The sequence below is a fragment of the Lemur catta genome, chromosome 19 (assembly GCF_020740605.2).
Source record: "Lemur catta isolate mLemCat1 chromosome 19, mLemCat1.pri, whole genome shotgun sequence".
Classification (NCBI taxonomy): Eukaryota; Metazoa; Chordata; class Mammalia; order Primates; family Lemuridae; genus Lemur; species Lemur catta.
This window is the reverse complement of record NC_059146.1, coordinates 32,357,345-32,492,072: the sequence shown is the minus strand read 5'-3', so window position 1 is coordinate 32,492,072 and position 134,728 is coordinate 32,357,345. Positions and strand designations below refer to the sequence as shown.

The following is a 134,728-nucleotide window of genomic DNA, read 5'->3' as shown; positions in this document are numbered from 1 at the left end:
GGGGGAGAGAATGACATCTTTCCATGGCCTCATATCGCTCACAATTCCTTTCAGGGATTGGAAAGAGAAAGGGGGTCCCCCTTCCCTGAGCATAGTGGAGTGGCCAACACACTCTGGAGACCCACCAGTGTGCAGAGCTGAGATGGTTTCTGTCACAATTCTGGCAGTGACAAAACTCTGATAAAATCCATGGTCAGAAAAGGTAACTTAGCTCCAGAAAGCTTTCAACATATCTAGCATTCATAGGGAATCTCCCCAGTGTGGATACTTGGATGAACAAGGTTCAACTTCTGGCTGACAGCTCCCTCATAAAGTCTGCTCTCAGAGTTTATCTCTGGTGTGTGTCTTTGTGTTGAATAAGGAGGGAGCACATTTTCTACACTCCTTTCTCTAGTGTGAATTTTCTGATGCCGAATGAGGGTAGGCCTTTGGCTGAAGGCTTTCCCACATTCACTGCATTCATAAGGCCTATCCGGTTTGTGAACTTTCTGGTGCTGCCTCAGATTGGACCTCTGTCTGAAGGTTTTTCCACATTCACTGCACTCGTAAGGCCGTTCACCAGTATGAAGTCTCCGATGGTTATTGAGGCTGGAGCTTTGATTAAAGAACTTCCCACACTCGCTGCACTGGTAAGGCCGTTCACCAGTGTGAAGCCTCCGATGACTATTGAGGCTGGAGCTTTGGCTAAACAATTTCCCACATTCATTACACTCATAAGGCCGTTCACCGGTATGAACTCGCTGATGTTTCATGAGATCGGAGCTTCGGCTGAAGGCTTTCCCACATTCACTACACCCGTAAGGCCGTTCACCAGTGTGAACTATCTGGTGTTGAATGAGACTGGCAATGTGGCTAAAGAATTTCCCACATTCATTGCACTTATAAGGTCTTTCTCCTGTATGAACTCTCCAATGTTTAATTAGGCTAGAATTGCAGTTGAAGGATTTCCCACATTCACTGCATTCATGAGCACTTCTACCAGTGTGAACCCTCTTATGATGAATGAGATTAGAACGTTGGCTAAAGAATTTCCCACATTCACTGCACTCATAGGGCTTTTCACCAGTATGAACTCTCTTATGTTGAATGAGGTTGGAGCTTCGGCTAAAGAATTTTCCACAGTCACTGCACACATGAGGGCTTTCACCAGTGTGAACTCTCCGATGTTTCATGAGACTGGAGCGTTGGCTGAAGAATTTCCCACATTCAGAGCACTCATAAGGTTTTCCTCTATTGTGAACTCTCTGGTGTTGAGTGAGGCCAGCAGCATAGCTGAAGAATATCCCACATTTGCTGCACTCATAAGGCCTCTCTCTGGTAAGGATTCTCTGGTGCTGAACAAGTGTGGATTTGTCTCTGAAAGCACCCCCAAATTCACTGCACTTGTTTTGCTTTTGCACAGTGTGAAAATCCACCACACTCTCAGTGTTCTTGTGTTGCTCCTCCACACTGGGAGTGACCTGATGCTGGAGAAAGCCTGATGTGGCCATAAAGTCCTTCCTGCCATCCCTGCATGCAACAGGCTTCGTTGATGTGTGCTCTCGGCAGGTCTTCCCAGATAAGGCCCTGCCCTCCTCCCTTCTGATAGGTTTTCCTACATTGTATTGCACAGGCTGCTGGGGAAGGTTTGCATTGAACTCAGATCCATTCCTATAAGCCTCACACGTATATGGCTTCTGCCTGGGATGTGTTGCCTGATGTTCAGCCAGGTGCAAAATGTCTTTCAAGTGTAGACCACACATGCCACAGGGATAGGTCTTCTGGGGGGATAGGGTTGCCTCCAGATTCCTGTCTTGTGACACTCCTTCCATGGAAACACTATGCTGAGTAGGTAACTCCTTACCTTCTGTTCCACCACAAAAATCTGAAAGCAAAGACATACTGGTGAAGTTCATACAAACTTTGATGGAAGAAAACAGCCCCATCACCTATGCCTGTCTGACCCAGGAATGAGTCCACAGGATTGTTGTCAAGATGAGAAGCCTCAGGCCAGGGTAAGAAATGGTCTGCTCTACAGTACTGTGTCTGGCCAGGTTGCAAAATAGGGGAGGCCTTACCAGGACCAAGGACACAAGGATGGGGTACAGTATTGGGTGGAGAAGCAGGGTCTCCAACTCACTTCTCTATAAAGGCCTTTCGGCAGAGCCTTGAGTGCTGGTAACCTGTAGGGGCTACGCAGCGAGTGTGTCTAGGCCCAGGAAAATCTGACTGCAACTGAGTAGTGCGTTCAAGGACTTCAGGGAAATGTGCACATCTCATGACATTAAGTGTAAGCCAATGGAGAGTGCCACAGAAGAAGCTCTGGAAAGAGTGAAACATAGAGGCCATAAAAATGGGGCACAGCCAGCGGCCCAAAGTCAAGGTAGCAACAACAAGTGGGCAATGTGTCAAGAATGCAGAGGGAAAAGTAGAGACAATGTATGGCCATTGGTTTTGGCACCAAACAATAATGAACATGAAAAAAGATGCTGGTATGATTTGAACACAGTGGTGACATCACATGCTTCCTCTCCACTCCCACTTACCGGAGCCAGGCCCACCATAAGCCCCTCTTGCCATGGCTGAGGTCATATCCACACTGTCAGGCACCCAGGGCTCTTTTCCCATCTCCAGGTGGGCAAGTACGTGGGACCTAAAAGATGTAAGTCCTAAGGGAAAGACAGGCAGGTCAGCGGCCAGCATCTGCCCCAGTGAACTACCTCATAACAGAACCCAGGAAGAAAACTCGGTATCACAAAAAGAACTTAAAAGGCAGGTCAGCCAGGAACATCCCAGGAGTCACAGCAAGTAGCAACCACACAGTACCTGGAATTCCTGGCATATTCAGGCTTAGGACATGGTAGCAAAACGAAAGCAGCAGAACTGAACCACAGAACTGTCAGAGACCTGGACAACCCCCCAGGTGGGGACTGGCTAAGTCAGACGGGCTCTGCAGGGCTGACTGCAAGACTCCTTGTACCTGGACCTTCCCTGCAAGGCTTTGGCAGCTGGTGTGGGGGCTGCTCAGGGAGAGGAGGGGGCATTGCACAGAGCTCAGCCCTGGGACCCACAACACATATTCCAGGAAAGTGGGGAAGGAAGTAGTGCCCATGGTCTGTCAGCAGAAAGGAAAGAGCTGCCCTTTGGGCCATGGGGACAGGCAGGGATAAGCTCAGGACATCAGGGTGGGTGTGACGGCCTTACCCAGCGAGGCTATCAGGGCAAAGTTCTCCAGCATCACGTCGCAGTACAGGAGTCTCTGAGCCTCATCAAGGAGACCCCACTCCTCCTGGGTGAAGTAAATGGTCACGTCCTCAAAGGTCACACAGCCCTGCCATGATGGGGACAGGTAATTCCATGATCAACCTCTCTCCTCACAGCACTCACTATCCACGCCCTGCTCCCTCCTCTCCAGCTCCCCAGCTCCCCAACTCTGAGGAGATCCAGCCCCTGGTTCCAGCCGTGCTTGCTTTTTTCATGGCTCACGGGCCACCACATTGGCCCACAGCAGCAACTGGCCATGGGCAGATGGACAGCCTCCCGTCGGCCCCTTCCCCCAGTGTCACCAATAGCACGCTTCTGAGATACACACAAACATGGGCTCTGTCTTCTCCCTTAATCCCCTGTCCTGAGCCCCGGGTCAGCAGCTCACACTCACTCCCATGTGTACTTCGCTCGTTGGCGTGCACCGATCTCACCATTCTGGACCTCACCACTGCATCCCCATCGCCCTGCTGCCCTCTCCCCACCCAGTCCACGGCCATGTCTGTGGACTCCCACGTGTCACTCTGCATATGGATGGCATCCAGACAGTGCTTGGCAAATACAACCAGGACCCTACCCTGCTCCAGACCTTTCACAGCTCCCACTGCCGGGGGCAACACCCACCCCTGATTTGGAGGCCCCCTACCCAGCCCCATTCCTGGATTCAATCTAAGCCACCCAGAGCACACGCTGGTGTCAGACACACTCTGCCCTCTTCTGTGTTGCACATTCTGATCCTTTCATGGCTCACATTCATTCAAAAGCCAACCCCTCTGGTCATCCGACACCCACCCACCCAGGGCCAGCAACTCTTCCAACTGACCCCATTTGCCCTGGAGCTAATTCCCCAGCCTGACTGCAAACCTCCAGGCTCCATCAAAGGTCACCACGAAAGGCCGGTGAGAACACAGATGGGTGCAGAAGCTGGGTCACACTGTAATATTACCTCCATCACTGCTAATCCTCAGCATCCATCTCGTGTAGGTGCTCCCTGGGAGGTTCCCTCTGCCAGACCCACTGTTCCCCACACACAGCCCGATCATGACAACCACTGTTCTTCCTCATTGGTCTTTATGAAGCCAAACAAGCCAACCATGGTCCCTGAGCAAGAAACCCTGCACCTGGTTCTCTACCCCACCTTCCTCTTTTCTCTAACATCACTGTCGCCATGTCCTGAAGGTTCACCCTCCTAAATGTGGCACACAGCTCTTGTCCACACACCAGATGCCTCTTTGGGATGTTTCTAATTGTGGAAATAAACCAAGACCAACCAAATGGGAAAAGCCAAGGCTACTTATTCAGAACTTGCTATAGCAAGGGAGTCGGCCACCATCACTTGCATTTTGGGAAGCAGGGGAATGGGAAAGCTCTGTAGTGGAAGACAGGGAAGGCTTCAGTGTGCCCTGGCTGGGGGCTGTTGGCCCAGGGAAGCTGTTTTTCCGCTGGCCAACTAGAAGTGGGCATCCTATGTGATTGGTTAGGGCTCATAGTTGACTTTCTCCAGTTGGTCCTAAGTTGGAAGAAGGAGCAAAAATTAGGGAAGCTCTCAGATATTAATCAAGCCCTGGCCATTTGGGACCAACCATTACAGAAGTCACTGTTTTAACTTCCTGGATTGTCACTGCAGATAGCAATCTGGCTTCCCCCAAGTCTCACATAGGGCAGGCTGGTTTCCTGGCTTGTTTATTGTAGATAAAGGGGTTGGTTTCCTGGGCAGGCTGTAGGTCAGACTTCTATTTTTACATGTGGTCTGGCTGTTGTCCATTGGTATGTTCAGTCTCTCCTAACCTTAACAACTCCTCAGAACACCATAACTGTGCGTCCAGCTGCCCACTCTTCAGCTCCACCTGGGGGGTCTCTGAAACTTCACAGAGGCAACATGGCCAAAACCTAACTTCGACTATTTCCATGGAAAAGTCCTCCGACAACCAACTTCTCTTTCTCAGTTGACGGCTCATCCATCCTTCCAGCTGCTAAAGCCAAAAACCATAGCTTTGTCCCTCCCCTTTGTCACCCTCCACATTAGAAAATTTGGTCAGCCAAACTTAAATAAGGCACACTCAGAATCCAATTACTTCCTTTGCCTCTACTCCCCACTCTGGTCCAGCCACCAGCATAGCTCACCTGCACTGTCCCAGGGGGCTCTGCACCCTCACCCCGCGTTTGGTTCTCTACTCTGCATCCACCGGGAGCCTGTTAAGATCTGAGTCAGAGCATCTCCCTCCTCTGCTCTAAACCTTCCATGGCTCCCAACACCTTCAGGACAGAGGCCCAGCTCCCCAGCCTGCCATTCCAGGGCTGTCTTCCGCCTACCTGTCCCAGCAGACCCAAGAACAGGGACTTGGGCTTCCCCGAACACTCCCAACTCCATCTGCCCACCGAGCACTTGTACCTGCTGGCTCCTGTGCCTAGGAAACCCTTTCTCCCCTCATGCCATTAGATTTCAGAAACCGCTCTGTGTAATTCCTGCCCCGGATTCGGGACCCTGCGCTGGGAGTGACTCACTTCCAAGGTGCCTTGACACACAAGCAGGGAGACGGGAAGGGCGAAAGGTCCTGGAACAATGCCATCTTTTCATCTCAGGGCCAGGAACAAGGGGCTGGGGGCCAACGCCGAGGACCTGCAGCCCCGCCACTCACCTGCGCGCTGTCCGTCGCCATCGGAGCCTGTGGACCGAGCGGGCCGTAGGGTGTCCGAGGTGTGTCTCGCGGGCTCAGCCTACCACCCACCTGGCCGTGCCCCGGGCGAGGGGTGACCTGGCCTGAGCATGGCACCCCCACCCTCAGCCGTCCCCGCGTCACATGCGCACGAGGCCCAGGGCGCAGCCTCCGGGGGCGCGGAGAGCGCGCGGGCCCCGGACACCGCCCGTTCCAGGGGGTCACGCTGGCACAGAGGAGCGGAGTGGGGGTCCTAGCCTCCCCGTCTGTCCCCGCGCGGCCCCGCAAAGGCGCCTGGGCAGCGGCCCAGGGTCCCCCCGGCTACCGGCCACCCAGCTCCCTGCCGGGAAACGACTCGCCGGCCGCTGCGCAGGAAGTTCCGGCCCCCGCCTCGCCGGCCGGAGGAGTCGCACCCTCGCGGGCCGTCATTGGCCGGGCGCCAGCCGCTGACGCGCAGGCACGGCCCGGGTCGCCTGTCGGTGTCCCGCCCGGGGCCGGCGGCGGGGGGCGAGCGCGAGCTTCCCTTAAAGGCGCCGGGCCCCGCTTCCCGCCCGCCGGTGGGGCCCTGCGGGAGAGACCGGGCCTCACCCTTGCTGCCCGCGTGCGCACCGGCGACACTCAGGCACCCAGGTTCACACTGAATGAAGGTAACACCTCACTGGAAGAGTCTCGGTGTACTGACGTGAAGTGTTCGAATTCAGTGCTTCTCAGACCAGTAACATCAGCATCACCTGGGAATTGGGTGCAACGACCTAATCCTAAGGACTCAGAAATTCTTGGGGTGCCCAGCCTTCTGCATTTGAACAAGCCCCCTGGGGGACTCCAATGCACGCCCTAATTTGAGAACAGGGGATCTCATTAAAATCCAATAAATAAAATGGGAAAAATAACACTACTTATTTTTAGTAGGTAACAGGGTCCAGTACATAGTTCCGGCTCGCTGTGTAAAAAGCTACTGTCACCATCATCATCGTCACAGCACTCTCACAAACGCTGCTGTGGAAGGGCAAAAACAGACACCTCTGTGCAGTCATTGGGGATATTTGTCAAAATATAAGATACAATGACGCTCCAGCTCAGCAAGCAGTCTCACAGATAATGATCATAATTCTTACATGAAAGCACACTGTCATAACATTTGGCTCCTTTATTTTATTTTATTTATTTTTTATAAACAGCATTTTTAATTTAAAAAATTTTTTTAATCGACAAAATTTATATATTTGTTGTGTGCAATGTGAGGTTTTGAAATAGATATTAATACATTGTGTAATGACTAAATCAGGCTAATTGACATATATGCACATCGCTTCACATAGTTATTATTTTTTGTGTGTGGTAAGACATAAAATCTACTCTCTTAGCATTTTTCAAGGATACAGTATATTGTTAGTGACTATAGTCACCAGATTGTACAATAGATCTCTTGAACTTATTCTTCCTATCTAACTGAAATTTTGTATCCTTTGACCAACATCTCCCAACACGCCCCCCCAACTCCTGCCACTGCCCCAGCCTCTCATAACCACCAAGTGGTCTCTACTTCAATGAGATCACTTTTTAAGATTCCATATATGAGGGAGATCATGCAGTATTTGTCTTTCTGGGCCCAGTTTATTTCACTTCACGTAATGTCTTCCAGGTTCAACCTCGTTGTCACGAATGACAGGATTTCCTTCTTTTATGGCTGAATAGTATTCCATTGTGTATATATTACCACATTTTTGTTAATCCATTTATCTATTAGTGGGCACTTCATTTGTTTCCATATCTTGGCTATTGTGAAGAATGCTGCAATAAACATGGGAGTGCATATGTCTCTTTTTCAATTCCTTTGGATATATATCCAGTAGTGGGATTGCCGGGTCATATGGTAATTCTCTTTTTAGTTTATTGAGGAATCCCCATACTGCTTTCCATAATGGCTGTACTAGTGAATATTCCCATCAACAGTGTGCACGGGTTCCCTTTTCTCCACATCCTTGCCAACACTTGTTATCTCTTGTCTTTTTGACAGTAGCCATTCTAACAGGTATAAGGTGATATCTCATTGTGGTTTTAATTTGCATTTGCCCGATGACTAGTGATGTTGAGCATTTTTTCATATATCTGTTAGCCATTTGTATGTCTTCTTTAAAGAAATGTCTCTTCGGGTCCTTTGCCCATTTTTTAATCAGGTTATTTGTTTCCTTTCTACTGAGTTGTTTGAGTTCCTTATAGATTTTGGATATTAACCCCTTATCAGATGTGTGGTTTGCAAATATTTTCTGCCTTTCTGTAGGTTGTCTCTTCACTCTGTTGATTATTTCCTTTGCTGTGCAAAAGCTTTTTAGTTTGACGAAACCCCATTTGTTTATATTTGTTTTTGCCACCTGAGCTTTGGGGGCATATCTAAAAAATCATTGCTCAGACCAATGTCATGGAGCTTTTTCCCCTTTGTTTTCTTCTAGTAGTTTTACAATTTCAGGTTTTACATTTAAGTGTTTAATCCATTTTGAGTTGATTTTGTATATGGTGTGGTGCATTTTTATTCTTCTGCATGTAGATATCTTATTTTATTTTATTCTTTAAGAACACAACATGCAAGAGGGTTTCATAAACTATGGTAAGACCTATTGCCCAAGAAACAAATTCTTACAGACCATATGATTGAACACTCGAGAGCATCAGTGCTAAATGTCTTCAGGCATAAGTAGACAGTGAATTTGACATGGTTTCAAGTTTGTGACATAAGATGACAGATCATTACTCATCTCTAATTCACGGGAATCAGAAACTCCCCCCTCTCCTGACTCCCCTGTGGCATTCAGAGCAGCTAGATCCAGGTACAAATATGTGATCATGAGATGTCCTAGTTTGATGTCCATCAGCTGGAGGTTATGAGGCACTGTCCTCATCAAGACTTAAGTAGCCCACCACCTGAACCTGTAGTCCACAGGGGAGCACTAAATCCTGGGGAGTTGTGGATACTGGAACCACTGAGGTCCAAGGAGGCCATACTAGGAAGAGACACAAAATGAAAAAAACATAGAGAAGACAATGTCACAATTACTTTTGCCCATTTTTCATTGCTGCAGACTAATTTACATGTTCTAAATAAGTGTAGGGGGAACTGGGTGTACAGAAATGGGTCTGAACAACGATTTTTTTAGATATGACCCCAAAACCACAGGCAACAGAAAAAGAGATTGGTGAGCATATAGCCAGTTTCTAGAACATTCCATCAACTTGATAACCAGATACCTATTTTGCATTCCTCCTACACAGTCAACATTCTCAACCCCTCTTTTATATGACAACCCCAAACCGCATCTAGTCTTTGCCTCAATCTTAGTATTTATGCTCCTAACCTGACCTAACACCAAGAGCCTATAAACAAAATATGTCATTTGTCACCACTCACTCCCAATATACAGTTGTGCTTCATGGACACAATGAAAGGACCTATTCAAACCACTGAAGAAATTACTGCCAACCTAGATTTGTCTGTATAGCAAAAGTGCATTTCAAAAAAATATATATGAAATAACATAATTCCAGGCCAAAAATGAAAATTTTAATGGAAAATTAACCTGCATAAGGTCATATTTAAGGATGATAGAAAGGGATTCCAAGTGAAAGATCATGACAGAAGCAGTGAGAATCCAAGAGAGGCATGAATCTGTGGACTGATGCAACTGTCTGTATAAAACATGAATAATATTTCCTTATAGAGTCAGAGTGATGGAATTACCATGAAGAGCATCAAAAACATAGAAATTGAAATGGGACAAAGCGATTAATGTTGCAAGTTTCTTACATTGCCTAGGTGGAGGGTAAAAGTATTTATAGCTCTGTGTGTTAAAATAAGTATCTGTGATTTTTTAGCTTAAACAATAGTAAATAAAATCAGAGAATATATTTTCCAAACTGAAAAAAAAAATTGGATTGTAAATGAATAGGAAGTTTTCTTTAAAGTATCAGGTAAAGAACAAGTGAGGCAAAATAAGAGGGTACCTTTTAACCCAAATGCATCAATTATTACATTAAATTCGTATGTGATGAACATTCAAATTAGCAGTCAGAAATTTTTTTTTTTTTTTTTGAGACAGAGTCTCGCTCTGTTGCCCAGGCTAGAGTGAGTGCCATGGCGTCAGCCTAGCTCACAGCAACCTCAAACTCCTGGGCTTAAGCCATCCTACTGCCTCAGCCTCCCGAGTAGCTGGGACTACAAGCATGCGCCACCATACCCAGCTAATTTTTTCTGTATATATTTTTAGTTGTCCATATAATTTTCTTGCTATTTTTAGTAGAGACAGGGTCTCGCTCTTGCTCAGATTGGTCTCGAACTCCTGACCTCGAGCGATCCACTCGCCTTGGCTTCCCAGAGTGCTGGGATTACAGGCGTGAGCCACCGCGCCCGGCCAGCAGTCAGAAATTTTTAATAGCCTAAGACCCCCTTCAGGAAGGATTTGGTTTTTAAAAATTAATAGACATTATTTTTCAGAGCAGTTTTAGGTTCACAGCAAAATTGAGCAGAATCTTCAGTGTCCGCATCGGTGCAGTACATTTGTTACAGTCCATGATCTGATATTGACACATTATCATCAACTAAAGTCCATAGCGTGTTGTACTTTCTATGGGTTCTGACAAATGTGTAATGACCACTGTTGTAGTATCATACAAAATAATTTCTCTGCCCTAAAAATCCCTTATGTTCTACGTATTCATCCCACCCTTCCCCCAATCCCTGGCAACCACTGATCCTTTTATCATGTTCATGGTTTCGCCTTTTTCAGACTGTCGTATGGAATCGTATGGTGTATAGCCTTTGCAGATTTGCTTCTTTGACTTAGCAATATGCATTTAAGATTCCTCCATGTCATTGCACGGTTTGATAGCTCATTTCTTTTTAGGGCTGGACAATGTCCCATTGTATGGATGTACCACAGTTTGTTCACCCGTTCACCCATTGAAGAACATCTTTGTTGCTTCCAAGTTTTGGCAATTATGAATAAAGCTGCAATAAACATCTATGTGCAGGTTTTCATGTGGATGTAAGTTTTCAATTTATTTGGGAGTGTGATTGCCATATTGTATTGTAAGTGCATGTTTAGTTTTGTAAGAAATTGCCAGATTTACTTCCAAAGGAGCTGTACCATTTCTGCATTCCCACCAACAACAAATCAGAGATCCCATTGATCCTCAACAACATTTGATTGTATCGGTATTTTGGATTTTAGCTATTCTAATAGGTGTGTAGTAGTATCTCACTGTTGTCTTAACTTATAATTTCCTAACGATGTATGGTGTTGAACGTTTTTTCATATGTAATTTTGCCATCTTTATATCATCTTTGGTGAGGTATCTGTTGGATCCTTTGCCCATTTTTTAATTGGGCTGTTCATTTTCTTATTGTTGAGTTTTAAGAGTTCTTTGTATATTTTGGATAACAGCTATTTATCAGATATGTCATTGGCAGATAGTTTCTCCCAATCTGAGGCTTATTCTTGTTCTATTGACAGTGTGTTTTGTAGAGCAGAAGTTTTTTTATTTTAATTAAGTTCAACTTGTCGATTTTTTCTTTCTTGGATCTTGCCTTTGGTGTTTTATTTAAAAAGTCCTAGCCAAACCCGAGGTCATCTGGATTTTCTCCTAAGTTATCTTCTGGGAGTTTTATAGTTTTACATTTTACGTTTAGGTCTATGATGCACTTTGAGTAAATTTTTGTGAAGAGTATAAGGTCTGTATCTAGATTCTCTCTTTTTTTTTTTTAACATGTGGATGTCCAGTTTTCCCAGCACCATTTGTTGAAAAGATAATCCTTTTTCCATTGAATTGCCTGTGCTCATTTGCCAAAGATAAGTTGACTATATTTGTGTCGGTCTATTCCTTCCTCCCTCCCTCCCTCCCTCCTTCCTCCCTCCCTCCCTCCCTCCCTCCTTCCTCCCTCCCTCCCTCCCTCCTTCCTCCCTCCCTCCTTCCTCCCTCCTTCCTCCCTCCTTCCCTCCTCCCTCCCTCCCTCCTCCCTCCCTTCCTTCCTTCCTTCCTTCCCCTTCCTTCCTTCCTTCCTTCCCCTCCCTTCCTTCCTTCCTTCCTTCCCCTTCCTTCCTTCCTTCCTTCCCCTCCCTTCCTTCCTTCCTTCCTTCCCCTTCCTTCCTTCCTTCCTTCCCCTCCCTTCCTTCCTTCCTTCCCCTTCCTTCCTTCCTTCCCTCCTTCCTTCCTTCCTTCCTTCCTTCGTCTTACTCTGTTGGCCCAGCTAGAGTGCCCTGGCGTCAGCCTAGCTCACAGCAACCTCAAACTCCTGGGCTCCAGCGATCCTACTGCCTCAGCCTCCCGAGTAGCTGGGACTACAGGCATGTCCCACCATGCCCGGCTAATTTTTTATATATATTTTTTTAGTTGTCCAGCTAGTTTCTTTCTATTTTTTTAGTAGAGACGAGGTCTTGCTCTTGCTCAGGCTGGTCTCGAACTACTGAGCTTAAACAATCTGCCCGCCTTGGCCTCCCAGAGTGCTTGGATTACAGGCATGAGCCACTGCGCCTGGCCTGTGTGGGTCTATTTCTGAAGTCTTCTGCCATTTCGAGTACTGTCGTTTTATAGTACGCCTTGAAGTCAGTTAATGTCAGTCTTCTGAACTTGTTTTTCTCCTTTAATATTTTGTTGTCTATTCTGGGTCTTTTGCCTCACCATATAAACTTTAAACTGTTTGTTAATATCTACAAAATAACTTGCTAGGAGTTTTACTGGTATTGCATTGACTCTAGACATCAAGTTGGAAAGAGCTGACATCTTAACAAAATTGAGTTTTACTATTCATGAACATGGAATATCTCTCCATTTATTTAGTTCTTCTTTGATTATTTTCATCAGAGTTTTATAGTTTTCCTCATATAGATCTTGTACACATTTTCTTAGATTTACACCAAAGCATTTCATTTTTTTGGTACTAATATAAATGATATTGTGTTTTTAATTTCAAATTCTAATTGTTCACTTCTAGTATATAGGAAGGCAATTATTTTTGTACATTAAACTTGTACCTTGCAACCTTGCTATAATTGCTTATTAGTTTTAGGAGGTTTTTTGTTTGTTCTGGAGTTTTTTGTCAGTTCTTTAGGATTTCTACATAGATAATCATGTCATCTGGGACAAAGACAGCTTTATACTGTTTTTTTGTTGAATCTGTATATACCTTTTATATCCTTTTCTTTTCTTATCGCGTATGGTAAGACTTCTAGTACAATGTTGGAAAGGAGTAAGGAAATAGGACATCCTTGCCTTGTTCCTGATCTTGGGCTAGGTATGCCTAGCTCCAGACTATAGAAAACATCCTCTGTGGCCCTGAAAACCACTGAAAACGTGAAGCCAATATCCTGGAAAGATTTCCTCTAGTATTTAAGAACCAAAGCAAGTCTACTTTTCTTGGTGTGCAGTGCTTGGTTCGAGTTTACGGAATGTAAATTAAAAATGTAAAGTGTGAAGATAAAAGGAAAGGTAACTGGTTTGAAAGCAAGCTTTGTGGGGAAAACATACTGTCACGTAGTATAAGCTCTGTGGGAGCAGAGAGGGTGGCAGGGAGACCACGTAGAAATACCCAGGCGACCCTAACTTTGTTCTGCTGCAAAATGTTCTTCCAATAAAAACAGAGCCCAGAAATTCACCTCTGCTCCTCATGCCTCCGGCCTTCTCCGGGCAAGAATTCCTCACTCAGTTGTACTGGGCAAGACTTCTCGTATTCCCAAAATTGAGAAACATAAATGGTCTCTGGCCTGAGTTCTGGATCCTAGTTCAGAACTGCCCCCGAAATAAAGAGAGGTAGGAGCTCAAATGAAAGACAGTTCCTGCCAGGGAGGGGATGGCTCTTCCTGCCACAGGAAGTGCCAGTACATCCTGAGGAAGCCACAAGTTTTGCAGAGTCTCAGCTCAGCCTGGCCCAGAGGGTGAATAAGCGAATTTGCAACATTCAGGGGTGGAGAATGTGGTGGAAGCTTTACCTGGTTCAGGCAGAATCCCCCTTCAAGGGAGAAGATATACAGGGGTGAGGAATGAGGTCAAGCATTCCAAGACAAGTTTAGCAAAGGCGAGTACAGACACCCAGAAAGAGGCCGGGGGGCCAGGGTGTAGCTGAAATACATGCTTCGTGTACGTACAGGCTGGCACTCAGGCACCGGTGCTGGGGCAGTGTGGGCATGCTGGGATTCTGACACAGAAGCGACTCGCACGCGGCCAGAGGGGGGTGGAGTGCTAGATACCTATTGCTGCATCACAAATTATCCCAAAACTTAAGAGGCTTAAAACAGCACACATTTATTATCTCTCTGCTCCTGTGGGTCAGGAGTCCAGGTGTGGGTTTAGCTGGGTCCCCTGCTTCAGAGTCTCTCCTGAGGTCGCAGTCAAGGTGCCAGTGGGACTGATGTGTCATCGCATGGCTCAACTGGAAAGGTGTCATTTCCAAGTTCACCTTGTTTCTCACAAACAGTTAGACCCAGGGCCTCAGTTCTCCAGTAGCTATTGACTAGAGGCTGCCTTAGCTCCTTGCCACGTGGGCCTCCCCAGCATGGCAGCTCATTTCATCAGAGCACGCAAGCCAAGAAGGCAATCGAGAGACTCTGCCGGCAAAACAGAAGTCACCGTCTCTTGTAACCTAACCATGGAAGTGACATCCATCACCTGTGCCATATTCTTTGGGTTAGAAGCAAGTCACAAAGTCAGGCCGACACTCAAGAGAAGGAACTTACATAAGGGCACCTGTTACAGGTGGGGGGATCCTTGGAGGCCCCCTTAGAAGTCTGCCCACCACAGGTGGGGAAGTACCTGGAGAAAGATACCTCAGACTCCACTTCCGCGTGGGCCTAGACTGTCCTTGAGAACTATTTGAGACAACCCTTTAAGTGAATTAAATGGCAAAGAAGAAAACTTATAGAAATGTTAATCTTCCTTAAACTTTCTAGGGCTGATTTCTTCATAGTTTGTAAGCACTGGGCTTAATTTCTAATGAGACTGCCTTTTAAAAATCATAATAATTAAAAATAGGTAATTCACCTGTAATTTATGGACACCGGAGGTTCCTCACCTCCACCCCCATGCCTGGTCAAATGCACTGCATTTTTCTCAGGAGAGATCTGAGAGTATTTCTGTTATCTGTGCAACAAATCACCCAAAGCTTAGTGACTTGGAGCAATGTTTATTCTGCTCGCAAACCTGCCACTTAGATCTTGGTGGAAGCCCCTCGTGTCTGCTCCACTTGGCATCAGCTATGGCGGCTGGGAGACAAGGCTGGAATTTTCTCTCCCTCACACGCTTGGCTCTCAGATAGGGCTATGGCCAGGGTACATCCAGGTGGCCTTTTCTATGTGGCTGTTTGGGCTTCCTCACAGCATGGTGGCGCCTGGGTTCCAAGATGGGCATCCTCAGAGAGAGAGAGAGAGAGGGATTGAGCATGCCAGGAAGAGGTGTGTCTTCTTTTATGACTTAGCTCGAAAGTCACCTATTGTCACAGCCACCGCAGTCTCAGGCCTGCTAGATTGAAGGGGGAGGGAGCACAGATCCCATATCTCAGTGAAGGAGTGTCAAGGTCATATCGTAAGGAGGACATGTGGGATGTGACACACTGGTGTGTGTTCATCCTGGGAAAATACAATCTGCCACAGACAGCAAACGACCCCCACCACCATACCAGCCCTGGGCTTTCACTGGTGGCAGTGACAGCAGACATCTCAGGTGAAAAGGAAGCAGTCATGAAGAATAAGGCAGCAAGTATAATCTTGATGAAAGAAAAGAACAATCCGTTCTGCCTCCTCTCCCAGCGGAGCAGGAGGTTGGGAACGGACCTGGCTGCCTGAGCTAGTGTAGACACGTTGTGCAGAGTCGCTGGGTCAAGCCTGTGGGTTTGGGATTCTCACCTGTTATTGTAAGGCCTATTCTATTCTATTGCTTCACAACAAATTGCCATAAATTTAGCAGCTTAAAACAACACTCATGTATTATCTTTAAAGCTTTGTGGGTCAGGAGTATGAGCAGGCTTGGCTGGGCTCTGCTCAGGTTAGTACAAGGCTGAAACCCAGGTGTCCACCGGCTGGGCTCTGGGGGACACATCTGTAAATACTCCAGAAATGACACCTGTTCGCCGGGGCTTCCAACAGTTCTCTGCAGAGCGCTGCTAGGGAGGTTTTGGCCACCAGAGGGCGCAAGAACCACAATCCCTGTCCCCGGGGAGCTTTGCCTGTGTTCCCCCTCGTTTCAGCCGGTGTGGTCCACGTCCCCGCAGCAGCATCCTCTGCAGACGTGTTAGAAAAGCAGAGCCTCAGGACCTAAAACCAGACCCCCCCACCCCGAATCAAAATTTGCACTTTGTCAACCTCCCTGTGCCCCCAAGACTATTCAGGTACACGTTTGAGGGGAACTCTAACTCAGTGGTTCTCTACCTCAGCTGCATGTTAGATTCACCAGAATTCCTGATTTGAGGACAACGCCCCCAGAGATTCTGATTTCACTGGTCTGGGGGGCGTCCTGGGTCCCCGATTGTTAAAAGCTCCCCTCGGGATTCTAAGGCGCAGTCAAGGTTGAGGATGGCTGCATGTCCGGGTCATTGCGCACGGTAAGAACCTTGGGCATGCATGGGACCATGCTATGACACACGGGAGGAGGACATAAACCTCCCACCCTCAGGAGTGTCCTGGCATGCAAGACCCCAGATCTCAGGGGCCTCCTGGTAACAGCGCAGTCAGGGCAGATGTAAAATGCCGCAAAGTGTTACTCCAAGTACTTGGAGGACTCAAGTCAAACACCAGCTGGTCAGACTGATTCTAGTTCCCCCACCCCACGCTGGGTGGTGGTGCTCACCCTAGTTCCCTACACGTGTTTGCTGGTCTTGCCTCCCCAGCTCCACTGTGGGCTCCTGGAGAGCAGTGAAGCTGTTGGTTCTGCCCTGAACGAAGCACCGTGCACCACGGCTCTGCCACCTGGGCGGCCCCCAGCTGGTGGTGGAATGGGTGAGTTGAGCTTCAGGAAAGAAGGTGCCCGGAAGACAGAGGAGCTCAGCAGTGTTAAGTGGGACTTTAAAACATATTAATATTTATTCTTTTCCATTTATATAGCACTTTACAGTTCATGATGTGCATTGTTGCAGATTCATAATATCCACTTGGGTTAGATTAGAGTAGGGTAGCTGGACAGATGAGGTAAAATGAGTGGCAGAGGTAAATGGATATGCTGGAATTTGCAGGATGAGTCAGGCAGAATTAGAACAAGAAACCATTGTTCCTAAATTTCCTAATTTTCTACATGCTATTTCCTGGATGTGGCAATATCCAACTTCTGACCATTCTTTTCTCACTGTCAGGAGTATTTCTGAGACTTCAGTATTTGGTCTTTCTTCTCCAGTCTCCTCCCCAAAGCTGTGGGTTTGTTTTGTCATTCCAGAATCTTCTGTTAACCTCCCACCAACATGTCCACTGACGTATTTGGTTTCCCTTTTTTTTTTTTTTTTTGAGACAGAATCTCCCTCTGTTGCCCAGGCTAGAGTGCCGTGGCGTCAGCCTAGCTCACAGCAACCTCAAACTCCTGGGCTCCAGCGATCCTACTGCCCCAGCCTCCCGAGTAGCTGGGACTACAGGCATGTGCCATCATGCCTGGCTAATTTTTTCTATATATTTTTAGTTGTCCAGCTAATTTCTTTTTATTTTTTTAGTAGAGATGGGGTCTCGCTCTTGCTCAGGCTGGTCTCAATCTCCTGAGCTCAAATGATCCACCTGCCTTGGCCTCTCAGAGTGCTAGGATTACAGGTGTGAGCCACCGTGCCTGGCACGTTTCTCATTTTTGATAGAAGATTCACCAGGTATACAGTAAAATGTTCAATGTGTGCAGGGTACAAGAAACTTAGAAGGTTTTTGAATGCAAGGAACTTATTTGCCTTTAAGGGGAGGGGGACTTGATTGGGAAGACAACTGTGGGTCTTGGGGTGCTAGCCACATGCTTTTGGTCGACCTAGTGGTAGGTCCAAGAATGTTTCTTTTAGAATGCATATTAAGCTGTACATTTATATTTTGTGCCCTTTTCTGTGTGTATTATCTGTCACAAAAAGGTTTTTAAAAATGATGAAATTAGCTGGGCATGGAGAACTAGGTACTTGGAGGCTGAGGCAGGAGGATCACTTGAGCCCAGGCATTTGGAATTATGGTGAGCTACAATTGCGCCACTGCACTCCAGCCTGGGCAAAAGAGCAAGACCCTTTCTCAAAAACAAACAAACAAACAAAACAAACAATAAACCATGATGCACCAAAGGAAGAAAATCTAACAAAAGATAGGAAAGAACTTTATAAGAAAAACTATTTTTTTAAAATGCCTAAACATCTGGTGGCAATGGTTGCACAGTAATGTGAATATACTAAATGCGACTCAACTGCACATTTTAAAATGGTTGAGGTGAGACCAGCTTATTGATATAGGAAAAAAATTTTTTTGAATTAACAAAAAGTCAAAAAAAACTCCACACAAATTATGATTAAGGTGGTAAATTTTATGTTATGCATGTCTTTTACCACAATTTTAAAAAATACCTAAACACAGGGTGACAATTAAAATCACCTAAATATTATATACATGCAGGGTTCCCCATGTGGACACTGTGGAAAACTCGGTATTGAAAAGCTATCAGTCGTTGGCTATACGGCATAATAACCAAATTCTCATTGTGGATTTTTCCAGCCCTTTAGAACTTGACAAGATTATTCCGGTGTAAGAAGAACTTACTTTATCTGATATCAAGACTTACTATAGAGCTAAATGAGTGAGGCAATGTCTTATGGGCCCAGGGCTGGAGAGCAGACCACCAGAACCGACCTGGCACCCAGAGATAGGCCACACAGACGGGGCAGGGGTGGCCAGGCAGTCAGAGGGAGCTGGGCTTCCCCAGGACCATCCACAACAGCTCTGTTCATCAGAGCAGAAAACCAGAACCAACCCGGTGCCTGTGATCAGGAAAAATGGATAAATAAATTGTGATGTGTTTCCACCACAGAATAGTGTGTGGTGGCAAAAATAGGTAAAATATAATTAACCTGCAACCCTATGGATGAATCTTAGAGATAATGTTGAGTGAGGAAAGCAAGTCACAGAAGATGATATGTGGTATGATTTCATTTTATAAAGCTCTGAAGCAAGCAAAACTAAAAAAATACACATGTTGTTTAGAGATGCACAGCAATGTGATAAAAACCATTAAAGTGTAAGGGAGTGATAACTGTCTAATGAAGGTGATGGAGACTTCTGGAATAAAGGCAAAGGTGGGAAGGGGGTGCCTGAGGCAGTCACAGGGGTGACATCTCCGGTGATGTGCTGGTTCTCAAATTGGGCTGGGGGGAGACAGGGGGCTCGTCGTTATGCACTGTTAACCCACATCTATGATACAGACATCCTCTGGTATGTGACAATTATTATATCACAAAAATGGAAAAGTAAAAGTACGCGGACCCAAGCCTTGGGGAAAGTCAGCGTTTGCAAACCAGGCAGAGAAGCAGGAGGTGAGGGCAGGTGTGATGGGGCTGTCCCTGGCGGGGAAGCGGAGTTGCTGGGAGAGCTGCCCAGAAGGAAGCAGTGTCTCCCACGTTCGGGGCTTCTAAGTACAGCGCAGGGAGGTGATGAAAATGTGTTGGATCCGGCCAGCTGGGGTGGGAGTGATCCCTGAACTTGGGGAGCAGTTCGGGGCGAGTTGGGGGACAGAAGCTACATCGTGGCTGGCGGCAGACCAACACCAGAGACAGACCACTAGAGCACTAGGGTGAGGACAGCCCTGTCCTCACCTGGGCCATGAGAGGGAAGGGTGAGGTGGCCTTCGGCCTCTGCCTTGGTATGGGCACCCGTCCCAGCCCCACTCTGTCCTTTCCCCCAGGAACAGCTGGCCAGAGGGTAACATGACTCTGGCCGGACATGCTGGTCCAGCTGGCAAGGTCATGACTTTCCGGCCCCGCCAGGAGTCCAGGGGGGAAGGCAGGGCCTTGTCCACCGCCCTTACCCTGGAAGTTGGAGCCCCGTGAGGACAGAGGAGGAGGAACCCACAAGGTAGGTGTATTGGGGTTCTAGGGTGCCTGGGAAGGTCCAAGCCTGGCCCGTAAGGGTCAGGGTCTTTCGCAAACCCGGGAAAACCCTCTCGGGCTCCCCCAGGTCTTCCTTCCCTGTCCTCTAGACAGCTGGGTGCCAAGACGCCATTGCTGTGTGTGCCGAGAGGACAGACGACTCTGGTCTGGCTGTCCCGGACCCAGGCAGCCTCCAACTTCACAGCTGCAGCCGCAGTAGCTGGCCTGGCTTCCCGGGCCCAGGAGGCCGTGTGGCACCTCCTTGTGTTTGTCTTGGGAGGGGCAAGTGCTGAACAGCAGAGGGGAATCCGTACTCTGCTTCTCTCTCTGCCTGACCAGCCGTTCCCGGCCCGGGCCTCTGGTGCCCAGTGAGGCCTGGCTCCGTCCTGGCCGTGTGTGTGGAAGGGACATGGGGTGTGGGAGTGGCGTGGTGTGTATAGAGTACTCAGGGCCTTCCTGAATGCTCAGAAAAATAGCCCCCAGCTCCAGGGCGAGAAGAGGCGTTTACTGAGCACTCACTGTGTGGCCGGGCCCTCTGCATGTCAGAGCTCCCTGACGCTGCCCAGCCACCCTAGGGTGTCATATCAAGATCTCCAGTGTTCAGGAGAGGAAACCGGGGCTCAGGGTCATGCCGGGAGGATGTGAGCAGAGGTGGGAATCCCGCTCAGATCTCTCTGGCCACCAAACCGTGCTCTTAACCACAGCTTGTCTCTTTTAGTGGGGCTGCAGGGGAGGATGGTAAGGGGACCTTTTTTTCACTTCTCTTTTGTCTCTCCCAGAGACCACGCCACTGGCAGCTGTCCCAGACCCTACTCATGAACGAGTTCCTGCCCCTGCTGCCTTGGGCACCCCCGTTGTCCCAGGACAGTGCCCGGGGCTTGTCTGCCCCCCCAGCTGAGCAGCAGAGGCAGCAGCCACAGGGCGATGGGGCGCAGAGCCTGGTGCCTGAGACTTGGAGGCTCCTGGAGGTGCCTGAAATTCACATAACACCATCCAGTGATGGGGAGTCACCCCCCTGCAGCCCGACCCCACAGCGCTCCCAGCGGCTGAGAACCCCAGAGCTGGAGCATCTGTCCCAGGGCAGGTCAGACCTGGGCAATGGGACTGGAAAGGGGGTCTCTCGGTCTAGGGGCTGCTGCTCCAGGGTGGGTTCCTTGTGGCAGTCACAGTCCAGGTGGAGGGTTGCAGGTCAGGTAGAGTGTTGCCTTAGACCCACAGAGTCCTGTCTTGAAGTTATGAAAAAGCTGCACAAACAAAAACAGGCAACTGAGAGTGTGCTTTGGGACCACCCACTATGAGCTCAGCTGAGCACTGCCTAGGAAGAGCAGAGGCAGACAGCCCCCTTGATCCACCCAGCGCTTTTCAAACTGTGGGGCAGGACCTACTTAAGGGCCATGAAATCAGTGTAGTGACTTGCAATGAGCACTTTTTATACAAACTGAAATAAAACAGAATCGAACATAATCTGTACAAGCGATAGGGTAAGTGTGGTTTCCTGCAACTTCTGTGGCATTACATATATTTCTAAGTGTGCGCTGGGGGCCAATGTAAAAGGTATTTCCTGCTGCAGCTCACAGGCAAAAAGAAAAAAAGTTCAAAGAAAATTTCTGCAAAGAAAAGCTGCCTCTGGCACAAAGAAACAGGAACTGGGAGGTTCAAGGCCACAGAGGGAAAGAGGAAAGAAATATACTGGCCCCAAATAGAAATACCCACAATGGTTTCTTCCAACAGTGGACACTTGATAAGACCTAGTTTATGAAGTAGGGCTCTGTGCAGGGATGTTGACAAATCTCAGAAACAGTGATAATGGGGAAAGCAAGTTGCAAAATGATACAGTAGGAGCCCCATTGTGTATCTCTTTTAAAAGATACTGAATAATAGGCTATGTTGTTGGTGGGTGCATCCTGATACAGAAAAAAGGATAGAAAGTTGCACAGGAAGGACACACACCAACAAGGGCAGTGTGTCTTGAGGGGCATGGGCAGAGAAAGGAAGGATGGGGAGCTGGGCCTTTGGCTGTAACTTTAATAGTTTATTTCTTTTTTAAAAAGAAAATGGGGGCAGGATCTGAAGCAAAATGTCCACATCTACTACATATAAGTAGTGGGGACATAGATGACCATGATAGTTTTTCCTGTTTGAGATAAATATTCTCTAATCAACAATGTAAAAATTTTTCAAAAGAAGAGCCAAGCAAAGAGAAATACAAAGACAGCAGAGGGACAGAGAAGGATAGAGGAAGGAGGGTCCCTCTGACATCTGAGGGTAAGAGGCTGCCAGGGGAAGGACCCCAGGAAGAGCTTTCTGGGCAGGATGGGCCTCAGGCAGGAGGCAGGGACATGCCCGCAGAGTTAGAGAACAGCGGGGAGGCTGGGAGCCTGGAGGGTGTGAGTAAGCAGCTGATGAGGAGGGGAAGTCAGAGAGGTGACAGGGCCAGATCTCTTGGGCCCCAGGGTGAGGACTTTGCTGTTACCTGGAGCAAGGTGCAGCCCGCCCGGGGCTTCGAGCCAGGAGGGCCCTGACCTGACTCAGGTGTTCCCAGGCCCCCTCTGGCTGCAGGTGGGGACCAGACTATGGGAGCAGGGACAGAGCAGGGGACAAGGTAGGAGGCTGCTGGGATGTCCAGGTGGGAGGGGATGGAGGCAGGGTGGGGGTAGTGGAGGGGGGAGAAGAGTTTAGATTCTGGGGAGATTTTACAGGTGGAGCTGACAGGGTTTGTGACAGGTTGGATGTGGGTGTAAAGGAAAGAGAAGGTGTCAAGCAAGACTGACGTTTGGAGCCTGCCAGCCACCAAAATGGAGAAGTCAGTGGGGTTTTTTGGTGGGGGAGGGGAAAGGTGAAGGGCTGGGGGATGGGAAGGGAGTTTTTTCAGAAGAGTTAGGGACAGCCTATCTTGGAGAGCCCTGGCTCAGGCGCTGCGCGGTGGGACTCGTATTTCCGCGTTCTGGGGCCAGGAGTCCAGGACATCACCAGACTGTGACAGAAGCCTGCAGAGGTGGACGCAGGTTATGGCGTCAGAGCAGGACGGCGTCCAGCCCTGCAGCCTTCCCACCGGGTTCCTTCCGCAAGTCCCCTCCCGTCTCTGAGGCCGGGCTTTCCCGACGGTAAAAGGCCGAGGATGCCCGCCCCTGCGCCGTTGCCTGGGAAAGCCCTTGCCGCAGTTAGTGGGATCCCCAGGACGGCGTGGGGCACTTGACAGGGTCACAGCACAGATAAGTGGGAGGCTGATTCTGACTTATCTGGCTGATGGGAACAGTGACGTCCCCAGGGACCGAGGCACGGGACCCCCTGGGGCCAGGAACTCGGGGGCTCAGTACTGGGGGGGTGGAAGGAGGAGGCCTACCCGCGCCATCCCTTCCCGCCAACTTCGGTGCCCCCTACACACGCGTACGCGCACACACACACGGACACACGCATTCACACACGCGTGCGCACGCACGCGCGCGCACACACACGGACACACGCATTCACACACGCGTGCACACACACGCACGCGCGCACACACACGCACACACACACGCACGCGCGCGCGCACGCATCTCTGCTTCCCAGCATCTCCCGCCCTCCCCGCCGCGCAGCCCCCCCCCCGCTCCCCGGGAGGCCGGGGGCTCCTGCCCAGGGGACGTAACTGGAGCTGAGGACCCTTCACTCGGGGAGGGGCTCCCAGCCTGTGCCAGCAGCGGCCATCACGGCGCTCCGTTTCACTAAAGTCCCTCTCTGTCTCTCCCTTTGTTTCTCTGTCTCTCTCCCCTCCTTTTCTGCCGTCCCGCTCTCCGCGCGCGGCTGTCCCCAGCCTCCTTCTCTCCTTCTAGGCCTCGGGTCCCTCCTCGTCCTTCCCCCCGGGCGGGGGGCGGCGCCGTGACGCAGCGGGGCGGGGGCAGGAAAGGGGTGTCGCTGACGCCTCGGCGGCCTCCAGCGGCTCCGGCCTTTTGTGCGGGTGGCTGGGTCGGGCGGGGGCGGTGGCCGAGGGAGGCCAGACCGGTGCCCCGCGGGGACACCCAGCTCTGCCCAGCCCCGCTCAGCCGGGCCCTGCCCTGCCCTGTGGCCGGGCGCGCCGCATCCATGTTCGAGTAAGGACCGGGCCGCCGGGGGTCGGGGACCGAGGGGACCCGGGAGGCCGCGGAGGGAGAGATTCCGCGGGCTCGGGGAGGGGGTGCTGCTGCTGGACCCCAGGTCTGGGCCTTGTGCGCTTGGGGCCGGGCCGAGGCGACCGGAGATGGAACGGGGAGTGGTGGGGAAGGGGCTTGGGAATGGAGGTGGAGCGCACGGCCCGCAGGGCCTAGGTCTGGTCGTCACTGCCGGCCAGTGCGCGATGCGCCGGGTTGCGGGGCTTGGCTGGGGGCCCGCGACTCGCCTAGCTGGGAACGCGGCCTGCGGGAAGGGCCCCAGGCTTGGCTCGCCCCTGCCTGAAGGCCGGGGTGGGCGCGCAGCTGGCCTGGGTCTGGCCCGGGTCTGGCCCGGGCCCGCAGGCCCGGAGCCCTGGGCAGGCCCGGAACAGCCCCTGCGGGCTAGGCCCCCTCCCGCCGCCCTCGTCCGTCGCTGTCTCGCTGCCGGGGGCGGGGGCTTCCTGAGGGCCCCATGCCCGTGTGCCTGAGAACGTCCGGGGCGCGTGTGCGGAGCCGACCCACTCCCTGTCTGGGCCCCACGTGCGAGTGTGCTTCCCATAGTAAATTGTGTCTCGGAAGCGTGTGTACGTGGTCTGGGGCTCCTGGTGTGCACGGCTGTGCTTCTCTTCGGTGATGTTTGTGTGTGTCATTTACCTGAGGCTCTGAATGTGACCTGAATTACCTGTGTGTCCGATTGTGACCCTATAGTGTGTGTCTGGGACCCCACATGTGCGGCTGTGAGCCTCTGGTTATACGTGTGTGGCATGTATTTCATTGCATCTGTGGCTCTCTGTGCAAATGTAAATTACCCATGCATGTCTGGTTGTGACTTTGGAGTGTGTGTACGTGTGTCTGGGGCTCCTAGCGTGCAGCATCTGTGATCCTCTTTGGCTGTTTTTGTGTGCGATTAACCTTCCATGAATTCCATCTGTGGCTCCAAGGGTCACTGTAAGTTACCAGCGTGTGTCCAGTTGTGACTTTGCAGTGTGTGAACAAGCGTGTCTGAGGCTCTCTGTTCCGCCATGACCCTGCTCTGTGCCTGCACATGCCTGTAAGTTAGCTCTGTGTGCAGATGTCAGTTACCTGTGTGTGTCCATTTGTGACATTGTTGTGTGTATGGGGCTCTGTGTGTTGCTGTGACCTTATGTGGTTATGCCTGTAATTTATCTCTGATTCCATCTTTGTGTGGCTGTTCCTGGGGGTATCTGTCCGTGACATTTTTGTATGCACCCAGGTCTCTCTGTGTGCAGCTGAGACCTTCTGTGGCTTTGCATGTGTAAGAAGAGTGAGAGACAGAGACCCCTTGTGGCTCTCTGCGGGCCTGGGACTGCCCTCCTGAGACCTTGGGTGTATCCTTGACTCTCAAGAGGTAATAATAACTGCCATTGTTCCCCTGCTACAGTCTGTAAATCACATCCCATGCTTTATTTCAATACCTGGTCACTGGGTCCTCGAGGTCCACAACCCCTGCAGCCACATTACTCCTGAGTCCTGCGTGGCGGCACGAGTGTCAGGGTTCTCTGCCGTAGCAATGGCAGCTGACACCTCCATCCCTTGCCACTTTAGAACTGGCCTTTGCTCTGTCTTCCCTGCCAGACGGTGAACACCATGAGGGCAGAGGGACACTCAGTCAGGATGTGTTGGCTGACCGTCTGGCTAACGTTATCCAGGATTGTGTGTGTGTTAGCTGGGGTCCCTTGTGACTCTTCTTTCACTGTGTGGCTCTCTTTGTGACTGTGTGAATGTTATTTGCCTTCGACTCTTCCCTGAGACTGTCTTGTGGCTATACATGTGAATATAATTTATCTGGGACTTTCTGTGGTTCACTATGTATTTCTGTGACCCTCTGCAGCTCTGTGTACATATACATGTATGCATGTGTGTGTAACTTTTTGGGGACTTTGCCATATGACCACAGTATACTTGCCATGCTGCAGGGGTGTGTGTGTATATGTGATTATTCTGGTAGTCTCTGTGGCTTTCTGTCAGACTATAACACACCTGTGATGCTATTGCTGTGTGTGTGTGTGTGTGTGTGTGTGTGTGTGTGTGTGTGTATGAGAGGGAGAATGGGGGAGTCAGGGAGAGAGAGAGGAAAGAGGAAAGAGACAGACTTCTTACAGTCCTGGGGAAATGCAGTTTACCTGTGACACTGGCTGTGTGTCACCCTCATCAAGTTTCCCCCTTATGCACACCTGTGTATGCATCTGCCCCTGTCCAAACAGAGGCTGCTCTGGGCCTATTGGGGCCCAGGACGCTGCAGGTCAGGCGTCTGCAGTGGCAAAAGCTTCATCACTTCCTGGTCCCTACCCCATAACGGTCCTCCAGCCACGGCAGGCTCCTCCCTCACTCTGCCCTCAGCTGGCCTGGCTGTGCAGCCCCAGGCTGCCCTTGAGTACTTCCTCTTTGCTCAGCCCAGGAGCCTGGTCTGTGTGCCCTGAACCTTTCACCAGGCTTCCAGCCCCTAGACCCGTCGCTGGGGAGCATAGGGCAGGTCTGTGTTTCAGGTTACAGGTGTGAGAAGATAGTGGGGGGGCAGGGGGTGTGGTCCCCTAATTCAGAGCCCTTCCTTGCTCACCAGCGCCCCTGGGGTGAATCCCAAAGTCCTGACCACGGCCCCCAGGCACGGCCCCCCAGCCCCACTGGCCCCCCGCTCCTCCACGCGCCTGCAAAGCCCAGTCGTTTCCCAGCACTTGATGTTCCTGCATCTGGGACTGTCGTCTCCATTCTTGTCCTCAGGGCTCAGTCAGGGGCTCCTTGCACAGCGAGGCCTTTGCTGACTCTCACTGAAGAAACCCTCTCTGCTCCCAGCGGTCCCTTTATCTCTGTGGCCCCCAAACTGAGCATGCATCGGAATCTCCCGGGCCCCACCCCAGTTTCTGGTTCAAGAGGTCGGGAGTCGGTCCTGGCAGCTGCATTTCAGGTGACTTCCGAGTGCTGCGGTGCTGCAGGCGCGGGCACCGCACACTGAGCAGGGCTTCACAGCACCGGCAGCGGCCGAGGTCGCCAGCCTCGTTCACACGTCTTCTTTCTGTGTGTCCCCCAGCTAGAGTGGCAGGCCCCTGCAGGCAGGGCATTATGTCTAGTTTGCTCACTTCGCTGTCCCCAGTGCCAGGTGCAGGGTATTCAGAGACCAGAGTTTGAGGTCAGTCCGTGGAGGCTCAGGTGCTCATGAGGTACCCGTAGCCGCTTGGACAGTGGCGCGCGGTGGGGTGGCGGCTGGGCCGTGCACTCCGCTTGGGTCTGCCAGTCCCTGCGGGCGGGAAGAGGACGTGGGCCAGCCAGAGTGCCTTCTGCGTGCCTGGCTTTGTGTGTCCTGCCTCACTGTCTCCTGCCAGCGCCCCTGAGGGGTGGGCACGGTTATTATTCCCATTATACACGAGAGGGAAGGGAGGCGCAAGAAGGTCAGATCCTGGCTCAAGGTCACACAGGGAGGAAGTGGCAACACTTGACTAGAAGCCCCCTGGACTGTGGGACCCCACTCCAGGCTGCTGCCCTGGAGACCTGCGAGTCCCGCAAGTCACACACCCGGTGGAATCCCAGTTCTGTGGGGGCCAGGGAGGAGGACCGAGGGATCGTGCGCTCAGCCCACAGCAGCCAGTGCTCGTGGGGCACCTGCTGTGTGCCCAGCCCGTCCTAGGCGGTGGGACACTCACGTCCTGTGGGGGAGAAGGGTAAGAACTGAGGGGAGACACAGAAGAGAGGTCAGGAGAGCAATGGGAGTGACGTTTAATAAGGAGGTGGGGAGGGTGGCTTTGAAACCCGTCCATTGAGCAGAGACCTGGGGGAGGTGAGGGAGCCCCTTGGACTTCTGGGAGGAAGAGCATTTTGGGCAGAGGGAACAGCCAAGGCAAGAGCCAGAGGAGAGGGAAGGGGGGCTGAGGAGGGTCGAGGAGGACCAGCCCTGCACTTTTACTAGAGGGAGGTGTGGCCAGGAGGGCCCTGGCCGGACTCACGGGTTCCCAGGCTCCCTCTGGCTGTGGGTGGGGAACAGACTGCGGGGGCAGAAACAGCAGAGACCAGGGAGGAGGAGGCTGGGATGGCCCAGGGGACCAGTGGCAGTGTCCCCGGCCACCATCTATTTAATTTATTTATTCATTTGTTTTACTCCACAAATTCATTTTATAAGTATTGCATGAATGCCTACCCTGGGCTCTGTCCTGGGGCCAGAGAAGTGACCAAGACAACCCCAAGGCTTGCCATCACACAGCGACAGCTGGGGTGGGAGCTGCCTGGGAGCTTGTGGGGAGCCGCAGAAGGGAAGACGTGTCTGAGCAAGAGTCTTGAAGGATTTGCTGTGCAAAGAAGAGGAACGATGGTCTAGACAGAGGGGACTAAGGCTTGGAGGCCAGAGAGACAAGTGTGAGTTTCTCCCAGTGGTGGAAGGAATCCCACCTCCACCCTGGAGGAGTTGAAGGCTCCCAAGTTGGAGTCCTGCCCTGAAATAAACCAGACACGCGTCCTTCAGCAAATGGTTTATACCACCTGGAACCTGTTTCCTCCTCTGTAAAGCAGGGTCAGTAACAGACTCAAATGCACAGGCTGTTTGAGGAGTAGTAAAATCAATCATACGAGAGCTTGACATAGTTCCTGATAAGAAGTCAACAATGAATGTCCCTTTAAAGTTCCCGATACTTACCCTACAGCCCTTGTGACAGTTCATATTTGTACAGTCAAAACCCAGTTTGTTTGCTTAGCGTCTGCCTCCCCACTGGGAGGTTAATTAGCCAAGGGCAGGAGCCACCCTGACTGATGGTCACTGCTCCTGCCAGCTCCAGCCAGCGCACAGATTCTTCATGTCATCACCGATGTTTATTGAGCATTCGCTATGCGCCACGTACAGTTTGGGGTGTGGGGACACAGTGGCAACCAAGACCTCCCCAAGTTCTGTCTGGGCAGACAATAAACAAACTAAGTCAATGAGCAGGGTGAGCGAAGATAGCCTGGGGTGTGACGAGGGGAGGGGCCTATCCTAGGCTGCCTGGCCAGGATCAAGGACACTTGAGCTGGAGGGACGGAGCGGGCTGTGGAAGGACTGTCCAGGGGGAGGAACCAGAATGAAGTTGGAGCACTTAAGGGACAGAAGGAGGCTGGGGTGGCCAGAGTGGAAGGAGGCCACGTAGGTGACAGGACCAGATTGCTAGGGTCGTAGGCCCCAAGGTGAGGGCTTTGCTGTTACCTGGAGAGAGGTGCAGCCCGGGCAGGGCTCTGAGCCAGGACGGCCCTCACCTGACTCAGGTGTTCCCAGGTTCCTTCTGGCAGACCGTGGGAGGCAGGGGCACAGCAGGAGACCAGGGGGGAGGCTGCTGGGATGTCCAGGCGGGAGGGGACGGAGGCAGGTGCAGGGAGAAGTGGGTAGAATACAAATAATAGAAATAGGTTTTGGACGTGGAGCTGGTGCGACTTGCTGACAGATCAGAAATGAGAAGTGAGTAATAAAAAAAGAAATTAAAATGTTTAGGTTTTTAGCTCGAGCAATTGAATAGAAAGTCACTGTTCAATAAATATTTGTTGTATGAATGAAGTAATAAGTTAATAAAAAATAGCAGGTGTTATTGAGAGCTTGTTCTGTGCCAGGCTCTGTTAGAAATACTTCACATGTATTAATTTAAGTCTCAAAACAGCCAGATGAGAATGTGCATTAATCATTCCTGGATTGCGGCTAAAGTAACCGAGGCACAAAAACATGGAAACCTGCTCTGAGTCACTAATGGGAAGTGGGGCGGGATGGCGGGTGGGTAAGCACATGGGGGATGGATGCACAGATGGGTGGGTGGGTCTCCAAAAATAGGCTTGTCCACACACCTCAGCCTTTCCCCCCGTGATGCCCCCTTCCTCTTCCTGTCCCCAGCACCACGCCCCACTCTGGCCGGAGCACGCCCAGCAGCTCCCCATCTCTCCGTAAGCGGCTGCAGCTCTTGCCCCCAAGCCGGCCTCCACCTGAGCCGGAACCAGGCACCATGGTGGAGAAGGGGTCAGATAGCTCCTCGGAGAAGGGTGGGGTGCCCGGGACCCCCAGCACCCAGAGCCTGGGCAGCCGGAATTTCATCCGCAACAGCAAGGTTGGTGCCAGCCCTGGTGGGGTGTGGAGAGAGGTGGGAGGGCCGTGGGCCGGGGTGGTGTCCAGGGGCCCATCTCGACTCCTCTCTTTTCTCTTGCAGAAGATGCAGAGCTGGTACAGTGTAAGTGTCTGGGGCAAGGGGCTTGCTAGAGGGGTGAAAGGGAGGGAGGGGCCAGGTGCGGGCCGGGAGCCCCAGGCTGTGACGGTCCAGGAGTGGGTGCTGAGATTAGCAGACCTGGGGTCACAGCCTATGATGCTGTTTCTGTGCTGTGTTACCTTGGGTGAGTCACTTAATCTCTCTGGGCCTTTCTCGCTCTCTTGAAGAAACAACCCCACCTTACAAGGCTGAAGGGAACACTCAATAAGCCAGGGATGCTGGCGGGTACTTGGTGCAGGGTTTGGCTTATATAAGAAATCAGTAAATGGCAGCTGTCATTGTGGTTACTGCTGTGTTAGGGGCAGTGGAACCAGAAGCAGGCTAGATACTGAGGGAGCTCCAAGAGCTTTGCAGGGCAGGACTATCCTCGTCCAGGTCCCCACCTCCCACATCCCTCCAGATGCTGAGCCCCACTTACAAGCAGCGTAATGAGGACTTCCGGAAACTGTTCAGCAAACTCCCCGAAGCCGAACGCCTCATCGTGGGTGAGTCCTGGCCCCCTGGCCTGAGTTCCCAGCTCCGTCCCCTGACTCCCCCTGGCTGCGACTGCCGGCACAGCCCTGTGACTCAGGTGTCTGCCTGTCTCTCTCCTGGCCACTCTCAGATTACTCCTGTGCCCTGCAGCGGGAGATCCTCCTTCAGGGCCGCCTCTATCTCTCTGAGAACTGGATCTGCTTCTACAGCAACATCTTCCGCTGGGAGACGACGGTGAGCCGCTGGCGGGCGCGGCGGGTTGGGCGGGCAGGGCCTGGCCCCGTCTGACCCTCCTTTCGTTCCCAGATTTCCATCCAGCTGAAGGAAGTGACGTGTCTGAAGAAGGAAAAGACGGCCAAGCTGATCCCCAATGCCATCCAGATCTGTACAGAGAGCGAGAAGGTGAGCTGGGGACAGACAATGGGGCCACGTGGTCTCCAACCTCAGCAGGCCCCTCCCCCGCAAAGCCCCATTTACTCTGCACCCCACGAATCTCCTCTCCCAGCCCCTGTGCCTGCAGCCTGCCCCTCACACGGCTGCCCCGGGGCTGCAGGAGTACTGCAGTCCTTCCCTCCCAGGCACCTGGCACCTCAGCTGCCGGCCCCTTGGAAGTCCCCCCTGACTCTCCACCCAATTCTATCTGGGGCTGTCACACTAGTGGCAGTGGGGGACACTTTCCAGCAGACTTCCCTTTGTGTTTTGCTGGCCAAAAGTGGATCAGCTGAGCACCCCTCGCAGCAAAGGAGGCTGGGAACATGCCCTGGGCTCCCCGATCCCAGCAGACCGCTCTGGGCTGACCCAGTCTGGAGCTGTGTCTATCTCCCACCCTGGACTCTGAGGACAGGGCCAGCTCTTTGCAGGGTGGGGCACAGGACAAGCGTCTTGTGGAATGAATCCATTCATGAGGACAGAGACCTGAACACGGTGTGGATAAGGAACGGATGCCCCCGACTCAGGCCTTGTCCCTCCCCGACCCCTCACACTACCCCCCCCTTCCCTACAGCATTTCTTCACGTCCTTTGGGGCCCGTGACCGCTGCTTCCTCCTCATCTTCCGCCTCTGGCAGAACGCGCTGCTTGAAAAGGTGGGCCTAGGTGGAGGCTGGGGGTGTGCTGGGGGGCCCCAGAGCCAGGGTTCCAGAACTCAGAGAGCTGCAGGCCTTGCTCCGTGGCATCTCCGTAGGCCCCAGCGGGACATCCACGGGTCCCTGTGCCTGACCCTGAAGCTGCATCTCTGGCAGTGGACGAGTGAATCGGTGTAAACCGGTCATCACTTATCCCTGAGGCTAGGGAAGATCTTTACCCTGAACGAAATCAGGGCTCTGCTGGCAGGGAGGGAGGTGGGTAGATGGTGGTGATCATCGGTGGCAGTGTCTGCTGCTGCCACCCCTAGCACTGCAGAGCCCAGACCCACTCGTCCAGCCGAGCTGCAGTCACGTCCTGCCCTCCAGGAGGCTGTCGTCCCCCTGGGGCAGCTCCAGCCGTGGCAAGAGTGCTGGAGGGCCCCATTCAGAACCCAGAGGGAGGGACAGTGTGGGGTCAAAGGCTCCTAGGAGGGTGAGGGCGGACGAGGGCTCAACACTCAGGCCCTGGAGTTCCAGCCCCACCATGAGTGACCTGGGGCGAGTCATTGAGCCCAGTCTGTCAAATGGGGACCGTCCCTACTTGATAGCACCCAGAGCTGGGCCCAGAATAAGAACTCAGTCATGTCCGCTCTTAGGAGGCAGAAAAGCCCAGTGGTTGGCTCCGAGGTGCTAGACCAGCTCCCCTGGGATCACACCTCAGCCCTGCCACCTCCTAGCTGTATGGCCTCGGGCTTGGGACTGTGTCTCTCAGCAACATTGTCTTAAAATGATATTAGCACCAGTGTCCAGAACAGTTTTGGAGACTCAGTGAGCTCTCACACGTAAAGGGTTAGAAGGACGCCTGGGACCTAGTAACAACGCACTCGATGTCTGCTGCCGTTACTGTTTCATTGCCACCCTCATCCAGCCACTCTGGCCATGGGGGCTGCAAGCCCAGGGCTCCCTAGGACACCTGGGAATGTCGTGAGGTGGGGGAGGGCAGGACAGCATGGGGGGAACATCGGCATCAACCGGCCAGACTCTTGCGAGGACTGGGGAGGTGTGAGGTATAAAGCCCCGAGCTCACGGCCCTTGCCCGGGTTCCTAGCGCCTTGGGGCCGCGGTCTTGCGCGGGAGATCATGGCTGCCCCCGTGTGGCCGCCAGGGGAACTGCCGAGGCTGGGCTGGCGGGGAGCCAGGCGTGCGGGCTCCGGCTGCGGGGAGATGGAGGCCAACCCCGGGTCCTGCCTGCCCAGACGCTGAGTCCCCGTGAGCTCTGGCACCTGGTGCACCAGTGCTACGGCTCGGAGCTGGGCCTCACCAGCGAGGACGAGGACTATGTCTGCCCCTTGCAGCTGAATGGTCTGGGGTGAGTCGGAGGTTGGGGGTGGTTCCCGGGTCGGGGGAGAGACCAGGCGGGGCCGCGTGCAGAGTGTCTGGAGTTCCTGGAGTGCTGGGTGGGTGTACGACGTCTGAGCGATCCAGAAGGGTGTGTGGGGTCTCAAGGATACAGAGTCCCACTTCCTGTTTCCCCGCAGGACCCCCAAGGAGGTGGGCGATGTGATTGCCCTGAGCGACATCACCCCCTCGGGGGCAGCTGACCACAGCCAGGAGCCAAGCCCCGTGGGTTCTCGGCGTGGCCGCATCACCCCCAACCTTTCCCGAGGCAGCAGTGACGCCGACCATGGGGTGAGCAGGGGGCTGGGGGAGAGAGGAGGGTGCCTGTGAGAAGAGACAGAGGAAGGCTGGGGTGGAGTGGGGGAGAAGGACAGCCTGACAGATTGGGGGGATGGACAGAGGGACGGGGAGGGGATGATGGAGGGGCAGGACGGAGATGGGGAGATGCACAAGGAAAATGGGGACAGATGGGAAGGAGAGACAGGAAAAAGGGGACAAACAGGTAGAAGGATGAGAAATAGAAGGGGTGGGGGAGGGGTGGATGGGTGAGGCGGGAGACGCAGGTGGACTGGACAGGCCAGGAAGCTTGCGGCCCAGGCATCCGGGCCACGGCTCGTCTGGGTGGCTCCAGGCTGCGAGCCTGGGTACACGCTACCTCCCCAGCATTGGTTTCCTGCCCAAGGTCTGGACAGGCTCTGGAATCCTTGTGGCCAGTGTGGACACAGGCGCCCCCAGGCTGGGGTGGAGGTGGGGCGAGGCTGACTGAGCGCTGCTCTGCAGGCAGAGGAGGACAAGGAGGAGCAGATGGACAGCCAGCCAGATGCTTCCTCCAGCCAGACGGTGACGCCAGTGGCCGAACCCCCCAGCGCAGAGCCCATCCCGCCCGATGGGCCCGCCTCCCTGGGCCCCTTGGACCTCCTGCCCAGTGAGGAGCTGTTGACGGACACGAGTAACTCCTCTTCGTCTACCGGGGAGGAAGGTGAGGCAGGTGGGCCCGATTCCCTCGCCTCAGTTACACATGTGGCAGACCTCACCCCAGCTTAAGCAAGAGGGGGCTGAGGAGCTCACGGGACTAAAACTCCAGGGGCAGGTGGGTGTGGCATTCGAGCGGTGTCGTTAGAAATCTTCCTGTCGTCGGCTCTGCCTTGTTTTTCTCATCTGAAAAATGGGGTCAGCAAGAGCAATACCACTTCATAGGGTTGTTTTTAAGAGAATTAAATGAGTTAATACATGTAAAGCACTTGGGCCAATTTTGAGTCTTAGCTATTATTTTTCTTATTATTATTTCTCTTATTATTATTTTTATATTCATCTTCTCTCTGCCAACTGATTCCCAGGTAGCCTCTACTCCTGCCGGGCAGATAGCCTCAACCCCGTCCCACACAAGCCTAGCAGAGAGAGCTTGTTTTTCCCAGTGACTATGGCAAACTCCCTGGGGCTGCCTCTGATTGGACCAACTTGGAGAAGGCCACCACTGAACCAATCACTGGGGGATTGGCCTGGCTCCTGAACCAATCACTGTGACCGATTGACCTGGCCTGGTCACACCCACAGACCCCTGAACCAATCAGTGTGGCTAATCAGTCTGGCTTCTGAACCAATCACTGTGGCCAATTGACCCGGCCTGGTCACACCCACACACCCCTGAACCAATCAGTGTGCCTGTGAGAGAGGGGCTGAGGAGGGCTCCGTGTCTGTCAGCGTCCACTCTGCCCATCCACCCCACGTGGGGAGGAGCGCCCCCCAGAGGGAGCGAGGCGTGGGGGCTGCCGTCACCCGCGGCCCTTCTCTCTCCCAGCTGACCTGGCCGCCCTGCTTCCCGATCTCTCCGGCCGTCTCCTCATCAACTCTGTCTTCCACGTGGGCGCGGAGCGGCTCCAGCAGATGCTCTTCTCGGACTCGCCCTTCCTCCAGAGCTTCCTGCAGCAGTGCAAGTTCACAGGTCAGGGGGCGGAGGGACACCCAGGTGCGGGGGAGGGGTGAGGCGGGGTGAGCCCGGAGACAGGCAGGCCCTGCCGGCTGGGTGGCTGGATGGGGCGGATAAAAGCAGCATCTGTGATGCCAGAAGTGGTTCTGTCTCTTACTAGCTGGGCATGGTTCTGAGCTCTTTGTGCCTCAGTTTCTTCTTCTGTATAATGGGGGTGTGGTAACTACTTGCCTTGTTGGTTCTCATGAGAACTAAGTGAGTTAATACTAGAAAAATATCTAGAGCAATAGCACACAGTAAGGATTTAATAATTGTAAGTTAATGTTCATGCATTTAGCGTCTACTTTGTCAGGGCTGTGCAGGGCTTGGAGGCCCATGAGAGCCCAGGATAGATGAACTCCCGTCCCCAGTGTCCAGACTCTAGTGGGAATGACAGGAAATAAATACACGAATAAATACCACACATCACAGGTGTGGCGTGAGTTAAGGGTGGGGCTGCGAGTGTCAGAGGGTGTCTATAATCTGAGGAGTATCAGGGAAGGCTGCCAGGAAATCAAAACCAAGGCCTGAAGGACGAACTGAGGAAAGGGAGGAGGGGGTGGGGGGCAGAGGAACCTAGGAGGCTGGCATGTATTGCAAAGGCCCTGGGGCTGGAGGCAGACACTGGGGGAAATCCCACTGGGCTGGGCCACTGCACCCAGGTAGAGAGGGGAGGCCACTGCACTGGGTGAGGCTGAAGGGTTGATGTGCCCGAGGCTGTAGGAGGGACCAACTGGCTGAAGAGCTTGGGAGGCCACGGAAGAGATTCAAGTAGGGGAGGGGTTAGTCAGGAGGTATTATAGTTTTTCTTTATTTCTTTTTTCTGTGTTGATAAAAACGAACCATATAGAACCCCCTGCAGGATCAGTAAGAATAAGCCTTGTGTTGGGGGGATATAAGTCCCCCCGAACTATGCTTATATCCTAGAAGGACTGGCACAACAGGCTGAGGAATTCAGCCCAGGGGGGCACTGGGGAGCCATAGAGTGTTCTAGGCAGGTAAGGGATAGAGTCAGGCTTGGATTCAATAAGATATCCCTGGACCAGTTGTGGAGACTGAGGCCAGGTGCTCAGGGGTGGGCAAGGCTGGGCTGAGCAGGAGCCATGCTCAGGAGAGCTGGTGGACAGACAGTGGAGCTGGCAGATCAGCCATGGGCACGTCCAGGGCAAGGCCCAGGGCTCCGGTGGGAGCCTGGAGGACACAGGGGCCAGCCCTGAGTTGGGGACCTGTGAGGAGTAGCTGGTTTTGGGGAGATGCTGAGGCCAGTGTGAGGCCCAGTGGGTATGAGGGGTCCAGGCTACTGCCAGGGGAAGACGTGCAGAAGATTGCGAGTCTGAAGCTCAGGGGAGAAGCCAGGACTGATACAGAGGAGGGAACTGAGGCTGGAGGAGTAGACGAGATGGCCCTAGTGGGGTGAGAAATGTCCCCAGGAGAAGGGTTCCAGCTGTAAGTGTCATCAGCCTCTGAACTTAGAGGCTCCTGGAAGGAAGGTGGGGTTGACAACCAGGAGGAGATGTGGAGGAGGGGCAGGGTTTGGGACAAGTCCCCAGAGAATCGAAACCCCAGCCTGCAGGCACAGGACTGGAGCATGGTCTCCTCATTCTTCTCCTCCCTCACCCAGATGTGACCTTGAGCCCCTGGAGCGGAGACAGCAAGTGCCACCAGCGTCGAGTGCTGACGTACACCATTCCCATCAACAACCCACTGGGCCCCAAGAGCGCCTCTGTGGTGGAGACACAGGTGAGCCAGGTGGGCTGCTGGGCAGGTGGCACGGCTGGCAGGGGGCCCTGACCTCCTTCTCCCTGTCTCTGCAGACGCTGTTCCGGCGCGGCCCGCAGGCTGGTGGGTGTGTGGTGGACTCCGAGGTGCTGACGCAGGGCATCCCCTACCAGGACTATTTCTACACTGCCCACCGCTACTGCATCCTGGGCATTGCTCGGAACAAGGCCCGGCTCCGGTAAGCAGTGCCCAGGGCCCTCCACCTGGCACCCTTGTGGTCCCAGCGTCCCTGCCCCACCTCCAAATCACTGGCAGAACGTTAGTTCCCACACTGGCAGAGGGACAGAAGTGTTGGGTCCCTGAGCCCGTGTGCTCAGAATAGTAGAGGGCAGACGGAGGGTGGCCCTGAGGACAACTCCTCCCATCTGCAGAGGGTGCAAAGGTTGTTTGAGCCTCGAGACACTGGGATACAGCAAAACCAGACAAAATCCCCGACCTGACTCAGGGGTTCCCAGGCCCCCTCTGGCTGCGGGTGGGGAGCAGACCGTGGGGACAGGGACAGAGTGGGAGACCAGGGAGGAGGCTGCTGGAATGTCCAGGTGGAGGGGACGGAGGCCGGGCCAGGGTGGGGGCAGTGGAGGGGGGAAGGGTTTAGATTCCGGAGGGATTTTAGAGGCGGAGCCGACAGGGTTTGCTGACAGACTGGATGCAGGGGTGAGGGAAAGAGAGGAACCCCAAGGTGTTAGGCCTGAGTCACTGGAAGAACTGAGCTGTCCTGCCCGAGATGGGGAGCGTGCGGGGGGTAGGCTTGAGCAAGGACGGGGCTGCGCTGTCTCTGAGAGCCCCGCTGGAGTCGGGGTGCAGCAGCCCGGTGGCGCGTGCCAGGTAGGAGGTGTGGACGGAGAAGGGGCCGAGGGCTGCGCTGGCCAGCCTGTGGGGTCAGTGAGGGGTCCAGGGAAGCCATGGGGTGGGAATGCTCCTGTCTTGTCTGTGACGGGCCGTGTCTGAATGAGGGCAAGGAAGGAACCTGCCTGCGGGTGGGGCGGCCAAGGCTGGAGTCAGACCCTGCCCCCTCCCTGTTCTCCCGTCCCCAGAGTGTCCTCCGAGATCCGTTACCGAAAGCAGCCGTGGAGCCTCGTGAAGTCGCTCATTGAGAAGAACTCCTGGAGCGGCATCGAGGATTATTTCCACCACCTGGGTAGGGGACAGAAGGCCGGCCAGGGCGGGCTGGGTGGTGGCCCGGCTGGGTCCAGACATCCCGAGCCCCTCTTCCTTCCCCAGAGCGAGAGCTCGCCAAGGCCGAGAAGCTGTCCCTGGAGGAAGGCGGGAAGGACGCCCGAGGGCTGCTGTCAGGCCTGCGGCGGCGGAAGCGGCCCCTGAGCTGGAGGGGTCACGGTGACGGGCCCCAGCACCCAGACCCTGACCCCTGTGCCCGGGCTGGCGTGCACACCTCAGGTGCGTCCATCACGGCCTGGCCAGGGCGGGAGGGGGAGCTGGGGCCTGCGGTGGGGCGGCTGGGGCGGGCTGTCTGACCTCACTGCTCTCCTGCAGGCTCCCTCGGCTCCCGCTTCTCTGAATCGTCCTCGGACCAGGGCCCCGGGGCTGGCATCCCCAGCGCCCTGGTGCTCATTAGCATTGTGTGAGTAACAGAGAGGGGCCAGGCTTTGGGTCAGACAGGCCTCGATCTGCGTCCTGGCTGTGTGACTTTGGGCAAGCGCTTGGCCTCTCTGGGTCTCTGCTGAAGTGGGAGCGTGGGCTCATCTCCCAGCAAGCATGGGACGAGACGATGCTGGGTGTGGCCAGGAGAGCCCCTTACACGGTGGAAATGCTCAGTTTGTCACGGAGAGGCCTGCCCCACTGGAGGAGCAGAGCCCGGGGACTATGTGAGGGCAGGGAGGGCTTCCTGGAAGCGAGGTCCCGGCCTCCCAGCAGACCCCGGAGGCCTCAGCGGCCCAGCACTAGTCCTGGGAGAGGGTGTACAGCAAGCTCCACCAAGCTGCGCAGGGCGAGGAGGGGCGGGGCGGCCGGGGCAGGCTGGGCAGCTCATCTCTGTGTCTCCCCTCATTGCGGCCGCAGGATCTGCGTGAGGTAGGGTCCTGCGTCCTCCACCTGCTCTCCCGTCCCTGCGTCCCACCCTGGCTGCGGCCCCTCCTCCCTACCCCGTGCCCCCGGCTCTCCCGGAGAGCTGGTCTGGCCTGGTGGTCCAGGGCATGGGCATTGGGCCTGGATTTGAACCCTGACTTTCTGCTATGGGCTGTGCGACCCAAGGCATGTCTGTCACCCTCTCTGAGCCTCAGTTTCCTCCTCTGAGAAGGGGGGTAGTCTGGTACCCCTTCAGGGTGTAGTTGTGCGGGGGGTGGGGTCAGAGCTCAGTGCCTGACTTGTGGGAGCATCTGTAGTCCAGGACTCCTGACCCCTGACCCCTGTCCCCAGCCTCATCGTCCTCATCGCCCTCAACGTCCTCCTCTTCTACCGCCTCTGGTCCCTGGAGAGGACGGCCCACACCTTCGAGTCCTGGCACAGCCTGGCCCTGGCCAAGGGGTGAGTGGGGAGGCCGAGGGGCTGGGGGGTGGGCCGGCCAGGGGAGGCCGAGGCCCCACCGGAGCCCTGCACCCCACAGCAAGTTCCCCCAGACGGCCACGGAGTGGGCCGAGATCCTGGCCCTGCAGAAGCAGTTCCACAGCGTCGAGGTGCACAAGTGGAGGCAGATCCTGCGCGCTTCCGTGGAGCTCCTGGACGAGGTAGGCGGTGCCGGCCCAGCCGGGGCAGGGCAGGGGTGTGGGGCCGCAGGGGCCTGCCCTGCCCTGGGCCTGTTTCCTCCTCCGTGAAATGCGGGAGCCACCCAGAGTCCCCCTCACGGGGGTGCCGGGGAGATTAATAGGATGGAAGAGTTCATCGGCTCACAGGCTGGAAAAAAGTCCAGCGGGTCTCACTTCGGGCTCGGCTGGGTCTGGCCACTGAAGAGCGGCACGGATCAGTCTCTTGCGCCGTGTCGACCCTGCCCATTCCCAGCGTTGGCTTTCCTTTCGGCCGTCCTGTCTCCCAGGATGCCAAGGGTGGCGCCTGCAGCTCGCGGCTGACGGCCACAGGGCAGGGCTCGCTCCCATGGGCTGCTGCGGCGGCAGCCCCACCCCTGAGCCAGTCACAGCAGCCCGGGAAGGCCAGGGTCGGTCCCCACGCCCCTTGCCCCCCTTTGGGGTGACTAAGGGGTCACATGGTCTGAGAGCGAGACGTTCTTCAAAGGATATTGGGGTCTCATCTCCAAAAGGGGGTTGACCCGGATGTCTCATGTAGTTCAGGGACAGCATCTATTCAGACGACCAGGTTCAAATTCTGGCGTGTCACCTTGTGTGTGACTGCACCTCCTCTCTGTCCGTGCGGTGCTCCCTGACGGCACCTGAAGGACTGTCATGACGATTAAGTGCGTCAACACTGGGAACAGTCCCGGGCACGCAGTGAACTCTGCCTGCGTGTTTGTCCTGAGCATGTGCCTGGCACCGGGCACACAGTAGGTCACCGCGGGGGGCATGACCACAGCTAACGTGCACTGAGCACTCACTGTGCGCCAGGTTCCCGGCGTTCGTCAGACCCCTGACACGATCCTGGGACGCAGATGTGTTACTGACCCGTGTTTCGGATGAGGGGACTGGGGCCCGGGGCGGTTAAGTGATTTGCCCAAGGTTACCCAGTGAGCGGCAGAGCTGGGATTTGAACCCAGGCCCTCTGTGTCCCAGGTGTGCATGAAGTCCCTTCCTCTGCTGCCTCTGAGAAGTTAAACCAGGTGCAGTGTGACTCTGCTCTTCTCACTTGGAGGGGGTGGAGCATCACCCCCACCGGCACTCACCCCTCACCCTGCCCCGTCCCTCCCTCCCTCCAGATGAAGTTCTCCCTGGAGAAGCTGCACCAAGGCATCACAGTCTCAGACCCTCCCTTCGATGCCCAGCCCCGGCCGGAGGACAGCTTCTCCTGAGGACGCCTGGCCCTGCAGCCGACCTCTCAAATGGACAAACACACACAGCCTTGGCGGCCACTGCTGGCACGGTGTGAGCGCCGGGCACCTCCCGCCCGCCCCTCCCGGCGGCCCGACCAGGGACCGTGCAGATGTGGGGACCACAGAACTGAGATGCACTTTAGACCAGGGAGCTGGCCTGGCCTCTGGCAGGCCCCCCACTAACTTATTTTGCCTGGCTGGGGTTGTGGGGGGCGCCTCCTGGGGTGCACGATTCCCTCAGCTCTGGGTTTAATGTATTATATTTATTTGGGGTTGGCAGAGCCCCAATAAAGGGTTGGAAATGGCTGTGCCTGTGCCTGGGAGCGGGTGGGGCCTCCTGTTGTACTCAGATCCCGCCACGGTGGGGAGGGGGCCACAGTCACTGAAACCATCTGGCAGTCCCTCCGCATCTTACACAAGCTTTGCCTCATCAGAGTCCAGAGCTGGAGCTCTGAGGACAGACGCTGGTGGCCTGGGTTCTAATCCTGCCTCTGCACAGTCATGCCGTCTGGAGCAGGTCAATCTCTTTGAGCTTCAGTTTTCTTTTCTGTAGAATGGGCGTAATTACAGTGCCTGTCTCTCAGGGTTGTTAGGAATGAGTGGTTCTCAAACTTTAGCTGCATCAGAATCTCCTGGAAGGCTTCTTAAAACACAGACCCCTGGGCCCCACCCCCAAGAATTTCTGATCAGCAGGGGCAGGGCTGAGAGTCTGCCTTTCTAACAAGTTCCCAAGTGATGCTGATGCTGCCATCCGGGGACCCCACTTTGAGAACTGCTATTATGAGTTCAAGGAGTTAATAAATGTGGCTACTTACAACAGGACCTGGCACAGAGTAAGTATTCAATAAATGTTACACTTACTACATAAAAATTGAGAAGAAAACTAGTAACTTGTGTAGTGAGCACCAAATATGTACCAAGCTCTGTGCCAAGATCTGATGTGCATTTTATTCTCACAGTGACTTCATGAGGTGGAGACAAATAAAGATTTACGCGCCTGAGGCAAAGACTCCAGGCCTGGCCTCTGGGGTCTCCACATTTAGATGCAAGGTCCTGACCCCTCAGGACCCCACAACAGCCCATGCAGGTTGAGGTTGCTTGGACCCCTGTTTCACAGAAGAGGAAATGGGCTTAGAGGCAGAGTCTCTGGTCCAGGTGGAACCCAGATCTGTCTCTCTGAAATCCAGTGCTGGGCCCAGAATGAGTGAGGGGTGACGAGACCTTTGGCGTGCCACACGCCTGGCTGTGGGAATCATCTTAACTGGAGACTTGGGGGAGGGGACTGGAGGAGGGGTTGGATAGAGGCAGGCGGATCACGAGTGGCACAGGCAGAGCTAGCCTCTCCTACCCTCCAGCTGTGTGACCATGGCACATTACCCTCCGTGAGCCTCAGCTTCCCGTATCTGCAACATGGGCATAATGATAATATCCATCTTGTAGGAAGAATTAAATGAGTTAATGTTAGTAAAGTGCTTGGAACAGCACTGAGCCCGTAGAAGGTGCTCCGTGAACATCGGCTTATAAGGCTGTTGGGAGGTGCCTCCTGTCCAGGGCTGAGGCCTGTCCTCACCAAGCCTCCACCCACCATCCCCCACCGGAGGAAGGGCCCGGAACAGCGTGAAGGTTATTTTCTGCAGGAGAATTTCACAGCTCCAGAGGTGCTGGCATAGAGGCCCAGACCACAAATTGTTCAGTGTCCCTGGCTCCCTGCCCCTGTGCCCTGGGCTTGCCCCACACCCTGGTTCCTCCTGCCCAACAGGGCTGGGCTAGGGGGATTCTAGGACTTTACCCCACCCAGAACTGAAGGGTAGGATGGGGCCATGACTGCCAGGCAAGAGTCACTCCCACCCCTACTCTCTCCACGTGGCAGAACCTGCCGATAGGACAGGACAGGCTGCTGACCCGTTGCTGGGGCAGGATTTCAGAGCCACCTAGGGCCAGCGGCACGACCCTGAGCAAGGGAGTGGTCCTCTCCCCGCCTCAGTTTCCTCATCCATAAAACAGGGATAATAGAATTTGCTGTAAAGGTTTGGGAAGGTAGAAGTGGGTTCAGTGTATCACAAGGGCTTAATAAGCACCGACATTTATTTATTTATTTGACAAATATTTATTTATTACCTACAGTGTGCCAGGCACAAGTCAAGCTGCTAGAGACAGTGGTATGCAGTGGGTGTCCTCACCCTGGGGGGGTCTTACATTCCAGGGTTGGAGGGACAGGAAATGCACAAACTGTATAAAGGAAGAACGTAATGTCAGGTAGTGGCACTGCTGTCAAAAAAAGCTAAACAAGACTAAAGGAGGTCAACTGAGGCGTGGGGGAGGCAGTGTGCCCTGAATGAACACAGAGGACCCGAGGAAGGTGCCACTGGACTCGAGCTGCAGGAGGCAGAGGGGTGGTCCCGACAGACAGAAGAGCCGCGGCCAAGGCCCCGAGGCAGGAAGGAGCTCCTTGCGCCGGGAGCCGCAGGGGCCTGGGTAGCCAGAGTGGAGTGGGAGGAGAGGTAGAAGGTGACGTCAGAGTAATAAAGGGGCGTTGGGGAATCACGAAGGGGTGCTCGCCCTGAAACAGCGCCTCCAAACTCCCAGGGCAGCCTCTCTGGCTTGGACTCCAGGGTGCCCCACCTGCCTGGGGGGGGTCTGGGGTATATTGCTAGCCCTAGCCTGAACCCCCTCCCATGCCCGCTTGGGTCCCCGCACAGTGACCTCCGGGCCCGGACATCAGGGATTGGAGGGGGATATCACTTTGAGGAGGTCCCAGCCAAGCCCTCCTCAAACTCGCGAAGATGACCTCCATAATCTGAAGTCGGAAGCCCGGCCCCCAGACTGCCCTCTAAGTCCTCTTGTGACTCTGTGACTCTGGGGGTGACCTTTCCCAGACTCCGAAGACGGGGGTCCCCCGAGGCTGGCGGGGTCGAAGACAGTCCAGGTGCCCGTGCCCAGAAGCCGCGGTCCCTGCGCCACCCCAGAGGCCGGTGCCGCTGCGGCAAAGGCTGGGCGGCCGCGCCCTCCCCCCGCGGTGATTCATCCCGCCCCCTCCCTCTCCCTCTCTGCCTCCTCCCTCCCGGGCCGCCGCCGCCGCCGCCGCCGCCGCTGCAGTGCGCAGGAGACCGCGGTCCGCGCCCGAGCGCGCCGAGCCGGAGCCGGAGCCGGGCCGGGGTCGGCGCACCTGGCGGATGCGCCCGGCCGCGCGCGCCACCGCCCCAGCCCCAGCAGCGGCCGCCCGCGCGGCGGGGATGCCCGGACGCCGGGCCCCGGGGCTGGGCCCCCGGCGGTAACCGGAGCGGGGGGGCCGCGCCCCCCCTCCTCCCCCCTCGCCGGTCCCAGAGCCGCAGCTGCCGCGCCCGCGCGCTCCCGGGGACATTCGACCCGCCGCCGGGTCCCGCCGCCTCTCGCCCGGCTATTCCTACCGGCGGCCCGGGAGGGGGGCGCAGCGTGCGCGGCGCAGCCATGGGGACGCTGCTGGCCTTCGTGGTCGGCGCGGCACTGGGTGAGTGCGCCGCGGGCGCGCGCGGCGGGGGGCGCGGGCGGGGCGCGGGATTCGCGCTCGGGACTCCGGCGGCGGCGCCAGGGCAGCCCCCGGCCCAGCCCCCGGCCCCGCCAAGTCGGCCTCCGAAGTTGTGCGCGCAGGAGCCGGGCCACGGAGGGCGGCGGAGGTGCGGTGGGCGCGAGCGGGCGGGGCCCGGGGCCTCGAGGCTGCGGGCGCCCGGCCGGGGGCGAGGAAACGCGGAGTCAGCTGCTCCCGGAGTCCCGCAGGCTGCAATGTGACACCCACAGCCGCGGGCGGGGGAGGGGGGAAGGCAGCGCCCGGAGACGGGGACGAGAGAGACTGAGATACCCGGAGAGACAGGGACCGGAGGGAGGGGGCGAGGGACAGAGAAGGACTCGGTGCCCCTGAGTGCTCCGCTGGGCGACTGGGGACGTGGGGGAAAATGGGAAGCAGGACAGAGAGAGGGTATGAGAAAGGGACAGCGAGAGTGTCACAAGTCTGAGCCGTGGAGGGAGAGAAACTTGGGAGAGGCAGAGGAGATGGAGAGTTGACGGGGAGACGGAGCCGGGGAGAGAATCTGGATGGAATTTAAAGAGGGAGAGACACGGAGAGATGGGGACACTACAGAGGCAGCGCGAGCCTGGAGAGAGGACAGACCTTCAGAGAAACCCCAAAGAGCGACGCGGCTGGGGGAGACCAAGACAGAGGTGCCTGGAGAGGCCGAAAGAGACAGCAGCGGGGGTGGCAGACAGAAGTCCTGAGGATTAAGGCACAGAGAGATTGAGGACAAGGAAAAGACCCAAAGCCGGAGCTGAAGAGATGGGGCATTAGCGAGTGAGCACTGGGGGACAGGAAGGAGCTGGCAGGTACCGGTGGGATTGGATCCCGTGGGGACGCAGAGGTCCTGAGGCAGGAAAGAGCTCAGGAGAGAGTTTGGAGAAGCTGATGGCGGAGGGCATGGAGGTGACGGAGCCTGGGGAGTAGGGGACACAGGCAGGAGAAGTCTGGAGGCCTCGGATCACGCAGGGGCTGTGGGACTGGGGAGCAGGGCTGGGAGTGGGTCTGCCCTGACTCCAGTGCCCACGGAACTACCCACCCCCAGGCCTTCCTTTCCCCCAGCCCATTTGGGGCTGGCTGGTTTGGAAGACCCACTTAATGGTGGAAATCGCTCTGCCACCTTGAACTGCTAACACAGCTGGAATTCTAGTCACACCACCTAGATGCTTTGGGACCTTGGGCAGGTGACTTTCTGAGGAGTCAGAAGGGGGACTTCGGTAGAGAGACTCTCGCGTTACTGACAACACTGACGGCCTGTTTATGGGCACCTCCCGTGTGCCGGGCCTGCCTAACTTATGGAATCTGCCCTGCCACCGCTGGAACCAAAGATGATCATTCTTTCATCTGACACAGAGAGGGAAACCGAGGGTCGCAGAAGATGAGCGACTTGCCAAGGTCGTGCAGCGAGTGGCAGGGCCCAGTGTGGCGCCCAGCTCTGTCCACTCAAAATCATTATTGGGGGGAAACAGATGGTTTTTGAGGGGCCGAGAGCCGACAGCCAGCGAGCCTGGCATTGCCTAGGGTGATGAGTGCCTCTGCTCGACCTGAGCCTGCTGTCCCCGCAGTGACCTCAGCCTGGGGGGGCTGTGTGGAGGTGGACTCGGAAACCGAGGCCGTGTACGGGATGACCTTCAAAATTCTGTGCATCTCCTGCAAGCGCCGCAGCGAGACCACCGCTGAGACCTTCACCGAGTGGACCTTCCGCCAGAAGGGCACCGAGGAGTTTGTTAAGGTGTGTGGCTGCCTGGCACGTGTGGGAGTTGGTAGGCCTGGGTCTCAGGCTGGGGGGCATTTGTTTTAAATAACGTGCTATGATTGACGACCTGCATCCAAATTCTGGCTCCACCACTGACTAGCTGGTGACCTTAGGCAAGTCACTGAGCCTCTCGGGCTCCAGCCCGTAAGTGTGTGTGAAGACTGAGGTGATGCAACTGGCACGTGGCTGGCATGAAAGAAATGTCATTGGACTTATTTGGCACCTGCAAAAATGTCTTGGGTAGTCATCACGGAAGAAAAGCAGAACTTTTTTTAAATTTCTGTATTATGTGTGTGTTTTGAATTACGTATGAACTTCTATGACCTTTTGGAGAATTGGGGTCTCCGGCAGCTGGGATCAGGGTGTCCCATGCCTGCCTGAGCAGTGTGTCCGGTGGCTGGGGAAGAACTGCCGGGGAGGGCCCAGGGGGCCCGGTGGGGCTTGAGAGGAAGCCTCAACCCTAGCCCCCTGGCACAACCCTAGCCCCCTGGGCCCTTCCTGCTCAAGGTCAAAGTGACTGAGTTCGTGTGTGGCATCTGTGTCTGTGTGTGTCAGGGCAGGGGACAGCATTAGGGTCAGTTGGGGGAAGACAGGCCCAGGCAGTGACGCCCCCACCGCGGCCCCCAGATCCTGCGCTATGAGAACGAGGTGCTGCAGCTGGAGGAGGACGAGCGCTTTGAGGGCCGTGTGGTGTGGAATGGCAGCCGGGGCACCAAGGACCTGCAGGACCTGTCCATCTTCATCACCAACGTCACCTACAACCACTCGGGCGACTATGAGTGCCACGTCTACCGCCTGCTCTTCTTCGAGAACTACGAGCACAACACCAGCGTCGTCAAGAAAATCCACCTGGAGGTGGTGGACAAAGGTGAGATGGGGCCTGCCTGCCCCTTCGCGCCGCCGCCCACCGGCAAGCCAGATGGAGGGACAGATGACAGATGGCAGGTAGGGGACAGGCTGGCTCTGTGCCTCGGCCAGCCAACTGCCCACAGCAGCAGGGGGAGCAGCACCCCCCCCCCGGCTCCAGCTCTGGCTCCATTTCCCTTCAGTCCATGGAGGGCCACAGTATGCCTCTCCCCACGGATATTCTGGGTACAAACCCAGCTCTGTCACCTGTGCTGTGTGTCCTCTGGCAGGTGTCTCCCTGTCTCTGAGCTGAGGGTTGTTCTGTTGGAGACCGGGATGATAACAGTCTCTACCTCTCAGGGTGTCCTGTGAGCCCTTATTATGTCACAGGGGCTTAAAAGGATTGAGCATAAGGTTGAGCATCGGCTGCTGGCGTGTGCCCAGCTCACAGCAGGGCCTCCTGCACGGGGGGGAGGGCAGTGGTTCTGACTGTTCCCGCCCTCTGTCGCGAGATAGTAGTATGTCCCCCAGAGCGCAGCCCCTCAGGCTGCACTGTGTGCTGCCGTCACCAGGGAGTCTTGCTAAGGTGCAGGTCTGACCGCAGATCCAGGTGCCCCTGGGAGCCATTTCTAACAGCTCTCAGGTGAGGCCGGTGCTGCAGGTCTGGGGGCCACTGTGAGCAGCAGGGTCAAAGGGTTTTTGAACCATCTCATCATTTTGGCTTCAGCCACCTTGGCCCCTTCTCCGAACCATCTGCTGACCGACATAAATTGGAATTTTCCAGGGCCCTGTGGCCGGCTGGCTTGGAGAGCCTGGGAGATATCCCAGGCCTGGAGCCAGCAAAGAGCCCGGGCAAGTGCGTCCCTCGGGCCACAGCGCTCACATCCTGGCGGCAACACGCGCTGCCTTTCCTCCCGAGAGACAGTGCTGGCCGCAGCCTTCCGTGCAGTCCCGGCTGAATCCTCCCCACCCTCCGGGCTGGGGCTCTCACTATCCCCTTCTTACATATGGGGAAACCGAGGCTCAGGGAGGTAAGGTTCCGTGGCCAAGGTCACGCAGTTGGGACCTGGACTTGGGTGACTGCGTTTCTGTTCTTGGCATGATTCACTGTGCTCTGTTGTCAGCCAGAGCCTGTGGGTTTCTTTTTATAATTAGCATTTTTACGTTTATTGTCAAAGTGGCGCAGCGGAGTGCAATCAGAATCACGTCTGAGCCGCTCCTGGGTGTAGGTCACGGTGCTGGGGGGTGGTCGTCACGGACACGGAAGGGGGAGCCCTGCCCTCGTGGCGGGGGCAAGGCAGAGTCGCTGAGGACAAAGACATCCTCAAATCCTGGGGCTGAACAAAACCTGTGTTATTTCTGTCTCACAAACGTGTGCAGAGGTGAGGGTGGACGGTTCTTTCCATCTTGTCGCTCGGCCTTTGCCCAGGATGCCGCCCCATCTGGGTGGTGGGGCAGGGCTGTAACCCGGTAGAGCCTCTTGTTTAACATTATCTACATATGACACCACCCCCCGGAGCCTGTGTTTTTAACAGTATTCACCACAATATGGAGCGCTTCACGCTGTCCTCCCGGAGCCTGTGTTTTCCGCATCATCCACCAAGTTCTAGCGTTTTTAATGCACCTTATTATAGCACTGCCTTGTTAACATTACCCCCTACAGTATAGTAGTTTATGTTATACTATACAAGTGTTGCCAAACATATAATAGTATTTCATCATAATCCATCATACTAGAGTATTTGTAGTGTTCCCCACCATGTTTTCATATTTTATCATTACCCACCATGTATGCTATAGTACTTAAAAATATTATCAATCCTATTGTGATATTTTTCAGTATTCCTTGTTACACTATACTGTTCTTCATTACGCAGGTACTGGAGTATTTTTAACATGACTCATCACACTACAGTATTTTTTCGTTACCCGCGATGTTATTGCATTGGTAGCATCGCCTGCCAGGGCATGTTTTTGAGGCCTGCAGGGGGCGGCTGGGACTTCTAACCTGGGGGCTGCCTGTGTGGGCCCGGCAGGTGAAGCTCTTAGAAGGTTTGGGTTTTTGAAGAAATCAAAGGTCTCCCTAGAGAAGGTGCCTCTGACCTTCTGTGTGACCCCGTGAGAAGCTCCCCTCTGCCTCAGCGTCTCGTCTGTACAGTGGAGTAGCGGCAGTCCCCCGTCCCGAGATGTCTGCGTGGGTCTGTGGAGACTGTGCTGCATACATGGCAGCAGTTACCAAGTGTCTCTGCTGTGGAAGCTTCCAGAGCAGATGAGAGCTCGGATCCTGCAGTCAGTTACACTTGGACCTGTATCCTGGCTCCTGGAGTCCAGTCTGGGCTGTGCATCTTTGGCCTAGCACCTTCTCCTCTCTGGGCCTCAGTGTCCTTATCTGGAACACGGGCCACGTACTCATGGCTATCACTGTCCTAACCTGACGGGGAGAGCAAGTGAGAAGGCCAGGTGGGACAGCCAGAGATACCCTGCTCCTAAATCCAGTGGGGGCAAGAAATCCAACCACTGAGCTTTGGCCAACATGTATCCAGCTCAGCATAGGTTCCTGCAGCCCGTTGACGTGGGAAACCGGGATCAGCCCTGTCCTCGGGGCTGTTCCGAGGCATCAGGAAGAGGCTCAGATAGAGAACCTAACACCGAGCCTGACTGAGACCAGGCACCCACTGCATGAGATGCATTAATGATGTCTGTTGAATGCGCAAACCAAAGAAAGAATGGATGAAGGAATGGGGTGGAACCTGTCCCAGCTCCTCCTTCAGGGAAGTGCGGGTGGGATGGTGAAGCATCCAGCCCTGCACCCTCCCTCGCTCTGCCCCAGAAAGCATAGCTGCCATCTGCACAGGGTGGCACAGCAGAAAGTGCCCCTCATGGGGAGGAAGATGAGTGAGAAAAGCGGGAAATGGGATCTCGGCCCTCCTGGAGGGGCCAGGATGGGGGATGGTTGCCCGGGAAATCCACCCAAGGATGTCAGAGTGGCTTTCGACCCTGGTCCCCTGCTGACCGCGCTCCCTTTGCAGTTTAAATTTAGGCTGAATGAAAGGACGCTGGCAATGGCAGAGGCCAGCGCTGCGGAGAGGATGTGGGGTTTCCGGAAAGCAGCCAACATTTAGGCAGCGCTGGCTGCGTGTTCAGCCAAGCACGTCACGGATGTTAACTCATTTCCTCTTCCTAGCAGCCCTGGGAGAGGGTATGGGTGTTATCATACTAATGTTACACGGTGGGGAATGGAGGCTCAGAGAGGTGGAGTCATTTGCCTAAGGTCACACAGCTAGTGAGAGGCACAGCCAGGATTGGAACCCTGGCAGTCTGGCCTCAGAACCCCTGCTGTTCACCATTATGCTGTCCTGCCCCACTTATGATGTAATAGTAGTATTCATACTAGTGAATATTTAGCGGGTGCTATTTATAGGTCAAGCACAATTCTAAGGGTTTTGAAAGCTTATTTGATTCTCATAACACTCTCGGGAAGGAGGTATTGGGATTAGCAACGTTTTACATTTGGGAAAATGGAGGCCCAGAGAGGTCGAGCCACTTGCCCAAGCTCACGCAGCAAGCTTGCGGCACACTCCGGCTGTCGTGCCTCCTGAGCCGGGGTCTCAGCTCCCACCTGACCCCTGCCTGGCCCCCGCAGCCAACAGAGACATGGCGTCCATCGTGTCCGAGATCATGATGTACGTGCTCATCGTGGTGTTGACCATCTGGCTCGTGGCGGAGATGGTTTATTGCTACAAGAAGATCTCTGCCGCCACGGAGGCTGCCGCGCAAGAGAATGCGTGAGTGGGGTCGGGGAGGAGGGCGAGAGGGGCCCCGGGGGCCCTTGGGACTCGCCGCAGGGGCGCGTGAGCTGAGGGTGTGGGGACGAGGGAGTGGCCCAGGGTCCCAGCTGTCCCTCCCCTACGGTTGTCAATACGGATATGGGGTCGTCAGGCCCCAGCCCCTTCCTCCCTCAAGCCCAGGAGCCCAGGCCCCAGGCGGGGCATCTCGCAGACCCTCCTGTCCTAGCTCAGGAGCACAGACACGCAGCCTTCCTCAGTCCCCTGGGGGCCGGGCCAGACTGCTTATGGGCTCGCTGTACCCCTGGCCTTCCCCCCACAGCTCGGAATACTTGGCCATCACCTCGGAAAGCAAAGAGAACTGCACGGGCGTGCAGGTGGCCGAATAGCCCCGGTAAGCTGGGTGGGCGGGCAGGGGCTGGGGGGTCGCGGAGGGTTGCAGCCCACTAGGCACCTAACTCCCTCTCTCTCCCTCCCCTCAGGCCCTGTGCTCGCCTGGAGAAAGAGCTAGCCCTAACAGGAGCATCCAGGCGCAGCCTGCCCCCTGCGGCGGGGCTTGGCCACCCTGGGCCTCCACATGCCTCAGAGTCCTGCCAAGGGAGCTGCCAGGGTGGGAGGGGGCGGGGGGCTTGGCTCGCACCCCAACCCAGCCGTCCTCCCCCTGCCCATCGCTGCCCACCGCCATGCATGATGGAAAAGCAATACTGCCGCTGCCCCACCCCTGCTTCTGCTGCCTGTTTGGGAAGGGGGCGGCAAGGTGGGGGCAGCGGCTCCGCACCCCTCCTTCTTGCTGATTTGCACACATTGGCCGCTTCGGACACGCACTTCTGGGGCCAGCCCCTCCCCACCTCATCCCTGCCCGTGGCAGGGGGGTCGTGACGGGCTGGAAGAGTTTGGGGCAGGGGTCTGGGACCCACTCCGACCCCCAGCATTGTTCCCCCTCCTGCTTCCTCCGGCTGGACCTGGGGTCCCCTCCCTGTGATGCACTCTTGCCCCGGCCCAACCCCGCCCTCTCTCACCAGCCTTGGACTGGGGCCACTTAGAACGGGGCCGTTCAGCCTTGTCTCTCTTTACAGAAGTAGTTTTGTTCATGAAATAAAGATTCTTGGACTTGAGTCACAGTCTCGCTCATGAGCCCAGTCACCCTCTCCATCCCCACCCCCAAATCCTGGAGCCTCAGTTTCCCCCTGGGGACACTCTCTCCCGGGCAGGAACATGCCTCACACTTTGAGGGCTGAGGACGGAAAGAGCGCAGGTCAGGCTCAGCTGCTTGCTGTGCGATTCATGGGGAGTTTGGGGGTGCTGGAGTGGCAGATGGGTGGGAAGGAGCTGGAGGGTGCAGGGGGTGGGGCGTGGAGGGAAGAGATGAGGCTGATGCTGGGGCAGGGCAGGGTTTTGTGGGGTTCGATGTGTGCCCAGCAGTGTGGGCCTCTCTGGAGAAGGGGGAGCTGGGGAGGAGCCGGGAGGAGGGGTGTGGATGGATGCAGAGAGAGGAGGAGAGGTGGAGACTGGGGCCGGGGCAAACCCAGTGGGCACAGGGGGCACCTGCGGGTGAGCAGGTGGGTCTGTTGGGAGGGATGGCCGTTCTGGGGTGCGCAGCCGTGGCCTGAGGGTGGGTGGGTGTGTGGCTGACCACAGGCAGGTGTCTGGTGGTGACCCTGGTGTGTCCGGGTGTTTATCTGGCCCTGGGCTCTGACGTGGACACTCTTGGCTGCTGGTGGGACAGTATGTGTCTGCTTCCGGCCACTTGGCCTGGGCCTCAGCACTCGGCGCTGCCTTTTCCGGGCCAGCCCCCCCATCCCCCCTATCCAGGACTTTCCTGGCTCCAGAGGTCACCTCTGCAGGCGGCAGAGAGGCTGCCAAAGCAAACCAGCCCCCGTGACTTGTAGGAAAGCAGCTGGGGGAGGGGGCTGGGGGAGGATGGGCCAGGCCAGGCGTCTGGGCTGGAGGGGCTGGGCTGGGGCTGGAGTCAGGGCAGGGAAGGGGGCTGGGGTCAGGGCGAGACTTCGCTGTTAGGAGCTGGGTAGGGGGTGCAGGAAAGGGCAGGCAGCATGGCCCCGGGGCTGGGCAGGGGGAGCTGGGAGGCACAGGGGCTGAGCGAGGTGAGGCAGAGGCCGGGCAGGGGCTGCTGGGGCCTCCACCTGAGTCCTCCCGTGCAGATCCCCATCCTTCAGTGCTCCAGGCACCCCCGGCCCTCAGCCAAGCCTGTCCCTGTTCCCACCTCCCCGCAGACAGGCACACCTGGGGCCCCTGGAGGCTGGAGGCAAGACCGGTTGTGGGCCCAGTCCCACCAGCCAGGTGGCCTCCAGCGCTGCCAATCCCATTGTCCAGCCTCTCCCCGCCCCTTCCCCCGCCCCTTGCCCAGCCCCCTCCTCCTCAGGTGAGGCAGCCCGGCCTAGCAGGCCCCACGCCGCCGCCTCTGCCTCCTGGCCCGCTGCTGCGGGGCCACCATGCTCCTGCCCAGGCCCGGAGACTGACCCTAAACCAGCACCATCTCGCAGCTCCGCCCCCACCTGCCGGACCCCAGGGTAAGAACCAGGGCCCCAGATTCACGATTCCAGTCCTGAGGACACGGGCTCCCTCACCACCTACTCCGCCTGATGCCCACCTCCTGATAGAGGGGCCCCCAGGACCCCAAACAGTGGGCCCTCTGACTGCTCCGCAAGGGCCGAGGCATTTCAGCCCGCTCTTCCTTCAGCACAGAGGTCGGGCCTCAGTTCTCCCCTCCTCCCTCATGCTGAGGAGTCCTGGCCCCCAAATTCCTCCTTTCCCAGGACGCAGGAGTTCAGGCCCCTCAGCCCTCTCTTCCCTCAAGCCCAGGAGTTCCGATCCTCAGGCCCCTCCTTCCCAGGCTCAGGCATGGGGGTCCCCAGTCCTGCAAATCCAGTCATCCCCTGGCCGCTGGTTAGACACTGACCCCAGCCTTGAACCCAGCCCGGTCTGCGTCCGTGATCACAGCGTGCTCTGGCCAAGGCCCCGGCCCTCCAGCCTCCCTGGATGGGCGCCTGGGATGGGGCACCAGGACTGGGATGGGCTGGGCTCCCCCAGGCCCTGCCTCCCCGTTCCTCTCCCCACAGGTCCCACCCCGGCCCAGGAGGTCAGCCGGGGAATCATTAACAAGAGGCTGTGACATGGCGGAGAAGGAGGGTGAGTCCCCCTTCCCCGAGCCCAGACTTGACTTTGGCTCTGCCTGGCGCCTCTCCCTCCGAGCTCTATTCTCAGCCCTCCGCCCCCTGGAGCACTCTGCTCCCACCCCATCTCCACCCCTCTGAGGCCTCCTCCACCCGATTAACTATTAACCCAACTTTCTGTGTGCCTGTCCCACCGCCTGTCCCACCGCCTGCCTCCCTGCTACCCCCTGTGACCTTCCTGGCACCTGGCCTCAGTTTCCCCTCGCCCCCAGTGGTTTCTCAGCTAACCCCAGACCTGCTCTCTCCCTGGGGCTCGGGTGGGGAGACCACAGCTACCGTGGTTACGGACACAGATTCTGGAGTCAAACACACAGACCGGCATTTGCATTTGCTCCTGCCATCTTGACATCGTTTCTCTGGGCTTCGGTTTCCCTCTGGGTGGAGCGTGGACCCTAGTACTCCCTCTGTGAGGTGGCTGGGAACATGGAACACGTGAGACACCAGCACGGGGCTCAGCATGTAAGACACACCAGAACCCGCAAGCTGTCATGGCAGAGGTTGGCAGACGTGGGGTCCCAGGGACCCAGGACCCCTGCAGATTCCAGACTTTCCTCCCACCTCCTGGCTCTGTGGGCAAAAGAGCAGAGGGGGGACTTTGGACTGAAAGGATGGAGAGGGGAGAGACAGCAGCGGAGCCACCATGGGGATGACGGACAGAAACCGCTCCGTGGGGTAGCAGGCACAGGAAGGCCCTGGGCGGCTCCCGGCGTGGGCTCCCTCTCCACCTCTCCCAGGCTTGGGAGCCAGCTGGAGGGCCCTGGCTCGGGGCAGCCTTTCCCTCCTGCCCTCCCCCAGCTCCTGCTGACTCCCTCCTTTCTTCCTGGAGCCAGGCTAGCTGGGGTCAGTCCCAGGCAGTAGCATTTCTAGCTGTGTGGCCCTGGGCAAGCAGCTTGCCTTCTCTGGGCCTCCATCGCCTCACCTGTAAAATGAGATCATAGTGCACGCCTCGCAGCGTGGCGAGAGGACGGAAGTGCCGTGGCAGGCAGGAAGCACTGAGTATGTTGGCCGAGATGGTTAGCACGGATCTCTGGCCTCCTCGGGCGTCTCAGACCCCAGACTGTTCAGCTAACCCAGGCTCCCAGACGCTCCAGAGAAGGTGCCGCACCCTAGCTGAGCAGGTGGGCAACACAGCTGCTCCTTGGGGACGATGTCTTTCTTGGAGCTGATGGCAGGGGACACCAGCGCTGGAAACTATGTATGAATGAACGAGGGAAGAAAAGCAGAGATGCCCGGATGGCAGAGATGGTCCGGCTGCAGAGAGAGCACAGGGGCAGGGAGGGCTCTGCCGTCTTCCCAGGCAGCTCAGGCTGGTCCTGGAGGGCAGTCCTGCTGCTGGGGCCGGGGGAGTCACACCTGGACCCTGGTGCCGGAAGGTTCTGATGCTGCACTTACTTGCTGAGTGACCCGGGCTTGGTGGCCACACCTCTTGGGCCTCCCTTCCTCCTCTGCAAACTAGATGATGACGGTGGACAGTGGTAACTTCCTTATTAACAGCGGCAAGGATTTAAGGAAACTGGGCCGGACAGGACGGGGTTAGGGCAGGGCTCTGAGTGGGCAGTGGCTCCTGGTGTCTGTGCTAGTGTGCTACTGAAGCGTGCCCAAGGTGAGGTTCCGGGTGCCACCTGGGGACTTGGAACTGGAGGAGGTGGCATCTGAGTTGCAACTCAAAGGACGCCAGGCAGAGGAAGAGCAAAGCTGGAAGCTGGGGGGGAGGGCGTGCAGTGGCACACAGATGTTTTGGAGTTTCTGGAGGTGTTGCTGGGGGCAGAGCTGAGGGGGAGGTGAGGCGCACAGCTGGACCAGGCTGGTTTGGGACTCGTTTTTTGGTGAGGGACAGGCTGATTCCTTGGCAGTGCTGGGTCTCTCCACAAGGTGGCGCTGCTGGTTACTTTGTTTCTCTTGTCTGCTCTGTATTCTCCAGGTTTGGGTGGCTTTTTGGAAACTCTATTAGGTGTTTGATAATGACCTGCAGAACTATCTGGGAACTTGGGGAAACATGTTTAATCCCCAAATCCCTAAAAGCTCAGGTTATATCCTTGAGGGCCTGGAAATGCCAGGCTAAGGGTCTTAGCCTCTGTCCAGGGGGCACTAGGGAGCCACAGAGGGTTACAGGTAGGGAAGGGACAGGTTGGATTTGCTGTTTCAGTAGGCTCCCCAGGATTCTGGTCCAGGGTGCACAGAGAGGGAGGCTGAGCCCAGCAGTTGGGTGGGGCTGCACCCAGGCCGGGCCGTGGAAGGGCGGGAATGAGAGTCACTCAAGAGGCCGGAGGGGCTGTGGGCCCGGAAGCTGTGGGGTGCGGGAGAAGTGTCCTGCAGACAAGGGACAGTCTGGGAGACGAGGGCCTCTGAGACAGGGCTTGGGAGGAAGAACACGTCCGGGGAGACGTTGAGGCCATTCTGGGACCTGGTGGGTGTGGTTCCAGCAGAGGCATCTGAGAGGCTGCAGGACCCCTGATCTGGGACTTAGAAGAGAGTCCAGGGCTGGGGACACAGAGGAGAAAGAAGCCACAGCGGCGGGTGGGACAGACTTAGGAGGAGCGGGGGCGTGGCTGCTGCCCACCCGAGGAACTCCAGATTTCAGGGAGGAGGTCCAGGGTCGGTGGGTACGGCGCTGTCAGAGAAGTAGGAGCAAAATCAGGTGTGGGTGGTGTCCCAGAGGAGAGCATTTCGTTCAGGAAGTTGGAGTCACGTAAGACTCCAAAGGTGTCACCTGTGAGGGCTTTGCCACCAAACAGTGGGGCCAGCACTGTCCTGTGAGAAGACATGGGGCATCTGGGGGGTGCCCGGAGAAGCAGGGAGCAGAGTCTCAGGGAGGAGTGGGGCTTCCTGAGCAAAAAGGCTCTGTCACCTCCAAGGGATCGTGGGGTTGACGATGCCGCCTCTCACACAGAATGAGGACACTTCCTGTCCCAGCAAGGATACACAGAGTGGATGCGTCGTCCCACACTGGGGGACCAGAGTGGGGACACTTCCTGTCCCACCAGAGGCACCTGTTTTAGAGGTGCCTGAAGTTCTCTGAACCAGAAATTGTGGAAAGAGTTTCTTCCTCTTACCCTAGGAGACACAGGGTGGCACTGCTTCCTGTCCCACCAAACCTACCGGGACCTGTAGGCCGGATTCCGCGTAGCCGGGAGCCCTGGCAGGCACCTCTGAAAACAAAGAAATCAGGACCAGCCTGATGGCTGCAGAGAGCCAAGACCTCCCGCCGGAACCAGGAGGGTGGGTGGGCAGAGTTGGGCGGCTGGCGTGTCCCTCTCAGGACAGGCAGGGCTCAACCAGCAGGGGCTGGGCTGGCCTGGCCCCCGGGGCCTCTCTGGGGGAAGGGAGTGTGGCCCTCATGCCTTGATAGGAGCCACTGAGCCTCCAGATTCTTAAGACACTCAGACAGTGGCTGTCCCAGGAAGGTCCCGGCCTGCTCCCTGCTCTGATCCGGGTGCTGGCCGGGCGCTGTGCCTGCCAACCCTACCCCCACGGGTGTGGGTGGGAGAGTGGGGAGCCCCTGCAGCCCTGGACGTGTTCTGCAGATGCCAAGGGCGCTTGAGCCTGAGCCAGGCCGAGCTGAAGGCCTTAAGCAGCCTTGTCTCGTGGGTCCTCCCACAATCCCTGGCCGAGGGGCTGGCTTTTACTTTCCAGGTCCTCTGTTGCACTGGGGAGGAAGCCCCTCTTCTCCCTGGGCCACCAGGCCTCCTTAGCGGCCCCCAGCCTTGGTTCCCGCCACTTCCCTCAAGCCCAGGCCGTCTGGCCACCTCCATGGCCTCTCCAGCCCTCTGACAGATCATGCACGTTGTGCTTATTCCTGCCGCAAGGCCTTTGCCTGTGCTGTTCCCTCTGCCCACAATGCTCTTCCCTGAGGTCTTTGCATGGCTGGCACCTCACCTGCCAGATCTTAGCTCAAAAGTCTCTTCCTGGGGAGGCCTCCCTGCTGCCCCTTCAGCGGCCCGTCTGTGCCCACAACCTGCAATTGCTGTCTTCACTGCCTTTGCTGCAATCTGGAAACAATCCGGTTCATTCACTTGTTTACTCGTTGATTTCCCCAACTCCCCGTCTACACTCACGAGCCCCCTTTGAGCCATCACCTCATCTGTCTTGTTTGGGGTGTGTTCCCAGAGCCTGGAATGGTGCCAGGCACACAGTGGGTCCTCAGTAGGACAGTAAGCAAGTAAAGTCCCGTTTTACTGACGGAAAAAATGAGGCTCAGGGAGGTGTAGGCAGTTGCCCAGGACCACACAGCATTTTAAGAACCTGCCCTGTGCCAGGCACTCCCACTGGGTGAGTAAGTAGTGTGGCTTTGCGGCCATACGCTTGGGACCCGGCACCACACCTGCCCAGGGTTCAGGACCCTTTCTCCTCTGGGCTGCGTCACTGTGGGCAGGTGACTCCACTCCTCTGAGCTGTTGGAAGCACGAGGACCATAATGGGGTTGAGATAAGGACTGAACGAGTTAATGAGCCCGGTTTGGCTATTATTATTATTATTATTATTTGAAAGACCTTTAAAGCGTTATTGTCAGGCGTGGGTGCTAGGTGGATGCCCATTTAATAGATGAGATGCTGCGACTCAAAGACATGATGCCACCTGCCCAAGGTCCCAGCTAGGAAGGGGTAAGGACGATATTTTAAGCGAGGCTGGCAAATTTGGATTCTCAACCTCCAGGGGCGGATTTGATGGGAGCTGGGTCCTGTGAGAGGGTCTGGCTTGCGGGGTACCCAGGGCAAAGCATCTAGAACAGCAGAAAGAAAGGCAACAGCAGGGAAGGGAGCTGCCAAGAGGGCAAAGGTCAGGGGTCACGGTCCCCAAGAGGTTCCAAGAACATCTGGAAGAGTCGGCAGGAGTGAGAGGTCCAAGAAGAGACGGCACAAAGCAATGACGGAAATATAAAAGCGCAGCATCATTGGGGAGGAGAAATCCCATAAGTGCCAGGAAAGTGCTGGAAGGGAGGCCGGGAGGGTGGCAGCCGGCCCAGCCATGCCCCCTTCCCAGCTGGAACCCCTGGGGAGTGAGACACCTGTGGTTCACGCAGCAGAGGAGGGAGGGCCCTGCCAACCGCTCAGCCCCGGGGAACTGGGCCCAGGGTGCTGCCTGTTCGGGCGTAATCCGTTAGCCTTGGGGGGCAGGGCAGAGCGGGCCCAGTGCCCAGACCCTGCCGCGATGAGGACAGGCCTGGCTGCGGCCCCAGCATGGTGTCTGTTGCAGGTGGCCGGACCGTGCCATGCTGCTCCGGACCCAAGGTGGCAGCTCTGACTGCGGGGACCCTGCTGCTCCTGATGGGCATCGGGGCGGCGTCCTGGGCCATCGGTGAGAGTGGTCCCCGTGCCTCTGACCTGCCCTGGGCCCTGCAGCCTCCAGCCCGCCCTCACCTCTGCCTTCTCTGCAGCGACTGTTCTCCTCAGGAGTGACCAGGAGCCGCTGTATCCAGGTGAGCAGGCAGCCCGGACCCTCGGGGAGCCCCAGTGGAGACCTGTGTCTGGCGGGAACGCGATAGAAGTTATTTTTTGAATGCGTGTGCGAATGCGCGCGTTCGTGCTGATAATAATAGTGCATTTGTGCTGAGGGCCTGCTGTGTGCCAGGCACTAAACACCTCCCGAGTCTAACCCAGTGTTTTCCAGTACCCACTAGTGCAGCGGGAAATTAAATCAGTGAGTTGGGAAAACCACATTTTTTAAAAGTACGAAATAGAAAATATGAAAATATTGGGGTGCATCTCTTTCTCAGGAAAAAAAAAGTTTTGTTAATCTTCTGTTTTGGTTTTGTGTATTCATATCCATGCAAGCCCACTGCATCCTTGCAGCAGCCCTGTGAGGGTGGGACTGTTGCTCTCATTTTACAGATGGGGAACCTGAGGCTCAGAGCAATGTGGTGGCTTGCCCCAGACTACAGGCTCCTTCGGGCTACATCATAATGTGAAAATATATTTCGTGCTGTGGGGCATGGTCAAAACACGTTTGAAAGGCACGCTGTGAATCCGGTGGACATTTCTGGCTCTCCTAGGAGGTAGTTGCTATTATTGGCCCCATTTTACAGATGTGGAAAGTGAGGACCAGGGAGGACCAGGGGCCGGGAATGGCTCTTCCACACGCCCATTTTAGATGTCTCTGCAGGCATGCGGAATGAATGGGCACACGAAGGAATAGATGAAGACACTATTAATAATTGTGGGATGAATGAATGAATCCTCCCCAGTGCCAACTCCAAGCTGCCGTTCCATGATGCCGGGCAGCAGGAGGAAAGGGGAATTTGGGTGGTGGGATGGATTTTTCACTCCCACAATGAGCCTCATCTAATTCAGTAAAGAATTCGGCTCATGCTAAAAGGAATTGAAGATCCAGGCATAAAAAGCCAATATCAACGTTAAGCATCTCCGCCGGCGCTCAGAGCATTTCCATGTGCCAGGACTTGATGGTGTCTAGTCATTAAAGCTTCACAACAACCCATTTCCATATGGAGAAACTGAGGCACAAAAAGCCAAGCGACTTGCCCCAGGTCACAGAGCTAGTCGGTGAATTAATTGCCATATTGAAGGCCCTGGCTGCAGCATTTACCAGCAGGCCTGAGAGACTGGGGCTGTTACCATCCCAGCATTTTGCACATGGGGAAACTGAGGCCCAGTGAACTGAACTCACTTGCCCAAGACCACACGTGAGACAAGTGGCAGAGAAAAGGGATCACACCCCTGCCAAAAGCCCCCCTGTGGCTCCTGTGCCAGTGGGTAAAATCCCAGCACCTCGCAGGCTCCAAGCCTCCTAGGGTGGGGGCCCCTCTTCACCCCCAGCTCACGCTTGCTTCCGGCACTGCCTGGACTCCAGTCCCCGGGCTGCCTCTTCCTCAAACGACCCCTTTGCAGGAAGCCTTAGCTCACCTGCTTCTTTCCAGCTCACACCTAGGGGCAGGTTTCAGTTCTAGACTGTCACTTCTGAGTTGTGGGCCTCTCTGATCCTCAGTCTCCTCATCTGTGAGATGGGAATGAGAATTCATCCGAGGAGGTACTTATACTTATCCCTGCAGTGCTTGGCTCTTAGCCACACCATAAACGCTGGCTGTGGTTTCTCACCCTTCAGGCTTGAACTTTCCTGAGCAAGGCCTGCCGGGACCCCCGGACTCCACGTCCCTCCCGCCCCATGGCCGTCCCTGCTGCCCCTAGTAACGCTCCTCACATTTGCAGTTAATTACTCCTGGTGAATTCCAGGAGGGCAGGGACACTTTGTTTACTGTCAGACAGTGCCTGGCACAGAGTAGGTGCTCAGGAAAACTTTGCTTAATGAATGAGCGGAAAGACAAGTCCCCAAGCGTCCATCTGGAGTGTAAGTGGGTCACGAGGCAGACCCGGGTCTGGCCAGCACTCTTTCCTTGTACTCAGGGTTTTTGAAAAATGTTGGGAAATTATGAAACAAACAAACACACAAAAACAACTCCGAAATTGTATTGCCACCTCATTTTTCTGAGATTTTCACACCTCTAAATATATAAGACAATTTGGGGAGCACATGAGGTGGCCCAGAACATGCTTTTTGTGTTGCTTAAAATAATGGAAACAAGAATAAAGACTTTAAAAGTGAGAAACAGTGGCATAGAATGTGGCTTTAAAAATAGTTGGAAGGGGCATTTGATGCCCCCCCCTCCCCGTCTCCCCCAAGACACATCCGTAAAGTGCTATTTTTCCCCCCGAAAACCTCACACTTTCTGGAAATCACATTTCTGGAGCAGTTAGGAGTCATTTTAAAATAAAAATCCACCCCCCTGCCTCAGTTGGTATTTCAAACCTCAAGTCTTGGTCTTGGAACTCAGGGGGTGGTGGGCACCACCTAGCAGCGATGCCAGGCGTCCCCTGCTCCCACTGCGGACACGGACAGCCGGGTGGCTTCTCAGTCCTGGTCGAGGATGAGTGCATTTGGGGTGGGACAGGCAGGGTTGGTGTGAGACCCACGGAAGGAGCAGGAACATGCAGGTCTGGGTTCGATTCCTGGTTTTGCCAGTTGTTAGCTGTGTGCCCTTGAGCCTCAGTTTCCCCATCTGTAAGATGGGCATAGAAATGGTCACTATCTCCCAGATGGTTGTGGGATTCAAAGAACTACCCCAATGTGACACATAGCGTGGGGCTGGCCCAGTGACCTCCCCCAGGGAACGGAGCCAGCGTCGTTACTGTGCTGTTGTTTAAGCCTCAGGAGGGGGGTGGGGGTCACTTGAGGGGGTGTCCAGGGCAACGTTGAAAGCTGGGGGTCTGGAGTCACTCAGGCCGCCAAATCCCCTCTCTCTGCCTCTCATGCACTTGGTGATGTTGGGCACGTCACCCCACCTCTCCAAGGTTCGGTTTCCACATGTGGAAAATGGGGGTGATCTTCGTGAGCCCTGGGGGGTGTGGCGAGGCGTCGGTTGGCAGTGGGGCAGGGAGAGCAGGTAGCCTCGTCCTGGGCGCACAGTAGGACCCCAGCAGCCCAGGGCTCCCCTTGGAAGCCCGGCCTCTCCTGTCCAGACCTCGAAGCTGGGGCATGGCCTTGCCCGTTTCCTCCTGCGAGGACGGAAAAGCAAGTTTTCGGCAGACTCGTTTTCCCAGAATGTGCTCTCAGAACCACACAGGAGGCTCGTGAGAAAAGGGCAAAGGGTTTTACAGCTGATCTTTCTCCGAGCCTGCCCCTCCCGGCCGTCCCCATCTCTGCCAGTGTCAGCCCCGTGCTGGGGGTTCAGGCCAAACACCTCGGCTTGTCCGTGAACCCTCACTTTCCTCGACGTTCACGTATGAATCCAGTCTCCCAGCAAACCCTGTCGGCTCCACCTGCAAAGTCCCTCCGGACTCGAAACCCTTCTCCCCTCCACTGCCCCCGCCCTGGCCCTGCCTCCGTCCCCTCTGCCTGGACATTCCAGCAGCCTCCTCCCTGGTCCCCTGCTCTGTCCCTGCCCCCATGGTCTGCTCCCCACCCGCAGCCAGAGGGGGCCCGGGAACACCTGGGTCAGGTGCGGGGAGCCCTGCCTGGGCTGCACCTGGCTCCAGGCGACAGAGAAGCCCAACGTTGATCTGTTCCCCACCTCTCGCCCCCTCGCTTCCTCCGCTCTGGCCTCCAGCCCTGGGGCCCTTGGGCGGGCACTTCCTTTGGCCTACTTTGCTGTTCCTCAGTGTCTGCGCCACTCCTCACCTCCTCCGGATCCCTGTCCCCCTGCCACACTCCCGGGACACTTCCCTGCCCACACATTGAAAAGTGCAGCCTCACCCGCCATGCCAGCTCCCTTCCCTCCGTTGAGTTGTATTTGTCACCATGGCCCCTTCTTTCCTCGTGACACATGATCTACTTTATTCATCTGTCCCATTCGTTATTCCATCTCACCTGCTGGGCTTTGGGCGTCACAGGGGCAGGGGTTTTGTCCGACTTGTTCATTGCGGTGGCAATTTGTCCATTGCCTAAAATAGAGCTGGCACGTACAAAGTGTTGGGTAAATGTAAGTAAGCACCCCGAGGGCCGGGACCCTCCTGCGGCATTAACAGGGTCCTTCTGACTTCCTGTGGGCAGCAGACGGGGGACTTCAGGGACCTTCCGTTCTCAGCACAAACTGCCCCCAGCCAGCCCCAGACATGAGCCATCTCCCATGAGCTCTCTCTGGCTCTCCTGTAGACCTCGGCCCTGCTTCATGTCACCATTTGTAATGATGTGTTTGGGTGGGTTACGATTTTACTGCCACCTACCTCCCCACCCCCAGACTTTGCCTTGGCGAGAGCAGAGCCCAGAGCTGTCTTTGTGTCCCCAGCGTCACCCCACACTGGGCATGGAGCATGTGTCCAGTTAATGCTTGTTGAGTGAATGAATGAATACTACATTTTCTGCTTGTGTAATTATTCACTTTAGCATGTTCAAGGCTCTGATGAGTCCTGCAGAAAAAGATGGTTATTCTTTATCTCTCTCTTTCTTTCTTTCAGACTATAAGATATCTATTTAAACATTTTGGCAATCTGGTGTATTAGTCAAGGATTTTTAGGCTGGAAAAGACAAAAGGAAAAAGTAAAGAAACTGGTTTTAAAAGGGGGGAAATTATTAACTCACATAACCAACAATTCTGGAGGTTCTTCTAGCCTGGATGCATCAAGGGGCTTTAAAAATGTTATCAGAACTCTCTCGGCTTCCCTCCGTGTTGGCTTAGTTTTCCCTCATGGGGCGAGGATGGCCCGGCAGAGGCAGCCTCGTGGGCCGTTCCCCGGGGCTCGGCTCAAGCAGTTTTCCCAGTGTCTAAGTCCAGTTCCAGACTCGCGGCTCCTGAGCAGCCAGCCCGGGCAGCTGGCAGAAGGAGAATCCCTCCTGGATTCCGCGGGGCCACAGCCGAAGTCCCAGGGCTGCTGCTCCTCGGTCTGACTTGAGCCGTCGAGTCACGGCGCCAGAAGCAGTCACAGCCGTGGGGAAAGGAGGGCCCTGAGGGGCCGCGCTGGGGTTCGGGGCTAAAACCACGTGGCCGCGGGACAGGCTGGGAGAAGCCCAGGCTGGGGGGCGAGTGGGGAGCCCGGCTGTGGGACCCAGGCGCCCCGGCCCTGTCGCCCTGCAGTGCAGGTCAGCCCCGTGGACGCAAGGCTCACGGTGTTGGACAAGACGGAAGGGACGTGGCGGCTGCTGTGCTCCTCGCGCTCCAACGCCAGGGTCGCTGGACTCAGCTGTGAGGAGATGGGCTTCCTCAGGTACTGGGGCCCCCCGGAGGGGTGCGGGCCGGCAGGGCGGGGGGAGCAGGCCTGACCCCTGCCCTGCCCAGGGCACTGGCCCACTCCGAGCTGGACGTGAGGACGGTGGGCGCCAACGGCACGTCCGGCTTCTTCTGCGTGGACGAGGGGAGGCTGCCCCACGCCCAGAGGCTGCTGGAGGTCCTCTCCGTGTGGTGAGGAGGGCAGCGGGGGGGCGGGGGGAGCGACACCCCGGCCCCCGCTGCTCCCCGGGCACCCCACACCTGCTCTGCTCGTTTTCCTTTTATCCGTCTTGATTGGTTTCTGTATTTCCCTGTCTCCCTCAGTGACTGTCCCAGGGGCCGTTTCTTGGCTACCATCTGCCAAGGTAAGACCCTGAAACTCAGGACCTCCCCCCAGACTCTCCCCAGGGCAGGGCCAATCCTGGGCTCTGGGGGCCTGGGCTCCAGGCTCCTTCTGCCGGCCCGACCGTCCCCCCTCCCACAGACTGTGGCCGCAGGAAGCTGCCCGTGGATCGCATCGTGGGGGGCCAGGACACCAGCCTGGGCAGGTGGCCATGGCAAGTCAGCCTTCGCTACGATGGGGCGCACCTCTGCGGGGGATCCCTGCTGTCCGGAGACTGGGTGCTGACGGCTGCCCACTGTTTCCCTGAGTGAGTCCCTTCCTCCTTGTGCCAGTGTTGGGGGGCAGGGGAGCAGAGAGGCTGGGGGCCTATGCCTGGGCAGGGCGCCACCCTCCCTCCTGTTCCTGGTAGGCGGAACCGGGTCCTGTCCCGCTGGCGAGTGTTCGCTGGGGCTGTGGCCCAGGCCTCTCCCCACGGCCTGCAGCTGAGCGTGCAAGCTGTGGTCTACCACGGGGGCTACCTTCCCTTTCGAGACCCCAACAGCGAGGAAAACAGCAACGACATCGCGCTGGTCCACCTCTCCAGCCCTCTGCCCTTCACAGGTAAGTCTGGGAGCTGAGCCTTGGCTTGGGGACTTGAGGCCAGGAGGACCGAGGAGGGGGCCAGGGGCCTAGGAGAATAAACTTATGATTCGGGTGATGGGGGCGTGACCTTGAGGAGCACAAACTGGGCTTAGCTGTGAGTGATTGGTGCAGCCACTTTGGGAAACTGTCTGGCATTTCCTCGAAAAGTTAAACGTAAAGTTATGTTACATAACATAAAGTTATGCCTAACCCAACAATTCCACTCCTAGGGTATACACCCAAGAGAAATGAAACATATGTCCACAAAAAAACTTGTACACAAACATTCATAGCAGCATTATTCATAAAAGCCAAAAGACAGAAACAACCCAAATGTATACACAACCCGAATGTGCATCATCTGACAAATGGATGAAGAAAGTGTGGTATATCCATACACTAGACTAATATTGGCCTTAAAAAGGAACGAAGTACTGATTTACGCTGCAGCCGGGATGAACCTTGGAAACTTTATGCTAAGTGGAAGAACCCAGACCCCAAAGGCCACACATTGTATGATTCTGTTAATCTGAAATGTCCAGATTAGGCAAATCCATTGAAACAGACAGTAGATCGTGGTTGGTGGGGTGGGAGGGGGGCTGGGGGTTGCGTGGGGATGGGACGGCGAGATGGAGAGGTGATTGGAAAAGGGTATGAGGTTTCTTTCGGGGGTGGCAAAGTGTTCTGCATCGATCGCAGAGACGGCTGCACATGTCTGAATATACGACAAACCATTGACTCGTACACGTTAAGTGGGTGAATTGTACGGTATGTGAATTATAGTTCAATAGAGCTGTTATCAAAAAAATAATTCAATGAAATACAATGAAAAAAATCTAAAAATATATGAATGAATCAAATAGAAAGTAAGCTGGGAGTTATTCCCTCTGCGGTGCCCCGAGCATTTCTTTGGTCTCATCGAGAAAGACTCCCTTGTGTGCCAACGTGTCCTGAACAGCTCTCCGGCAGAGCAGGCCTCAGGCTCCAGCTTTTAGCAGGCCATAGTGGAATAATAATAATAATAATTATAATGATGGTTGTGATGATGACAGTAAATTAATAGCAGTGATGATGAACGGACGCAATGCAGTAGAACGATATCACAGCAGCAGTAACGATGACGAACGCCACCCCGCGCTGCCTCCTGCCTGCCGGCACTGCCCCAGGTGTCCCGGCTGTAAACCTGAGCAGGTCCCCCAGCCGCCCTGGCCCCCCCTGGTGCGGGGGGCTCTGCTGAGATCCCGTTTTCCCACATGGGGAAAGGTCCCAACACAAAGAAGGGAAATAACGCCCCAGACTCCCAGAGCTGGCAAGTGGCAAAGGTGTGAGCCCAGACCAACTGGCACCGGCAACTGTGCATGTGACACGCGGGCTGTGCCCCAGAGAGTTTGGGGCCATTTGGGGGTTGGCATTATGTTTATTTTTACGGTTATTTTCTTTTTCATGGTCAGTGGTACTAGCTTCCCATTGAAGGCAGCGATAGGTGTTTTTCTTTCAAATAAAACCTGTCTCCTTAGAGAAAAGAGTCGGGGAGTTAAAAATACTGAAGTTAGGATGTGTCCTTGGGGACACAGGGGGATGGGTGGGAGTGGCTGGGCTTTGAGACACATGGTTGAGGGGTAAGGGCATGGGGACATGGGCTTTGGAGTCAGATTTAAATACTTGCCAACTGAGTGGTTTTGGGCACATGGCTTCACCGCACTGTGCCTCAGTTTCCCTTATCTGCAAAATGACTTCCTAGGGTTGTTGAGATGATTAAAAGGGTTACTATAAGAGTTTAGAGAGGGGCCAGCACGTAGTGAGCGCTCGGTAATGCTAGCAGTTGTTCTACTGCCGTTATTATCACCAGGTATATGAACGCCTCTTACATGCTACTCAACAATCCACCAATTTCTCAGTACAACCTCTGGGGAGAAATGATTATTATTTCATTCTATAGTTGAGAGCTCTGAGACTCAGGCAGGTGAAGTCACCACCTGGCAGCAGTCAGGGCTGCCAGGACTGCTTGTATGGGTTGTGCACTGCACAAGGGCACCAGAGGCTGCTGGGAAGAGGTTTGTGCCAGGTGGGCTGGCCAGCAGGCGCTAGACCAGTGAGGTCCCTCTCACAGAATACATCCAGCCTGTGTGCCTCCCGGCTGCCGGCCAGGCCTTGGTGGATGGCAAGATCTGTACTGTGACAGGCTGGGGCAACACGCAGTATTACGGTGAGTCCGGTCCTCTGCCTGCGATGCCCCCACTAGGGAGACTCTGAGCTGTGCTGGGAAGGGCAGTGTGGCTGGCCGAGTGACTCTTGGCCCTGGGGTGTAGGGACACCAAGGGGCATGGGGTGGGCACCAGGAGGGCAGGGGGGTGTGCATGCTCCCCAGCTCTGCCAGCCTTGCCCGCACACCCCCAGGCCAACAGGCTGGGGTGCTCCAGGAGGCCCGAGTCCCCATAATCAGCAATGATGTCTGCAATGGCCCTGACTTCTACGGGAACCAGATCAAGCCCAAGATGTTCTGTGCCGGCTACCCTGAGGGTGGCATTGATGCCTGCCAGGTGAGGGACTGTGGGAGAGCCCTGGCCCCTGCCAGCCCAGGACAGAGACACAGGGCAATGGGAGGCTGGGCTCCCTCTCTTAGGGCCAGACGGCTCTGGGGCCCCATGGCCATCTGAGAGGGCTTCTTGGCTAGCCATCTTGGCCTCCAGCCAGGCCTCTCCTTCCCCTTCCAGGGTGACAGTGGTGGTCCCTTCGTGTGTGAGGACAGCATCTCTCGGACATCGCGTTGGCGGCTGTGCGGCATTGTGAGCTGGGGCACTGGCTGTGCCCTGGCCCAGAAGCCAGGCGTCTACACCAAAGTCAGTGACTTCCGGGAGTGGATCTTCCAGGCCATAAAGGTGAAAGTTGGGCCTGGATGGGAGCCAGGAGTGGGGACGTTTGGGACATTGATGGGGGCAGAGGGAGGCAGAGATTTTTCAGGAAACCCAAGCTCAGGCCTAGAAGAGGCCCCCCAGGGAACAGAGGGACTTCCGAGGGCTTCCAGGGAGGGGAGGGATGTTGTGGGACTTCGGGGGAGGCCTCTCAGACCTCGGAAGCCCCCAGTTGTCTTTCCCCAGACTCACTCCGAGGCCAGCGGCATGGTGACCCAGCTCTGATCCATGGCTTCTCCTCGCGTTCGCCTCCAGGGTCCGAGTTGATCCAGGTGGCACTAGCCCCATGTGGTAGGATCCACGCTGGGCCTAGGATGGAACATTTTTGTTCTTGGGCCCAGCCCACAGGCCCAAGGATGTCCTGCCTCCAGGGCCTTCTCTTCCACAGTGGCGGGCCCACTCAGCCCTGGGACCACCCGATCCTCACTGTCCCAACCCCCATGTAAATATTGTTCTGCCATCTGGGGACTCCCATCTAGGTGCCCCGGTGACGGGATGCTCTTTAAATAATAAAGATGGTTTTGATTAATGTGGCTTCTGAGCTTGCAAATGTAAGCAGCGATGAGGAGATTTTTGGGGGGAAGGGAGGGAAGGGAGGAATTAGGGCCTGGAACAAATCAGGTGGGGGGTACAATTCCCCAATTCCCACTGACCTTAGAGAGATTTTAACTGGTTCACTTAACTGCAAATGCCCTGGATCTTACTGGCTTCAGGTATGGCTGGATCCAGCTGCTTTCTCAAATCCATTTCGATCTGTGTCAGGTTCATTTCCAAGCAACTTCCCCTACAGCCAGAGACAGAGATGCCCCAATCACACAAACTCCAGACATATATGCCACGGACCAGCTTAGCAGCCCCAGCGGAAAGGGGCTGCTTCTTTCCCAGTAACTCTGGCAGAAAAAAAAAAAAAAAAAAAAAAAATGTCCCAGACCAGGCTCTCATTGGACAGATTTGGGTCATGTGTTCATCCCTTGTCCAATCGCTGTGCACCTGATGCATGAGGTGGGGGTGGGGAGGCCAGGTCTTCAAGAACTGCATGACCTGCATGTGGGAGATTCCCCAAAGGAAAATAGGGTGCTATTTTCAGAAAAACTGAAAATAGATGCCCAGGGAGCAAAAAAGACACCTACCCTGGGCCAGCACAGAAAACAGGGATGGAGACGGGGGCGCCGGACCCTGTGAGCACAGCCTGGGGGGGGGTTGGTCCCGGCTTCTAAGGAGGGAGACACCCCACCCTCCCCTTCCCTAGAGCATCTGCAGATCTTCGCCCAGCCCTGATGGCCACCAGGGGGCACCACTGCCCCTACACTATGAGAAATTAGGGCGTTTCCTGCCTCCTGTTGCTGAAAACCAGCTGCTCTATGGAAAAAAGTGCTCACCGGTGCCTGTTCACCTTGATTTTAAATGATAACAATTACAGCGTGTCAACCCTCAACCGCAAGCTCTCAAGCAATTTCCTAAAGTGTAAATAGACCCATGAATGCGCCTTTGAATAAGTAACAAACTATGCATTTGGAAAATGCCGGAGGGTCGGTCCCTGGTCCCCGAACCCTCAGCCAGGTTGAGCTCCACCATCACTTGGCTGGTCAGGAGCCCCCAGCCCCACGTCTCATCTGGGGAGCCTCAGCGCAATGTCCCGACACCTCTGCGTGTGGCCGCGATGCCCTGCCTGTGGTACTTGGGGTAGAATTTGAGATGTGACCCACACGTTGCTTTGTGAGAAATGTACTGAGTTACAGAGGGCGACTGTAAATTTTCCTTTGTGATTGTTAGCTGAGAAATGTAATGTACGTATGTTTTATGAAGTTTGGGGACTCTGAGAGGGCATGGTCCACCCTGGGGGTTCTGAACAGATATGACCATTTCCTGGAGGGTCTGAGGGGACACAGTTCGCCCTGGCAGGGAGGGGATGGGTCTGAGCAGGGGGTACTGAACAGGACGTGGCCCTGCCCTGGGGAATCTGAGGAGATGTGGCTCTATTCTAGGAGATTTGGCAGAAATTTGGGCATTAAAAGCCAATAGGCAGTTTACTGGGAAAATAAACCCAGGGGCCCGATCTGGGTCCAGCCTGCACTATTGCTGTCTCGGAGCAGCGGAGGGGGTGGGGAGATTATGATTCACTCAACAGCCATTCACCAGTTTCCTCTGCATGTCAGGGGTCAGCAAGCTTCAGTTCTCCTGCTCCCACCCACCTTGCACTCACCCCAAGGAGACATTACAAAAATAATAATGATTGCAAGGTTGCTTTGAGGCTCCAGCAGGGTCTTGGTCTGCAGAAAGGCTGAAGATTAAAATGCTTCCCTCCATGTCACGGCGGTGCTTCTCCGAGTCAGAAGTGTTTGATCTACCTTATGGAACTAGCAAACAATGGTTTGCATTCCTGTGTAGTGGTTATATCTGAATATTCCCTCTCAAATATAGAAAAGCCTTCTGGGTGTAACTTGGAATGGAAAGCTCTGCATGTGGTTTGTGAGTTGGCATTCTCCCAGCCGAGTTGCAGGGGAAATGCAGTTACTGTTCCACAATAGTTATTCCATACATACAATCACTGCCATGATTAACAGTGACTGTGAAGGCTGCTCGTTTCACATTCAGAAATCATAATTTCAGAGAGTGGGATAAGTAGGGAGATGGATTTTAGTTTCTGCATAAAAAGTAATACTATTTCAATACTGCAGTTAATAAGTGAGCAGCTGTTCGGGCTCTATTGCTGTGTAACAAACCACCCCAAACATCATGGGGTAAAGTGACAACCATGCTATTAAGCTCGTGGATTCTGTTGCTCAGAAAGTTGCACCTGGAACAGCAGGGACAGCTTGTCTCTGCTCCTTGATGTCCAGGTCCTGAGCTAGAAAATACTGTTGGCGAACAGGGACTGGAATGAGGACATTTCTTACCCACAAGTCTGGTGTCTGAGCTGAGATGGCTCAAAAGCTGGGCTCGGGTGGAACTCCTGACTCCTTGTCCAGCTGACTTGGGCTTCCTCCCAGCATGGCCGCCTCAGGACATCTGGACTTCTCATGTGGTGGCCCAGGGCTCCAGAGTGAGCATTCCAGTGGACATCGCCTTTTACATCCCAGCCTCATTTCTGCTCTGCTTGGTTGGCTGAAGCAGTCACAAACCTGCCCGGACTCTAGGGGAGGAGACAGACCCCACCCCTTGGTGGGAGGCAGGTCAAAAAAATTAAGGGCCATGTCTAAAAACTGACATGGAGCTTATCGACTGTAGGAGCAAGTTGGCAGCTGACAAAGCAGAGAAATGATCCCTCACTAAAGTGTTCAACCTGAAAGATCTGCCTGCTCAAATTGTGGCTAATAAAATCGTGACAGTAATGACTTTTTAATACACTTTCAGATTTGTTTTTACATTTCAAAGAGTTCCTTCTAAGGTGGTGATATTCAGCTTTGGGCAAATCCTGATTTAAAAACAGCCAGTCAGCATTCAGCCACAGTGCCTGTTTGTTGCACTTCTGAATAATATTTTTGGTATTAATAAATACATCCACGAGTATTTTTTGAACACTTCCTATGTGCCGGGCACTGTACTGAGAGCTTTGCGTATGTCACTTTGGTATTCCCCTAAATTCAGACATTTGAAGGTGGCTGTCTTAATTTTTGCTACTCATTCATTCATTCAACTAATATTTATTAAGCACCTATTATGTGTCAGGCACCATTCTAGGTCCTGGGACAGAGCAGGGAACAAAACAGACCAGAATCCCTGCCCTTATGGAGCTTAGGGGAAAACAGACCATGAACAAATACTGCTGGTACCATTTGTGTTTTATTTATTTATTTATTTTTTGAGACAGAGTCTCGCTCTGTTGCCCGGGCTAGAGTGCTGTGGCGTCAGCCTAGCTCACAGCAACCTCAAACTCCTGGGCTCAAGTGATCCTCCTGCCTCAGCCTCCCGAGTAGCTGGGACTATAGGCATGCACCACCATGCCTGGCTAATTTTTTCTATATATTTTTAGTTGTCCACATAATTTCTTTCTATTTTTAGTAGAGACGGGGTCTCGCTCTTGCTCAGGCTGGTCTCGAACTCCTGAGCTCAAACGTTCCACCCGCCTCGGCCTCCCAGAGTGCTAGGATTACAGGCGTGAGCCACCGCGCCCGGCCTGTGTTGTTTTATTTAAATCATCTCTTTTCCCTTCTCTTTCTTTTTGCCTTTCTCTTTTTATTTCAACTTAGCCTTGACTTTACCAATAATATTCATGAAACTGTGGGTTTCACGTGATAGTGGTAGATATATATGTTTTTCAATATAAATAAAAAATATTAAATAAACAAATACCAGTAGAATAATAATAAATGCTTTTTCATTGCCCTCCTGTACTCGCCTGAAATCTCCTCGCCGGTGGCCCACGTGCCACGCTTTGGGAGACACTCATTTAAGCCTCCAGCAAGCCGGGAGGAAGGGGCTGTGGGTCTGATATCCCACAGGGGGCTGTGGAATCTGTCAGGCGCCACATCTCAGGGGCAAAGCTGGGACTGGGACCTGTGACTAGCACGTGTGGGGGGAAGGTGCTGAGCCCCCACTCCCAGCCCCTCTCTGCTGGCCAGGCATGGGCACTGCCTCCCTGGGATGAAGAGGCCTTAACTCAAAGATCCTTGGGGTGGGAGGGGCCCTGCTCAGCCATGGGGGGGCAGGAAGGAGCCTGCAAATCAGGGTCTGGCCCAGGCACCCCTCTGTCCCACCTGGTTTGACCCTGTGAAGGGCTGGCTTGGGTTTGGGGCGTCAGAGCATGTGTTCGGGACACCCGCTTTGAAGATGGAGCCCCCACCGCCTAGCTCCGAACCTCCTCTGTCAGGACAGCGCCCGTGGATCTCTGCAGGTACACAGGGCTGCACCCCCTTGCCTGTTTGTTCCTCACCCACCTCCACCCATGCGCGTCCCCAGGCGATCTCCCCTCCTGCCACCGTGTCCCCCAGTAACACTCCCAAGCACCGACTCTGCGTTTGTCTGCAGTAGCCCCGCCACTCTCTGCGGATGCTGGGCCCTGGGCCCCTGGGCTGGGCTGTGTCCCGCAAATCCCCCCAGCTGCACACCTTGGCCCCCTTTGCACGGCTCACTCAGCCTCCCGGATGCTGTGAGTTGGTCTTTAACCTGTGGGGAGAGGGCGGCCGGTGGGAGGAGGGTCTCTTCCTCACCAGCTCTGCAGGAGCAGACCCCCCCCCCCAAGCAGAGCCTGAACTTCTCCACCTGTGGGTGGCTTGATTCATGGGGTGAGGAGCTCCTCTGGGGCCCAGGGTGCCTGTGGCAACCCCGCCCACTGGAAAAGCCCTGGAAGACCTCTGTCTCCTCTCTCCCTCCTTGCCCCACCTGCCTGCCCTGGCCTGGCCCAGCCCCAGACGGGATGGCTGGCGGATGCCTGAACAACGGGCGGGTGGAGCTGAGCTCAGGCCTGCCCAGTCCCCACCCTGGCCCCGTCCCGGGCTCCCACCTCAGCCCTGAGATAAGCCAGCCCGGTCGCCCAGTGCATGGGGCCACCAAGGGGATGCGCTGGCTACTGCTGGTAGGTGAGTGGGGATGGGGGCTCCGGAAGGGGGTGGGCCCAGCCTTCAGTTGACACCCCTCCCCTCTGTCCTGAAGAATCAAGTGACTTGGAATGAGGAGATCAGAGGTGAGGCTGACATGAGCCTGAACCCGGAGGGGACAGGGCTCTGACAGCAAGCAGGGAGGGCCCCACTCTACAGTCCTTTGGGGGACTTGACCTTACACTTGGGGGCTGAGGGGACACAGCCTCACCCTGGGGGTCTGAGACGGATGCAGGTGCGGCTGGGGGAAACTCACTGAGCTCATGTCCCCAGCCTGGGCTCCCCGCCAGCTGCTCCATCAGGGGCCCTGCCTCCCTGTGCCCACACGACAGGGGGTGCGGCACCAGTTGCCGGCCTTCCATGGCCTGCTGGGTGCCGGCGATGGGCCCCTCCAGGCCTGTGATGAGCCAGCGGAGGCCCCAGTCCACGTGGAGAACTGTGTCCATGACCTCTGTGCCACAGGAGGCTGGCGGCAGGTCTTGTGTGAGGTGCGGGGGAGCTATGCCCAGCATGGCCCCTCGTGCCACCCTGGAGAGCCCTGGCGGGCTGCGGTGAGTGGCACCTGTGCCGATTCTCACCCCACGCGCTGCCTTCCTCTCTGTGCCAGCCGGCACTCCCCTGCTTGCCGGGTACAGAAAACCGCATCAGCTCATTTTGTTGGCCTGCATAATTAATGATCTCAGAGCTGCTACTTCTGGCCTGGCCCAGTCAGGCACTCAAACCCTGGTTCACGCTCCCCACTAGACTGGCCCCAGTCTGGACGGGGTCACCCTGACCACGGTATGATTCTCCAATGGGCTTTGCCCGACCCCGGGCCCTGTCCTGGGGAGATGGCCCAGGCCGAGGCGGGGATGAGGCTAGCTATGGGCAATGGGTACTGGCTAGTGCCCAAGGGACAAATGTCCACTCTCTCTTGTCCTTGTCCTGCTGCCAAGCGATCTTTGTCAAGAGTATTAAGCAGTCTTTCAAACATTTTTGATGGAGACTCACAATATGAAACATAGTTTGGGGATCCAATCGTATAGTTTTCTATTGCTGCCGTAACAAATTGCTGCAAACTCAGCAGCTTAAAATAACACAAGTCCCAGTTCCGATGCGGTTCTTGTCAGAGTAAAATCAAAGTGTTGGCAGGGACGCATTACTTTCTGGAGGGTCTAGGGGAGAATCATTTCCTCGGTTATTCAGATTGTTGGCAGAACTTGGTTCCTGGCGATTATAGGACTGGGGTCCCTGTTTCTTTGCTGACTGTGAACTGAGGACAACCATTGTTGGCGTCTAGAGGCCGCCCACATTCCTTGGCTTGTGGCCCCTTCCTTCATCTTCAGAGGACCAGCAGTGGGTCAAGTCCCTCTCATGCTCTGAACTCTCCTGCCTCTCTCTGCCAGGAGATTTCTGCTTCCCTCCACTTTTAAGAGTCCACATGGTGACATCGGGCCCATCCAGGTAAGCTTAATCTCTTCTGCAAAGTCCTTTTGCCATGTGACATAACATAGTCATAGGGTCCAGCGATTAGGCCATGGATATCTTTGGGGGGCTGTGATTTCACCTACCGCACCAATATACGCATCCACGTAATACAAAGGGTCACCAAACAGGAACGTGCTCGCAAGCACTTCCCATTCCATTCTTTTCTATCCTAGTTCCTTTTCTAAAGCAGGGAATCCCTTCTTACTTGTATAGCATCGAGGTTGAGAATGCAGATCCCAAAGTCAAACTGCCTTGGTTGGAATCCCAGTACTATCACTTTTCAGCTGTGTGCTCTCAGAGAAATCACTTAACCTCTCTGTGCCGCAGTTTTCCCTTTAACAACAACAAAAGAATGATGGTAGTAGTACCTAGCTTGTGGGGTTGTTGTGCGAATCAAACAGATTAATGGTTTCTGGCAATAGAGTGACTGCATTTGGATCCTTTGCGTTAGGAAAAGATACCACAGTAGCATCATTCTGCCCCCAGATCAAAGCCACAGGGCTCTGCATCCTCGGGCCCTGTTGCTGGCAGACCTTGTCCCAGACCAGCCTGTCCTGGGGAGGGCCTGGGGTTCCGCCGAGCTCAAATCCTCCCCAATGCTCAGGCAGCTGGAGTGAGGCCTGAGCCATCTCTTCTCCCCTTCAGCGCGAACAGGACGATTTCACAGATGAGGAGCAGAAACGGAGGCACAGACGTGAAGGGTGAGGCTCCAGGCCCCAGAGCTAGGAGGTGGCGGGGAGGGGTCCCTCTGGGCCTGACCTTGCACTGGGTGATGCTGGGGACATGGCAGTGACTGAGAAAGGCCCTAACTCTACTCTGCTGGGGTGGGCTGAGCTGTCCTCAGACAGTGACAACACAGGGTGGTTGGGGCCGTGGAGGAAGCTCAGGGGTGTGTGGGAGCCCAGAGGGGGTGTTGGCCCAGCCTGGGAAGTCGAGGCAAGTTTCCCTGAGAAAGGGACATATGAGCTGAGGCCTGAATGGCAGGTTAGAGTCAGACAGACGCACACGCGCCCACACACACACGCCTCCTCCGCAGTCTCTCCTCCACTGTGTCTCTCCCCTGATCCGTGAAGCCCCCCAAGACGGTAGTGGGATCTGTCTTGGTCACCACTGTGTCACCAGCACCTGGCATAAGGATAAGTCAGATCTCCTCAGACTCCTGATTACAACCATCCCAGGGTCCCTATTGTCCCTGGGATGAACTTTGACCCTCAGGCCTCCTCCTAAGGGATCGTCGGGGGCTGCGTCTCCCTGCCCACCCCACTGCCCCTACACACCCTCTCCTGAGCTCACTCCACACGGAGGCTCCGCCACTCTCATTCCTTCCTCAGAGCCTTTGCATTTGCTGTTCCCCTGCCTGCAATGCTCTTCCCCAGACAGCACGTGACTGGCTCCTTCCAGCGTGCAGGACTCAGCTTCGATGTCACCTCTGTAGAGAGTCCTCCCCGTCCACGGTCCTCCAAGCAGCCCCCAGGGCCCGGCCACTGTTACATGACCCAGTTTCCCAACCTGAAGTTATCTTTTATTTATGACTAGTTCACCGTCCATTTCCCCCTCTAGAATAGAGTCAGCACATTTTTACTGTAAGGGACCAGGTAATCAATATTTTAGGTTTTCTGGGCCACGCTCTGATGCAACTGCTCAGCTCTTCTGTTACAACACAAAAGCAGCCACAGACAGCACATAAACAAACGAGGGGGGCTACATGGAAACGTTATATACGGACGCTGAAAGTTGAGTTTTACATAATTTTCACACCTCACAAAGTAATCTTCTTTTGATTTTTTTCTAACCACTTAAACGTGTAAAAACTATTCTTAGATCACAGGCTGTACAAAAACAGGTGGCGGGCCAGATTTGGCCCCGGGGGTGTGGCTTGTCAACCTCTACTCCAGAACATCTGCTCCATGAGGTCAGGGACTTCTGTCTTAGTCACTCCCATGTCCCCATCCCTGGAATGTCCCTGGCATGTAGTAGGTGCTCAGACAAAGTTGAACAAGTAAATGCTACAGAGAAGAGCTTCAATACAGTCATGAGTTCTTTCAACAAATATTCATTGAGGCCTGCCGTGTGCTGGGCGCTTCGGGGATAGCAGGGGACAGAATGTGAGCTTGGGGCAGTGAGCTGATGTCCTTGTGGTGAATGAGTTGTGTTCCTCCAGAGCTGGCCTGTCATCCCCACAGCCACTACGAGCTCTGCAGCTCCTCCTGTCCCAGCTCCCGCACGGAGCCTGCCCTGCCCAACACCGTGCCAGGAGGGCTGCCAGTGTGACTCGGGCTTTGTGCTCAGTGGCGCTGACTGTGTGCCCCCAGCCCAGTGTGGCTGCTTCACAGGGGCCAGGTACCACCTGGCCGGGGAGTATTGTGAGCAGTTCTGCCGCTGAGAGGCCTCCACCCATGCCGTGCACCACTCCCCTCCTCCTGTGGGCCTGGGCAGAGATGTGGGATCCTCGGGGCATCTTTACCCACCCACTGTCCCCTGGCACCTGGCAGGCAACAAGGCACTCACACATCTCCACCTTTGACGGGAAGACTGTTGAATTCCCAGGCACTTGCGCTGCTGTTTTTGCCAAGCCCTTTAGCTCTGCCAGCTTATTGTGCTTTTTCAAGGTGGAATTTGGGAGGAAGAACAGGTCCAGCAGCCCCACTCTGTTAGTTTCAAAGATGTCTGTCCAGGTTAATGGGACCTCTGTTTGTCTGCAGAGAGAGCCCTGACCTGGCAGACATGAGCACTTATTGGCCTCTAGAGACTCTTGAACCGATTTAAGCTGAAAGAAATACTTTGGCTCAAACTAAGTCAAAATCATGTGATATATCCTAGTGAAAGTGCAGTGAGTCTGGGTCCACAGAATTTCTCTATATACCAGTTTGGTTGTTTTGGTTACAATTAACAGAAAGCCTCATTCAAATGAACTCAAACAAGTCAAAATTTTACATTACATAACTGAAAATCTCAAAGGGAGATCAGGCATGGTTTGATCAGGGTGCTAACTCAATTTCTCACCATTTTTCTTGGTTTGTGGTCCTCTATAGCATTAGCTTTGTCCTTAGGCTGGTTTTTCTTGTGGTAGCAAAATAACTGCAGAGTTTCTGGGCCTCAAATGTGTATTCCCCCTGGGCCCAAAACCCAAATCTTTTCTTACCCCAAGTACTCAGAAAAATTCCTATGTTTGACTTTGATTGGACCCCACTGAACCAATCGTTGTGGCCCAGGGATTGCCGTAAGCCTATCCAATTCTACCCTGAGGAGCTGTAGGTGGGAGAGATCCTCCTTCCCCAACCTCTCATGGCTGCTCCTTGCAGGGAGAGATGGTAAAATGGGAGTCCACCCCAGTGTCCTTGCAATCCCCAAACCAATATTTCTTGTCGCAACCATGTTCAAAGAATGTAAAGGCCCTGGTAAAACTCCGCTCTGAGACCTGAGACTTTTGTCTAGAACCCACAGGGGTGGATGTGTTTTCCACGCCTGAGGGCCCGAGCTCACAAGAGTCCCATTGTTGGCTGTTGGAAAACACACAGCCACACCCCTCCCACTCCATCCCCTTCCAGGAAGGGAACCAGCTTTCAGAGTTAGTCACACTGTCAGCATCTTGTACAAGAACCTCATTGAATCCAAAGGGCAGCCCTGCAGAGCGAGTGCTATTATTAGCCCAGTTGTACAGATGGGGAAACTGAGGCCCAGGAAGGGAGACTTGTTTGCCTGAGGTCACACAGTAAAGAAAGTGGTAGATCTGGAATTTGGACCCAGGCTGTCTGGCTCTGAGTTCCTTCCCTCTCCACCTACGGACCTACTGTGTGCCCCCAAAGCTGTGACCAACTTAAGCAGAGTGGGGTGCCTGATTCATCTGCGTAGGGCCTAGAATATACAGTAACTCGCAAGAATGGTTTTCGTTCACTCAATAAATATTTTCTGAGCACCTACTGTGTGTCAGACCCTGTGTTCAGGCCCCTCCCTCACGGAGCTGAGGTTTCAGAGGGGAGAGAGACAGTGGACTTAAGCAGTGAGTGCATATTCTACAGAATGTTGGGGCAACACATGTTGGTGCTACAGAAAACACAGAGAACAGAATGGGGGGGTGGCTTCCAGGTGTAAGACGTGGTTTCAAACTGAGTGGCCAAGGAAAGGCCCGTTGGGGAGGTGAGGTGTGAGCAAAGCCCTGAAGAAAGATGAGAGAGGGACCCACACGCAGGTCTAGGGGAAGAGTAAGTCCCACAGGGGCTGGGGCGGGGCCTGGCGTGTTGGGGGACAGGGGGAGGCCCGTGTGGCAGGTGCTGAGTGAGCGAGTGAGCGAGGGTTTGAGCGGGAGGAGATGATGAGGTCAGAGAGGTGACGGGGACCAGGAAGAGGTCATGGGTTGAACTGAGGACTTTGCTGTTACCTGGAGCCAGGTGCAGCCGCGCAGGGCTCGGCACCAGGAGGACCCTGACCCGACTCAGGGGTTCCCAGGCTCCCTCTGGCCGTGGGGGAGCGGACCGTGGGGGCAGGGACAGAGCAGGCGACCAGGGACGAGGCTGCTGGGGTGTCCAGGTGGGAGGGGATGGAGGCCGGGCCAGGCTGGGGACAGTGGAGGGGAGATGCGGTTGGTTTTGGAGAGATCCTCTGGACTCCTGTCCCCTCTCCAAATCCGCTGCTGTCCTTCGGCACCCACACCCCCCGCATTCACTCGGGCTGTGGAGCCAGACCTGGGTTGGGATCTAGACTCTGCCCTTTAATTAATCCAGCGACTTGCCGCGAAGCGACTGAGCCCACGTGCCGTGGCCGTGCGCGGTTTCCTCAACAGGAGGAACAAAACCTGCCTGGCATGCAGTGAGCCCCGCCGCCCGCAGCACGGTTGGCTGAAAGCAGAGACAGTCAGCAATTGTCGTGAATGACTCAGGCGTACAGGGCTGTGGCGCTGGCGCTCGCTGGGTGCAGGGGGAGGTGGGGGATGCTGAGAGGGGCCCCGGCTGCCAGCAGGCTGCTGGGTCAGTGCCTGCCCGTGGCCGAGGGTGCCCGCCAGGCTCTTAGAACTGCAGACTCATCGTGCTGCCTCTGCAGCCAGGTGGGAGTGTGCCAGCCCAGGGCCAGCCTCAGAGCCTTGGGCCCCCACCATGCAGAGGCTGGGCAGCCAGAGCGGTTAATTCACCGCAGCTATGAAGGGACAGAGCTGGGCACCAAGGGGTCACGGAATTCAAACCAACCCTGGACAAAGGAAAAGGAAGACATCGTGGGAGGGCCAGAACGAGCACAGGCTTTCATCTAAAAGGGGGAAATATATACACATAAAAAATATTTGATATAAAATATATAGTAATATGCATAAGTATATAATCTCTTAAATTCAGTTAGATTCTGTTTAACTTTTAGGTTACTCGAGTCTAAATTTACTTTTCCCTCCATTCTTTCAGTGATGTTTTTATCTCATGCTATATTATTTTGCATTAACTTTAATTTTTCATTTTTATCGATCTTTTTCCAACTTTTATTTTGAACTTTTTGAGCTATAGAAAAGTGACATAACCAGTACAATGAACCCAAATGTCTTTCACGTAGATTCACCAATTCTGAGACAATATTTTGTCTCATTTGCTTTCTTTCACCATATTGCCCAGGCTGGAGTGCAGTGGCACAGTCGGACCTCACTGCAGCCTCAAACTCCTGGCCTCAAGGGATCCTCCCACCTCAGCCTCCTGAGCATCTGGGACTACAGCCACCGAGCCTGGTTAATTTTTTTTTTTTTTTTTTGAGAGCAGGGACTCCCTATGTTGCCCAGGCTTTTCTTGAACTCCTGGCCTCAAGTGAACCTCCCAAGTTATTTGGTCTATAAAGTGTTAAGAAAACCAAAAGTCAGTTAACAACATTTAAAAATCAGGAGATTTTATCCTAAAAATCTACATTTCTAGCTTCTCTGGGGGGGTGATGACATCAGAGCAGCACAGGGGGCAGATGTCAAGGGGGCCTGTAGATCCCCTGCCACCCCGTGTGGCCCTCACGTGGTTCCTGGAAGCAAGGCAGACAGTGACATGCCCACAGCCACACCACCCCAAGGTGGCAGGGCAGGGCCACCTGCCAGCTCCTGCTCTCCTCTCACAGGTGCTGCATCCTGAGACCACAGGAAGCAGCTCCACAAAGCCCCAGGAAGCCACATCCACCTGTCCACCGGCCTCTCTGTTCCTATCTTGCCCAGGAAGTGGGGCTGTGGCGTATATCGCTGTGACCACGCCTCTCCGGCCCATCAGCCTGGCCGCTCAGGCTCTGCCTGGGAAGGCGGACCCCGCCCAACTGCACCCCTCACCTTGGGTGTCCCCAGCTCCCACGCCCCAGTGTGGCCCACGTAGGGTCTATGCATCTGCCAGGAGCCTGCAGAAACATTCACAGCCTGAAGTCAAGGACAATAATATTCCTGAAACAAAATCAATAAAAGTGATGGATACCCCAGTTACCCCGATGTGATTAATTCACATCATGCCTGTATCAAAACATCACATGTATCCTATAAAGATATACAACTCTTATGTACCCATGATAATTAATTTCCATTCTTTTTTTTTTTTGAGACAGAGTCTCGCTTTGTTGCCTGGGCTAGAGTGCCGTGGCGTTAGCCTAGCTCACAGGAACCTCAAACTCCTGGGCTTAAACGATCCTACTGCCTCAGCCTCCCGAGTAGCTGGGACTACAGGCATGTGCCACCATGCCCGGCTAATTTTTTTTTCTATATATATATTTTAGTTGGCCAGATAATTTCTTTCTATTTTTAGTAGAGACTAGGTCTCCGCTCTTGTTCAGGCTGGTCTTGAACTCCTGACCTCGAGCGATCCACCCGCCTCGGCCTCCCAGAGTTCTAGGATTACAGGCATGAGCCACCGTGCCCGGCTACCCATGATAATTAAAAAGAAAAAAGAAAAACAATCAATAAAAGTTGGAATCAATGACTATATAACACCCTATGGCTTTGACTTTCTGTTTTAATTTGGTGTTTTTGAAAACTGTGACATTCAGAAACTATCTGTAGGTTTGGTTTTTCTCATTTTGCAAGAATCCCTAGGATACTGAGAAATCACAGCCAATCGTAGCTGCAACAGGTTCTTCAGGGCCAGATGACTTCAAAAGCAAAATGAGGGGAAATCTCTCAAACATTTTCATTATCTTTATATTAATATATAAATTATATATTATATATGCACATTTAAAATATGACCAAAGTGAAGTCAGCCTGGAAGGCTCACTCCAAAAGAGACCCGACCCCAACAGGGCACAGGTGACTGCACGTTCTCCACTCCCTACAGCCCTTTGCCAGGGTCTCAGCGTGCCTGTCACACGGGGGTCTCAGAGTCCTCCTTGGCCATAACCCCAGCCCTTGCCCCAGCCCAACTCACGCTTGCATGTGGCATATTCAGGTCCAACCTAGAGAGAATTTATCATTGGCCTGGGCTGGGTATAAGCCGTTATGGGTTCGTCAGAATGTAAGACCACCGCGATTACAAACTCAGAGTTTGTCAGGAGGCTCTAACTGGTGGGCCCCCCAGCTCAAACCAGCCCTTACATGGGTTTTGTTTGACCTGCATAATTTTTTTTTAAATCCGAGTCAACTTTTAATATTGGGAATTCCGTATAGAGATTCAGGTTTCTGACATCTGTTAGAAATATGGTGCCAGTTAGTTCAAACCACGTGGAGCTGCAGTTCCCAACACCTGGGGCCACAAACCGGTCCGGTCTGCAGGGGCGCGCGGAGGGGGCGCTAGCGAAGTCCCCCTGCACCCGCAGCCGCTCCCGTCGCTGCCTCGCGGCCGAGCCCCGCCGCCCCCATCAGATCAGCGGCCGCATCAGACCCGCGCAGGTGCGGGAGCCCCACCGCAAACCGCGCAGGCGAGGGGGCCAGGCCGCGCTGCCCACGAGAATCCAAAGCCTGATGATCTGAGGGGGCGCCAGGGCGGCGACACCCCCGCCCCCCATCCGTGGAAAAACTGTCTTGCACGAAACCTGTCCCTGGTGTCAAAAAGGCTGGGGACCGCTGATGTAGAGGCCATCCTTGAATTCCATCAGTTAAACATTGTAAAGGTAGTACATTTTCAGGATTTAAAATTCAAAAGGTGTGAGAGGGCGTGTGATGCTCACTCCACGCATTCTCCAGCCGCCCAGTTCCCTCCTGGGAAGCAGCCGTGGCTGCCACTCTCCAGAGACGCAGCAGGCAGCGCTTCCCCCCCCAGGTGGCAGCATCCTGCGGCTGCCCCCACCGTGCCTGTGTCCCTTGGCAGGGACCTGGGTAGTACCCCGGTCTCCCACAGGGGCTGCTCCAGTCTTGTTAGACAGGATGATAGTTCTCCAGCTTACCCGTTGCCACCGTGCCTTACGGTCTCACACCTGTTCCGCCCACCTGTCCCGCCCACCTGTCCCGCCCTCATCGCGATTCTTGCCTGGCCCGCACCACCGGAGTCGGGGCACTCGGACGCCTGCAGTTCCGAGGACTCCCAGCAGAGGGAGACACCACGCCACTCCCCAAACCACCAAGGGGTCTTCCCAGAGACACTCAACCTCACGCCTGGGGAAGAGATGCTCTCGGCGCAGACACAAAGACCCCCTTGGCTACGCCGGCCCCCAGGCCTCCTCTTCCTCTGCTCTCATCTCCCCCCGCGCCTCCTGCTTTGAGCCCCACCCTGGGTGCCCTCGCTGCTCCTCTGGGGACTGGCCCTGCCTTGATGGGGCAGGAGGGGACCTTGTCCTAGTCCAAGACCTGGGATTGAGAAATTGCCCCAGGGAACCACGTAAGGAGAGCAGGTGGCTGGGCGGGCGTTCCTTGCCCCACCTCTGCCCAGCGAGGAGCAGGGGTCCTCCCCGCCCCCTCAGGCCAGGGCCCAGCAGAGCCTCCCCTGGGCCCCTTCCCCTCTCCCAGGCCGGCCTGGCTCCCGTGGCCCCCTCCCACCCCTCGATGGTGGTGCTGGGGGTCGCCTGGGTCCAGCTGGTGGCCGTCACAGAGCCACCCCTCTCTGGTCCTGCCCCTCCTTGTGACCCCAATCCTCCTCTAGCTGCTCAAAGGCGCCTTGTTCTGCATCCAGCCCTGGACAAAAGTCCCTCTGTCTGAGAAGGCGGAATTGAGGGGAGGGGGAACCCCCAACTGGGACCATGGGGGGGCCTGCACAGACCCCAGCGGAAGGGACGCCTGGAGAAGGCGGCAGAGAAGCGGGAGGCAGGAGGGGAGCTGCACAGAGCAGGGGGCCCCATCTGGAGTGGGTGGCAGGCAGCCCCCAGCCCAGCGCCCACTCTGAAGACCCAGGCCTCTGGCTTCCTGCACCCTTGGGGAGAGCCTGGCCTGGTGGCTGGGGGCCAGCTCTCAGTTTCCCAGGGCGGGGCTTACGGCCTGATCTAAGGCCCCACAGCCCCCACCGGCCCCTACTCACTGTACCAGCCTCTTCCTCACATTTGCCCTGCCCCCACATCACGACTTTGGTCATACCAGCATCTTTGGCTGACCCTCAGGCCATGCCGCCAGCAAGGTATGGCCTGGAAGGGGCCTTCAAGCCCCCCGTAATTGCCAGCAATCCTTCCTCCAAGCAAAGCACACATCCAAGTGAAAGAAGTCAGGTTGTCCACCAGTGTGTCACCTTCCTCCATGGCCCTGCAAGACAGAAGCTCTGCTGTTAAGGATTCCAGAACCTTCCCCCTTCCAGGTCCCTTTCTGGGCACAGGAGATGAGAGGAAGCCCCTCCCCTAGTTAATTCGAGAGGCCAAGTTTCAGCCCACCCTCTGCTTGCACCTCACCTGAGGCTGCTATGGCCTCAGTGACCCCAGGGAACCCTCTGCGCCAGTGGTGGGGGAGGGGTGAAGCTGTCTCTTTAAGAGCAGGAATGGGGTGGGGGAAGCCCTGAGCCTTGGGGAGCCTGACTTGTTCTCTACCTGCCCAGGTTTGCTCAGGGCGTGGCAGCTTCGGATAAAGGCTGTGCTCTGGCTTGGCAGCCCCGATTTCCCCGAACCTCTGCTCACCGGTGAGCTGCACAGGTGAGCGCTGGGCCCCCTCCCGCCAAGCCCGCTTTGGCTCTGCTTCCACTTTCTCCCTGCCACCCCCCCACTGTCCCTGCCACACAGAAGCTCTGTTCTCCGAGACCCCAGAATCTTCCCCCTTCAAGGTCCTTTTCTGGCGGCAGGAGGTTAGAGAAAACCCTTCCCCTGGTGTGACCCTCCCCCCTCATTCTCCAGGGGACTGGGTGAGACAGCTGGGGTGAGGGTGAGACCCCCAAGTGGTGACGGGGTGTCTGGAAAGACTGGTGGAGTCTGGGCAGATGGGAGGTGTCTGGACTGGGGGTGCCTGGGTGGATGGGGGGTATCCGGGTGGACCAGGGGTATCTAGGTGGATTGGGGGCCTCTGGGCAGTGGGGTGAGAGCAGGTGAATCCGGGGTGTCCAGGCCTTGGGAGCAGGTGGGTTCTGGAGGCCTCTAGGGACAGGGCGGGGAGCTGTCTGGGGAAGCTGTACAATGGGGAGCTGGTTAGGAGGGTCAGGGACAGAGGGGGAGGGGTGTGCCACACACCCCTAACAGAGGGGAGAGCAGAGTGGGACTGTCCCCTCTCAAAGCAGTCCCACCTCCTGCACTGCAGGAGCGCCCAGGGGTGAGGGCAGCCACCCAGCTCCCGGCTCCCTGCAGCCTCCGGAAAACCCAGCTGGAAACTGTCATGCAGAGGCCACCGAGGCTGAGGCCATCGATCAGCCTCCTGTGTCTGGCGCTGGGTGATGTCATGGGAATGGGGGATGGTGGGGGCCTCGCAGGCCGGGAGTGGCCTGGAGGGCCGTGTGGAAAGAGGCTTGCGAGGTGAGTCTCCCAGGCAGGCAGGGCACAGGGCACAGGGCCTTCCGCTGAATCCGCAGGGGTTACATGGTCGCAACAGCAACGTGGGCTGACAATTGTGCCAACTTCATGGAGCTGCGGAGATTATACGAGTGAATAAGTGTGGAGACTGAGAAAGTGTCTGGCGTGGGGTGACGTCTCAGTGAGCCCCAGCTGTTATCACTAGTATTAGTGTCATCGTGGGGTGACAGTCTCCCGAGGTGGCTTTAGACAACAGGCAGGCCACCGGCAACCTGTGCCCGCACCACTGTGCCACCCTGCCTGCCAGCCCGCTCCAGCCTTCCCAACACTCTTGTGGGTCCTATTTAGGACCTTAATAACGCCTTAATAACGCTCCCCGGGGCTATGGGCCGTCTTCCTGCAAAAAAGCGGTTGCTCGAACTAAGAGTCCAGCATCTGGGCTTAACCGGATGCTGAGGATTCCCGGGCACAGGGAGATGGAGGGGAGGAGTCTGCGCGGACACTCAGGAAACACCTGCACAGGTGGTTGCCAACCGCGCCATCCCCTCTCTGAGCTGTGTGCTGCCATCGGTGAAGTGGGGACGTAAGGGGGACCGCAGGGGTGGAAGGGGCTGAAATGAGTGTGAATCAGCGAGGTCGTTCCACAGTGTCCAGCACAGGTCGAGAGTGAGTGTGAGCTCTTGCTGTCGAGGTCACGCAGGGTGCAGGGAGAGGGCCGGGGCCTCACCGCGGGCTCACAGCGTGGCAGGAGGGTAGCGCTATGCCAGGCCGGGGAGAGAAAGCGTTCGTCACGTGGGGCAGGCCTACCCGGGAAAGAGGAAGTGTCTGCTGCCAGGAGGAGCCTGGCAGGGCCCAGGGTGGGTCAGGGGCTGGGGAGCAACAGCAGGGGGCTGGCCGGCCAGGGCTGGGGCTGGGGAGGGGTGGGGGCAGGGGGGCAGAGATGGGCCTGTGGCTGCAGCCAGGCCACGTTTGTCCCCACCAACCCCCCAGCCCAGCCTGGAGATGTCTCCTCCCCACAGCGCGGTGCCCAGCCCGATGCCTGCAAAGTCGGGCAGGGCCGGGCAGGCTCTGAGCTGTCTATGGGAGACGCTCCCAGAACCGGGCCTCCTGCCACCTGGCTCCCAACACCCCATTTCCCACAGCACCCCAAGGCCCCGGCTGTCCTGAGTTAGAGCAGCTGCTGCGGAGCCAGGCCCGGGTTAAATCCTGCTTCCTGGCCAGGCGACCCTGGGCACCTACTCTCACCTCTCAGAGCCTCAGTTTCCCCATTTGTATGGTGAAGACAACAGCGGGCAGTGTCCCCCCCACTTGGTCACGGGGGCGTAAAGTCCTGTCCAGTGAGTTGTTCCAGCCGCTCCCTCACCAGGTCTCAGTTCTGGCCCAGCCTCCACATCACTTCCAGGCTCCTTCCTCTCAGCCCAGCGAGTCTCAACGCCACCTTCCCGCCCCAGGGACTGAGCACCCTGGCTGGGGGCAGGGGGCAGGTGGTGGGCACCAGAGACAGAGGGCCTGGTGGGCCAGTGGCCCTGCTAACACTGGACCTGCCTCTGGACCCCTCTAGGCCAGCGCTGACATGCAGGAGGCCGCCCTGAGCCTGTTCTTCCTCCTGGCAGGTGAGTGCCTGTCCCCTGAGCTGCCTCTTCCCCAGGAACCCCCAGCCCGGTGGGGGCCAAGCCTCCTGTCTCCCTCGTGTGCTTTTCTGCCTCCCCTGGGGACATGTTGCATCTCTTAGGACAGTATATTCTTGTGGGTTCTTAAGTGTCACACTAGTGACTTCAAGGGACACAAGGACAGGGCTTCTTACAGCAGCAGCTCACGTGGTGAGAAAGTCACTGTCTTCTCCATTCTCTTGTGTGTCTTCTGAGGACACCAAGGACGGGCCTCGGCCCAGTGCTGCTGTGTCTTTAACAGCGGCCTAACACTTTACGAGGTGAGGTAACTGGGAGCGAGTCACCAACACCCTCTGTGCCTCAGTTTCCCCACCTGTAAAAATGAGGAGAATACTAGCACCTACTCATGGAGCCGTTGAGAGGATTACATGAGCTAATATTTGGAAAGCGCTTAGAACAGTGCCTGGTGCAGACTGAGCCCTGCGTGTTTGTGCTTTAAACATCATTAGAAAGTATTAATTCGCCTTTAACAGAGATTAGGCCGGGAGCTAAGCAGCCCACTGCTTCCAACCTGAGTTTGATCCTCGTCCTCTGCTTTCGTTGTGTTTCTCTTCATCCGCCACCCGGGCAGACCAGTGTTCTGTGCAGGGTGGTGATGTCCAGTTGCACTTCTAAGTGGAGCGCGTGTGAGTGTGCGGCGGCGCCTCACTAGCAAACGCCAGGACAGGCGGGTGTGCGCGCGGCCGGATCGGGGAGATGGGCTGTGGGAATGACTGGAATTGGGGAAACAGGGCCCTGGAACTGAAACCATCTGTCACCTTCCCAAGAAAAGTGCCCCGTTCTGGAGGAGGCTTGGATTAGCCGTGTGTGTCTGGAGACACGGGACCAGACGGTGGCCAAAACCCCCCCGGATCAGGCCCTATTTCAGGAGGCAAAACGCTGCCGTGACCTGAAGGTGCCGGGCTGAGTGGACAAGTCCACATTTCCACTGTCCCTCAGGGGATCCTCCCCCGCGGCCCCCAAGCCTCCACTGGCCCTGCCCGAGGGCTCTGCTAAGCCAGCGTCACCATCTCCCCCACTCCCCGATTCTCCCCACCAGGCCTGCCTGCCCTGGACGCCAACGATCCGGAAGGTGAGTCAGACTGGACCCCTTCGCCCTTCCCACCCCCACCTCCTCCCCTGGGACCCCTGCACCCCGGCTGTTGTCCTGAGTTCATGTTCTTTTTTCTTTCCTTGCAGATAAAAACAGTCCTTTCTACTATGGTGAGAGCTTGTGCCCCGATTCACCTCCCTCAGCCCCGCTGCTCTTTTATGCCAAGGGTCCCACGCGGGGCTGGGCCAGGGTCTGATATGGGTGATACAGAGGCAGGGTCGGGGGGACTAGGATCGGGGCATTGAGCAGTAGACACGGTGGATTAAAGGAGCAAGAGACGGTAGCCTGGTCTTGGGAAGGAAGGTTCTATTGCAGCAAGAGAGTTAGACACATGCAGGGATGAGGATAGGTCGCAAGAAGCCATTGTTTGGTTCAAATCAACTGCTGGGGGAAGGTGTGACTTGGGAAAACCTTCTGGTGGCCGTGAGCTGTTCCACCAACATCCTCATCGGGCCTCCAGCTTCTGCCGGTCTGCCCTCCCTCCCGCCCTCCCCTCCGGCCACACCGGCCTCAGTGTTGCTCAGGCACAGCGCACTCGGACTCGGGGCAGACCCCCAACCTTTGCTGACCCCTCTGCTGGGACACTCCCTTCCAAAGATCTACACAGCCCCTTCCCTCGCCTCCTTCGGGCCTCTGCTCAAACACAGCCTCCTCAAAGGGGCCTTCCCTGACCACTGTCTCTAGACACGCTGCCCTCTGACTGTCCCCTCCCCTACTTCTCTGCAGACGGCTCACCTCCGCTTGAGTGTGCTGAGCTTGCTTGTGCGTGAACTAGAATGTGAGCGCCTGGGATTTTGTCTCTTCTCTGTCTGCACCCTACACATCATCGGTGCTCAGGACTTATTTGCCAGGTGTTGAGGGGGTGGCTGAGGAAGGCCCAGGCCGGCATCGAGGTCCCCTCTGCTTTCCCCCTAGACTGGCACAGCCTCCAGGTCGGCGGGCTCATCTGCGCGGCGGTTCTGTGCGCCATCGGAATCATCGTCCTCATGAGTGAGTGCAGGAGCCGGTGGGAGCTGGTGGGGCGGGGCAGGGTCCCCTCACCTGACCACTCACCTCTCCCCAACAGGTGGAAAATGCAAATGCAAGTTCAACCAGAAGCCCAGGTAAGACGGTTTTGGTTCTGGTTCTGGCATGCCTGCCTCATGTTGGGTAGACGCTTTTCAGCGGAAAAGAGCTAAATCTCGCAGAAAGAGGACAGGCCTCCAGGCTCTGCCCTGGACAGTCCTGCTATGAAGATTTCCTGGGTTTATTATTCATAGTTAATAGTCCCCAGAGGGCTCCAAATCCTGAAATGCTTTGGTCCCTGGGATTGTACAACCCCACAATGGAAACCCAGCTAGGAAGCCGTGTCTGGGCAAGCTGAGAACCCTCTAGTCCTGCGGGAGAGGGCGGATGGCATGGGAGCAGGTAGGGAGCTCAACACCTTTGTCTCCCTAGTCAGCATTTGGCGGATGCTCCACCCCTCATCACTCCAGGTAAGACAGGGACCTCGCGGGGCTGAGGGAACACCGGGAATGAGGGGTGCATGCGTGTGCATACACATACACGTTGGAAAGAAAGAACTCACCCAGCCTCACAAACTGACCCTGCCACCACTCCCAGGCCCGTAACTGCTGAGACCGACCAGCCGGAAGAGCGTGGAGAGCCTCTCTGTGTCCCCAGGTCCCGGCTCTGCACAGGAGCTGGAGCTCCAGGGTGGAATTCTCCCTCCTTCCCCGGACTGCCTTGCCGGGGCCTCCGCTCCCTCTCACAGGAGGGTCTCTTTGTTCAAGTTTTTATCTAAAATGGTCTTGCCTCTGGCACAAGCAGCCTCCTGACTCCCTGTGTGCGTCGGGGCAGGGTTTTGGGGCCAGGAGAAGGTGGACGTCCACTGGGGGGTGGCACAGAGGCCGGCAGCTGAACCTCCCTGCGGGAAGAGCCCCAGGCCTGCCCCCCAAGGCCTCGTGGAAGGCATGGGGCCTGCCCCGGCCGCCATGGCCCTGGGAGCCTCGTGTGTAATTTAAGGTTTTCTAGTGGCCAAATGGGGGGCACTTTTGAGAGTGAGAAAGAGCTCTAAGAACATGGAGTGCCCGGCCACTTGGAGGGGGGACATGGGACCATCCCTGGGAACCAGGCTGTAGGGCCCTGTGCCAGGACAATGTGCTCAGACAGCTGTGACTACAACAGAAGGCCCAGGACCCTCTCACGTACCCCCAAGACCCCACTTTCTCATGAGACCTTTTCAAATACCCAAATGTCCCTGTGAGACCTTTAAATAAGTCCCCATGATATCTCTAATAATGTACAACGGCCACATGCTGTGAGAACTTCCAAGCCTCAGACTCCTTTGAGACTCCCCAGTACCCAATAAGGCATCGAAAATGTCCCCATGAGCCAACCCATAAAAGGCCCAAAACTCTTCAAAACACCCAAAAATATCTCCTCCGATGCTCTGAGACATGACCTCAAAAAGAGACCCACAATAAACCCTTCCCCTAATCAGGTCCTTCCATCCCTCAAACATCCCCCAAGGTGCCCCTGTAATCGCAAACCCACACTCAGGCCCCCCCCAGGTGGCAGTGGCTTCCCGGCCGCCTCCCCCACAGCCCCGCACTGCTCGGGGCCTGCCCCTCCCCCACGCCTTCACCAGACACCTGTCTCCTTGAGCCCACGACACCAGGGCGAGGCGGTGCACAGAGCATTTATTGAACCATACACTTTGCCCTCGCCCCCATCGCCCATCTGGAAGGGGTGCCCGGGGCTCCGGAGACACCTCCCCAGGTCCCACCCTTCGCGGCCAAGGGCAGGAGGAGTGGCCCTGGCTCCGCACCAGCAGCAGCAGCAGGGGTGCCCAGGAGCAGCGGCAGGAGGTGGCCCGCGGTGCCGTGCAGGGGGGCGTCAGTGAGACGGGTGCTCCTCCACTTCCCAGGTTGGAGGGAGAGAGCGCTGTCCCCTTCCCAGGACTTTCCTGGGGAGCAGGGAGGCGGGGGAGGGGCGCTGACTCCACACTTGGCTCTGTGCAGGGCCCCCCCGGAGCCTGCAAGTTGCCTCGGGTGGGGGTGTCAGCCCCGGCCAAGGTGCTGCTTCAGATCGAAGGGCAGCCTGGAAGGTCCCATGGGCTGAGGCCTAGACCTGTGGCTGATGACCTTGGCCTGTGGTCAGTATCTCGCAGGACCTGGCCAGGAGGCCAGCCACAGAAGCATCCGGAGGCCTAAGGCGCCCTAGGCAGTCGCAGCCCGAGCCGCATCCAGGGTCTCAGGCACTGAGGTCGATCTCGTGGTGCTGGTAGATCTGCGTGGGGCCCTTGAAGCAAGCGGCGAAGAGGAAGTGTCTGCCGGCCATGGTGACGTGGGCAAAGGCGCGGGGTGCCACCAAGGCCGGCGGCCCCAGCTCCTGCAGCGGCTCCAGGAGCCCCTTGTCAGGCTCGAGGCGGAAAACCTGGCTGAAGGCGAAGTCGCTGCCCAGGATGGCCAGCTGGTCCTTGGTGACCAGCAGAGGCTGGAAGACATGGGCACCGCGGGAGGGAAGTCGCTGCAGCAGGCGAAACATGGAGCCGTCCCAGCGCATGACCTGCGGGGGCAGCTGCCGGTGAGGGCCTGGGGGCCTGGGTGGCTCCTGGGGACCGTGAGCAGCTTGGAGACAGAAGCCTGTAGGTCCCCGAACCCCCACAGCTTTCTCATCTTCCTAAAGAAAGCACCACCCAGCGGCTCAGGCCACAGCCTCGGAGATGTCTTGTCCCTTCTGTCCCCTCACACCCCACACAGACTCAGTCAGCAGTGGGCACGGCGGCTCTCCCTCCCCATCTGGCCCAGCCTCCTCCCTGGTCACACACAGCCCCGGTGAACACCTTAGTCGGATCGGGGACCTTCTGGGCTCAGAACCCTCCCCTGGCTGCACCTCACTCTGGAAAGAGAGTGCTGGAGGGGCGGGCAGGGGGTTCGGAGTGTCAGGGTGGGGGTGGGCACGGCTGTGGTTAAGTCGTGGGGTGCCCAGAGTTGCAGAGCCAGAGTCGGGGAGTGGAATTGGGATCTCGGGGCTGGTGTCAGTGCTGGGGGGTGGGGAGTGGTTCAGAGTCAGCCAGCCTGGAGGGGCCACAGTCTGGGTGTCCCTGTGGGGGTGGGGTCATAGTGCAAAGGTCAGCGTGTGAGCTGGGCCGCCGTTTAGAGTCTAGCGTGCAGGTAGGGCCACAGCTGAAGAGCCAGGTCTCCACAGAGTCGGCCACAGTGTCAGGCCGGGCCTGTGCCCCCACCCGCTCCCCCCGCAGCCTGCGCCGCCCGGCCAGGCCCAGCCTCACCATGGAGTCCCCGATGTAGCGTGTCAGGCACAGGAACACGTCGCCACCAGCCTGGAAGTGGCGTGTGGCGTAGACATCCTCGGCCTCAGGGATGTCCGTGCGCCTCTCGAAGCGGCCACCAAACCAGTGGAAGAGCACGGGCCGCTGGGAGGCCGAGGCCAGCAGCAGGTGGGGCCGGCCGTCCAGCTCGAGGGCCTCCGCGTCCGTGTCCCGGTGCCAGGCGTGCAGGCTCTGGCGCGGATAGAAGCCGGGCCCGTCCCGGCACAGCAGCGTGGTGCTGCCCGCCTTGGAGGCGTCGGCCACCACGAAGCAGGGCTGCCCGTCCAGCCACAGGAGCTCGGCGTCGTTGGGCCGCAGCAGCCGCCGAGGGGCCAGCGCCTGCGTGGGGGCCAGGCGCAGGCCGGGGCCGGGCCGGGCCCACAGCTGCGAGCCTCCCCACAGGCGGGCGGCCAGCACGAAGAGGCTGGGGCCCAGCGCCAGCGGCTTGCAGGACACCACCGACGGCGCTGTGGGGGGGGGCAGGTCAGCCGGCCAGGCGGGCCACCGGGCAGGCGGGAGGGCGGGCGGGGGGCTCACCGGACAGCTCTTCCTCAGGCCGGAAGCGCTGCAGGCTGTAGTCCCAGGAGAGAACCAGGCAGCGGCCGGCAAAGGGCTGTGCCAGGACCACGTGGGGCTCCCCCTGGTAGGAGAAGGGCTCCACGCCCAGCGCCGACTCCCCGACCGTCTGGAACCAGGACAGCTCTGGGGGTGGCAGAAGAGAGTCAGGCAGGCCCAGGGCACCCTGAGGGTCCTCATCGCTGAGCCTCGGTTTGCACATCTCCGAAACGAGGGCCATCCACGGTGCTCACCTCGCAGGGACATAGAGGTGGAATCTTTATCTATAGCTGTATTAACTCACAGCAACACGGTAACCCTATTTTCCAAGCTGTGTGGCATCATCAAATAATCCCTTAGAAACAGCGTATTTATTAATTCACTTCCCAACATCCCTGTGAGATACATTCTGTTATTATCTCCACTTTACTGGTGGGGAAACTGAGGCTGAATGACAAAGGCAGCCTGTTGTCCAACAAAATACATCCTTCCCATCCTCCAGGAAATAGGATTGGAGCTGCCCAGTGGGGGGCCACACTGTCCCCACACCTCACTCGTGCCCTCCCTGGCAGTTAGGTGCAGCCACTCGAGACCCAGCTCCCAGTGGAACAGGGGCAGAAGCGACGGCTGTTGTGTTCGCCTCACTTGCTCGTGTGAGAACAGCTTGTCCTAGACTTGATCTGGCACCCTGACGTGCCACCACCTGCTTTCAGCCATAAGGACAATGCCCGGGGGCTGCCCCGCCCACCTGGGCCGCTCACCTCGGACTCTGCCGCCTTTAATCTGCGGGATTCTGAGGCTTGTTACTACTGCAGCTCAGCTCTAACTTACGTACCGCGGCTGCCCGGCTTGTTAGTGGTGGAGCCAGGCGTTGACTCCGGGTTGTACTGTGTCACTCTACCTGCCGGGCCCTGTTTCTAGGTGCCAAGGTTGAGGCAATGAGCCAAACCACCAAGGATGTCCACCCAAACGGGATCTTTCAAAAATGGCCATCAGATCACCTCCTGCTTAAAACCCTTCCTGGCTCCCCATGGCCCTCAGAATAAAGTCTTCGCTCCTCTTTGTGGGTTTCAAAGTTCTGCCACAGTGGGGCCCCTGCCACCTTTGACCTCATCTATGTCCCTCCAGCCACTCGCCCAAAGCAACACCTGCCTTCTTTTGAGCCTCAAACAGGGCAGGGTCTATGCTGCCTCAGGGCCATTGTGCAGGCTGTTCCCTCTCTCTGGAGTGCCCTTCCCTCTGTTCTTCGCTTAGCTAAATGCAGAGCTAATGTCCCCTCTTCAGAGAAGCCTCGTCCGGCTCCCCACAGCACTTCCCCTTAATCTCTCATCACTCCCTGCGTCTGTCACAATGTGAGGGTATATTTATTTGTGGAATATTTATTTAATGTCTGTCTCCCCAAACCTTCAGGACTGCATGTCCCAGGGGGCCAGGGCTCAGGGCTATGTTTGTCACCACTGTGTGTCCATCACCTCTCACAGGGCTGGTTGCAGAGTGGCGGCTAAATTAAACCCCCTTGTGCTGTGAGTCCCACGGACCAAAAGCAGGTGTTACACTTGGTAATAATTGTTGTCGTTATCATACTAATAGCATCTGTGTCGAGATCCTTTGGCTTGAACTCAGGTGTCCACTCCTTCAGAAAGCCCTTCCTGTCCCTCCAGGTCTGCGTGGCCCTGGCTCTGGGCCTCCCGCAGCCCCCACGGCTCCCCCCTCCCGGCCCGACCCCCTGCCCCTCCCCATCTCCACCCCGGTAAACTATCCTGGCAGTCCCCTGCATGGTGGGCTCTGTGAGGACAGGGCCCAGGCTGTCCTCGTCATGCTGTCCCCTCTCCACTGCCCAGCACCCACATATGTTTATGGAGAAGCAAAAGGAAAGTAAAGGTCAGTGAGGTGATGCTGCACAACAGACGTCAGCACAGTAGTTGGCAGACAAGTATTTGTAAAGTGGTCAGTCTTACACCAACAGTGAGAGTGAACACAGGCCTCCTGCCCCAGGCCCTGCACCGAGCGCTTGCACGGGCTGATGCACCGTGGAGTCCTCACGGCAATCCTACGTCCCTGTTTATTGCCCTCATTTTGCAGATGAGGAAACTGAGGCTCGCTCAGGGTCTCGCAGCCAGAACATGGCAGGTCGGGGGGCGAGGGGAGCGCCTGAGCCCTGGCAGCCGTGCCCCCTGCTCGCCCGCCTTCTTCTGGGAACCCCTGCTAGCCCTCCCGCCCCGCCGGGAAAGCCCCCACCTATGGCTCTGCACTTGAACGTCTTGGGGTCGAGGTGGCGGAGCTGCATGTGGGCCAGGGCGGCGGGGCCCCCGCAGGCCCCCGTCCCCACGCTGGCGTTCACCGTGGGCATCCACTGCAGCAGCCAGAGGACGCGGCAGTCACACTGGAACGGGTTCCCGCGGAGGTCCCTGGGGCAAGAGGCCGGGGAGGGGCTGCGACCCGGCTTCCACCGGCTGCAGGCTCTGCTCCCGCCCCCTCCCCAGGCCAGGGTCAGGGGGGGACCCACAGGTGGTGCTACAGATATGTAAGAGCCATTGCAGCCGTACTCCTGCGTGCCAGCCAGAAGTGGGCACAGATGTCCGCTCCCCCCACAAACATTCCCGCATCCTCCACCCTGCCCACCCCTTGGGCCTCACACGTGAGTCAGGGTTTCCAGGCCTCGGAAGAGGAATCTGGGGAGGGCTTCTAGGTGGTTATTGGCCAGGCTTCTGGTGGAGGAAGAGAAGGGACCGTCACCAGCTGCCAGGGTGCCCTGTGTCTCCGAGGGCTGGAGTGCAAGGTGACGTCGTGGAGCGTGGGGCGGTGGGGGCACGCACAGGTGTGTGAGGGAGCGGAGTCCTCTGAGGGCGTTCTTGGAGATGGAGCCAATCTCGTTGTCCTCGATGAAGCTATGGAGGGAAGGTGGGTGAGGGGGAGGCCCACGGGACTTGGGGGAACTCAACCAATGGAAGCCACAGGCTTCTAGAATGTGCTGGATTCTTCCCCAACACCTCAAACAATCCCAGGGAATATGAACCTGGCCCATTGCCTCACTGTGAACAGTGCCACCACCAACACCTCCACCATCACCCCTTACGACCAACACCAATGTTCACATCCCAACACCCACACCTGTCACTGTCGTCAACCCCAAGACCAATAATTGTCACTATCCCTAGTACCATACCATGCCACCATCATCACCAGCACTGGCACCATTGTCACCAACATCACCAGCACCAACATCACTATCACCAAATCCGACACCAACACCACAACCTACGTGATCAACACCAAAAAGACTGCCACCATCATCACCAGCACTGCCACCGTCATCACAAACATCAGCACTAGCCCAGCATGGCTGTATGCCCAAGACTCACATCTTCACCCACCACTGGCACCGCTACGGCCACCGTTTTCATAAATACCAACACCCTCACTGTCGTTGCCAACCCAGTACCAACAACGTCGCCATTAACACCAAACCCAACATCCCACCCACAGCCATCACAGCATCAACGCACACAACCCCTACAACGCCGATGATCATCACTGACACCAACCCTGAAAACTTCATCGTCAATATTGCCAGTCATCACCACTGGGTCCGCCATTTTTACTAACATCACCCCCACTCCATCATTATCAATAATGCCACCACCTCCCCTTCCGCAGCAGCAACAGGATCCCCATCACCGCCATTATCAACACCAGTGTCACCAGCACTGTCATCCTGTCATCACCGGCGCTGCCACCATCAGTACCAAGACCAACACTACCCACCATCAGCACCACCGTCAACGCTATCCCAGAATCACCACTACCATCGAACCCGGAGCTGTTTCCTGTTCATTTGGAACATTTCCTGTTTCTGCTCCTTTGCACACACTCCCACTGGGCTCCCAGAAGTCAAGTGGGGCCAGAAATAGGCTCCGGTTATGCAGACCCTTCATGAATCTTGAAGCACGGAGAGGTGAGAACGAATGAACAGGCTGACACCATGCAGCTGATCCGCAGCCCTGACCCCACCCCAGGAGCCAGGCCTCTTGCCCCTGCAGGAGGGGCCCTTGCCCAGACACCTCCCCAGGGCTGCAGCTGCTATCTGCCCCTACCCTGGGAGCCACAGAGGGGTCCCTCCTCCTCCTGGGCCCACCTGCTGCCATCCCCTGGCCTCACTCACAGGTACTGCAGGTGGGACAGGCCTGCAAACGCATCGTCCTCAATCACGGAGAAGGTGTTGGACGTGAAGAGGCTGGCACGGAAGCAAGAAAGACATTTTCCAGAGTTACTGTCCTCGTCTGACATTTTAACCTGGGCCCGCACCCTCCGCCCACACGGGCAGGGCACACGCATGTGCGTGAACATAGATGCTTTCGCGCACACACGTATGTGTGCATGGACTCCCACTCCCTCGAGCCAGTGGCCCGCTCAGCCGGGCCCCACTCACAGCAGGTGCAGTGACGGCGTGCGCAGGAAGCTGCCGGCCTTCAGCTGGGCCACTCCAGTCCTGACGAGCGAGCTGAGGATGTGGGCAGTGGCGGGTGAGGGGAAAACCATCCGGTGCTCTATCCCCAAACCAGAGCCTCCTGCTGTCCAGGAGACACTAGCATGCCACCCTCCCCTGGGTGTGTGTCCCTATATCCTAGGAGAGACTGGCGCTTGCCCTCCTCACTCAGCAAGGACCGTGGGGTGCTTGGCCCACCCGCTGGCTGTCCATCCTTCCAGGCCCCAATGCTGCCCCTGCCCTCTGGGGTCTCCCCTCTGCTCCCTTCCAAATCCCAGGCATCCCGGCATCCTTCGCTGGCCACCACCAGAGATCCCGATGGGCCCGCGTTTATTTGGGGACCCCAGCACCCGCCCCAACCCTTGGGGTCCCAGGACTCCAACCCCCACCGCCAGGCCCTGGGAGGGCCACACTCACAGTGAAAGCAGGGTCGGGGAGAAGTTCACGGGCAGGTCCGGGGAGCCCTCGCACAGGGCGCTGTCTTTGGAGCAGGAGCAGCGCAGAGGACACTTCCCTTTTGGGGGTCTCCAGGCCACCCCCACCCCCACCCCAGCCAGCAGCAGCAGCAGCAGAACGCCTGTCCCTCCCATGCCCCCACCCCGGCTGAGGCAGCTGTTCCCCTGCCCACCCGCCCGGCCCGTCCAGCGCTACATCTCTGCCGGACGCCCCTCCATCCCCCCTGACGCGGCCTGGCTTCTCCTCCTCTTCTAGGGCCTCCCCGCAGTCTGGGCTGCCTTCCTCCCGGTATCTCTCGTCGGCGTCTAATTCTCCATTTCTCTTTCTCTCCCTCTTTCTGTGTCTCTTTGTATTCTGACTCTGTGAGTTGGTCAGTTTCCCCCCCTCTCTCTGTCTCTGTCTCTGTCTGTCTCTCTGTCTCTGTCGATCTTCCAGTCTGTTCAGGTCTCTGTCCGTCCAGTGGCCTGTGTGCGTGTGCCTGTGTGTGTCCTCTGTCTGGTGCCTTTATTCTGGGCCTCCCTGCCGGCAGTTTGCCCTCCTCCCACGCCCCTGCTCCCTGGAGGTTCGGGAAATGGGGCTCGCTGGGCACCCGGTGCGTCCAGCAAAGCAGGGTAGGAAGGAGGAGGGGGTCAGAGGACATAGGAAGAGCGGCTCTGGGGAAGGGACTGGATGGCCCTATGGGAGGGGGAGGGGCCACCAAGGGCCAGAGTCACCCCCACCCTTCCCGCCAGCCCCCACCCCAGATTCCCCGCTCAACCCCATTCAGGGAGTGTGAAGAGGATGTCACCAGGGCGGGGACCGGATGGCTCTGCAGAGGGGGGATGGGAGGGGAGGTTGCTGGGGGCAGGGGATGTCCTAGCCACTCCCGGCCAGCCCCCTCCCCTGACTCCAGGAGGGCGTGGTGGGTGCTGTCACCAAGGCTTGGAGGGGACAGCTCAGGTCCAGCTGCTCCCTCTGGTGGCCACACTCGGCAGGACACTGCCCTACCCCAAACCCAGTACCTGCTGCCCAATCCTGAAATTAACCCCTCGAGTGCCCACCACCCACTGGGGCCAGGGGGCCAACCCAAGGAGATGAGGATGATGCCACCCCCTCCTTCAGCATTTACTCTGCACCAGGCCTTGTCCTAAAAGCTCATTTATTAACTCATTCTGGTCTCGCCACAGCCCGAAGTTGGAGAAGCAAAGGACAGGGTCAATAACCTGTACTCTAGGTTACCCAGCTGGGGCCAGAGGCAGGATTCAAACCCAGGCAACCAGCTCCAGGGCTCTGCATGTTATTTTGCATTCTTTCTTTGGAGATCAGAATCACGGCTATATGGATAAATGGTTATTTTTATTTGGACAAAGCCCTTAGCAGTTTAGATAGATTCTGTCCATTAAATTAGCAGTCCCCAACCTTTTTGGCACCAAGGACCTCTTTCATGGAAGACAAGTTTTCCCTGGACTGTGGGGGATGGTTCGGGATGATTCCAGTGCATTACATGTATTGTACAGTCAAACTTCTCTGCTAATGATAATCTGTATTTGCAGCTGCTCCCCAGCACGAGCATCACCGCCTCAGCTCCACCTCAGATCAGGCACTAGATTCTTATAAGGAGCCGCAACCTAGATCCCTCACACATGCAGTTTACAGCAGGGTTCATGCTCCTATGAGAATCTAATGCCCCCGCTGATCTGACAGGAGGCGGAGCTTATGCGGTGATACTAGCCACCGGCAGCAGCTATAAATGCAGATGAAGCTTCCCTTGCTGGCCCTCCACTCACCTCCTGCTGTGCAGCCCGGTTCCTAACAGGCCACTGGTCCTATTGGTACTCATCCGCAGCCTGGGGGTTGGGGAACCCAGCATTAAATAAGAAAAAATAAATAAATGGCACTTGTTACCCAACCTGAAGTAGTAGTAATATTTATTGAGCACTTCCTATGTCTTTACATGAATTTACTCAGTCCTCACAACAACCCTGTGAGGGGTATTATAGTTATCCCCACCTTACAGAAATTGAGGCACAAGGGAGGCTAGATGATCAGTTTCATGACACTGATCAGCACTGACCCTAACCACGACGCTGTGCCACCCTGCTGCCTGCAGCTGAGGGACACACACAGCCTCTCTCACCACTGGTGCACACGCCCAGAGGCCTCGCTGGAGGGCAGGGGACTTAACAGCACCAGATCAGAGGTCACACAGATCTGGGTTCCAGCCTGGTCTTGCATGGCCTCAGGCAGCTGGTTCTCAGTTTTCCCATCTGTCAAACGGGGGCAATCACGGCCCCCAGTTCCCAGTTGTGGAGAGGACTCAGGATGGGGGCAACGTGCCCTTTTGGGGGTCCAGCACCGGGTGAGCGCCTCACTGCGGTGCTCAGGGCGGACGTCAGATCCAGGTCCGAGTCCTGCACCTGAGCACCCTGCAGTCCGAGCAAGGCCATTTCCTCAGCTGAATAGCAGGTACAAGGACGATAATAATGATAGCTAACATTTTTTAAAAAATCACTTAGTGTGTTCTCAGGCTTTGTTCGCATTGTTTAACATGGATTATTTTAGATAATCATCTCAACCTCCCTCTGAGGTGAACACTATTACTATCTCCATTTTACAGAAGGAGACACTGAGCTACAGAAAGGTTAGGTCATTTGCCCAATGTCACACAGCTAGAAAGGGCGGAGCCAAGCCACTGTGGAGCGGTTAGCGCCGGGTTGGCTGAGAGCTGGCCTGAAGTCCTGCTCCCCATCTGCCCCTGCCTTCCCCTGCCCCCTCCCCCGTGCTGCATAAACATCGGTTTATCATTAACCAGGGAATGCTGGTGACCTTGGGGTGCAGGCCACCAGGGGCAGAGGCTCGGAGGGCTCAGACAGAGATGGGGCAGCCTTTCGAAGCTGCCTGGGTGCTCTGAGGCCACGTGTATACGTGTGTGTGCGCTCGCAAGCGTGTGTGCGTGTGTCAGGGCTACACCTGTGCCTGGGTGTGATCACATCCCACTGCTCCCAACTCTGTCCTGCAACGTGTGGTGTCTGGGCCTGTGTCTGACCATTCTGTGGGGCAGCTTCTGTCCTTAACCACCAGGGGGCCCTGGGGAGAATGAGCTCCGCTTGCTACACCCTCGTTTCCTCGTCTCTAAAATGGAGTTAATAGCAGGACATCAGGTTCCACAACCTCTGAGCCCAGCCCAGGATCACACACGTGACCTCAGTGATGCCTCCCTTGTATAGAGCAGGAAACTGAGGCACAGAGAGGTCACGAGGGCTGCCCCAGTTCACACAACCAGGAGTGCAGGTTTCTCTGTCACCAGCCTGTGACCCTGGCCTGCCCGTGAGGATACCAGGTTTGCTGTCTCCCGGGCGTCACAGAGGCCACATGAGCTCCGGGAAAGGAGAGTTTGGGGTTAAACACATGCCGGACTTTGGCGCGTGTGAACACGCAAGTGTGGCCAGCGGTGCATCCGTGTGCCGCGTGTGGGGGTGTGGACAGGTGTGTGCCTCTGTCTGTGGCTGTGTCAGAGTGGCAGGTCGTGTGGCGGTGCCCTGGACGGTGTCTTGCTTGTGTGTCTCCTCTGGGTGCCCAGGGAAGGGTGATGTGCGCGTGCACCAAGTTGTCGGCCTCCGAGGCTGCGTAAGAGTACCGGCCGCACGTCTGTATTGTCGAGTGTGTTTATGCGTCCGTGTGTCTGAGTGGACATTTGTGAGTGCATCTCACGTGTTTGTGTGACCGTTTGCGAGAGTGGACAGTGTGTGGCTCTGTGTCTGAGTGTCTGCGTGGGCATCGCTAGGGGACCTGCCCCACAGCAGCGGGCGGCACACCCCCCCCAAAACAGCCCTGTGGTGCTGCACAGGACACTGGGGTCAGGAGTCCGTGGGCTCCTGGGCACTCGGGCTGGGTGACCTTAGGCCCCAGTCTGGCCCAGTTCCCAGGGAGCAATGCGCTTGCGTGCTTGTGTGTGTGCGTGTGTGCTCGCGAGTGTGATTGTGTCTGAAATCCCCTTCTCCACGGTGTTCCCTGCCTTTCCCGCACACCGGCCGCTGCCTGCTGCTCCTCCATCTGAGCTGAGAGAGTTAACCTAGCGGGCCAGGGCGGTCTGGGCTGGGGGCCGCCCCCTGGCCCCCCTCCAGCCCCGGCTCCAGTTACAGCTGCTGTTGGGGAGGGCCAGGGTGGGGTGGGGCTGGGAGGGGAGCCTGCTGGGGGCGGTGCGTCCAGCTCTGGGCCAGGGGGTCCAAAGTGCTTAGCCCCCGGGGCACAGCAGGACGTTTGGGGGCCTTCCTTCAGCAGGGGACAGCCTGATTGGGGTGAGCGCCCCCCACCCCTCCCCTCCAGGCCTCACCCCTGGCCTGGCTGGGCCTCCTATTTTGGGAGCAGGAATGGCCAGCCCGTGGCTTCCCAGGCAGGCCTGACCCAAGAGGGAGGGAGAGTGGTTGGGACGCTGGGGTTCCGCAGGGGTGGGGGTGTGGGTGCGACTCCTCCCTCCCCTGCTGCTGCGTGTGCACTCTGGCTGGGTGTGGGGTTTGGACACGCACGTGTGTCGGTCTGGTTGCGTCACTGTTTGGGGGCACCGGAGGGCCGGACGAGGAGTACTGTGTGCCTGACGGTGTGTACGCCCTCCCACCCCCGCCCACTCCAACCAGAAGTTTTGGGGGAGAGGTGCTGTCTCATTCCATTCCATCCCCAGGAGTGTGTGTGTGCGTGTGCGCGTGCACTCTTGTGTGCCTGTGCACGCTGGCCTGCGTGCTCTCATCCCTGCCCTGGCATGTCTTCCATCTCTCAGGCCCACTAGCCTGGGCCTCATGTCACTGGCCTGGTGTTGTCCGGTTGTGAAAGATGTCACCCAGAGGCGGGCGGGGCGGGGGAGGGTGTTTTTCCCTTTTCTCATTGCTTCCTGGAGAGGAGAAGGGGTGGCCTTTCCCACAGGGGCAGCCTGTGGCAATGTGGCAGCCAGGCCTCGCCCCACAGGGCTGTGTGTGACCCCCGAGTGGGGGAAGGCAGGCTGTTGCCATGGTGGCCTGCGCCGGGCGAATTCCTCCAGGGTGAAGTGGGAGATATTTATACCCAGGGTCAGGCCGAGAGCGGGCGGCCGGCCGAGGGCAGGAGAGCTGGGATTTCACAGGACACAGCGAGGCGGCAGAGGGCAGGTGGGACTTGGGCGTGTCCTGCTGTCTTCATGTGTCTGTCTCTTCGTCTGCCCGTGAGAGGCCCCACCCTGCTCTCCCCTGCTAGGGTGGGTTTGGGGAAGCCGGGGCCTGTGGGAGAACCCTGCCTTTGCTGTTATTGTGTGACCCCCCCGCTGTGTTGATTTTTCGGTGACACCATGGCCCCATGAAGCTTGGGGTATCCCTGTTTCTCCAGGCAACCAAGCTGGGTGACTGACGCTTTCATGATTAGGTCCCTGGACTGTCTCTGATTTAATCCCTGGGTTCAGGCCCCAGTGGTGGGGAGGACAGGGGTACACATTTCTTGACATTTAGTGTCCCGCCAGGATAATGGTGTCTCTCAGCTACATCTTGGTCCTCTGTGTGGGTCTCCTCACCACGGCCAATGCAGGTGAGTCTAGGGGAGGCAGCCCACTACCCACCTTGGCCCCCAGGGTGGCAGGGTAGGGAAAACCTCGAGAAAGCACCAAGTTGGAGACCCCAACCTATGCTGAGTCAGTTGGGGCACCAGAAAATTGAGGGTCTCCACATGCGGTCCAGTCACAGGCTGGCATTTGAGGGAGGGGGGAGGGTGCCCCAGGGCAGGCAGAGGTGGGTGGGATGGATGGAGGTGGGCTGGACAGTGGAACAGACAGCCTGCGATCAGGCAGCTGGGCGGTGAGGTGGCCCCTGCCCCACCTGGGAAGTGCAGAGGAGGCAGGTAGGACCCACAGAGGGTGGGCGGCATGCCCAGACAGTCCCCAAACTCTCAGCCCAGGAAGGCAGAGCCCCAGAAGGAAGCATTCAACCATTGATTTCTCTCTCTATTTCCAGAAGCTCCAAAGGAACACGATCCATTCACCTATGGTAAGGGCTTCTGTCTCTGGGAGTCTGGGGGAGGGCTGGGTCTGCCTGTCCGTCCTTATTCCTTCCCTCCCTCTCTGTTCTCTCTCTCTCCCCACCCAAAAGTCTGCCATTCTCTCTCGCTCTATCTCTGACTGTGTTCCGTCTCCCCTGGTCTCTCTCTCACTGTCTCCATTTGATCCCTCTCTGGTCCTCTTGCTCCTTTTGCCCTGGTCTCTGTCAGTATCACAGGGCCCATCCTCTGCTGCCTCCTGTCCTTTCTCCCCTCCCCGTCCTCCTCCACCTCCCCACCCTCCACCCCTCCTCCCTGCCTGGGCCCCCTCCTCCCCGCTTTCCTAGGCATCCTTCTCCTCTCCCTGGTCCTCCTCCCCTCCCTCCTCTCATGTCTGCTCCCCTCTCCTTGGTCCTCCTTCTCCCCTCCTCCTCCCTGCCCCCCTGCCCGCGCTGCCCCTCTCCCCTCCTCCCTGCCGCCCTCAGACTACCAATCCCTGCGGATCGGAGGCCTCATCATCGCGGGGATCCTCTTCGTGCTGGGCATCCTCATCGTGCTCAGTGAGTGTCCCCCCCCGGCCCCGCCACGGCCCCGCCCCGGCCAGGCGAGGGAGCGAGCGCGCCCCCTGGCGGACGAAGAAGTCTCAGCCTTTCTCCCCCGCTCCTTCCCCACCCCCAGGCAAAAGATGCCGGTGCAAATTCAACCAGCAGCAGAGGTAAGAGGCCCCTCCGCCCTCACGCGCCTGCTCCGCCCTAGAAGGGCGCGGGGACGCGGCGGGAAGTGCCCCGCAGCGAATCTGTATTAAGCACCTACTGTGTGCCAAGCAAGGCCCAAGCCAGGCCCTGCGACCAAGTGATGAAAACACCTGCCGCCCTTCCTGGACAAGCTCCCAGCCCTGCGGGGGCGGCCGTGGGTTCCGACGGCCCCACGGATAGAAAATCTCAAAGCGTGATAACACAAAGTGCCGGAAAGAAAGGGCCGCGGTGAAATGAGATCACCTCACAAGACGGCCCAGTTTAGCCTGGAGTCCTGCGCCTGGCGCTTTGATTCCTCTTTAAATAAAATGTTAAAGCACAGCAGTGTATGAGTACCTTCGCCAGGCTAAACGGGTATCCATGATATTATAAGTAACAACTGATCTTTGTTGGGTGTTTACTCCTCACATCACCTCTGTGAGATAGGTGCTGTTATTAACCCTGTTTTACAGTTGAGGAAACCGAGGCACAGGGAGGTAAAGCCACTTTGCCCAAGATCACTCAACCGGAAGATGTGGGTTCTGGGTTTCCAGCCCAGGCCATCCCGTGGCTGTCTGCCAGGTCCCTTTGACCCTCCCTCCCGCATCAACCTCAAGTCCCTTCCCCCACCTTCCCGGAGGTGCTCACTGTTCACCTGCTGGGACACCCACACTGCCCGGGGTGCTCCTCACTTCCGGCTGCCCCCAGCCTGCTCCTCCGTGCACCGGTCTGGGAGATGGGGCCTGCACTGCGGGGTCCCTGGAAGGACCGCCCCTCCCTTTTCCACCTCCAACTCCCCCTGCGTCTGCCTTCCCAGGACCGGGGAACCTGATGAAGAGGAGGGAACTTTCCGCAGCTCCATCCGCCGTGAGTCTGGGGGGACCGTGGGTGTTTGGGGGGGAGGGCCAGTTCTAAGAACCCCTTTCCTGGCCCTCCCTGGGCGCCTAAAGGGAGGGGCTTGGTCCGGGAATTGCCCCGCCGCGGCCCCTCCTCCACAGGAGCGAGGATGTCCCTTCTGACACCCGAACCCTCTGGGTCCCCCACAGGTCTGTCCAGCCGCAGGCGGTAGAAACACCGGGCGCGACGGAACCCCGCCAGGTCCTGCGGCCCCGACGGGCGGGGGAGGGGCGAGGGTGGAGGAGGGGCCGAGTGCCCGGGAGGGAGGGCGGCCGGGAGAAGGAGGGCTGGAGGCCCCTCCTCGCCTCTCACCTTTTTCACCCCTCCAGGATTCCCTCGGCACGTGACGCCTCCCACCCACCACCTGCGCGCCCACCGCCACCTCCAGCGCCCGCGTCCCCGGCTCTGTCCCCCCAGACTCCCCATGCCGCCCCGACTTCCAATAAAACGTGCTTTTCTCCCTTGACAGCGCTTTGTTGATCTGTCGGTCCCTCTGCGGGAAAGCCTGGGCGCCCCTTGGCCCCGGCAGGGGGCGCCCCCACCCTTGGGGAAGGGGCGGGGACGACGGCAGTGGGCGGGGGCGGGGGCGGGGGTGGCCTGGCCGGGGGCGGGCTCCCCGATCCCCCATTGGCTACAGGCCCCCCCAACACCAGGGCTCCCCCCGTCTTCCCCCCACATCAGTCCGTCCTGCCTCCAGCTGCTGCAGCGCGCCTTCACCGGCTCGGCACCCGGCAGCCCCCCGCTCCGGCCCAGCATGGCGACCCCGACCCAGACCCCCACAAACGGTGAGCGTCGCCTGGGGAGGGGGTGCAGGGGGGCTCCGCCATCTGAGAGCTTAGGAGAGAGGGGTGGGTGATTCCAGTGTTGGTAAGGGAGGGGAGTGGGGAGGGGATGTCGGCTCCTCCTGCGGGCGGAAGCCCCTGTAGTGCACCCCTGGCGCCCCTCCGGGGTCTCGGGGACACCCTCTCGCTTGCGGTGTCCTCCCTGTGCGGGACCCGCGGTTAGAGAGTGGCAGTCCCGGGAGGAAGGATGCTCGGACAGGTCGCTATGGCAACCGGGTGGCTGGTCCGGCATAGTGATGGTAGCGGACGGCAAGAGATGGGCTTCGAGAGTGGGAGCTGGTGGGTCTGCGGCCGGAGAGCTTCTCAGAGATATCGGGGTCCCTGGGGTGGGCAGGGGGAGAGGGGCCGTATCCGTTTTCTTTCCAGCGCTGTTTGCTGTGGTGGATGTTTCCTGAAACCCCTGACAGGCAGGTTCAGAGGGAAGGAGAGAGAGCCGAAGGGGGGTGGGGAGAGAGATTGAGATTGACTGAAAGCCCGAAAGAGATAGAGACCAAGAGAGACAGGCGATCCGAATCAGAGACACAAAGACCCAGAAAAACAGACTCAGATGCAGAGCGAGTGACGGCGAGAGATGGAGAGCAGTAGACAGAGATGCAGAGAGAGAAAATCAGAGACAGAGACTGGGAGACGGAGGGATTGACACAGCTATGGAGAGGGATGCAGAGAGAGAGACAGGGAGGAAGAGAGGGGACAGAAATGGGGAGACAGCATGGGGTGGGGCCCGAACCACTGCAGTGAACCTCCATGGGTGGGAATAGGGTGGGGGGACCCTTCTTCCCAGCCACATCCAGGGGTGTTTTCCAGTCCTGGAGGAGCGCTGGGGTGTGCACAGAGAGGTCCTTCCCGTCCCCACCCAGCCTCACACAGGTTTATATTTCACACCCGTCAACCCAGTTATGCACCCACTTAATCCCTCGCTCCCACCATTGTCCCCTAACAGCCCCCTTGGCTGAACCTACTCCTGCAGCGGGAAAGGGTTAGAATGCTTTAATGAGGGGGGGGCGGTCATGGCATGGCAAGTGTTTCCAGCACTGGGGACAGGCAGGGCCAGGGGCATAGGCTGGGGTGGTGAGGAGGCCTGGCAGTGAAGGGAACCCCAATCCCACTCCTCTCTCTCCTTCCCTTCCCCCTTTCCCAGCAGCCGGGGGCTGCTGCACTGAGCCGTATCTGCAGAATCCGAAGCAGGGCGGGGTGGGGGGGTTGCAGAGGCTGGAAGCCACCCTGGGGAGAGGGGGCAGGGCTGAAGCAGCAGGCCTGGCGGGAACCCAGGGCTTCTTTTTGCAGAGATGGTGGTTAGCGGGATCGATGGCAGCAGACGGCAGAGGTGGGAGGGCAGACTCCTTATCCTCCCCTCCTTTGCTCCCCGCTTCTCCAAGTCACAGCATGAGAGGGGACCGCAGGTCTTGGGAAATCCCGGGGGAGGAAAAGCATGTTGTGCATCACAAGCTGCTTAAGGAAACTAATTAATGAATTGTTGGGGAGCGAGGGGGAAGGAGGTGATGCTGTCTCCACTCCTGCCAGAGAGCCGGAGGGAGAATTAGGGGCCAACAGAAAGGGGTCGGTGCATTAGCACAACTACACCTGGGTCCCCACCCCTGGGATGGACCCTCAGCTTGGCCAGAAGCCAGTGCTGCAGGGGCAACAACAGGAGGTGCAAAAGGAGGAGGAGGGGTCAGACAGGGCACAGAGTTAGAAATCCATGCCTCACACAGGACCCCACCCAGCCCGGGGTGCCTGGACCCATCACCTCTCTTCACCTCTCAAGATGCCCCCGTTGCCATAGCAACCACCTCCTTCCTGATCTCTCCTTGGCCACTGGCCAGGAGTAGTGCACATTCCTTTTCCTGCCTCCTGGCTCCACCCTTAGCCCGGCCTTGCCCTGAGGACCCAGATTGCTGGGGCAGCAAAGACCAGAAGAGGATGTTCTGCATGGAGCACTGAGCACCCAGGGAGGGACCAAAGAGGATTCTGGGACAGGAGCTCACCCAGTGGGTTCCCAATAACTTTGGGGGAGGGAGGGTGTGCAGAGAACCAAGAGACAAAAGTGAGATAACCCAACTGCTCCACCTTTGATGCAGCAGCCTCCTGCAGCCTAGGAGGGCCTCACATTCATTCATTCATTCATTCCAGGAAACTGGACAGCCTTTTATAGATATCTGAATTAACAGCAGAGATGAGTCAAACAAGTTTATCCACTGTCTCCAGAGGGAGCTAAGACAGAGCGCAAGTAACTCTAAAAACAATATTTCCCTATCTTGACACGTTTGAGTACCACCTTCATGATTTTTGCCCTATTCAAATGTTCCCCACGCTGCTAGTTAATATCTTTCCTTCAAAGGATTAGCTTTTCAAAAACTTAATTAGCTTTATTTTGTATCACCCCCACAAATGGAAAATTACTATTCTTTTGCCTTAAATTGAAGGCAAGCATAAAAACAATCTTAAGCAAGTGACTCTGGTTTTCTGGGTCCAGTGTCCCCCTTTTGTGAAATGGGCACGAAGACAGCACCCGTATCAGAGAGTTGCCAAGGCGATGAAATGTCTTGACATCTGTGCAGTGCTCTCTGGCACGGGCCAGTGCGACCCACTGCTGGTTAGATAAATGCAGAAAGGAGAAAACCAAATAATGTGACAAACTTACACATTATGTGTCCCCGTGCTATTCCAGGTCTTGCTGGAGGGCCACCTCTATCAGTCGGTATAGGCTAGCTAGAGTATGCTGTGATAACAAAAGGTACCCGAAATCCCAGTGGCATATGACAACCAGGGTTCACTTCTCACTCACACTACATGTCCATCACAAGTTGACTGGTCACCAAAGCAAACTAGAGCAACCACCATCTTGAACAGTCAGGTCACCAGACCAGAGGCAAAAGAGAACTCTTACATACTCCAGCCTGGAAATGACAATAACACTTTCTCTCACAATTCTTTGGCCAGGATTAGTCACGTGATCCCACCTAACCTCAAGGAAGCCATCCTTCCTGGGTCTGGAAGGAGGGACACCTGGCATTACCTTGGTACCCCTGACTGCCCCCTGAGTGGCAGACACTGCAGAATTCTGCTCTAGACAAGGCCAAGTGTAATAAGAGCTGTCAGAGGAATTAGCCACCCGGATGGATTTCTTGAATGGGAATGGTGTTCTGAGCTCTCCTGAAGGGAAATGTGGCTGAGGGCAGGGAGGCGGGAGACGGGGAGAAGAGAATTCACAGACACACACACATTTTATCCACACATCAACATTTCTGAAATGGGGCGAGACTTCTGACGGATGAGCATGTTTCATGTGGCAGAGTTCCACACATGTGCACGCACACACACACGCAGGGAACGCCACTGCAAAATTAATTTTGAATCTTACAATCAATAGTGTCTTAAAAATATGGTGATATAAGGTATTAGTCAGCATGGCTCCCCTGTCCTGGGTTTGGTGGCAGGGGCCACTGGATGAGAGCAGTAGCCATGGCACCTGCCCATGGGCACTCTCAGATGACTGAGAAGTTTTAGGGAATAATCAGGGAAGCTGTTATGTTCCATGGTCCACCAGTGGGAATGGGGTCTGTTAACCCCTTGGCACCATATGCAAACAGGAGTGTGTATGCGTTTTTCAGGGAATGAATCCTTAGCATCAGACCTCCACAGAGGTCTAGGACCAGGACTGCCACGTACGGTTGGTTGGATTGTTCACTGCCTATGGGACAGTACTGACTGATGGAGTGTGTAGGGGCTGGAATCCAGCCTCTGTTCCACTCTTCAGGCCTTGTGGCCTGCCACGAGGGTATATCATCCAGGGCAAGGGGTCTCTTTATCTGATTTCCATGAAGAAACTATTGGGGCCACTGGCCCCATTTGGATCCTGAAAAATGCTAAGAAACCCAGTGTTGAATATTCTCTCTCTCTCTCTTTCTCTCTCTCTCTGTCTCCCTTCCCAAAGCTCCTGAGGAACCTGACCCATTTTACTATGGTGAGTGTTGGATTTGGGGAGGGGGGTACCCTGGGGCTAGATGGAGGGGTGACTACAGGTCCCCATGGGTCACTGCTGAAGTGGATTCAGCTATGGCCACACAATACGTGGCTTTGGCCCCTGGCCAGGTGGCCATATGGGCTACAGTTCACATCAGCTGGGTTCATGGAGGGCAGAACCAGATTGGGGATGGGGTCGTCTCACACTCTCTCTGAGCCCCCTTCAGGCCTCACCAGGACTCTGGGCTGGTGCCTTGGAGTCATCAGAGAAGCTGACAAGGGAAAGCCTTAAAAGGAATGACTCGAAGGCCAGGCTGCCTGGATTTGAATCCTGCCTCATCCACTCTCTAGCTGTGTGGCCTTGGGCAAATGACTTTGCCTCTCTGGGCCCTTCTGTAAACAAGGGATAGGAATAGTTCCTACTTGTGAGGACTGTGGGAAAGATTTACCTGGATGATGCCATTAAATCATCCCCCTGGGACTGACGCTCAAAGAAGTTTCCCCAGGTCTGGTGGATCTGGCCCCAGTTTCCCCTCTAAACACCCTCCTGCCGCCCCCACCCCAACCCTGTGCTCATTCATACTGTTCCGCCTACACGTCAGTCTCTTTCGCATCCTAGGGGCTTTGCACTTGCTGTTACCTCCGCCGGGAATACCCCTCCCCTGGCTCTCCACTCAGGTCTAACACTGACTGCTCTGCTCCTTGATCCCCTGGTGAGAGGAGCCACACCACAGCCACCTGTGGTCACAGGACTTTGGTTTTTGAATTTTCGTTTGTTTAGTGCTTCATCACAATATGAAAGTCAGCTCTTTGAGGACAGGGGCCTGGACCATGCCAGTACCAGTATGGACTGGGTGTTCCCTAAACTCGTATCTCAGCAGTTACTGAGCATGTGCCTGCAAAGCTCCAGGCACTTGGGGACAGAGCAGTGAGCAAGACAGACACAAACTCCTGCCCTATGTGGCCTTATGCTTAAGGGGAAAGAGGCAGACACTCAAGAAAATAAATATGAAAATTGTGTATTACATAAGACTCTTATTAGATAAGAATATGAGATATGACTAATTCTTTTGAAGGAAAATAAAGGAGGGAATGAGATTAGAACGTGTTGTAGAGGATGGAAAACTCTACATAGGACAGCCAACGAAGGTTTCACTCACTTTTGAATAAGGCGCAGATGTTGGTGAGGAAAGGAGCCATGTGGGTATTTGGAGGAAGAGCTTTCAGGCAGAGGGAATAGCAAGTGCAAAGGCCCTGAGGTAGGACCAAGGTTAAGATGCCCTGGGAACAAGAGGGAGGCCAGTGTGACTGGAGCAGAGGATTGGCAAGGAGCGTGGAGTGGGATGAGGTCTGAGGAGGAAGAGGGACTAGATTATACAGGGTCTCGGGGGCCGCAGAGAGGGCCTTTTGGTTTTCATGTGGAGTGCAGTGGGAGCCAGGGGGGGGCTTTGAGCTGAAGAGTCCTAGTGGCTGTGGGGGGTGGGGGGTGGGTCGTGGGGCAGGGCAGCAAACCACAGAGAGGGTTGCTGCCATAGCCCAGATGGGTGACGATGGTGGCAGGACCAGGACCAGGGAGGAGGCAGTAGAGGGAAATTACTGTATACCTAGGGTCGGAAAATCCAGAGGGAGGGGGCAGGACAGGAGGGTAGAGGGTAGAGAGCTCAGGGGAACCTAATGGTGCCCAAGCCCCCGCTCTCCGGCCTCGCACTCACCCCGGCCTCCAGCACCCCTGAATTCTGGGCCCCGGGCTGGCAGCCTAGAGCCAGGACCGGGGCTCTGGTGGGGCTGAGGTGCTGGCCTGGCCTTGACGGCCCCCATCGTCTTCCCCAGACTACAACACGGTGCAGACCGTGGGCATGACTCTGGCTACCATATTGTTCCTGCTGGGCATCCTCATCATCATCAGTAAGTGTGACCCCTGCCTGGCTGTCCCTGGGTGCCTACCGTTCCCCTGCTGGCTTTTGTCCACATCCTTGTGTCCTATGTCCTGTCTCCTTGTGTTGTCTCTCTCTCTCCCAACAGGCAAGAAGGTCAAGTGCAGGAAGGCGGACTCCAGGTCTGAGAGGTCTGGCAACCTCAGGGAGAGGGGGGAGGGTGGGGACGGCCTGGGCCTGGGGTGCTCCCCCCAAGAAGGGTCCACTGGGCCTGTCACGTGTTTCCCATGAAGCCTGCGCCTGCTGAACCTCTTTCTGCTTCTCTTTGCCTCCACAGCCCAACATGCAAATCCTGTAAGTCGGAGCTTCCCTCCTCAGGTGAGGGGGAGAAAGTGTGTGGCTGTGGGAGGGTGTTGTGTGGCAGCAGGAAGGAGACGGGGCAGACAGTGGGGCCACCGGCGAGGGTCGTGGGGCAATTCCGTAGGAGGCTGGGGAAGAGGGATGGAAGAATGATACCAAACCGTGGGGAGGCCGAGTGGGTGTCGTAAAGAGCCCGCAAAGATTCCCAGAAACCAATCCGTAAGTCTGCAAAAGCAAGGACAGTCTAATGTCCCAGGAGACAAAGCTGCAAGCCTGTGACGAGAGGGGCCCCGTGTGGGAGAAGGACTCTGCCAGGCGGGCTGGAGGGAGTACGGAGCTGGGGAAGACAGGGGGAGAGAGCTTTCCGCACCGGATGGTTCAGCTGGGCAGGTCGAGGATGAAATGACTGCGGGAAAGGAGGGAAGGGAGGGAGGGAAGGCAGGATGGCTCCTGAATAATGACATCAAAGTAACAGAAAGAGAGAGGTGTGGACAGATTCTAAAATTCACGTTGGAAAAGAGAACATATGGGATGTAGGGAGGAAAGCTGGGGCGCAGAGGAGAGGGATGAAGGGCGGAGAGGATGGAGGTGTAGGGGGGAGGACTAGGAAGGAGGAGCACGGGAAGGGATGAGGGGAGGGTGGGGGAGGGGAGCGTGGGCGCAGGTGGCTGGAAGCTGTGCGGGAAGAGGGAGAGGGATGTAGGATGCAGGAGTGGGTGAGCATGTAGATGAAAGATTGTGACTCCTTGAGGGTGTTAATTTTAATTATGTAAAAATATCTTGACCTGTTTTTAGTGGAAGTGCATCCTTTCCAGAGAGTTTTAAAACATCGGAGATGGGAATCTCTCTGCCTCTTACAAAGTTCTTATAACCAAAAAAGGGGGGTGGGGAATGTCTTGGGTTCCTCAATAGTTCAGGGAATTGGTGTGGAATTTTATTTCTTTCGTTTTCTTTTCTTTAAATGAGATTTTAAAACGCCAGGGGGGCACAGTTGCAGAGTACGCCCGCAGGGGACTCTGGCCAGTCCCAGCTGAAGGAGGGCCGGGAGTGGGTGGGAAATGGGGGATCCTTATTGTATCCAAATGTTCAAGGTAGAGGGTATGGGAAAGGAGCCAGCGTGTAGCAGGAGATTAGGGGTGTAGGAGGGGGATGGGGACTCCCTTTCTGGCAGGGGGACACTCCAGAAAAGCCCAGGTTGGGCCTGAGGTCGCTGTCCCCATCACAGGTGTGTTCCTCTCCATGACAGTCTGTGGGGCAGGACAGCAGCCCGAAGGTGTCCCCATATGGGCGGGAGGCCAGGCAGCTGTCCAGTGCTAGCTCAAGGGTGGCGGTGCCCGGGCATCTGGCGCCCATGGGGACTGGGTGCGGGGAGCCCCCTGGCTGTGGGGAAGGAACGGCTGCCCCGCTCCGAGCGCTGACGCCCCCGCTTCTCTCCCCAGCCCCTGGCGGTGGCGGCGTGTAAGAGCAGCCCCGGAACCTCCACTGCTGTCCCTGCCTGGGCGCGGGAGCCTGAGGACCGGGTGGAGGCGGTGGGGACCCCAGCCGTGCGCCGGGGAGCGCCCCCCGAATGAGCCGCCCCACCCACCCCAAGGCTGGAGCCGCTGCACCCCGCTGTCCCTCCCCAGACCTTGGCAATGACGACCCCTCAAAGAGCCCGTCTGTATCCCGGACCCAGGGACTCAGGCCTCCAGCTCTTGGGGTGCAGGAGTCCCTGGCGAGCCCCCGAGCATCCCCGTGTACTGTTCCCCTGCACCTCCTTGTCTCCTCCCCGAGGACCCGTCCCCCTGCCCCCTCGGTGTCCACGTCTTGAGCTTAATAAATGTGCATTTGGTTTTTTCCCCTGTTCTGTCTGTGTATTCTCATCTGTGGGGACACGATGGGGGAGGGGTGCAGCGCTGGACCCGGGGAGCGCTCCCTGCGTGCCGGGCTGTGCCCCCGGCCGCTCCCCCGTGCCCTGAGTCGCCTCCCCTCCCACGCCCTCAGTGTTCCTTCCGCTCCCTCCGCACCTCTGGGTCTGCCCTTTCCCTTCCCTTCCCCGCGACCCCGACGCGGACCCCCCTCCCGCGCCCTCCCCGCAGGGGCCCCACCCGCCCAGGACCCGCCCGCGGGGGTCCCCAGCCGCCCCCGCCACCCCCGCCGGCGGGGCCCCGCCTCGCCCTCGCCCCTGCCCGCGCGCCCTCGGCGTCTCCCCCTCCTGCCCCCACCCCGGCTCTGAGGCCAGGAAACCCAAGAGGAAATGACTGAGCCGGCTCGGTCCCCGCCCGCCCGCGCGCCCCTGGCCACACCCTCCGCCTGGACGCAGCCGCCACCGCGGCTCTCTCCCCACGCGGCCGCCGGTTCGGGACCCCAAGCTCGACGTGAGTCCCTCCTCCGCCCACCTCCATCCGCCTCCCCTCTGCCCGGGCCGGGCTCAGGTGGGTGGGGGACCCGCCTCTCCGTGCCTCTGCGCCCCCCATTCGTGCCACTCCTCTCACCTCCTCTTCTGCACCGCAGCGGGCCGCACTGCCTCGCTCCCTCCTGCCTCAGTCTCCCCAGATCCCCTCCATCCCTCTCGGACCAGTCCCTCTCCGAACTACCCAGCATCCTGTTCTATGTCCCTGCAGGCGGCCCCCAACACCAACTCACTTTTTCCTCTGAGATCAGGAGTGCATTACTCACTCTTCCTCTTTCCCGCCTCCGACTCCCGGGCTGCGGCCCCTGACGGAGGGAAGACGTCTCTGGTCCCCTCCTCTGCCCAGACCCCTCAGCCCTCCGCCGTCAGACAGAGGGGTAAGTGCCGGGCAGGGGAGCAGGGAGGCGCTGTTCTGCTTCAGGAGTGTCCCCCAGCCCTTGCTGCTGGGAGGCCAGCTGGGTCTGATGCTTCTTGTTCTTTGGGGACCTGCAGGGGAAAAAAGGGGGTGGCTCGGCGCCCCCACCTCTCACCCCTTCCCCTGCCCCAGAAGCCAGCTGCCACCTCTGGTGCAGCCCAGGGTAGGGGATGGGGCTGCAGGGTCCCCGAGGCTGCCCCAGCCTGCCCCCTGACATCAGGGCTGATCCCAGCATCCACTCTCCCCGTAGATGTCGCCCTCTGGTCGCCTGTGTCTCCTCACCGTCATTGGCCTCATTCTCCCCACCAGAGGTAAGACGCAGCCCTTGTCTCCGCCGGGCCCAGAGAGCACCCAGCCTGTGTGCTGCTGGGCGGGTGGGTGGGGAGTTCAGATGCTCCCTCCTCTGTCCTCACCCCCTACTGAGCTGGCACCAGGAAGTGGGGAGCCCTAGGGAAGCAGGGTGTGAGACTCAGAACTGGGTGGCCACTTCCAGCGAGTCTGGCCGGAGCCTGTCCTGCTGAGCAGCCTCCGCTTCACCTCCAAGAAGAGCTCAGAGTTTGATTTGGCGGGGAGGTTGGTGTCGGTTTCCTCCTCGGCAGCCAGGAAACTGGGCTCCCAGCAAAGCAGACCACTGGGTCCCGGGCAACGCGCAGTTAGGCAAAGGGGCTGAGCTGGGGCTGGTCCAAAGAGGCAGAGACATCCCAGCCTTGCCTGGGAAGTGTTTCCCACAGGCAGGGACCGAGGAGGACATTTGGGGATGGCTTTACATGGCAGGCACTGTGTGCGCTAGCTCATTTAGGCTTCAGCTGTACTCAGTTATACATGTCATCCCCGTTTTATGGATGAGGAAACTGAGGCTCAGCGAGGGAAAGTGCCCTGTGCCAGTGGCTGATGAACCTGTCCCCAGAACCCAGAGCACACACTGCACTGGAGGTGCCCCCATTGTCTTTGACAAAATGGCCTTCATGTCTTCTTTCAGTCATTTGACAGATATTTGTTGAGCAACTACTATGTGCCAGGTCTATGCGCCGGGGAAATAGCAGTGACTAAAGCAAGAGGTCACATTCTAGTGGGGAAAGACGACAAGTCATGAGTGATGTGGCAGTGTATACAGGGTGCCAGAAGGTGCTACGTGCTGTGGGGAAAATCAGAGAAGGGTAATGAGGATTGTTTGCACAGGGTGGTCAGGGAGGGCCTCACTGAGGAGGTGTCATTTGGGCGAACACGTGAAGGACACGAGGAATGAGCCTTGCAGGTGTCTGGGGGATGAATGCTACCTCGTGAGTTGGAGGAACAGCAGGCAGGAGGGGTGGCTGGGTTGGGGGGAGCAAGAGGGGGAAGAGGAGGAGTCTGAGAAGTGAGGGAGGGCCAGATGGAGGGGGACTTATGGGCTGGGTGCAGACTTTGCTGTTACCTGGAGCAAGGTGCAGCCCGGGCAGGGCTCTGAGCCAGGAGGGTCCCGACCTGACTCAGGTGTTCCCAGGCTCCCTCTGGCTGCAGGTGGGGACCAGACTGTCGGGCAGGGACAGAGCAGGAGACCAGGAAGGAGGCTGCTGGGATGTCCAGGCAGGAGGGGATGGAGGCCGGGGCAGGGTGGGGTCTATGGATGTGTGGCAGTGGGGGAGACCCTCCCCCTGCTCCACCTCATCTCACCCTATGTAGCCCCATGAAGTAGATTCACTTATTATCACTGCTTTGCAGACCAGGCAGCCAAGGCTCAGAGAGGGGACTTCATTTGTTCCAGGTCACACATCAAGAAAGTTTTGAAACCAGGGCCCTGGCTGACCCTAGCACCTGGGCTAACAAGACATCCCGCAAGCATGGGCAGGGAGGCAGCTGGAGGAAGGTTCTCGGGCATTAGCGTAGCTTAAAATACTTCCAGGGTCATGGATTGATTGAAATGGCCAAAGCTGAATGGTGCCACCAGCAGGTGGGCCCTCTAGAGTTCCCAGAAGTGTCCCCAAGACTTCAGCAAGGAGGGCAGGGTGGAAGTGCTGGTGAGAGTAGGGGGCCTGGGGGCTTCCCCCCCCAGCTTCTCATCCTTCATTCTCCAGGACAGATGTTGCAGGAGGCCACGCCCATTTCTCCAGTGGACCCAACTCCTGTGGACATTCATGTCCTGACACCAATCCCAGGTGAGGAAAGAGGGACAATTCTGTTATTGAAAACAGCAGCAACAAAAATCCCACCCTTGGACCAAACAAAAATAAGGGAATTTATGGATTTGTATAACTAAGAAGTCCAGGGTCAGACCTTTAGGCATGGCTCGGGCCAGGTGCTCAGATGATGCTATCAGGAAGCTACCTCCATGCCTCAGCTCTGTTTCCTCCGTGTTGGCTTCATTTTCAGGCAGATTCTCCCTCATGGGGCTAACATGGCCCCTAGAAGCCTGGCAAATTTCCCAGAACCGAGTGTCTTTGGCCAGGCTCAGGTCACATACCCACCGTTGTGGCCACAGGCATAGAGAGCTGATGGCCAGGCCTGGGTCCCATGTTCGACCTCCAACAGGGCTGGTGCCAGCCTTGCTGGATAAAGTAGACCGAGAATCAGGGGAGGATAGTTCCCCAGGGGAAGTTCAGGGGCTCTTATCAGAGCAGGTGGGTGCTGGTTTGTGGTCAGAGGTATTGGGGAGACGGAGTTGAACACGTTTCTTCAGACAGGACATCTCAGAGTCTTGAGAAAGCTAATCTGCAGCCAGCTTCCCCAAGGAGCCCCTAGGATGGCATCTGTGGGCGGGGAGGGCCTGAGTCAGGAGAGATACTGGCAGCACATTTGGGCAGTTAGCAAATGGCTGCATTAATTAAGTCATTTTCATTACAACAAAATTGAGCTGTCATGGGAATCCCTTGTGTCTGAGTCTATGGACCGTCTCCACTTCTTCCTCTGCTCTTCTTGCCATGTCTCTGTCCGGACTCCAGATACAGGCCACCCAGAGCTCCAGGCCACCCCTGAACCCCCAGCCTGGCCTGCTGATGGTGAGTGGGGCAGGCGGAGGGGCTGCGGGTGGGTCCCGGGCAGACATACCTCTCCCCCTTCTGCCTACACTCAGGGTCTTTGGGTACCTATTTCAGTCTCCACCTCAAGCTTTGAGTCCCCTGGTTTACTTTGCGTGGGGTGGCAGCCAACTCCATTCAATACTTCAAAAAAAAAAAAAAAAGACTTTTGAAATTGTGAAATTAACAGTCATAGAGAAAAATCCCAAACCCATAAATGTACAACTTGATGACTTTCTCTAAATCGAGCCCCTGTGTAACTACCACCCGGGTCAAAGAGTAGAACTTGGCAAGCACCCCTAGAAACTCCATGTGTGCCAACCTCATTCATTTCTTCCTTTCATCTCTTTATCTCTTTTTCTTTTTTTGAATTTTCGAATAAGTTTTGATCTTTTTCTTAAAGTATGACATAATTCAAAAACACTCCCCAATTTTTGCAATTGATGTTTAGCGATGTAGTAGTCCATAAACACATTCTGTACTATGAGTGCAACTAAATCCCGTTAACACCCCCATCCTTCTTCCCTCCGTCTGTCCCTGAGAGGTCCCCACTGTTAGCACGGGGGTTGCTCCCCAGGGATACTGCATCACATGACTGTCACCGGAGAAACGTTCTGACCGTGTGGTGCATTTGTGAGCTCAAGGATGTCATAAGTATTCGGCACCCTGCCTTGTTTGTTTTTTTCATGCAGCGGTATCTTTGGCAGCTCTTTTCACATCACTATATAAAGACTCGTCTCGTTTTCTCTGCTGCCCCGTGTTCTGCAGGGTGGCTTTGCTGCAGTTAGGGTCACACACCTCTGGAGCATATTGGCTGCTTCCGGTTTCTTCTGCCTCCACACAGTGCCACAATGAGCAAACCTGCCCCTTCCTCCTTGAGCAAACACTTAGGCTAGTACGTACTTCCTGTGTGCTGGCCATGGTTCTAAATATTTCACTTGTGTTAACTCATGCGATCCTCACACAAACCCTTTGAGGTTATGTTATCCCCATTTTACGATAAGGAAACAGGCTCAGAGTAACTTGCCCGAGGTCTCACAACAAGTCAGGGACACAGCTGGGATGGAAGTCCAGGAATATAGTTCCAGAGACTGTGCTTTTATCCAAAACACTACTGGGCAAAGGCCGGGCACGCTGCCTCATGCCTATAATCCTAGCACTCTTGGAGGCCAAGGCAGGTGGATCACTTGAGCTCAGGAGTTGGAGACCAGCCTGAGCAAGAGCGAGACCCCGTCTCTACTAAAAATAGAAAATTAGCCGGGCATCATAGTGTGCATCTGTAGTCCCAGCTACTCGGGAGGCTGAGGCAGGAGGATCACTTGAGCCCAGGATTTTGAGGTTGCAGTCAGCTACAATGACACCTTGCACTCTATCCGGGGTGACAGAGTGAGAATCTGTCTCAAAAAACAAAAAGAAACACACAAAACAAATAAACAAAAAAACCCACTGTGGGGCAAAGGACATGAACATTTTAATTTGTGTTGAAAGTTGCCCTCCCACCAGCAGTACACGGGAGAGTCCCCCTTTCCCACCCCTGCAGGGACACTTGGTATATCAACATCTTTGGGTTTTGCCAACCTGTTGGAGGGATAATGTCCCTTGCTGTGTAATGGGTCTGCATGTCCCTAATTCAATCTTTTCTTACCCTCCCCTCCTTGCTCTTTTGGCCCGAGTAGAAACAACACAAAACCCGACTGAGACCCTGCCCCAGACCCAGCAGCCGACGGGAGTGGATGGATTGCCAGTGACACATCCGGGGACGCACAGCAGCACCAAGGAAGGTAGTGTCTGGGACTGAGAACAGCAGCCTACAATCTTTGTTTAATTCTCTATCTAGGTCACCATTTCCCCAAGTATGTTTCTCAGAGCACCTGTTTGGGGAATTGTTAATACACTTTCAAAAATTTTTTGTGGTTTGTGGTCAAAGGTATTTGGGGAACTCTGAGTTAAACTTAACCATGTTTCTTTATGGCAGGACTTCTCAGAGTCTTGATTAAGCTAATTGGCAGCAAACGTCCCCAAGGGGGAGCAGCCAATATGCAGGGTTTCCCAAACTGTTAGACTTGGGAACCCTCTTTTGTTTGGTTCCCTTCACAGGGCTGGTGCTATAAAATGTGGCTCTGGATGGTTCCTTTGTGTATGTCTTAAAGACAGAGCAGGAGCTCTTAAGTTGCAAGATACAGAAAATACAACTTAGAAAAGAAGATTTATTGGCTGTATAAGTTCTGTAAAGTCCAGAGGTAGCCAATTTCAGGCAAGGCTGGATCAAGCAGCTTTCACTGTCAGCATGACTGAATTGCTCCCCCTCTTGGCTCTGTTGTCTTCATTCTCAGCTTACTTTTCCCCTCTTGGTGGCAAAGATGGTCGAATAGTTCTAACTTTAGGTCACAAACCCAATGGCTAGGGAACATCTCTTTCCCATTATCTCCAGCCCAAAGCCTAGAATTGACTCTCATTGGCTCAGCTGGGATCAGATGCCCATGTCTGCACCAATGGGAGCCTGGAAAATGCACTGCTCTGATTGGTCAGGCCTGAATCCTGTGCCCCACCCTGGGACTGGAGGAGGTGGTCAGCCCTGCCTGAACCACACAGAGCAAGAGTCAGGCAAGAGGTGGTTTCCCTCTGGACAAGTGAGTTAATGTTACTTAGTATGGGAAAGGGGGCCGAACTGATATAACGGCAACAGAGGGCCTCTAATGCTTGTGTGATGATCCCTTTTGAGGGGCAGCCCCCATTGGAAAGTATTGTATAATAGCTTAGGTCATTCCCAGGCTGAAAGGCATGCACAGTTGTGCAGGCTGGGGACTGCACAAGAGCACCACCTCTAAGGTCATGCCATTCTCCTTGTTGATCTTTATAATTGTATCAAGTTTCCAGTGCTGGCAATAAAGCATCTGATTCTTACAGAATCTGTCTACTAAAACAATTTTACAGCAGATGAAAATAAAAGCCTCTTGGGGAAGGGAGCTTTTTTATTTCACACAAAAGTGGCCCTATGGGGCCTGGGGGATAGCAGCTGTGTCTACACTTCCCAACTGATAAAGCATTTCACATACCTGAACTAATTTACTCTGAGTCTTTGCTGACCTGGGTTACTTTATGCACTAGTCCACATTCCTGGGTCTATGTGACAGAAACTGTACAGGGCCATGGGGATCACAGAGCCAAGTGGTAAAAGGCGCTACTGAGCCTCAGGATTTCTCAGAGCCTCCCTCCCTCCTCCACCTTTGCTTCTTTGGTGCTGGAGCTTCTCTTCCAGCTAGGGAGGAACTGGCCCTGTCACCTCCCAGCTCAGAGCTTCCTAGCTTCACCTAGTGTCTTAGTCTGCTCAGGTTGCCGTAACAAAATACCACGGACTGGGTGGCTTAAACAACAAGAATTTATTTCTCCCAGCTCTGGAAACTGGAAGTTCAAGATCAAGGAGCCAGCTGGGACAGTGTCTGGTGAGAGCTCTCTCCGTGGGTTGCAGACAGCCACCCTCTCACTGTGTCCTCATGTGGCCTTTCCCCGGTGTGTGCAGATGGAGAGAGAGCTCTCTGGTCTCTTCTTCTAAGGGCACTAATCCCATCATGAGGGCCCCACCTTCATGATCTCATCTAACCCTAATTGTCTGCCCCATCTGCAAATACCGTCACACTGGGAGTTAGGGCTTCAACGTATGCATTTCATGGGGAGGGAGAAACCTCAGTTCGCAGTACCTAGCTTTTACTCTCAATCACTGCTGGAGATTTGAAAGGTCCCAAGGAAAGGCTACACTGGGGTCACGTGCTCCCTGTCATAGCCTGGGTCACAACTGAGGAACCAGATGGACTAAGGCATGGGGAGCAATTCCCCCAAAGAAAGGGGGAGCTGTTGGCAGAAGGAGGGAGGAGTGCCGAGTCGACAGTGCAAATGCTGACGTTTGTAGAGAGCTTATTCCATGTGGGGCACTGGGCTGAACTTTCATGTACTCGCTCGTTCGATGCTCACAACCACCCTACGCTGTGGGGACTGTCATTACTCCTGTTTCACAGGGAGGGGATCCAAGGCCCAGAGAGGTTACTCAGCTTGCCTTAGGCCACACAGCCCAAAGTGGCAGAATCAGAATTTGAGTCCAGACTATCTAGCTCTAGGGTGCATGGACACCACACACTGTCACAGCTGTCCTTTGCATTTTCTGTGGTCTTGGCATCTTTGTCACTGCTGTTGATCTTGCTTATACCTTCCTTTGGGTCACACAATCCCTGAACATCTTGTAATCCTTGGCTGTCAGTTAATATTTAGGGGGTGATGTATAAGAGAGGCCCAGGAATGTTAGGGTTCATGAGGCAGCTTTCACCTGCTGGCTTCTAATGGAGGCATCAGATGGGGTGCAAGGGTGCTTCTTAGGGCCAGAGGGGCAGGCCTTGTCTTTGGGGCATTGATTTTTTTTTTCAACAGAAAAACCCTATGGTATTTTTGGTCTAGGGGCAGAAGTGATACTGAGAATGTTTTGCAAATATCTCCAGGCTGTGTAGCTGGAGGGCCAGGGTCCTCTACGTCCTCCTGCCTGGCTATGCCAGGTGTTGACCTTTAGTTCCTTTGTCTCCTGGATTATAGGGTGGCCCAGAAGATGCTAGAAGAGGAGTAAGGGGTCCCTCGGGGATTGAGGTAGCTGTAACCAGATGGTGCAGGCTTAGTTTGGTATTTCGGTACTCACCATTACATGTTGCCTCCAGGGGTGGGCGGAGAGGGGGGGACGCCTGACACTGCACACTGGCTGTGTAGATGTGGGAGAGGGGTTTCTCCCAGATACAGACTTTCAGTGATATTCCTTGTTTCTGCCTCCATCATCTTCCGGCCACTCTCTCTGCCCATCCCATTGAAGGCACGACGATGCTCTCCAAGAGGACGTCCCCAGGTGCAGAAGTCAGGACAGAATCCCAGACTCTCAAGCCACATGGTTAGTAACTCCCTTCCCAGACTGGAAGTAGGCTGTTTTCTACTCACCATGTATTTCCAGCACCTGGAATACAGCCCAGCACAGAATAGTCCTGGGAAACATGTTTTGGGTGAATAAATGGCTTCATGCCTGGAGAGAGTGGGCACATAATATATGTCTGAATAAATGAACAAATGCATAAATGAATCCTGCATACAAACCACCTCAAAACTCAATAGCTTAAAATGATAACCATTTTTTTTAGCCCTCAACTCTGCAATTTGGAAATGTAGGCTGTGCTCAGCTGGGTTGTTCTTCTGGTTCCAGCTAGATTTACTCGTGCATCTGAGATTAGCTGGGTCAGCAGGGAGCTCTGTTTTGAGGGGCACCTGGATTATTCCCCTCATAGTCTTATCCTCCACTTCCTTCCCAGTGAATCCCCAATGAATGAATGAAAATGATATGCCCACAGGTCATATAGAGATCCTGTGTCCCTATTTGTTGGACAAATATTCATTGAGCACCTCCTGTGTGCCAGGCACTGTTACAGGGCCAGGGATATAGCAGTGAACAAGAAAGACAAAAATCTCTGTCCTCATGGAATGATATTCTAGTAGGGGAAGAAAAACAGATAATAATCATAATAATTATATATCAGTTGAGTTTAACTTGCCATCAAGAAAAGCAAAGCAGGGTTAGAGAGTGACTGAGGAGTACAGGTTGAGTGTCCATTATTCAAAATGCTTGAGACCAGAAGTGTTCCAGATTTGGGATTTTTTTGAATTTTGGAATATTTTCATTATATTGACTGGTTCAGCATTCCTAATCCAAAAATCCAAAATCCAAAATGCTCCAATGAGCACTCCTTTTGAGTATCATATTGGTGCTCAAAAAGTTTCAGATTTTGGAACATTTTGGATTTTCAGATTAGGGATACTCAAGCTGGATTTCATATACAGGACCAGGGAAGGCCCCACTGAGAAGGAAGTGAAGGAAGTAGCCATGTGGATGTCCAGGGAAAGGGTGCTCCAGGCAGCGGGAACAGCCAGTGCAAAGGCCCTGAGGTGAGAAGGTATCTGGCATGTTCAACAGCAGGGAGGCCAGTGGGCTGGAGTGCAGCAAGTGAGGGGAGAGTGAAGAGAAGAGGTTAGGGAGGTAATGCAAACCAGACTGTGTGTCATGGTGAGGACTTTGGCTTTTGTTCTAAGGGTACCAAGGCTGAGACCCAGGTGTTCCCTCTCCCTGACTCTACATTCACTTATTTATTCACGCCACAAACCTCGGCTGAACTCTGACTTGCTCCTTGTCTGTCCCCTCCAGGTTCCGATGAGGACAACCCCTTCTTCTATGGTAAGTTGCCTGTGGGAAGATGTGGGGAGAGGAAGGGTGAAGGCCTCTGTGACTATAGCCCTTCATTTTCTCTCTACAGATGAAAGCACTCTCCGGAAACGGGGGCTCCTGGTGGCGGCTGTGCTGTTCATCATGGGCATTGTCATCCTCACCAGTGAGAATGGGGGTTCAGTGGGAATGGGAGGTTTGCTCTGTGGCTGAGGGTCAGGTCCTCAGAGGCCCCTGGGCAAGGTTGTTTTAAATGAGTTATCTATTAGCTATATATCCATACAAACTGCCCCTGAATTCAGTGGTTTCAAATGATTAACATGTATTTAGCTCTCAAGCATGCAGCTTGGAAATGTAGGCTGGGCTCAGCTATGTGGCTCTTCTGGTCTCAGCTGGATTTGCTCACACATCTGAGGTCAGTTGTGGGTCAGCAGGGAACTCTGTTCTTGGTTCTTTGCCCCGTGGTCTTACCTAACTACCCTGGGCTTGTCCACATGATGGTGGCAGGGGTCTGAAAGAGAGAGAGAAAGAGAAAGTGAGAGCAAAGGAGTGCAGGCTCAGAACTGGCCACTATCACCTCCGACACATTCTGTTAGTTAAAGCAAGTCACAAGACCAGGCTTCATCTAAGCAGTTGGGAAATAGACTTGCTCTTGATGGGAAGAGAGGCAAAGTCACATTGCAAGGGATGTGGATACTGTTGGGGAGGAGTAGAGAACTGGGGGCTATTCTGGAAGTCAGCATACCATGCCAGGGTCACCAGCCCACTGTGACCTGGTGGGCCGAGGGCTGAACAAGGCTGGTGGGGAGGAGGCGGATGAGCGCCGATGCCTTATCTGGATGGAGCAGCCCCACCCACTCTGTCTCCCAAGAATGGGGGCCTGGAGCTGCCAGAGTAGCCACCCTTTCAAGAGCTCTGTGTTCCTGAAAAATCTTCCAGTGCACGGATATGGGCAGCTGTGTTGGTCAGGGTCATGGCAGGTGGCACGTGGGCCCAAAAAGGGTTAATTGGAGACCGTTTAATAGAGGGACTTTTCTGCCACCAGGGTAACAGGGGATGGTGCAGTGCCTTAGGACTAGCCACGATGGGGAGCTGTTATCAGCCAGGCCTGGGGGGTGAGAGGAGGTCACGGCTGTGCCAGGGCCTGGTGAGAGGTGGAACTGTGGCCCCGGGGAGAGGGTTCCAGCCACTGCCTCACCGTAACCCAACCAGGAGGGAGCAGGGCCGAGGGGATCAGAGACCCAAACCTCCCTCTCTTCCTGCCTCCTGTCTCCCGCCAGTGCTGAACTGCAGGGCAAGGGGCCGCGGCTGTGGCCAGTCAGGTCGGCCTCCCAGGGCCCAACACAGGGCAGGGAAGGGTGGAAAAGGGAAAACGACAAACAGAGAAACGAAGGTTTTTAAAATGCTGTGGGTGAGATCAAATACAAGGGCCCCAGTTTATAAGTTCTTAGGTAGTCTTCATAGTTTACAGCAAGTTTCACTACTTTCTTGTCCCGTGTCTTCAACAGGAGGAGAAGCACAGCCACGTGTGTTTTGCCTTAATGGGGCGAAACAGTCAGTATCGCTCCAACTCACGGCTGCACCTTTCCTTCTCCCACAGGCGGCAAGTGCAGGCAGTTGTCCCAGTTATGCCGGAATCATCGCAGGTGAGTCCATCAGCGGCAGAGCCCGGCAACCCGATGGGCACCCCGAGACTGAGCCCCCCACCAGCTCACTGTGCCCAGCCTCCTCCCTGCCCTCAAAGAGCCTCAAGAATGGTCAGTATAAGAAGCCCAGCCTGAGGGGGAAGACACAGATGGATGCAGCTGGAGCTGGGGCTGATGGCTGGAGTCCCCTACCGTCCCCACCCTGCCGCCCGGGAAGGCTGATGGGCTCCCTGGGTACTGCCCCTCCTCTCTGTTCAGACAAAAGTAAAACACAGTGGCCCTTACCCTGTGGTCTTCGATCATTCCTCATAGGGGAGTGGAAGAAAGGCAGATCCTGGCCTCGGTGCCCCCACCCCTAGGAGTGGAACAAGGAGTCACAGACCCAAAGCCGAGGCAGGGAACAAAGGGAAGGAAGCCTGGGGCCGGCTGGTGGCCAGGGAAAGTCAGGGCTGGATCGCGCCTGCAGGGAGTTTGAGCCCCGGGCCTGGTCCCCGAGGGGAGTGTGGTATCCAACGGCAGCTGCGCCCCAGCGTGGGCAGGGCTCAGGCAAACACAGATGGAGGTCCCGGCCCACGGTGGTCCCCTCTCCTTCAAACTGCAGGGCTCTCCCCACTGGGAGGGGCCCCACACACGAGTGTGGACACCCCAGCCTGCACTTCCAAGCCCCATCTGCACCTCCCAACATGCAAATGGCCACCTCTGGGCCGTCTCTTGGCTTAGAGATGGATGTGTCCATTGGGAAGGTCACGTGGGCCCCGGTGTGGGCTCAGAGCAATCTGAATGAAGAATTGTGGGGTGCTAGGGACCCAGAATACGGTCCTGAAGGGACATAGGCTCCGGTGGGCACTTCCTGAAGTCCCCTCGACTCCACAGCCCACGGGGAGGGAGCTCACCCAGGCGAGGCCGGAGCGGCCCCTCCCACGCACTTGGGCCAGGGGTTGTGCCCAAGCATAAGGATTGTGCCAAAGTAAAGAGACAAGGTCCCAGTCACAGGGCATTGCATCACAATGTTTCACAAACTTCAGGTCCCAGCCCATTCGTGATCAGTTTAGTGGGCCATGAGTAGCATTAAAAAAATGAGAGAAAAAAGAAGTCATGAAATAAAAAAGAAAATATCAGCACATCACAAATAATAAATGCAAGATTTTACATATATAATACATACAGTATGTTATATACATATATGTTACTGTATACATATTGGGGAGACTAAAAATATTTCTTTATTGGCACCCCCCCACCTACTAATCAGAGCAGCTGTCTAACTGGTGAGGAAGGAATACCATCTATTAGTATATATGTATATATTCGTATACAGAAGGGATTACATCTATTAAATTGAATCATTTGAAAATGTTACTGTTCAAATATTTCTGACATACAAAAATAGCAATTTCATATGGCTCAACCTAATGATATACATAATAATGATATAAAATGCATGTCACACTGTGGGACGCGTTTTAAAAACACTGAGAAGCACTGGGGAGCAGGGTGGCAGGGAAGAGACATTGCTTCTTGGAAGAGGGAATGCCGGCAGCCACATCTGTCCCCTGCCTTGGGGGCCACATCAGTATTTGGAAGATGTTTTTAGGACAGTATTTCCCAGACTTCAGTTGTCCCATACCCAATTCCCAATGGCTGACACATTTTCACCCCCTCTGAACTATTATTCACTCTTTTAAAAGAACAACTCTCTTTTTAACTTAAACGAATGGATTTTACAAGGCGCACTCATAGATGGATAATCAGTACTGCTTGATTGAAAGAAATGAAGAAAAAGTTCTATTGCATTTGAGCTGGACACAGAGTTGCTGGCTGTCCAAGGACCAGAGTGTGCTCTGTTGGAGGAACGCCACCGAGTGCCAGGGTTGGGATGCGACCCTCCTGCCCAAAGAGACTGTGGCGTACAGGGGTGTGGTTGTTACCCTACCACCTAAAGAGGGCTCGGGAGGCCCAAGACCACCCTCACTTCTGACACCAGCTGCAGTTTCGAGGATCCCCAAGACCACCCGTAGGTTTGACAATTGGCTGGAAGGACTCACAGGACTACCGAATGGGGCACACTCACAATGACAGTTTAATATAGTGAAAGGAAACATTAAAATCAGCCAAGGAAACAGACACATGGGGAAGAGGCCAGGAACGTTCCAAGTGCGAAGGTTCCAGTTGTCCTCTCCCAGGGGAGTCTCGGAGGGTGCCGTCTTCTCCTGGCAACGACGTGTGACAACACACATGGAGTGTCGCTAACTGGGGGAGCTCGCTCAAGCCTTGGTGCCCAGAATTTTTACCAGGGCAGTCACCCCACGTGGCTGACCCCAGTCTCCAGCCCCTGCAGAGGTGGAGCTGACACTGTGTGGCCCACGGTCCCCACTGCAAATCACATGGTTAGGAACAATCTGGTGTGGCCCAAGGCCGATGTGCAAACAAAGACACTCTTATCACGCGGAACATTCCAAGGGCCTAGAGATTACCTTCCAGCAGCCAAGGGCAGAAGTCAGACCTTTCTTTGGACAAAGTTAATTCTTTACTACACAGAGACTTTCTGCCTCATGTCATTTAATGGATTAAGACATATTCAAAGGGGATTTGCTTTCTGGTGATGCGACTCAATGTGATTTGATATTGTTTGAAGCCCAAAAGCATCTCACGTGCTGCCATGCCAGCCTAGCAGAACGCCTGGCCGCCTCCGTGGGCGAACAAGGCAGCGCTCACTCATGGGGTATGGGGGCGGCGTTGGTGCCTGCTGTCCTTCCCCTCCTCCTTCCACCTTTGGGGGTGGGGGGTAGTGCCATGTCCCCAGATGCCCCCTGAGACCGGGCTCGGGATGCGGATCCAGCTCTGCTAGTCAGAGGCCCTCATGCACGATTCGGAAGACCAAAAACGACCATCTTTCTGCATCACTGGCTGTTTTCTGTGGGCTAGGACGCTTGTGAAAGTGTCGCGCTTTCTGGCCATCCCATTCCTGTGTCCCGTCACTAGCCTTATGGGCATTAAAAGGCAGTTATGCTCATAAAAGAATATCTAAGTGGCAAAAAAGCACACGAAAAGGTGCCCAATGTCATTAGTCTGCAGGAGACTCAACCGCCTCGCCACATTCCAGGAGAAAAGTCAAAAGGGAAAAACAAGTGTCGGGAGGAAAGGCACCACCAGGTGATCCCACTCCTTTTAAAGAGATTTCCCAAGATCCCTTCCCAAATACTTCTGCTTGCTTCTGATTGGCCACCTGTATCTGCAAAGGACATGAGGAATGCAGTCTTTTAGCTGAGACCAGACACCCTGAACACCGCCAGGGAAAACAGCAGCCTCCGGGGATTTGTCGACATGGTGAGAAGGATGCTGAGCTTCCACCAAGCCAGGACGTGGGGGCTTGAGCCATTTTTATTCCTTCTGAAAGGAAAATATAACTCTTAAGACTGGGGGCTGTTGAGACTTCCAGGGGACAGCAGCACTGAATCTCAGATGTGCAAAAGACCTCCAGAGATCTCCCCAACAGCGCCTCCAGTGCTCCCAGAGGGCTGTTCATCTGCTGCCCAAACCCTTTCTGGCATGAGACACCTTTTTCTGTTGTGTCATGGTCTGAACCAACGCCCCCTCCTCCTCCACTCTTACATCAGTGGAGGTTTCTTGCCAAGAGCTAATGGAGTGGATGTTGTAATTCAGCCAGCCTCCTGAGGACAATTCTGTCCAGGCTCTTGTTTTGGAAGAATTGAGGCCAAATCCCATTAACTGAAAGAATCTGCTTTTTCTCGTCTGACACTAGACTGTGCTCTTCTCGGGGTGTTGGGAAGGACCTGCATGCACTGCTTGCTTCTGAGGAGGTTGGTGAGTCAACGACTCCAGCTCCTCATGGTGGGAGATTAAACAGGACTTGAAACATGGTCCGAGGCAGCTTTGTACTGTGTCAACTTGGCTAGGTGAAACTACATTTCCTAGAATTCCTTTCCCTAGATGTCTGTATGTTTCTGTTAGGGTGAGTCACAAGAGACATTCTTGTGGGAGATTTGCTGGGTAGAGGTGGAGCGGCAGTCATTTTGTAGCTTATACTGGTTGTCACTCATCTGCCTACACATGTCGTGGGCATATGGCAGGACTGCAACTCTCTCACCTTCCCTGGGTCCTCCTTCCAGTTCTTCAGCACCTGGGCCAGGTGTGTGCTCAGCCCCATGATGACAGGCCCTGGCTCCAGCAGGGCACCCGCACCACCAAGCTCAGAGGCAACAAGAACTGACATGGGGTTCAGTGCCTCCTTGCGGACTTCAGTTTGTGCTTGTAGGTTCCAGCTTGTTCCTGTTCTCCCCGACCTCACATGTATCTGCCCTTCCTGACTTTCTGTACTTGTGGGCTTCAAGCTCCAGCATCAAGTGCAGAGACAACAGCCTTGCAGGAGAGCTTCATTGGCTCCCACAATTGTTAAGGGTCAAATTTGTGTAGCAAATCGTGTGTGTGTGTGTGTGTGTGTGTGTGTGTGTGTGTGTGTGTGTCTGTGTATTAGAGGTTCAACTTTGCTGACAAAGAGTTTGGTACTAACAGTGGTCCCAGAAGAACAGAATCTTGAGTTTTCTGGAATTGATTTTAGTCTAATTAGATTTAAAGTCACGAATGACCCTATTTCCAGTGACAAAGGGGACACCGATAGCCCATGGCACGGAGTGGCAAAGCAGTTACTCAGATCACCACCAGTGGCTTCCTGTATTAACTCCCCGTAGAAGGCAAGCTTCTGGGTGACTGAATATTTGCTTCTATAGAACATTTTAGTGAAAATAAGGAGTGTAATGGGGTTGGTTCATTGCTTCTAACTGTGCTACAAAACTTGAGAATAAAAATGATGCACTCAGAGCTTCAAATTCCCAACTCAAGTTCTGTATAAGGGACTTGAAAGCTTTTGCAACTGCCCTGAAAGAAATTCTTATTTTCCATAGCTGCAGGGCTGAGATTTCTGAAAACCAAACCCAAAGTCTAATACTGTGGGTGGCTGAATTACAGCAAACATTGAACTTCCAACCTCACAGGGTCTCTTTTGTTACAGTTAGGGCCTGGATTAGGAAGGAGTGGGTTCGTGAAAATTGAGATGGGGACATATGAGCAGATTCCAGTAAAGCTGGGGACCTTAAACCCCTAAATTCTGCCAGGTCTCTTTGCCTACAGAAGCAGCCCTTTCCCCCTTGCCTGCAGAAGTGAATCTCTTCTTGCCTGAAGGAGCTGTAACGGCCTCTTGTAAGGTTGCCTTGGAAGGCACTGTTGATGCCCCTACTGCTACCACTTCTTCTTGCTTCTAAGACCTGTGACTAGCCTCAAGGCTCCAGGCCAGGTACACAGGGTAACCCATGAGGGGGTGCAGTACATACCCAGATAGTAGTCAATTTTTGTTTGCCAATTTATATCAACAGAAAACTGGGGAATATGTGGGGAAATGGATCTTAAGGGTATGGAATCAAGGTGGAAGAATATAAACTTGGATGAGGCAGAACCATTAGCTAAAAAAGGAGAGAGAAGACCCAAGTAAATAACATCAGAATCAAAAAGGGAAACATTGAAACTGATACCACAGAAATAGAAAAAATCATTAGAGACTATGTGAACAACTATATGCCAACCAATTAGAAGACTTAGAGGGAATGGATAGATTCCTGGACACGTATAATCTACCAAGATTGAACCAGGAAAAAATAGAAAACCCAAACAGACCAATAATGAGATAGAATCAGTAATAAAAAATCTTCCAACAAATAAAAGCCCAGAACTGGATGACTTCACTGCTAAATTCTACCAAAAACAATCCTAAAATTCATATGGAAGCACAAAAGACCCTGAATAGCCAAAACAATCATGAGCAAAAAGAACAAAGCCGGAGGCATATAACACCACCTAACTTTAAAACGTACTATAGTAACCAAAACAATATGATACTGGCATAAAGACAGACACATAGACCGATGGAACAGAATAGATAACCCAGGAAGAAATCCAAGTCTTTATGGCCAACTGACTTTAAACAAAGATGCCAAGAACATACATTGGGGAAAGACAGTCCATTCAATAAATGGTGGTGGGAAAACTGGATATGCACATGCAGAAGAATGAAACTAGACCCCTATCTATCTCTAACCATATACAAAAGTCAAATCAAAATGGATTAAAGACTTAAATATAAGTCCCCAAACTATGAAACTACCAGAAAAAAAACATGGGGGAAATGTTTCAGGACATTGGTTTTGGCAAAGATTTTATGGATAAGACCTCAAAATCACAGGCAACAGAAGCACAAATAAGCAAATGGGATTATATCAAATGAAAAAGCTTCTGCACAGCAAAGGAAACCATCAACACAGTGAAGAGACAACCTGCAGAATGGGAGAAACTATTTGCAAACTATTTGTTGACAAAGGATTACTATTTGGAATATACAGAGAACCCAAACAACTCAACAACAATAAAACAAATAATCTGATTTAAAAATGAGCAAATGATCTGAATAGGCATTTCTCAAAATATACAAGATACACACATGGCCAAGAAATATATATATGAAAAATGCTCAAAATCACCAATCATCAGGGAAATGCAAATCAAAACCACAATGAAATATCATCTCACCCCAGTTAGAATGGCTATTAAAGAAAAAAATAACAAATGCTCATGAGGATGCAGAGAAAAGGGAATTTTTATATACCGTGGGGAAGGAACATAAATTAGTACAGCCAATATGGGAAATAGTATGGAGGTTCCTCAAAAAACTAAAAATAGAACTACCATATGATTCAGCAATCACACTGCTGGGTATTTTTCTAAAGAAAGAGGATCAGTATGACAAAGAGATATCTCCACTCCCATGTGTATTGCAGCATATTCACAATAGCCAAGATATGGAATCAACCTAAGTGTCCATCAGCAGGTAAATGAATAAAGAAAATGTGGTACATATACCCAATGGAATACTGTGCAGCCATAAAAATAATGAAATCTTGTCATTCATGACGTGACCGTTTATGAGAAATAAGGCTCTCCTTTCCAACTTTGTAAACCTCGTCATTCTTCAGTTGACACATCTCTGTTTTGTTATTGATGCCATCTAGTGAATTTTTTATTTTGGTTATTGTGTTTTTCAGTTGCAAAATTTCCACTTGTTTCTTCTCAATATGTTCTATTTCTTTGCTGGTACCTTCATTTTAATATTTGTTTTGAGAGCATTTTTTATATAATTTCAAAGTTTGTGTCACTACAATGACATCTATTGATTGTCCTTTTGCCGTGAGAGTTAAGATTTTTGGTATTCTTCATATGCCAAGTAATTTTGGATTGCATTCTGCATATTTTGAATATTACATTATAACACTCTGGGTCTTATTTAAATCCTATTGAGACTATTAATATTTTTGTTTTAGTGACCAATTAACCTGGGTAGACTGCAAGTTCCTACTTGCCTTTACATAATCTATGGTTCCAATGTCAGTTCAGTTTTGGAAGCATTTGCGATACTATTCTGATCTGTCTCACATATGCAGCATCCAG

At 55.5% G+C, this 134,728-nt stretch overlaps 9 protein-coding genes across 33 annotated transcripts in view; 7 read left to right on the top strand and 2 right to left on the bottom strand.

Moving 5' to 3' along the window:
* The window catches only part of ZNF792 (zinc finger protein 792), a 9,471-nt gene extending 3,230 nt beyond the window's left edge, over nt 1-6,241 (bottom strand). For 3 of the 5 annotated variants that reach the window (XR_006730138.1, XR_006730139.1, XM_045532377.1), the window contains exons 1-4: nt 5,883-6,241; nt 3,184-3,310; nt 2,526-2,648; nt 1-1,864 (exon numbers count right to left, since the gene is read on the bottom strand). The exon at nt 1-1,864 is cut by the window's left edge. Coding sequence is in view for 2 of the 5 variants with exons in the window: in XM_045532377.1 (XP_045388333.1) it covers nt 234-1,864; nt 2,526-2,648; nt 3,184-3,310; nt 5,883-5,903 (1,902 nt within the window). In the remaining 3 variants the exon portion in view is untranslated. The remainder of the gene's footprint in view (nt 1,865-2,525; nt 2,649-3,183; nt 3,311-5,882) is intronic. The other 2 variants (XR_006730140.1, XM_045532378.1) reach the window with 2 other exon arrangements.
* Nucleotides 6,242-22,456: 16,215 nt separating this feature from the next.
* GRAMD1A (GRAM domain containing 1A) lies at nt 22,457-41,195 on the top strand. 5 transcript variants are annotated; one of them, XM_045532372.1, is made up of 19 exons: nt 22,457-22,558; nt 29,914-30,124; nt 30,224-30,244; nt 30,681-30,765; nt 30,885-30,988; nt 31,061-31,156; nt 31,758-31,838; nt 33,074-33,186; nt 33,356-33,506; nt 33,996-34,194; nt 35,014-35,157; nt 36,803-36,921; nt 36,996-37,138; nt 37,995-38,098; nt 38,182-38,355; nt 38,452-38,539; nt 39,334-39,441; nt 39,521-39,641; nt 40,778-41,195. In XM_045532372.1, the coding sequence occupies exons 1-19, from the start codon at nt 22,530-22,532 to the stop codon at nt 40,868-40,870; spliced, it is 2,184 nt and encodes a 727-aa protein (XP_045388328.1). In that variant the 5' UTR covers nt 22,457-22,529; the 3' UTR covers nt 40,871-41,195. The 5 variants fall into 5 exon arrangements, with proteins under 5 accessions (XP_045388328.1, XP_045388329.1, XP_045388330.1 ...); XM_045532373.1 differs by lacking the exon at nt 22,457-22,558 and adding an exon at nt 23,853-24,026; XM_045532374.1 differs by lacking the exon at nt 22,457-22,558 and adding an exon at nt 28,205-28,424.
* Nucleotides 41,196-43,985: 2,790 nt separating this feature from the next.
* SCN1B (sodium voltage-gated channel beta subunit 1) lies at nt 43,986-51,937 on the top strand. Its single transcript, XM_045532370.1, has 6 exons — nt 43,986-44,378; nt 46,001-46,167; nt 46,819-47,059; nt 50,681-50,822; nt 51,145-51,216; nt 51,305-51,937. The coding sequence occupies exons 1-5, from the start codon at nt 44,339-44,341 to the stop codon at nt 51,209-51,211; spliced, it is 657 nt and encodes a 218-aa protein (XP_045388326.1). The 5' UTR covers nt 43,986-44,338; the 3' UTR covers nt 51,212-51,216; nt 51,305-51,937.
* A 1,250-nt stretch (nt 51,938-53,187) lies between these two features.
* HPN (hepsin) lies at nt 53,188-69,069 on the top strand. Of its 4 annotated transcripts, none has more exons than XM_045532368.1 (13): nt 53,188-53,350; nt 53,900-53,969; nt 59,207-59,308; nt 59,388-59,429; nt 64,533-64,662; nt 64,734-64,856; nt 64,989-65,029; nt 65,149-65,314; nt 65,417-65,607; nt 67,739-67,834; nt 68,026-68,168; nt 68,343-68,507; nt 68,796-69,069. In XM_045532368.1, exons 2-13 carry the CDS (start codon nt 53,954-53,956, stop codon nt 68,805-68,807), a joined length of 1,227 nt encoding a protein of 408 aa, XP_045388324.1. In that variant the 5' UTR covers nt 53,188-53,350; nt 53,900-53,953; the 3' UTR covers nt 68,808-69,069. The 4 variants fall into 4 exon arrangements, with proteins under 4 accessions (XP_045388324.1, XP_045388322.1, XP_045388323.1 ...); XM_045532366.1 differs by having other exon boundaries at nt 68,713-69,069; XM_045532367.1 differs by having other exon boundaries at nt 53,189-53,350; nt 68,727-69,069.
* A 16,369-nt stretch (nt 69,070-85,438) lies between these two features.
* FXYD3 (FXYD domain containing ion transport regulator 3) lies at nt 85,439-90,885 on the top strand. Its single transcript, XM_045532365.1, has 8 exons — nt 85,439-85,516; nt 87,882-87,933; nt 89,030-89,062; nt 89,170-89,193; nt 89,999-90,073; nt 90,150-90,186; nt 90,521-90,558; nt 90,686-90,885. Exons 2-8 carry the CDS (start codon nt 87,894-87,896, stop codon nt 90,691-90,693), a joined length of 255 nt encoding a protein of 84 aa, XP_045388321.1. The 5' UTR covers nt 85,439-85,516; nt 87,882-87,893; the 3' UTR covers nt 90,694-90,885.
* Nucleotides 90,886-91,756: 871 nt separating this feature from the next.
* On the bottom strand, nt 91,757-99,595 carry LGI4 (leucine rich repeat LGI family member 4). 3 transcript variants are annotated; one of them, XM_045532363.1, is made up of 9 exons: nt 98,854-99,595; nt 98,380-98,451; nt 98,113-98,184; nt 96,767-96,838; nt 96,587-96,658; nt 96,189-96,358; nt 93,933-94,097; nt 93,357-93,862; nt 91,757-92,632 (listed from the first exon to the last, which is right to left on the bottom strand). In XM_045532363.1, exons 1-9 carry the CDS (start codon nt 99,024-99,026, stop codon nt 92,318-92,320), a joined length of 1,617 nt encoding a protein of 538 aa, XP_045388319.1. In that variant the 5' UTR covers nt 99,027-99,595; the 3' UTR covers nt 91,757-92,317. The 3 variants fall into 3 exon arrangements, with proteins under 3 accessions (XP_045388319.1, XP_045388318.1, XP_045388320.1); XM_045532362.1 differs by having other exon boundaries at nt 96,587-96,838; nt 98,854-99,026; XM_045532364.1 differs by lacking the exon at nt 91,757-92,632 and adding an exon at nt 93,038-93,170 and having other exon boundaries at nt 96,587-96,838; nt 98,854-99,026.
* Nucleotides 99,596-103,047: 3,452 nt separating this feature from the next.
* FXYD1 (FXYD domain containing ion transport regulator 1) lies at nt 103,048-106,961 on the top strand. 7 transcript variants are annotated; one of them, XM_045532360.1, is made up of 9 exons: nt 103,048-103,169; nt 103,831-104,062; nt 104,354-104,418; nt 104,841-104,873; nt 105,348-105,422; nt 105,541-105,577; nt 106,414-106,463; nt 106,643-106,694; nt 106,823-106,959. In XM_045532360.1, the coding sequence occupies exons 3-8, from the start codon at nt 104,358-104,360 to the stop codon at nt 106,663-106,665; spliced, it is 279 nt and encodes a 92-aa protein (XP_045388316.1). In that variant the 5' UTR covers nt 103,048-103,169; nt 103,831-104,062; nt 104,354-104,357; the 3' UTR covers nt 106,666-106,694; nt 106,823-106,959. The 7 variants fall into 7 exon arrangements, with proteins under 7 accessions (XP_045388316.1, XP_045388313.1, XP_045388315.1 ...); XM_045532355.1 differs by lacking the exon at nt 103,048-103,169 and adding an exon at nt 106,070-106,178 and having other exon boundaries at nt 103,982-104,009; XM_045532357.1 differs by lacking the exon at nt 103,831-104,062 and having other exon boundaries at nt 103,081-103,169.
* Nucleotides 106,962-107,083: 122 nt separating this feature from the next.
* On the top strand, nt 107,084-115,378 carry FXYD7 (FXYD domain containing ion transport regulator 7). 4 transcript variants are annotated; one of them, XM_045532352.1, is made up of 6 exons: nt 107,084-107,278; nt 111,270-111,299; nt 113,129-113,203; nt 113,321-113,363; nt 113,510-113,550; nt 114,972-115,378. In XM_045532352.1, the coding sequence occupies exons 1-6, from the start codon at nt 107,248-107,250 to the stop codon at nt 114,992-114,994; spliced, it is 243 nt and encodes an 80-aa protein (XP_045388308.1). In that variant the 5' UTR covers nt 107,084-107,247; the 3' UTR covers nt 114,995-115,378. The 4 variants fall into 4 exon arrangements, with proteins under 4 accessions (XP_045388308.1, XP_045388309.1, XP_045388307.1 ...); XM_045532353.1 differs by having other exon boundaries at nt 107,150-107,278; nt 113,321-113,354; XM_045532351.1 differs by having other exon boundaries at nt 107,150-107,278; nt 113,129-113,354.
* Nucleotides 115,379-115,780: 402 nt separating this feature from the next.
* Nucleotides 115,781-127,500, top strand: FXYD5 (FXYD domain containing ion transport regulator 5). Of its 3 annotated transcripts, XM_045532346.1 has the most exons (11): nt 115,781-115,889; nt 116,136-116,301; nt 116,590-116,650; nt 118,394-118,474; nt 119,258-119,314; nt 121,009-121,113; nt 124,179-124,253; nt 125,553-125,582; nt 125,662-125,736; nt 127,171-127,216; nt 127,315-127,500. In XM_045532346.1, exons 3-11 carry the CDS (start codon nt 116,590-116,592, stop codon nt 127,349-127,351), a joined length of 567 nt encoding a protein of 188 aa, XP_045388302.1. In that variant the 5' UTR covers nt 115,781-115,889; nt 116,136-116,301; the 3' UTR covers nt 127,352-127,500. The 3 variants fall into 3 exon arrangements, with proteins under 3 accessions (XP_045388302.1, XP_045388305.1, XP_045388304.1); XM_045532349.1 differs by having other exon boundaries at nt 127,171-127,500; XM_045532348.1 differs by lacking the exon at nt 116,136-116,301 and having other exon boundaries at nt 115,798-115,889.
* The last annotated feature ends 7,228 nt before the right edge of the window (nt 127,501-134,728 follow it).

Excerpts from the sequence above, each read along its gene's own strand:
- SCN1B (XM_045532370.1), top strand. The coding sequence starts at position 44,339 with ATGGGGACGCTGCTGGCCTTCGTGGTCGGCGCGGCACTGG. Across the intron at positions 47,060-50,680 it reads CCTGGAGGTGGTGGACAAAG|CCAACAGAGACATGGCGTCC; the intron begins GTGAGATGGGGC and ends TGGCCCCCGCAG. Across the intron at positions 50,823-51,144 it reads GCTGCCGCGCAAGAGAATGC|CTCGGAATACTTGGCCATCA; the intron begins GTGAGTGGGGTC and ends TTCCCCCCACAG.
- FXYD7 (XM_045532350.1), top strand. The coding sequence starts at position 107,248 with ATGGCGACCCCGACCCAGACCCCCACAAACG. Across the intron at positions 107,279-111,269 it reads GACCCAGACCCCCACAAACG|CTCCTGAGGAACCTGACCCA; the intron begins GTGAGCGTCGCC and ends CCCTTCCCAAAG. Across the intron at positions 111,300-113,128 it reads ACCTGACCCATTTTACTATG|ACTACAACACGGTGCAGACC; the intron begins GTGAGTGTTGGA and ends CGTCTTCCCCAG.
- GRAMD1A (XM_045532372.1), top strand. The coding sequence starts at position 22,530 with ATGGGAGCAGGGACAGAGCAGGGGACAAG. Across the intron at positions 35,158-36,802 it reads GCAGCAGTGCAAGTTCACAG|ATGTGACCTTGAGCCCCTGG; the intron begins GTCAGGGGGCGG and ends TCCCTCACCCAG. Across the intron at positions 36,922-36,995 it reads CCTCTGTGGTGGAGACACAG|ACGCTGTTCCGGCGCGGCCC; the intron begins GTGAGCCAGGTG and ends CTGTCTCTGCAG.
- FXYD5 (XM_045532346.1), top strand. The coding sequence starts at position 116,590 with ATGTCGCCCTCTGGTCGCCTGTGTCTCCTCACCGTCATTGGCCTCATT. Across the intron at positions 118,475-119,257 it reads TGTCCTGACACCAATCCCAG|ATACAGGCCACCCAGAGCTC; the intron begins GTGAGGAAAGAG and ends TCCGGACTCCAG. Across the intron at positions 127,217-127,314 it reads TTATGCCGGAATCATCGCAG|AGCCTCAAGAATGGTCAGTA; the intron begins GTGAGTCCATCA and ends CTGCCCTCAAAG.
- FXYD1 (XM_045532354.1), top strand. Across the intron at positions 105,423-105,540 it reads GGGCATCCTCATCGTGCTCA|GCAAAAGATGCCGGTGCAAA; the intron begins GTGAGTGTCCCC and ends CCCCACCCCCAG. Across the intron at positions 106,464-106,642 it reads TTTCCGCAGCTCCATCCGCC|GTCTGTCCAGCCGCAGGCGG; the intron begins GTGAGTCTGGGG and ends GGTCCCCCACAG.
- LGI4 (XM_045532362.1), bottom strand. The coding sequence starts at position 99,026 with ATGGGAGGGACAGGCGTTCTGCTGCTGCTGCTGCTGGCTGGGGTGGGG. Across the intron at positions 98,185-98,379 it reads ACGCCGTCACTGCACCTGCT|CCTCTTCACGTCCAACACCT; the intron begins GTGAGTGGGGCC and ends CTTCCGTGCCAG. Across the intron at positions 94,098-96,188 it reads GTTCAAGTGCAGAGCCATAG|AGCTGTCCTGGTTCCAGACG; the intron begins GTGGGGGCTTTC and ends TGCCACCCCCAG.
- HPN (XM_045532366.1), top strand. Across the intron at positions 64,857-64,988 it reads CTGGAGGTCCTCTCCGTGTG|TGACTGTCCCAGGGGCCGTT; the intron begins GTGAGGAGGGCA and ends TGTCTCCCTCAG. Across the intron at positions 65,608-67,738 it reads CAGCCCTCTGCCCTTCACAG|AATACATCCAGCCTGTGTGC; the intron begins GTAAGTCTGGGA and ends TCCCTCTCACAG.
- FXYD3 (XM_045532365.1), top strand. The coding sequence starts at position 87,894 with ATGCAGGAGGCCGCCCTGAGCCTGTTCTTCCTCCTGGCAG. Across the intron at positions 90,074-90,149 it reads CGGAATCATCGTCCTCATGA|GTGGAAAATGCAAATGCAAG; the intron begins GTGAGTGCAGGA and ends TCTCCCCAACAG. Across the intron at positions 90,187-90,520 it reads AAGTTCAACCAGAAGCCCAG|TCAGCATTTGGCGGATGCTC; the intron begins GTAAGACGGTTT and ends TTGTCTCCCTAG.